This window comes from Crinia signifera, chromosome 7 (assembly GCF_055691185.1).
Source record: "Crinia signifera chromosome 7, ASM5569118v1, whole genome shotgun sequence".
Taxonomy (NCBI): Eukaryota; Metazoa; Chordata; class Amphibia; order Anura; family Myobatrachidae; genus Crinia; species Crinia signifera.
The window spans coordinates 68,664,213-68,808,391 of record NC_139223.1 but is presented as its reverse complement, the minus strand read 5'-3'; the positions used below and the strand labels follow the sequence as shown (position 1 = coordinate 68,808,391).

General features: G+C 42.6%; 1 protein-coding gene across 1 annotated transcript; it reads left to right on the top strand.

The window, feature by feature from the left end:
• The first annotated feature begins 83,423 nt into the window (after window positions 1-83,423).
• Window positions 83,424-120,603, top strand: LOC146021198 (uromodulin-like). The gene is made up of 14 exons (XM_083154993.1): window positions 83,424-83,458; window positions 92,811-92,966; window positions 96,538-96,776; window positions 98,456-98,578; window positions 99,360-99,537; window positions 104,815-104,952; window positions 105,761-105,775; window positions 106,691-107,476; window positions 109,304-109,408; window positions 110,045-110,253; window positions 114,676-114,833; window positions 117,308-117,553; window positions 118,453-118,615; window positions 120,511-120,603. Exons 2-14 carry the CDS (start codon window positions 92,852-92,854, stop codon window positions 120,601-120,603), a joined length of 2,568 nt encoding a protein of 855 aa, XP_083011119.1. The 5' UTR covers window positions 83,424-83,458; window positions 92,811-92,851.
• Window positions 120,604-144,179: the final 23,576 nt, after the last annotated feature.

Genomic DNA, 144,179 nt, shown 5'->3' with positions numbered 1-144,179 from the left:
CACCATTCGGATTCTAGCTCACTGCTAGAGGGTTCAGCAGAAGTCGTGTGACCTTGATTGGCACTAACAGGTATATCTATTACATTCAGAGGAGTGATCCACACCAAAGTTGCGATGGCTGGGTTCCGATATAAGTTAACAGCATAGTCATGAGGATTCATCACTCTGATAGGTACTCTCCCTTCTTTCACAGTCACTAAGGTTTGAGCTATGACAATATCATCGTTGAGCATAATATGATAGGGTTCAACAACGGCATCATACGGTCTTCCTTGAAACCCACATCTTGCTTTTCCCCAGAGTACCGTTTCGGAATTAGGCTGTAACGTGATGGGTTTTCGATCTGTCACTTTCACTTTACTCACTCCTCCATGCCAATTTGCCAGCTGTTGCTGTCCTTGAAGGATTCGGATAGTCTTGTATAAAACTCTTTGTAGCACTGACGAAACATGGGACATTTCAGCTTTCAGTGCAGCAATTAATTATTCCGGACAATTCTGTAGAACGTTCATTCCCCTCATAGCAGGTACTGAAGGATCACTTACATTGGTGGTGACAATACAGCCTTGCCCGGGCAGAGTGGTTTGCCCGATTTGTACCTCTATTTCACAATACCCGAGGCATCCAATGTCTTGTCCATTATGCTAGTAGTCTTAACCACACAGGGGGTGGTGGTATCATCTCTCGAGATCCCCAGTGTTTTTGAAATAAGCCCTGTTGTATGGTGGTTACTTGTGATCCTGTATCCGTGTTTTGTCGGAGTAGATATGATGGGTCAGGTAAGTAGTTTCTTCCTTTACAGGTTTACTTTACAGAGTTTGGGTAGTATATGACACAGAAGTTTCCAGTGGTACTTAAAGTTTTGAACAATTTATTTCAGGAATAGTAAGTATAAAGATAAACAGCACACAGGTAATATACATCAAATATCAAATCACTTTCACAACTGCAATTATATTTTATTAAGCTGGAACAAATGCCGGTGTCTAGTAACCATAAGGTTTGCTCCAGAATGATCCTAAGGACTAAAACATTAGTCAACCCTACCTTTGCATTCTAGAACCAATAAAAGAGGTATTAACTTTCCAATACAATTACATTTCAATATACAATGAATGTTTTCAACAATAGCTATTACCTTATTATTATGGTAATTATTGCGCAATAATACGATTACCCTTGTAAGTGCACTAGTGTCTATATGCAAAGGGAAATTAAGCGCTTTCTATACTTTGTTCTAGGGGTTGCAGAATTAATCAGTCCTGGAGATAATCGGATCCTTTCCAAGATCAAAGTTTCCACTGTATATAAAATGTAAGTCTGACTCCTCTGAAGGAAAGTTTTAGAAACAATGTATTTATAATCCAACAGGGTAAAGTCTATGCTGATACAGTGACTTTATATTTATAACTTTTGTATCCACTCCACAGGTACTTTTATGTTTAACTCTGTCTTTCTGCTAGATGACTCACAGTCTTCTATGTATGCTGCTAATATAACCTTCTTCCTCACGGTCCAAATAGAACTTAGTTTTGCTTTAAATAGGAACAAACGCTGTCCACACCTGTTGTAATTGCAATCCTATATAGGGATGCGTTACTAATTGTCCAGACTTTATACTAGAGGATTTCTAGCTTCAGCACGGCTTTCAGAGGAAACCACAGCTGCATATAGACCCACATCAGCCAAGTCTTTGGTTAATTATTCCCTGAACCTTCGTGGCTTACTGAGAATTCAGACTGTGACTTATTTCACTGTGCACAGACTGGCTTAGTCTCTATGAATATACTACAGGGTTTATACTTTCCATGGGGTTACCACATATATTTACTGCAATCTCTGTATGATCTCCCTGGTAAGCTGTAATAAAACTGGTTTACTATTCTGGAAACAGTATAGGAAATTGCAGGTTGAAATTTAATCTATAACTGGCTGAATAAACTCTTTATTTCTTGTATAAACTACTTAGTGTTGGGAATAATGTAGCTCTCCCTGCACTCCTATGTGCATCTCTGTGCGTGTCAGCGTTTTGGGTGTACTTAACTGCTTTTTGGGGATAGGGCTGACACTCACCACCTCCCACTTTTCTGTCAAACAGTCTCTGCCTGCTGGTGCTGTCAGAGAGTGGCCTGGCCCTCCCCGCACACACCTCTCCGATGACGGGACCTGCGCGCCTTCCTGGACACAGCCCCCGGTCACAGCAGGGATCTCCCCTCGCTCTCCGCCACTCCGGTAAGTGGACTTTCCTTCACAGTGCCCGGTGCCTATCTCCGCAGCTCTGCCTCACGTCCCCCGACCTCCGGTAACACCGCCAGATGGTGCCCCGCTGTCAGTCACCTCAGCGCGCACCCGTCTGCGCTCCGTCCTCCCTCAGATCTCCTTAGGGCACCACCGCTCTGCCGCCACTGCCCCTTTGTATCACCTCTGATTGAGCGGGCAAAAAGGGTCTCGAGCTGACCGCGAGCCCGTAAACTTTATTAACTATTGTTTGTCTGCTCTACACGTCGGACAAATGCTCCCCCCTCCAGTGCAGGGAGAATGGTCCAATCTATCCAGTTCTGCCATTGAGCAGGCTGTCCGGACTAGTCTACTTCTCCGGCTTTTAGGGGTGTCCCCTGTTATTTTCTTCTATTACCTGCGGAATTATCTTTTTATGTCTAGAAGAAAGGTCCTGATAATCCATTTATGCATGTTATGTTGACCCAGTCTTGTCTTCACCACTGTGAGGAAGGCCAACACATGTCATCTCTTTCACAAGCACAAATATACAGTCATCAATGTTTGATGGTGAAGTTCAATATTATATGCATACGTAAAGTGCACTGAGGCTCCCACATGTTTATAATATTTACATATACAGTATATACATATTTTTACAAGTATAAGGTCAGAGGATGTCACACATATCGTCTGCAAACAGAGATACCCGCAAGTCAATAGATCCAATTTGAATTCCTTGGAATGTTGGCGACTGTCTGAGGGCAATCGCCAATGGCTCCAATGCCAGAGCAAATATGAGGGGAGACAGGGGGCATCCCTGTCGGGTGCCTCTTAAGATTGGAAATGGATCTGAAAGAATACCATTGCAGAATATTCTGTAAGCAGAGTTATTATATAATGTATTTAGCAGAGAGTTCACGGCCCGGTTTGGGGAGGACCTTGATCGTGGCAGTGTTGAAGTAAAGGGGAGCTTGGTCATCATGTAGTATAGAGTTGTATACATTAGCTAATGAGGGGGCAATTTGGGGTGCAAAGAGCTTAAAATATTCTGACGTTAGCCCGTCTGGGCCTGGGGCTTTACCCGGCTTAAGTCCTGCTATAGCCAGTAAAACCTCATCAATTGTAAAGTCTTTACAAAGGGTTGCAGATGTAGGGGATGTCAGTTGCGGAACAGGAAGGTGTTACCAAAACTGTTTAGCTGCAGATTCATCGGATGTGGGAGCTGAATACAATGATGTGTAGAAGGTGTTTAGGGTATGTGCAATTTGTGCATTAGGTGTAGTTAGAGAGCCATCCTGACAGCGTAGGTGGTAATGATATCATTTAAGCAGATTTGAGAGCAATTTACTTGATTTATTGCCGTATTTGTGAAATTTGGCATTAGCAGCAAAGGTGTAGAGTGACTCAGATTTCACAAATAATCCCTCAAAGGTGGATTTGGCTTGAGTATACCTTACCTTTGTTTTGAGTCAGGGGTGGGGAGAACTTATAGTTAAGAAATGCAGTAGTGAGGTCGGATTGGGCTTGGGCGAAGGCTAGGGCTATCGTTTTCTTTTGGTAGGAGGTATGGGCTATTATGGCTCCTCTTATTGCGGCCTTGGAGGCCTGCCAAAACAGAGTTGGGTTTGAGCTGGCTGTGTCTTTATTACTAAGGGCGTAGTCTTCCCATGCTTTCAAGACAGTAGCTTTCAGGGAGTCTGAAGTTACTATGTAAGAGGGGCATCGCCATGATATAAAGGAGCTCTGCTCAGGTGTTAATCGCAATGAGATCCATATAACAGCATGGTCAGAAAGGGAGTAAGGCTCAACATGAGTCAACAGTACTTTTGGAAAGAGATTAGTTGAAGCGAGAATATAATCAATTCTGGATAATGTGCCTTTCGCTGAGGAGAGACACGTATAATCGTGGTCAGTGGGGTGAAAGATACACCAATGGTCTAATAAGTGAAGTCGGGTCGCCAGAGCTGGGACTCCCAAACTCGGCAGTTTTCTAGTATTAGGGAATTGTCTGTCTAGTTCGGTATGGGAAATTAAATTTAGAGCTCCGCAGAGAAGTATAGGGAGATGCATATATGGAGTCATTGTTTTCAATATAATCTGGAAAAAGGATTTTGAGTATGTGTTGGGGGCATATACATTGAAAAGAATGTATTGTGTTTGTGATATTGTAAGGCGTGTTAGAGTATATCTACCCTCCGGATCGGAATATAATGTGTCGGCTGTCAGCGGTGTACGTCAAAATCTTTCCTTGCTTTGGAGAGATCTTATGTCCGTAATGTCTCTAACTTTATGAGAGGATGTCCAAATGAGTTCCTTGTGCAAAACGTTTAGAGTCTTGAATATTACAGCACGGGGTCTGGCGCCCTCTTGTGGCCGTAGTGTGCCCAGCCTGTGTGCACGTTCAATAATCAGGTCATTACACCTGTCAGCAATGTGCAGTCATTCTGGCAGAGTAAGCTTAATAACATCAAAGAGATCTTGTCCCTTGTCTCAAGGCCCTAGACTTTATTATGGAGGTGGTCTATTTCCTTATTAACAGAGTAAAAGGAAGATTTTAAGTCAGCTATTTTAGCGAAGTTTGCTCCCACCGTTTGTTCAGTTGATAATAATCTCTGATGCAGCTGATCTATTCTTCTGCCTATATTATCGGTCTGTGCTTGCAACAGAGGACCCATGGCTGTTCTAATGGCGGCAATCATATCCCCATAGGTGATAGGGGAATCAGGGGAGGGCAATTGCTGCAGCATGTGCGGGTACTCAATGTGCGGAGCTTCCAGCTCCTCTTGCTGGGTAAATTGCAGGGGGGGAGAGGGACCCCTGGAGTCTGTGGCTGGTGAGGATGGTGCTGCGCGGCAGGAGACGGCGTCCGGCGCCATCTTGGGGCCAGGAGTCTGGCTCTCCTTATTCTTTTTTCGGCCCTGGGTGTTTGGCATTGCGCTGTAATAGCGCTTCATGCAGCGGTGGGGCTGGAGGAGGAATGGAGGTAGCGGCGGGTGGGGTTTGCGGAGGCTTGGAGCCGCGAAAAGCGTCTATTTGGGCTCCCAGAGCTTTGTTTCCCTGCTACTGCTGCATCAGGGGGCGGAACTGAAAGTCAAACATACTTTTAAGTTTAGAAGCACAGAAAGTGTTTGATACAGTCTCATGGAGATTTATGGAGGAGGTTCTCAATGGAGGGGTTTCGGAGAGAATTTTAGAGAAATTGTCAAAGCTTTCTATAATAAACCAGTAATGTCCCTATTGATAAATGGGAGTAAGAGCAAACAAATAGAGATGTTCAGAGGAACGCGACAAGGATTCCCCCCCTTCTCCAACCTAGTATTAGACCCCATACTACGAATAATACAGACTTGGAAAAAGTTAAAGGGTATCCAAATAGGATCGCAAGTCATTAAAATATCTGCGTTTGTGGATGATATATTATTATACATAGCAAACCCAGAAGAATCATTAAAACCCCTCATGGACAAAATAAAAACAATCGGTGGCCAATCAGGATTTCAGGTAAATTTTGAGAAGTCAACAGCAATGACCTTGGAACCCAAATGTACTAAACCTAAATGGGCTCAAGAGATAAAATTAAAGTGGGCAAAAGGGGGAATAAAGTACCTCGGGGTATATTTACCAAAATACATAATGTTATTATACTCAAAAAATATCAATAATACTATAAATCAATTAAGAAGGTAAATACAGGGATGGAAACATCTTAATCTATCATATTTGGGTAGAGTAAATTTGTTACGAATGATTTCACTACCAAGAGCACTTTACCCTCTTCAAAATGTACCTCTCCTTTTAACGGATTCAGTATTAAATACCGGCGGTCGGGATCCCGGCGTTAAGAATCCCGACGCTGGAATCCCTATCGCCGAAATACCGACAAGGGGGAGACGTGGGTCGCCCCCCCTTGTGGGCTCGCTGCTCTCGGCACACTAATTTATTCTCCCTCCGGGGGTGTCGTGGACACCCCCAGAGGGAGAAAGTGTCGGGATTTCGGTGATCGGGATTCCAGCGTCGGGATTCTGAATGCCGGGATCCCGACCGCCGGGATTTACACTGCATCCCCTTTTAACACATAAGGATATATTGGAAATAAATAAGCTGTTCCACGATTTTATTTGGAAAGATAAAAGGCAAGAATTAGCTTAATTAAAATACAACAAAGAAGAAACAATGGGGGATTTTATTTTCCCAACGTATTATGGTATAATCAAGCTGCAGTATTAAGACATCTTAGAGACTGGATACAGCAAACAGAAATATATACAAACACAGGTCTCCTAGGTGAAATACACCTGGTTAATTTTTTACATCTAGAAAAATCAAAAATAGACCGACACATAGTAAATAATCCGATATTAATGTCAATGAGAAGGTTATGGTATATACTAAGAAAAAACTGCAACTACATCCACACAAATCACAATTCTTAACATTTATACAAAACCCGGAATTTCAGGAAGGCAAAGCAAAGCCACCCTTTAAGTACTGGAAAGAAATAGGGATAAGGCGAGTGGAACATCTTACGGAAAAAAATACAGGTAAACCTTTAACATATACACAGGCAGTAGAAAAATATGGCTCATTCTCCACACACAACATAGCATTTCTCCAAGCCCAGCACTATACAAGCCAGGTGCTCCAACAACTAACCACAAGGGACCTGTCGAACCCACTGGATACACTATTAAAGCAAAGATTCCATATACATTTTTTTTTTATCTAATTCCATTATAAATTTTTATACCAACCAGTAGATTATGCTAAAAAATGGAAGGAAATTTTTCCTCAAATTACCATAGAAAAACTCATCCAAATGCTGAAAGAATCAGTTAGAACCATACCAGTCATAATGTATATAGAGATGTTTTATACTATTTTTCACCAAACATATTTACCTCCAAAAAGAAGGTTTAACATGGGATTATCACATGATGACAAATGTATAAAATGTAAAAAATCAGGGCGGACCTGTTTCACTGCCTGTGGGAGTGCTCATACATTAAAAAAAATTTGGACAGAAGTATGGCAAGCTGCCATTAAATTAGTAAGGAATCCCTTCCCAATAACCTCGGAATGGGCAATTTTTGGATCAATGAGGAAAGAAATTAAGTTAATGAAAGGTCAAAAAAAAATTAATGCTAGCTATATCAGCAGCAGCAAAAAAAAAAAGTATACTCCACATGTGGATAGACAGGTCAACCCCCACAATGAAAATGTTTAAAGAAAAACTATTTTATTTGTTTCGGATGGAGTGGGTAGAGGCTACGCTTCAAAAAGAGAAAAGGGTTAAGGACCTATTTGAAACATGGGAAAGTTTCATAAAAACCCAACCCGTAACAATAAGGATACAACTGAGAAAATGTTTTCAATCAACAAAATTGTATGAATCAAGAACAGCATTACAAAAAGACTTCTTTAATTAAATAACCTACAGTTAAACCGATTAACTAATAAACCAACTAACAAAGGGAGGAAAGGTAGGAGAAGTTAAAGTTTAAACCTTGAAGGGACCGGACCACAAAATAGGAATAAGATAAATGTTAAGGTCTATGTTAGACTAATTGTTGTTGCACTCAGAAAAAGTATGAATGTGATAAAAGAATATATGTATAATATATGTACAACATGACAACTGAATATGTATGCTTCGAAAATGAACAAATAAAGATATTTAAAAAAAATACTTTGTTCTTTACAAAAATCAAATTTATTAACCCATGGAGGTCTGGATTTGGACTCACACTCAAAATTAAAGTGGAAAAGCACACTACAGGCTGATCCAAATTTGATGTCCTTAAAACTAGTCAAAATGAGACTCAATATTGTGTGTGGCCTCCATGTGCCTGTATGACCTCCCTACAACACCTGGGCATGCTCCTGATGAGATGGCGGATGGTCTCCTGAGGGAATCTCCTCCTAGACTTGGACTTAAGCATCTGCCAACTCCTGGACGGTCTGTGGTGCAACGTGTCATTGGTGGATGGAGCAAGATATGATGTCCCAGATGTAAAACATACAGACAGTGGTAGATGCTCAATTAGTTCAGTAATATTACTCAGGTGCATGAGGGAGGGGTTAATACTGAGTAAGTAAACAATAAATTTTTCCCCCAGCACACTAAATAGTATTAGTAACCAATCTTGAACACTACATAATAATAGAATTCAGAGATATTGGTTACATATACCTGTGCAGGTGTATGATATGCCCCCAAGCAATGTTCCCTCTAATTTTACGAAGGCTGTGTGCGGTAAAAGATTTTGGCTGTGCAACTTTGGAAGGAAATTTAAATTTTTGTGCGTCACATATATAACTGGAAAATAATGTTCAGCATTTGTGTTAACTTTACTTCAAAATTATATTAAACTGTTATACATTCAAAACACAGCACACAATGTAGTTAATGGGTGAAACACATTAATTTAGTCCACAACTGCAAAAAGGACCACTGCTGCTTTGTGCGCTCTGTTGTAATGTCTGTGCGCACGCTCGTCGAGTTGTGTGCGCGCGCACACGCGCACAGCTTAGAGGGAACACTGCCCCCAAGCCACATAAAGGCTTCTCTGTATATTGGGGGTCCCTAGTGCTATATCTAGGTGTAGGATGCGGCACCCCAAAAACTATCATAAGCTAGGATGCCCAGTGCGGCACGCCAGTGAGATACTATAGTGTTTATAATTAGTGATAGGAAGCCGAAGCTATATATAAAGAGAGAGATAAAACTAAATGGAATTAAAATGAGAGAGTGTTAGTGAGGGAAAAGTGTTAATAGAATGTAAGTGCGTGCCGCACTAGGGCAACCCACCCCAACCAGTCCAGGGGCACCGCACCCCACACCACCGTTACCCTAAATTGGGTCTACGATTAACCAGCAAAGAGCCACATGATAATGGCTCCTTACTTGATATATCCAAACTAAGAGCTACCTACCTTTGAGCAACCCCAGACTACTCCATGTGGCATATCAGGACCCACATCTCCTAATATGGGCTCCCTTCTGCCTCTAACAACATACATACAGATAGTGGTAGATGCTCAATTAGGTCCCAGATGTAATCAATTGGATTCAGATCTAGGGAACAGGCGGGCCGGTCCATAGCATCAATGCCTTCGTCTTGCAGGAACTTCTGACACACTCCAGCCACATGAGGTCTAGCATTGTCTTGCATTAGGAGGAACGCAGGGCCAACCGCACCAGAATATGGTCTCAAAAGGGGTCTGAGCATCTCATCTCGGTACCTAATAACAGTCAGGCTACCTCTAGCAAGCACGTGGAGGGCTGAGCGGCCCCTCAAAGAAATGCCACCCCACACCATTACTGACCCACTGCCAAACCGGTCATGCTGGAGGATGTTGCAGGCAGCAGAAAGTTCTCCTTGGCATCTCCAGACTCTGTCACGTCTGTCACTTGCACAGTGTGAACCTGCTTTCATCTGTGAAGAGCACAGGGTGCCACTGTCGAATTTGGCAATCTTCGTGTTCTCTGGCAAATGCCAAACGTCCTGCACGGTGTTGGGCTGTAAGCTCAACCCCCACCTGTGGATGTAGGGCCCTCATACCACCCTTATAGTGTCTGTTTCTGACCGTTTGAGTAGACACATGCACATTTGTGGCCTGTTGGAGGTCATTATGCATGGCTCTGGCAGTGCGCCTCCTGTTCCTTTTTGCACAACGGCGGAGGTAGCAGTCCTGCTGCTTGGTTGTTGCCCTCCTACGGCCTCCTCCACATCTCCTGATGTATTGGCCTGTCTCCTGGTAGCACCTCCATGCTCTTGACACTATGCTGACAGGCACAGCATACCTTCTTGCCACAGCTTGCATTGATGTGCCATCCTGGATGAGCTGCACTACCTAAACCACTTGTGTGGATTGTGGACTCCATCTCATGCTACCACTAGAGTGAGAGCACCACCAGCTTTCAAAAGTGACCAAAACAGCAGCCAGAAAGCATAGGAGATGAGAAGTGGTCTGTGGTCACCTCGTGCAGAACAACTCCCTTATTGGGGGGTGTCTTGCTCATTGCCCATAATTTCCACCTGTTGTCTATTCCATTTGCACAACAGCATGCGAAATTGTCAATCAGTGTTGCTTCTTAACTGGACAGTTCGATTTCACAGAAGCGTGATTGACTTGGAGTTACATTGTGTTGTTTAAGTGTTCCTTTTATTTTTTGGAGCAGTGTATATTGGTAAGACCAAATGGGACACTCCCTTTGCTGTGCTGGGGTGCCCTGAATATTTAGCATGTACAGGTAAAGACTGGAATGGAAGTAGTATCAGGTCTTTTCTCACAAACATTACAACGGTTTATTTAAAAGTTCACAGTTCAATTTACTTGTTTCATATCCTATTGCTAATGTTATGATTTTAAATGCCACATATGGCATTAACTATCCTCGTACACCCTGAAAGCATGTTTGGCACTGCAATGTTACCAGGCCAGGGTCTTGTGGGTGGTCAGATTAACATGTTTAGCCAGATGGGAGTGTTGGTCCTTGCTCAACCTGATTCGGGGCTCTACCTACTCTGTTTGAGGATTACTGGAGGCTTACCCTCCTTCTCTTTCGGTCGCATGTTATCCTGGACTCTCTGAAATCCTTATGCTCAATTTGCCACTACAGTATATTCTAAAAAGTATCCTGATTTATTTTCCCCCGTCAGCTATCCGGTCAATATCCTTTTTTTTTTGTAGTTGGGTGGGGGAATGTTAGTATGGTAGGGGATTTGTTAAATGGGATCCAAGTATACCTAGATTGGGGTTAGGTCATACAGGGTGGGGGGAGGTTTGTTTTGGGGTTTAAGGAATTTGTTTTGCAAGTAGAGGGTAGGTTAGAATTAGGGTGTTTAGTAATTGGACATCCAATATTCTCTTTTCCCATATTTTGGGGCTTATGTGCTATACCAGTGTTGTTGAATTGTACCTGATAATGAAACGATTGAGTACGCCAACAATGCTATATAGTATTCTGTTAACACTCTCTCCTCTTAGAATCTGCCTACCCGAGTGGCGCCTTCGGGTATTGGCTTCATTTCTATCCTAAATGCAATACACGGTGATATATTGTTAACCCTGTTTCAATGTATACTTTTGACTTTATTTGGTCTTATATATGAAACAGTCCAATTATGACATAATTCTACCATATATGTAAACACTGCCTTAAACATTGTTATGTTTCTTATTGTTAAAAATCTTTAATAAAAATTATCGAATTGAAAAAGTTCACAGTTCAAACAGGGTCATAATGCAATCACGTCTTCTGCTCTCTCCAGCACAATCTCCATATCAGTCACTTTCGGTTACAGCAGTGCAGCATTTCAATTCAATCACTTCAATGCTGACAACAGCATAAACAATCGTGGGACAGTATTAGATCACCTACCCTCCGTTTCCAGGAATCAGTAATGCACCTGTTGCACTGTGAGATTAGTTTTGATGTATTTCTCTATAGTCTATTCACTGGGATCTCCTCCGGTCTTTTCTAACATGGGGGCAGGGCCAGCTCTACCACTAGGCAGCTGCCTAGGGCGCTGGGATCCGGGGGGGTGCCACCAAGTCTGAAAATATAAAAATCAAGGATATCTATGAGGATTCTTGTTGTACTTAATGCAGATAAGGGCTGTGAAACTTCTAAGACCTCACCTCTATACTTTCTATTGAGACATACTTCCCTACTTTGCTGCCACCTCCTCCTTGTACTCTGTTGTGGGTGGCACGTGATTTAGTTATTTCTTTGATGTGGGGGCCGGGAGGGGGGGAGTAGGTGTTGAAGTATTGCCTAGGGTGCTGAGAAGCCTTACACCGGCCCTGCATGGGGGACCTTTAAAGCCAGACATGGTCCTTCCCCCTCACCAATGCCATCCTGCTTCCAAAGACTCACATCTCCCGTTCTGCTCTTATGGTGGTGCTGCTGCTGCTGCGTCTGCTACCTTTACACTGCAACCTCGTATATTGCTCCAACACACTGCAGTCCTCTTTCTATATGGCTTGTGGCTGTGGAATGGCCATGCCTGTTATTGACAGCCCCAGCCTGGGTTCTCTTCCCTAAAAACTAGCCTGTCTCCATTCTCCTCCAGCTCTCACCTCAGACTGCCCAACTACATTATCCCTTAGTTCTAAGGTTTTTTTTCCTGTCCTACAATCCTCACACCTGTCCATCTCCCTTACCCATAAAAAAAACTCTAGTGAGAGGTGTGTTCAAACTGAAATCTAAATTGCAGTGGTAGAAACATCAAGGACATAGTTGTCCATAACGATGTCAGCACGTCATCCCCGAACGCTAGATCATTCTTCACCACCCGCAAAAATGGAAATTATAACTGTATCGGCTGCACTACCTGTTCCAGCCTAGAAACTGGTGATCATTTTTTCACCCGCATTCAGGTGAAAAAACATACATTAAACACCCCCTGACATGCAGTAGCCGGTATGTAATTTATTATATAAAGTGCCCCTGCGGGCTTCTTTATATAGGCAAAACTATCACACAATTTAAAGAAATGATTGGCAATCATAAAACCAGCATACGAGCAGCATTATCGGGCAAAGGCTCGGAACAACCGGTTGCCTGTCACTTTAAGGCCAATAATCACACATTACCGGCAATCAGATACAAAATGATTGATTGCATTCCTGCCAATGTGAGAGGAGGTGATCGAAACCGCTTACTCCTCAGATTGGAAGTGAGATGGATCTACCGCCTGCAGACGGTATCCCATCTAGGACTTAATGAGCAATTATCGCTCACCAGTTTTTTGTAAACCTGCCGTGACAGCCTCACAAGTCCAATACCATCCCTACATAGGCTCAGCAGCGTCAACCGCAAACTGTCAGCCGCATGATTTCTTACTTTATTGTTTTTTCACTTTGATTGCGGCCAGCATCTATATGTAATTGTTTGGCTTGTATTATTGTGTCCAACAGCCAGCTTTGTTCCCCACCGCCACTGTATTGGCTGGTATTACTGTTATATTGATACATGTTTAAATTATTGTGCTCATGTCTCTGTTCTTTTCTCCAGTCTGTAGCTGTCACTTATGCTTGTCACCTTGGTTACGGGTGCACCATGATCGGCACGCCCCCTGTGATGACCGGACTGATCGGCGCTGTGGCGCAATGATGATGTCATAGGATTCCAGGAGGCCAGCACGATCCTGAGCACTGGGTGGTTTGTCACTGATATCACCTATAAATGTAAGTACCGTTCTGTCTGTATGTTCTGTCTTGATAAAGGGTCAGAGACCCGAAACGTCGACTGCACCTCCGTGTGTGGACTCTCATTTGTTTGACTGTTGAATTGGTTGTTATGCGAGTGCCGTCCAGCGCAAGCTTGTTCTATATATTTCCCCAAGGGGAGGACTGGACTCCGCAGGAGTTGGGATATTGGCATTACAGAGTACCGGGCATCTTCTACTATATATAGATATATAGATATATATATATATATATCACAGGCCACCGCACCCCACCCTGGGATGTGGGTGCAGTTTGCACCCCATTCCTAGGAATGGCGAGTGTGTTGGTACTTCTGTATCTATATATTTGGGTTGATTTTTAATTAACCTCTGTTACTGTGATCATAGCTTTCTCATGCACCCTTGATAAGCTCATTTACCTGAAACCTGTGACAGCTGCCCCTTTAATTCTAATTCAGGTGCTGTGTTTGGGATTGTCTCACCTTATAAAAGCCATGTTACTTGGCAGTTGAGCATTAACCCAGAAAAAAAACACATGTTCATTTTAGCTATGATGTGTAAGCAGGTGCCAGGTTCTCAAGATAACCAGTTGCTAGTGTAGGACTTGCAGTGAAATGGGGTCCCTTGGCGATGGGCTGCAAGCTTAAATGCATTGATCAATTCATGAACTAAAACCCCATTATTTATTTATTGATTATTTGAATGTTAAGGTGAGTTAGTTTGTTGTAGTGAGTGCTGGGCCCCCTGTGTTTGTATTTACTAGAGTGTGTGGTCACAGGCCACCGCACCCCACCCTGGGATGTGGGTGCAGTTTGCACCCCATTCCTAGGAATGGCGAGTGTGTTGGTACTTCTGTATCTATATATTTGGGTTGATTTTTAATTAACCTCTGTTACTGTGATCATAGCTTTCTCATGCACCCTTGATAAGCTCATTTACCTGAAACCTGTGACAGCTGCCCCTTTAATTCTAATTCAGGTGCTGTGTTTGGGATTGTCTCACCTTATAAAAGCCATGTTACTTGGCAGTTGAGCATTAACCCCGAAAAAAAACACATGTTCATTTTAGCTATGATGTGTAAGCAGGTGCCAGGTTCTCAAGATAACCAGTTGCTAGTGTAGGACTTGCAGTGAAATGGGGTCCCTTGGCGATGGGCTGCAAGCTTAAATGCATTGATCAATTCATGAACTAAAACCCCATTATTTATTTATTGATTATTTGAATGTTAAGGTGAGTTAGTTTGTTGTAGTGAGTGCTGGGCCCCCTGTGTTTGTATTTACTAGAGTGTGTGGTCACAGGCCACCGCACCCCACCCTGGGATGTGGGTGCAGTTTGCACCCCATTCCTAGGAATGGCGAGTGTGTTGGTACTTCTGTATCTATATATATATATATATATATATATATATATATATATATATATATATATATATATATATATATATAGCAAATCCAGGGGATGGCCGGCACTCCAAATAGCAGCAGAAAGAAGCCGGGGGCCCTCCCAGGAGAAGAGAGTAAAGACTCGCTCCAATATATCGATGTACGATGGGTGGCACTCCAGAAAATAAAGACAGCAATCACAGATGGTGTTCCAACGTTTCAAATGTTATTTCAACATTTTTCATCACCCTGATGAAAAATGTTGAAATAACATTTGAAACATTGGAACACCATCTGGGATTGCTGTCTTTATTTTCTGGAGGGCCACCCGCCGTACATCGATATATATATATATATATATATATATATATATATATATATATATATATATAGTGCAATGTGCTGTCACTCAGCTCCAATGTGGGATCTCTGGCCCTGTGCCTTCAGTTAGTGGCACAGCCTAGGCTGCCCGGTATGCATATACTTAGGGGTACCGCAGCACTCGGACTTGAAGTCGATAAATAACAACACGTAGCCTCGCAGGGTACAGTTGACGTTTCAGCCGCGTGCTTTTATCAAAACAGCTTACATGAATAAACAGGGTGTGCTTACCTCTATAAGTAGTGCAGAACCTTTAGTGCAATCAGAGACAGCGGTCACATGCTGACGTCTTGGGTGCTGAGGTAGTGACGTCATTGTCAAAGGGACCGTTGCCGCAGCAACGCATCATTGTGTGTGTCGTTTCTATAAAGTTTTGTTGAAGAGAAAAAAATGTAAAGTGAGTGTTTACATATACTGGGTGCTAGACGACCGCTGCCGCTTATTTAGTCTCTGATTAGCCCTTGCCAAATACCATCACAGATCCCCACCACACTATCCGCAAAAAGACGTGACGGACGCATACAGACATTCTGAGTTCAAACCAGCATCCAGGTTCTGTCCACAACACATGCGAGGACACCTAGTAGATACATTTAAGACACTAGTGACACATGACTTGGAAGACCTTGACATAAAAGGACACAAGACACGTATGAATCTGACCAAAAAAGAACAGGAGACACTAAAAGAACTTAAGGACAACAAAAAGATCACCATCAAACCAGCAGATAAGGGGGGAGGGATTGTCATATTAGACACTCAGGATTACACACAGGAAGCCATGAGGATACTCTCAGACCCACACACATACGAACCCCTCACCAAGAACCCTACAGCCACTTTCCAACAAGAGATTAGAACAGGGCTGGGCAATTGCGGCCCTCCAGATGTTGAGGAACTACACATCCCAGCATGCCTTGCATCAGTTTCAGCATGGCCACATAGCAAAACTAATGCAAAGCATCCTGGGATGTGTAGTTCCTCAACATCTGGAGGGCCACAATTGCCCAGCCCTGGATTAGAACCATGTTACAAGAAGGCAGAGACAAAGGCATACTCACCGAGAAAAAAACATGTTTTCCTTGATAATCACAATCCAGTTATCCCTGTCTTTTATTGCTTACCCAAAGTACATAAGAACACTGAACACCCCCCAGGCCGCTCCATTGTATCAGGGATACAGTCACTTACATCAAACATGTCCCAATATGTCGACAAATTCCTACAGCCCTATGTGAACACACAGAGATCCAATATCAGGGATACCACGGACATAATCAGGACACTACAAACCATACAATGGGAAGACACTTTTTGGATCTGCACTAGCGACATCTCCTCACTTTACTCGGTCATTAATCACAATCAAGGCATCGAAGCAGTAGAATATTATCTCAATAAGGACACTATACTACCCACTGATCAGGCACACTTTATTTTGGATTGCATTAAACACATACCGGAGCACAATTATCTATGGTTCGGGGACACATTATAAGACAGACCACAGGAACCGCTATGGGCACCAGATTCGCCCCTAGCTACACCAACCTCTTTATGAGCCATTGGGAAGACCATAACATCTGGTCGATTGGCGAGCTAGGGGAGAATCTGGTGCTCTGGCGGAGATACATTGATGATGTCATATTCATCTGGAGAGGGACAGAAAGCAGTTTAAACACATTCATGCAACACATAAACAATAATCAGAACAACCTTATTTTCACAACAGAATACAGCAAGAAACAGGTCAACTTCCTTGACATAAACATATTCATTGAAGACAACCAGATCAACACGAAAATTTACCAAAAACCCGTAGATGTAAATAGTTATATTCTTTCCACTAGCGGGCACCATCCCAACTGGCTGTCGAGTATTCCCACCAGCCAGTTCCAAAGAATTAGACGCAATTGCACCGAGATCACAGACTACCAGACTCAAGCAGACGTTATGAGTACACAGTTCAGAGAAAAAGGGTACAATAGTAACATAATACATGAGGCATACAAGAAAGCAGAAGCAGCGGACAGAGATAGTCTACTGACTTACAAAAACAAAACTAAGGATGACATGGAAAAATTCAAACTAACATTTATCACAAAATATAATACAGACAACAGACAGTTTTATAACATTATGAAGAAATACTGGCACATCCTCCTAGAGGATGAAATCCTAGGAGATATTCTACCGCCCAAACCCAAGATGATCTATAAAAAAATCATCCGACCTCAAACAAAAGTTGACACATAATCACATAAAATCCCAAGAGACAACCGATAAGAATAGAGGCTTCTTCCATTGTGGCAGATGCAGACTCTGCAAATTAGGACGCACAACCACTACAAAGGGAATAGAAACTTTCACATCATTAGTGACAAAAGAAGAATTCAAAATTCCAGACCATATCACCTGCGACCACATGGGCGTAATCTATTTAGCAAGCTGCCCATGTGACTTGCAGTACGTGGGGAGGACGATAAGGAAATTAAAAGTCAGGACTGCAGAACATATTAGGAACAAAAAAAAAGGATTTGAATAAGGTGGAACATGAAGTGGCCACATACAAGTCACTAGTTGAACCTTATGTCAAATCCAAGGAATATGAAAAGTTAGAAGTTATTACCAATCGAGTTGAAAGGAACGAAAAAGAATTGATGAATAAGAAAAATAAAAAATATTTAAGAGATACAAAGATTACAAAGAAGGCATAGAGCATCTTGTCACTAAAAAAGAAACGAGATATAATAAACCCAGAACTGAATACCGTAAAATAGACAATAAAAGTAATAATCATGGACCCAATAAGATCATTAGAAATATAGAGCAGGTCGAAACCAATTATGACAGACAAATCCTCCAAACAAAAAGGACTAATGAGGGGAGAAATAGAAAATGGGAGGAGAGGCAAAATATTAATCCCATAATACGAAATAAACATAGGAGACACAATAATTATAGGGCATGGAGGAAAACCTCAAGAGACAATTGGAGGGATAAAAATAGAAATGACAATTCTGAAGAGATTGGTCCCCTCAGAGAAGTCCCAAACGAGGCCAGGCCTAGTGTCAGAAATTACTCTACACCAAATCTATATTGGATGAGGAGGGGAGAGGAATCAGAACAAAATAATCACCATTTTTTGGACAGGCGGACCAGTCGCAATGTCCACAGATAGTAACAGCAAAGAAACAGAGACCCAGAGGTAAACGAGGGAAACAAAATAGAAAACCATATAAAAAGATTATTATCCCTGAGGTCATACCTAGTATGGTGAATACCAATATGAATGTCCCTGATATCGTTAGTCCGATACCAGATACCAATTCACATAAAACTAAAATTGTGAACCTCAGCAATTATACTCTAACTGAAGACGAGAATAGTGTCCTTGAGAAAGGATTAAAATTTGCTCCCTCTAATAAAATAGATACATTTGAAGTGTTTTTGGACTTTCAGAAAACTTACACTTGAGGTTTTTTGAGGAAGATAAGATGAGTGATCATAATGAAATCCCCAAAGAGGTCTCTCTGTTCAAAAAAACAGTCAACTTTTTTTCCTACATACAAAAAAGGATGCTTTATTGAATCCTTTGAACGATTAGTTTGTGAGGATTTAGACAGAGTCCAATTGAGGCCCATAAAAAAATGGTAATCTAACAAAAGGACAACGACAAGCGATAAAATCCTTACAAGAAAACAAGGATATCATAATAAAGCCAGCCAACAAGGGGGGGCAGCATTGTGATCATGTCGGTTGAGGACTATAATGAGGAAAAATCCTCAGACAATTGGGAGATGATACTACATATAAAAAGCTTAGGGGAAATCCCACTGATAAAATACAGGACAAATTAGGGGTCTTTTTAGCCTTGTATACATCAAAAGGAATCATCACAAAAACTGTAAGTGAGTACATACATATAAGCAATCCATCAATACCGGTATTGTACGTACTCCTAAAATACACAAATCAGCCATTAAACCACCAGGTCGACCCATTGTCGCTGGCACGAACTCAGTATTGTCGAAATTTTTCGCATTATATAGACTCTCTACTGCAGCCTTTTGTGACAAAAACTAAGTCATATCTTAGAGATACCATCATTACAATTCAGATGCTTAAGGAAGTAAGGTGGGGTTCGGAGTGCACACTAGTGATCTCCGATGTGACTTCACTTTACACGATCATAGGTCATGAGTTAGGCCTTCAGGCTGTGAGTTGCTTTCTTGATCAAGTAAACACTGCACAGGATCTTAAATGTTTCATCCTCGAGGGTATTTCTCTAATCCTCAAGAACAATTATTTTTGGTTTGAGGGGCAATTTTTCCTACAGCTAAGGGGTATGGCCATGGGTACCAGGCTGGCGCCCAGTTATGCCAATCTCTTCATGGCATGGTGGGAGGAGAATAACATCTAGAGCCAACCACATCTGGGCGCCAGCCTGGTTACCTATCGTCAGTACATTGACAACATATTCTTTGTGTGGAAAGGGGACACAGTATCCCTGGGTAAATTTTGTGATGAGCTTAATAAAAACCAACTCAATATACAACTTTCCTTTCAAACCAGTTGCATTGAAGTGAATTTTCTGGATCTTCTGATTTACGTTGATGAAGGTCATTTGAAGACCAGAAACTATGAAAAATCCACTGATAGCAATTCCTTTATAGATTTCAAAAGTAACCATCATGCAAATTGGCTAAGGAGCATACCGAATGGCCAGTTCAATAGGATAAGCCAGAATTGCACAGATCTAGAGGTCTATCATGTGCATGCCGATAAACTTAGCCAACAATTTATACAAAAAGGATACGAGCAAGGAATGGTGGATGAAGCTAGGGCTAGGGGCTCACAGGCGATAGCACAGAGGGGAGCTATCGGAGGAGAAGTGGTCCCCATCAGGCAAAAAGATCTGGGAGTCTGCTTTGTGACCAAATATACGAGTCAATCAAGGCAGATTGAACACATTGATAAAAAACATTGGGGTATATTGAGGAATGACCCCATATTGAATAAGCATGTGAAAGAAAAGCCCACCTTAATTGATCAAAAAGCCCAAAACTTTAAAAAGAAATTGGTCAGGAGTGCTATAAATACTCCAAATCCTTTTAACCAGATAAAATCAAAGGGATTCTATCGCTGCGCAATTGCAATATGTGCCGGGCCTGTAAAGGGACAATGAAGGCTATACATCAGTACAGATCAGCACATAATAATGAAATGCATGACATTGAGGATTTTATTATGTGTAATTCTAAAAATTGTGTGTATCTATTAGAATGTTCTTGTAAAAAGCAGTATGTAGGGAAGACAATACGACAAATGAAGGTGAGACTAGCGGAGCATTGTCGTAACATCACAAAAGGAGTAGAATCCCACAACGTATCGTTACATTTCAAGAAAATGCATGAGGGAGACATCAAACACATGGTTAATTTCTGTGGAATAAAATTGGTTCCCGATAATTGAAGGGTAAATGATAGGGACAAAAGACTGTCCCAATTATAAATGCGGACTATCTATACCCTAAAAACCATTGAACCCTGCGGAATGAATGTGGGATTTGAACTCAAGTGCTTTTTATGAAAACAGGCACTGAATAACACTAATACCCCTTTCACACTGCACTTTTAAAACGGTATATTGCCGTTTTTTTCCCTTTTTAAAACATTTAAGGCTGCAGTGGGAAAGCACCAGAGTTGATTTACCAGTCCTACACGGTTCAAAGCCGTTTTGTGTGCAATGCGAATGGCACTGAAACGGTATTTAGGTAAAAAAAACGGCTATAGTCCTGTGATAGGCTGTCCCCTGCGATATGTCACTCCCCAGAACCAGGAAGTGACTGTGGGGAGATTATTTTGAGCAGAGGAGACACGTTTTGAAAGTGCTGTGATTACCTGGTTATTTAAAGCATGGCAAATTGGAGTGATGCAGAGGTGAGGGAGCTTTTGCGCATCAGAGGTGAGGAGGAAATATCAAGACAAATGACTGGCACTGTAAAGGACGCAGTCCTTTACAAGAATATTTCTACTATGCTGGCTGCTGCTGGTTTTGTGCGCACAACCGCACAGATCATCAATAAGTTGAAGGCCCTTAAACGGCACTTTCACAAGGTTGTGGACCACAACCGCCACCACAGTGGTGCAGCACGGATGGAATGGCGGTATTTGCAGCAATGCATGTCTGTCTTCGGACATTCAGCACTTGCAACCCCGCTGTCATTGTCCTCTAGTATGGCAGCGGCAGAAGACAGGCAAGCAGCAGCGGCAGATTGCACACAGGCTGAATCAACCCAGACAGCTTCGGAATGTACCCAGGCGTGTGAATCGGAAACAGCCATGCCTGCACCTGTCCAAGAACCAGAGTCTCCGCAATCACCATCACTCTTTGATGATGATGCTGTACAGCATCCACCAGTGGTCGTTCCAGAGACACAAGAAGTTGTCGATGAAGCGCAGCCTGTGGGTGTGGACGCGGAGATGCCAGTCAATACAGAAGGCCCCAGGCACATATCCACAACTTCTGAGCCTACTCCGCTACGTGGAAATAGTAAGTACAAGTGGTTGGTACCTTTTGTTCTAACATAATATGGTCGACAGTCATTAGGTCAGCATCATAGGGTCAACATATAGGAATTTTGACAGGTAATTAGGGCGTCATTTCTCAATGATGACAGATATAGAAGTAGACACATGCGTTAAGTGAATTGCCATGGGTTTGGTACACAGTGAAAAGGTCAGCATGGTTTTTAAATATATTTAAATCCGCCATTGCACATGTGTCGACCAACCCTTGCGCATGCTAATTTTTTTCAGGAGGCCATAACATCGTCCACAGTCATTAGGGTGACATATAGAAAGGTCAACAGGTGTATAGGTCGACACAGGTATTGGTCAACACATGTACCATGTCGGCACATGTCTACCAAGATTAAAAACCATTCTTTTCAGTCTTGCATGGCTCTTTTTTGGAGTGATTCTAATAGGGATTGGGTGGGTGTGTTCGGATTAGAATGAAAGGCCATAGTGCACTTATGTACAAACTATGGCCCTCCAGCTGCTGTGAAATCATGCATTGTCACAGATTTGCTATTATGGAATATTTAAAATATTCCAAAGCTAGGGACACAGTTTGGCCAAGGCTGCCATACTGTGTATATTGGCCCTTATTCAGATCTGATCGCAGTACTAATTTGAATTTGAAATACAGAATGTTTACATTGTAAAGTACTGAATTTTGTGATTATATTGTGCCCACAGTATACAATGTGCCCCTTAGAAGAAGGCGTCCAAATCGCACTGAACAGGCGGCTAGGGTCATGACGACGGTATTAGCAGAACGTCTTGATGGGATGGATGCGGCTATGTCAGCACGTGAAGACGCGCGCCTGGAACGCTATTTGCACGCTCAACAGGAATTGAACCAGGCGTTCCTGGCACAATTAAACGAGGATACACTTAATTCTCAAAGGGAAAACCAGGAATTCCAAGTACGCCTGTTCAGAGAAATGCAGGAATTCTCAGCTTCACAGCAGAGAGATGCAGAAGTTTCAGATTGCACTCTTTAAGCGTTTTCTTACTCCCCAAGAACGTGTGCCCCCTCCACAATACCCACAGTATGGCCATCACCCATCATTCCGTGACCATTGCCAGCCTCCAACCTACCTTCATCCCGCCCAATATAGCCATGCACCTCCACTCGCCTATCCTCCACATCACCAACCCCAAACAGAATATGTACCTCCTACACTTTCCCACCCTACCCAAACCAACCCCATTCCTACCCCTGAAAGTATGCATCCTCGACCAGATGAGGATACACCAGCAGAGGAGGAACCCATTTTTACTCGTCTATAATAAGTTTTATATATGTCAGTAAATTTTTTAATACTGAAGTTGTTACTACCTCAAGAAAGTTTATATTTGTGTGTACGTTTTTATAGTTGTGAGTACTCACAGTTTTCATACGGGACCAGTTGGCATGTTTTGTGCTATAATTTTTTTTTTTATTAGTTATACAAAATGTGTGTGTCTACTTAATTGAAAAAAGATCTTGCACATAACATTAAACAAAAGATTTATTGAATACTAAACAAAACCCAACAAGAATAGAATTAACAAACATGTTCACTGCAGCAAAGCGGGAAGGTTTGCCACTATAGCTGTCCTCATCTGCTCTGCTGTAGAAGAACGATCACCATTGTAACAATCTGTTTCAGGTGCAGGATAAGCAGACGTATCCTGATTGGCCCACTCAGGAAGAAATTCCTCCCTCCAGAGCTCACACAGATTGTGCAAAATACAGCAGGCCGCAACTATTTTAGGCATCAGTTCAAGGCTCACATCATTGCGCTTCATGAGACAGCGCCATCGTCCTTTCAGCCGTCCAAAAGCATTCTCAACCACCATCCTGGCTGAGCTAAGGCTGTGAGAATAATGGATTTGTTTCTGGGTCAAGGTACCATGTTGCGTGAAGCCCTTCATGAGCCATCATCTCAAGGGGTATGCTGCGTCTCCAATGATATGTACAGGAATTTCCACTCCGTCAACATATTTCGACTTCTAAAGCAAATAAAATGACAATAGCATTAATGATTTGGTATATTAAACAGCGTCACACTCCTCCGTCAGGGACAGTGACATGGGTTTATTATCTAGAGCTATTTCAAAACAATTGGATTAGAATGTTAAAAAGGTGTGAAAGGAGCATGCACCATGCAATTTATCACCTGTACACACTCGCAACTCTTGTGAAATGGTCGACAGGAGCCATCACAACACATCAAGTTCTTGTTGCCTGGCTCCCTGTGTGTGATGTTCAGTTTCTACCAGAGGTCTTTGTTGCATACTATTGCACAGCACATATACAGACCAAACTGTGCTAGATCCATTACAGCACCTACATTTGTTTTCAAAGTTGAAAACATGTTGACATTCCTGCATGTTGTGCTGTGCCATGTGTCGACCTAAACACAGTCAACCACCTTGCTGGTGACCACACCCCTTAATGCACTGCATGATTGACATTACATGTGTGTAAGTACATTTCTAAAATCAATAAGTACTAACACACAGGTAAGGGCAATAATGAGGTGCTGCCTCAAGAAGTAAATATGTTCACACTAGGCAAGAGTTTGCATTTTTTTGTAAATTGCTGTAGTTTACATACCTTTCTAGGAAAAAGCCATCCACCTTGCCTATCTTCTGCAACTCGATACAGGTCAGAGTTCGATAGAACACGTGCATCATGGGATCTTCCGGCCATCCGATGAATACATCAGTGAAGCTACAGAAATAGATAATGTTACTAAACATATTTAAAAAGCTGGGGGAACCAATGTCTTGTTACTTACTAAGTATTAACCCCTCCCTTGCATGCACCTGAAAAGTTTTACTGAACTAATTTGAGCATCTACCACTATCTGTATGTATGTTGTGAGAGGCAGAGAGGAGCTTGCATTGGGCGGAGATGCAGGTCCTGATATGCCACATGGAGTAGTCTGGGGTTGCTCCAAGGTAGGTAGCTCTTAGTTCAGATATACCAAGTAAGGAGCCATTATCATGTGGCTCCTTGCTGACTAATTGTAGACCCAATTTAGGGTAACAGTGGTGTGGGGTGTGGTGCCCCTGGACTGGTTGGGTTGGGTGGCTTTAGTGCGGCATGCCCTTACATTCTATTAACACTTTTCCCTCACTAACACTCTCTCTCTTATTTTAATTACATTTAATTTATCTCTCTCTTTATGTATAGCTTCGGCTTCCTATCACTAATTATTAACACTTATTATCTCACTGGCATGCCCCACTGGCCCTCCTAGCTTATGATAGTTTTTGGGGTGCCACACCCTGCACCTAGATATAGCGCTAGGGACCCCCACTATACAGAGAAGCCTTGACGCGGCTTGGGGGCATATCATACACCTGCGCAGGTATATGTAACCAATATCTCTGAATTCTATTATCATGTAGTGTTCAAGATTGGTTGCTAAAACTATTCAGTGTGCCGGGGGAACCAATGTCTTGTTACTTACTAAGTATTATCCCCTCCCTTGCATGCACCTGAAAAGTTTTACTGAACTAATTTGAGCATCTACCACTATCTGTATGTATATTTAAAAAGCTTGCCTACCTGACCCTCTCCTTCAGGATAAATTTGATCTTTTCCTGGACTACACTGGTAATATGATTGCCATCAACTGTGCTGAAAATTAGAAATTTCAAAGCTCCACACAGGTGATGCCTATCAGCTATTACCAGGGAAGTCCATGAACAGAGCATAATATACCTGAAGGAGAGGGTCAGGTAGGCAAATATGATTGCACAAGAAGAAATCATTTCCCCCCTCCACAAACCAGCGTTCCAGAAGGTAAATAAATGTTTCGCGAGACATACGGAAGTGCGCTTTCCACTGGACATCCTGAAAGTTCATGACACTGCGCATGAAAATTTCACCACTGGGACGTTGATGCATCCACAAACTCCTTTCTGTCGACACACTGATCCCTATGATGGTGTTCATCATCGCAGCTATATAGGACCTCCGCCTGCGGTGGTATTCTCGCTGGGACCGGTTGGTATCACGCAAAAACCGATGCAAGTTCCTATGACTCTCTGTAACATAAAGCTGTCTCCTATACCTCCTCAACCTGCTGTTAAGCAAGCAGCACAATGCCAGGACCTGCAATAGCCTCTCACATGCTGAATCTATCAGCAGTACAGCACATGTAAGCACAAACTCACCAGAGACATGTGCTCTGTCCGCCATGATTGCTGCACTGATCAGTGCAGCCACACCCCCCCCCCCCTTTTTATAGGTTGAAAACGTCATAGGTGTGGGCCAGTGTGGTCTGAAGAAAGGGCCATTAATAATGACAGGCACTATTTTCTCTGGCTTCAAACGTGTTCAGGGATTAAACGGCTTCAAAGGTGATATGAATGGTACTTAAACGGTATTTTAAAACGGTAATCTGCTGCAATGTGAACACTAGACCCGGTTCACCGTTTTTTGAAACGTTTTGGCAATGTGAAAGCAGTATGATACACTGCTAACCTTCTATTTTATCACAGTTGTATGTAAATATGTGTTTTAATCAGTATTTTTATTTTTGTTGTATATTACCACTGCTCCCATTATGGAGTCCGGATTGACCTAATAACTCCATCTGTCAAAGCAGAACCATGTATTCCATGAAGTTTGCACGGGAATCACATAGATGAGCGGCCGGAAGCTATGATACGTATGGCCGGAAGTTACATGCGTTCCATCGTACCGTAAGGGCATAGCGATGCATCTCAGGACCCGGAAGTGAGACAACGGGCTTCCTGATGTAGCGTGGTAAGGACGCTAGCCCTTGATACTATACACCTGTGTTAAGGACAATACGAAAAACCGGAACTGGGAACATGCAATGGCTCATCTACATATAAGCAGCAACATGTAATATAATCTTTTAACCCCTTCCTGACAGAGCCAGTTTTTGCGTTCCTGACAGAGCCCTTTTTTTCAAATCTGACATGTATCACTTAAGTGGGGATAACTTTTTTTTGCTTTTACTTATCCCAGTGATTTTGAGAATGTTTTTTCGTGACACATTGTACTTTAAATTAGTGGTAAATTTGGGTCGATACAGTCTGTGTTTTTTTGTGAAAAATACCAAAATGTCGTGAAAAAATGGAAAATTTTGCAATTTGCAAAATGTTAAATTTTCTGCTTGTGAGACAAATAATCATACCACTCAAAATAGTTAATAACTAACATAGACCATATGTCTACTTTATGTTTCCATCATTATTTCAACTTCCTTTTAATTTTTTTGGACACTAGGAGGCTTACAATATGAATAGCAAATTCTCAAATTTTCAAGAAAATTTCAAACACTGATTTTTTTAGGGACCAGTTCAGTTCTGATGTGACTTTGAGGGACTTGTATGTGAGACACCCCCATAAATGATGCCATTTCAAAAACTGCACCCCTCACAGTATTCAAAACAGCATTTTGGAAGTTTGTTAACCCTTTAGGTGTTTCACAGGAATTAAAACAAAGTGTAGGTGAAATTTCAAAATTTCATTTTTTTTGCAGATTTGCAATTTTAATACATTTTTCTAAGGAACACAGTACATTTTACTAGAGAAATGTGACTAAAAATTGATTCCCCCAATTCTTTTGTTTTCATAAATATCCTATATGTGGCCCTAGTGTGCACGTTGACCAAACCACAGGCTTCATAATAGAAGGAGCACCTACTTGATTTTGGAGCCTCCTTTTTATGAGATTATTTTTTAGGCACCATGTAGGTTTCTAGGCACCATAAGATGCTAAAATTTAGGAACCCCCCCACAAGTGACCCCATTTTGCAAACTACACCCCTCAGGGAATTCATCTAGGGGTATAGTGTACATTTCAAACCCCCAGGGGTTTCACCAATTGTGGTACAACTGGGCTGTGCAAATGCAAAATTACATTTTTTACACAAAAATGCAGTTCTGGCTCAAAATTTTTCATTTTCAGGAGGTATGAAGGAGAAAAAGCACCCCAAAATCTGTGCCCCAATTTCTCCCGAGTACGGCAATGCCTCACATGTGACCAAAAAATACCATTTGGGTGCATGGCCGGACTCAGAAAGGAAGGAGTGATTTTTGGATTTTGCAGCTCAGATTCTGGTGGAATGTTGGTGGGTGCTATGTTGCATTAGCAAGACCCCCCAAGCACCAATACAGTGGAACCCCCCCACAAGTGACCCCATTTTGCAAACTACACCCCTCAGGGAATTCATCTAGGGGTATAGTGTACATTTCAAACCCCCAGGGGTTTCACCAATTTTGATACAACTGGGCTGTGCAAATGCAAAATTACATTTTTTACACAAAAATGCAGTTCTGGCTCAAAATTTTTCATTTTCACAAGGAATGAAGGAGACAAAGCACCCCAAAATCTGTGCCCCAATTTCTCCCGAGTACGGCAATGCCTCACATGTGACCAAAAAATACCATTTGGGTGCATGGCAGGACTCAGAAAGGAAGGAGTAATTTTTGGATTTTGCAGCTCAGATTCTGGTGGAATGTTGGTGGGTGCTATGTCGCATTAGCAAGACCCCCCAAGCACCAATACAGTGGAACCCCCCCACAAGTGACCCCATTTTGCAAACTACACCCCTCAGGGAATTCATCTAGGGGTATAGTGTACATTTCAAACCCCCAGGGGTTTCACCAATTTTGATACAACTGGGCAGTGAAAATGAAAAATTACATTTTTTTACACAAAAATGCAGTTCTGGCTCAAAATTTTTCATTTTCACAAGGAATGAAGGAGACAAAGCACCCCAAAATCTGTGCCCCAATTTCTCCCGAGTATGGCAATGCCTCATATGTGACCAAAAAATACCAGTTGGGTGCATGGCAGGACTCAGAAGGGAAGGAGTGATTTTTGGTGGTGGAATGTTGGTGGGTGCTATGTCGCATTAGCAAGACCCCCAAAGCACCAATACAGTGGAACCCCCCACAAGTGACCCCATTTTGCAAACTACACCCCTCAGGGAATTCATCTAGGGGTATAGTGTACATTTCAAACCCCCAGGGGTTTCACCAATTTTGATACAACTGGGCAGTGAAAATGAAAAATTACATTTTTTTTACACAAAAATGCAGTTCTGGCTCAAAATTTTTCATTTTCAGAAGGTATGAAGGAGAAAAAGCACCCCAAAATCTGTGCCCCAATTTCTCCCGAGTACGGCAATGCCTCATGTGTGACCAAAAAGTGGCAGGACTCAGAAGGGAAGGAGTGATATTTGGATTTTGCAGCACAAATTCTGGTGGAATGTTGGTGGGTGCTATGTCGCATTAGCAAGACCCCCAAAGCACCAATACAGTGGAACCCCCCCACAAGTGACCCCATTTTGCAAACTACACCCCTCAGGGAATTCATCTAGGGGTATAGTGTACATTTCAAACCCCCAGGGGTTTCACCAATTTTGATACAACTGGGCAGTGAAAATGAAAAATTAAATTTTTTTACACAAAAATGCAGTTCTGGCTCAAAATTTTTCATTTTCAGAAGGTATGAAGGAGAAAAAGCACCCCAAAATCTGTGCCCCAATTTCTCCCGAGTACGGCAATGCCTCATGTGTGACCAAAAAGTGGCAGGACTCAGAAGGGAAGGAGTGATATTTGGATTTTGCAGCACAAATTCTGGTGGAATGTTGGTGGGTGCTATGTCGCATTAGCAAGACCCCCAAAGCACCAATACAGTGGAACCCCCCCACAAGTGACCCCATTTTGCAAACTACACCCCTCAGGGAATTCATCTAGGGGTATAGTGTACATTTCAAACCCCCAGGGGTTTCACCAATTTTGATACAACTGGGCAGTGAAAATGAAAAATTACATTTTTTTACACAAAAATGCAGTTCTGGCTCAAAATTTTTCATTTTCAGAAGGTATGAAGGAGAAAAAGCACCCCAAAATCTGTGCCCCAATTTCTCCCGAGTACGGCAATGCCTCACATGTGACCAAAAAATACCAGTTGGGTGCATGGCAGGACTCAGAAGGGAAGGAGTGATTTTTGGATTTTGCGGCTCAGATTCTGGTGGAATGAATGGTGGGTGCTATGTGGCATTAGCAAGACCCCCGAAGCACGGTGAAATGATGAACCTAAAAATCCATAGATGTGTGGTATATTTTAAAACACTCCTTTATACATAGGCCGGGTTTGTCGGGGCAAGTGTCACACTGGAAAATAGTTTGCTTTCTTATTCCCTTTTTATAGCAAACTTTGCACCTTTTTTGTGTCCTGCCCTTTTTTCCAGTGGAGGGGATTTCATCAGGAAAATGCTGCCCTGGTACAATACGGGGGCCAGTACTAGAAGTACTGGGGCCCTCTGCCTGCTGGTTCCCAAATACTAGGCCCTTTATGACTTCCTCTTGAAAGTGCATAAATGTCCCCCTCTGGCCGGTAGAACGGAATAGCACGTAAGCGTTATACAGTGCCATCTGGATGATATACACGGCCAGCTTCTTGTACCAGATTTTTGTTTTCCGCAGGGCACTGTACGGCTTCAGTACCTGATCTGAAAGATCCACTCCGCCCATGTACCTATTGTAATCCAGGATACAATTAGGTTTGGAGGTGTGGGTACTGGTACCTCGTACAGGGACGGAGGTGGTACTGTCTCCGTGAATTGTTGTCAGTATAAGGACATCCCTCTTGTCCTTATATTTGACCAACAACATATTTTCGGTGCATATTCCCCTGCTTTCACCCCTTCTCATTACTTGGGCAATGTGCGTTTTTGGGAGGCCTCTTTGGTTCTTGCGCACAGTACCGCAAGCTGCTGTACCTCTTGAACCAAGGGCCTTAAACAGGGGGATGCTGGTGTAAAAGTTATCCACATAGAGGTGATAACCTTTATCCAGGAAGGGGTGCACTAAATCCCAGACAATTTTTCCACTAACACCTACGAGGGAGGGGGGGCATTCTGGCGGTTCAATTCTTGAATCCTTCCCTTCATATACCCTAAACCTGTGGGTGTACCCTGAGGTGCTTTCACACAGCTTATACATTTTTATGCCATACCTTGCCCTCTTACTGGGAAGGTACTGGCGGAATTTAACCCTTCCTTTAAAATGTATAAGGGACTCGTCTATGCAAATGAATTTATCTGGGATGTACATCTCTTCAAATTTGGCACTGAAATGATCAATGACCGGCCTGACTTTGAATAGCCGGTCAAAGGTGGGATCATCTCTGGGTGGGCACTGTGCATTATCGTTGTAATGCAAAAATTTAAGGATCGTCTCAAATCGAGCCCGGGGCATGGCCATACGGTAAAATGGGGTGCTGTACAGAACATCTGTACTCCAATATTGCCTAATTTCTGGCTTTTTGACTATGCCCATATGAAACACCAGACCCCAAAACGTCATCATCTCTACTGCATCTACAGGGGTCCACCTAGCAAATGATGACGTGGGGTTTTGAGCAATAAACTGCTGGGCATATAAATTAGTTTGGTCCACAATTAAATTTATAAAATCATCAGAGAAAAATAATTTGAAAAAGTTAATTTCTCTGAGACCTGTGGAATCAAATTGGATTCCTGGCATGGCCAAAAACTCAGGAACCTGGGGCTCAAAATTGTCTGGTGGTGGGGTCCATACAAGATCAATTATTGGGGGGGGGTCTCAGCTGCTCTACGGGGGCGTCTTTGAGGGGGTCCCTCATCACTAGAGGAGGAAGAGGAGCTTAAGATGAATCCTTCAAATTCCCCGCTTGCCTCACTGGCTGTGTCAGAATCAGAGGCAAGCATGGCATATGCCTCCTCCGCTGAATATATTCTTCTGGATGACTGGGATGACATTTGGGATGACATTTGGGATGACATTTGGGATGCCATTTTTATTTTTGTGTTACTGGTAGTGAAATGTTTCAACACGTGTATAGTGTAGGGGGGGGTACAAACTTTATTTCAACCCGGGGGGTATGTAGTGTGTAGTGTGTATGTAGTGCAGAAAAAAAAAAAATACTTTATACAGGAATTTGAACCCAAAAATTGAAGGGGTTAAAAAAAAAAAAAAAAGCTCCTGCGCCAAAAATTGAGCACAGATGTTGGTCAGTAACGTCCGTCATTGAACAGCGCTCAAAGGCAACAGGAATTTGATCAAAAAAAAAAAAAAAATAGATCAACCCTGTGCCGAAAAAGCTGATCAGTGATGTACGTCACTGATCAGCGCACAGTGGTTACAGGACACCCACAAAATCACAATGTGTGTAAAAAAAAAATTAAAAAAAGACCACACAGCACCCACAAAAAAAAAAAAAGGTGATCAGTGATGCGACACTGATTACCAGTGAGGGGCAGCAGGTGCACAACCTTTGGTGCAACTGGCAGCAACTGACAGGTATATATAAAAAAATAAAACCTCTGCGCCCCCAAAAAGTTGCTGATCACCTCAGATATAGTGATCAGCACAAAAGGCGGGGGTAGCAGACACAAAATATACACTCTCTATCACTCTCTGTCACTATCTCTCTCTATCTCTCTCTATCTCTCACTATCTATCACTATCTATCACTATCTATCACTATCTATCACTATCTATCACTCTAGGACACTGCAGCAGCAGCACTGACAGTTATATGTATAAAAAAAAACCTGCACCCCCAAAAAGGGGGGGTAGCAGACACAAAATATACACTCTCTATCACTCTCTGTCACTATCTCTCTCTATCTCTCTATCTCTCACTATCTATCACTATCTATCACTCTATGACACTGCAGCAGCAGCACTGACAGTTATATATATAAAAAAAAACCTGCACCCCCAAAAAGGGGGGGTAGCAGACACAAATCTCTCTATCTCTCACTATCTATCACTATCTATCACTATCTATCACTATCTATCACTATCTATCACTCTATGACACTGCAGCAGCAGCAGCACTGACAGTTATTTATATATAAAAAAAACCTGCACCCCCAAAAAGGGGGGGTAGCAGACACAAAATATAGCTCTCTCTGTCACTATCTCTCTATCTCTCTCTCTATCTCTCTATCTCTCTATCACACTGCAGCAGCAGCAGGAAGTCCCAAGAAGTCAGATCCAGGAAGCGTCCAGCACGCTACAAGCAGTGATCAGGTAATCAGGTAAGGTATTTGTAAGGATCAGGTAAGTATTAGCAAGGATCAGGTCAGTATCACGGCAGATAGGCACGGTGACCGCTCTGCATGCTATTCCAGACCGGAATGGCGTCTGCAGCGCAGTCACCGTTAGTTTAAATGTCGCGCCTTGGCTGTGATTGGTCCGTGGGTCCCACGGACCAATCACAGCCTTGGGGGCAGGTGGGGTGAGGGTGGGGTGAGGTGTCATCGTCACCGATGACCCCCTCATGCCCCCTGACGCCCGGCGGTGATTGACACCTGTGTTACCGAGCGTCTGATTCGCTGGTAACACAGGAAAACGCTGTGAATGGCTGTTCACACTGAACAGCCAATCACAGCGATCGCCGACGGGGGGGCGACATCGCAGCCCCCCCTGGGCATGCAGGGACATGTCTGCTGTCAGGGACAGCAGACATCGTCCCTCTGTCACTGCGTCTCGAGACGCAGTGACAGTTTAAAGTCATGACGTACATTTATGCCATGTGTCGGGAAGTACATCCCGGCCATGACGTAAATGTACGTCAAATGTCGGGAAGGGGTTAATGTTGTATATAGATGTATTTCATTATGCTTTTGGACTAATTGTATAAAGGGCGGATATGTATTATGTAAGTTTTTATGATGAATTATGCATGGTACGGGAGATACTTTCTCCATGTTTTAGCACTGCTTAAATACTGTGTTATTGGAGACTGGTATAAAAACCAGGTCTGAGCAGGTAGCCTCCAAACCTTGAAAAAGGACTTATTTGTAGCCCGAAACGCGTTGGTTGGAGGAGGGGAAACACCTGTAAGGCTTGCGGACCGGTGCTGTGTGTCATCTTTAGCTATTGGGGGTCCTTCCATCCGGATAGGGAGGTAACCCAGGCCACCACGAGCCCCCGGTGTTTTTCTCTGATTTTTATCTTGTTTTATGGAATTTTTTTATGCTGTTGGAAATAAAACTGCTTTTTGGTCTAACAACTGGAGTGGACAAGTTGTATACATCCTGCAAGGAGGAGGGACCAGGCGAAAATAAACCTTTGTATGAACATAGGGCACTGATTCTCGGTGAGTTTACATTCCAATGGTTACCTGTTGATGATCCGTGTTCATCAGTATGCTGAGAATAGAGAAATTTTAAAAGAAACTGCTATGTGCATATAGGGCACTTATCCCAGGTCAGTCCTTAATGGTTAAATTGGAACGACCAGACGGATGAAGTGCTGTCATTGGAGATCCCAAGACTAATCAACTTGGACCAGTGTAATAGTGGGGAACATAGCGCCCAAAGATCACCATTTGTGTTGTATAGTTGTGTGGGATCCAAGGAGTCTCGGGTGTATTTTAGGCAGCAGTGTTCCAGGCGCAGTCATTATTTTCTAATCTTTTCCAAAAATATTAGGAACATCACCCACGGAGTAGAAACCCATAGCCTTTCCAAACACTTTTAGGACACTCATGACAGCAATCCCTTAGGACTATCGATTATAGGGATAAAATTGGTACACAAGAATTGGCGAGGAGGGGATTTCATAAAACCATACATAAAGAAGAACTCAAGTGGATCTTCACATTGAGGTCCATCAGCAATTATTAAGGTCAATTTAGCAGTAATGATGCGCACAGATTAGACCCGCCCCTATTCTGTGGCACATTACAACACCATGACTCACATACTACTACACATGAGCATAGAGAGGATACGCCCCCTCTCTATGAAAGGGCACAACCACACAGCTCACTTCTTGTATGCAAGTGGTTAATTGTTTAATTGATTCTAATTGAGCAGGCACTTATATGAGTCAGTACGGTATAGCCCATTTCTTACTATACATTGTTTATTTATTGATTGATTGTAACTGAGCAGACTATTATGGCATACAGTATCCATCAGGACTCCCAATACGTAGTATGGGGTTTTCAGGTTGATTACTCATGAACGGGACATTTGCCCACAAGCAAAATGGCCACCATAGACATAATTAATGGACCCACAAAAGGTTAAAAACCTCAATGGGCCATTCGACCAGCAAATCTCCCTGAAGAAGACCCAGAAAGGTCGCAACGCTTGGAGAAACCACATTCTACCACAACCTTGTACACCACATGAACCCCTCCCCACCAAGTCTCCTCCCAGCCAGAAGTAGAGCGCACAAGAGCCGGGCAGTGACTGACGCCGGGATTCACGCGATACCGCAACCCGGAAGTCGCATTGCGCCCAGGACCTGTGGAGCCCGGCTCACAGCACAGCCGCAGCGCTGTTCGGAGCCACGGCTAGAGGCAAACGAAACACCACCAGCAGATGGAAGGAACGGGATCCCGAAGGGGAACACAGCGGTGAACACAGGTGAGTGGTGCACTGCGGAGGGGACGGGACACCAGCCCCCCGCACCACCACCCTGTGCACTCATGCACCTTCACACCGTGACTGTGTTGCCCCATATTCACTGTGCTTTCCACCTTGCCCACTGCCATCTAGTTGGGACCCGGGACTCATCCACCGCCAGTGCTCAGCAGCCCTCCCAACATTGTGCAGTTGCTCCTTGTGCAACACGCACCCCCACACTTTGTTCTTGTTTTTATTTTTCTTGTGCCCATTACTTTCATTTTATATGATTGCAGACACATGCCTGCCTTGTAATTAGATGCAGATCACAATAAATTCAATTGCCTGCACAAATAATTTATCGCAACATCCTCATTTATACTGTATCCACCCATTACCCACGCATTGATTATCCATCATTTATTCAATTCTAGTCTGTTTCGAATGCCCTCTTTACCAGTACTTGTATGTGTAATTTGTTCAGTGGGATTGTTCATTAAGTTCTTCATTAATTTATTTATCCCCATTCACGCACTCTTTACACTTTCTTTACACATTTGCTCCCTCACACCCTGAGCGCAGGCCTCATTACCCCTTTTTCCATTTGTATAATCATGCATATTCAGATTGAACCAAGACAGAACCATGCAACTAATGATCAAGACAAGTATCATTGTCAGATGTGCCAGTATATGTCTTCCAATAGGTAAAACAAACAAAGGCCATCCCATTTAGTAGTTTCCTAAGTCATTCATGTTTTTTTTTTAAAAATATACAGTAGTTGTATATTATTGGAATGCAATGCGTCCTGATATTAGCATTTAATACTACAATGCTGTGTGTAAATCCTTCATAAGATTTAAAGGTGTGGATGGATAACTATTAATAATGCAAAGGACACTTTAAAAATATTTTCTTTACTATAAAAAGATTATTGGAATATAATTTTCCCTATGTTCCCCGTATGGTATATAGGTAAATAGACAGCTCAGTGTATTGGCTATGGATTGCTACGATAATCTATGCATGCTTTATCATTACAATTGTCAGTGCCTAGGCAGGATATGTATTTCCTTATAATCTGCAATATAAACTATGCCCACACTTGGTAAACCAGCACACCTGGTTTACACCCCATCCCCCGTTGGCAAGTGTGTATGCATGCGCCGATGTTGGCACCAGATATCCCTATAGATCAGGCATTCCCAACCACGGTCCTCAAGGCACACCAACAGTGCAAGTTTTAGTGATATCCAGGCTTGAGCACAGGTGACTTAATTAGTACCTGAGTGATTCTGATTAAACCATCTGTGCTTAAGCCTGGATATCACTAAAACCTGCACTGTTGGTGTGCCTTGAGGACCATGGTTGGGAATGCCTGCTATAGATTGTATAGCTTGCAGCAGGGCTCTCCTACCTCCAAGTCTGTCTGTTGTTACCCAGTTTGTTTTATCACTGTCTACTATTGTAAAGCGCAACAAATCTGCTGCGCTATATAAGAAACTGTAAATAAATAATAATATCGATGTCGGCAGGAATGCGATAGTGTGTATGGTTTTTTTTTTAAAGTTGACTCCTATTATAATGGAGCCAAACACAAAAGTACACACATTGATGCATCTTTTGCTGCAGCTGCATCTTTATGCTATAGCTGTGGCGAATTAACCTTTGTATGTAAATGTGTGCATGTACTAGGGATGGATTCAAAATCATTAATGGTTTATGGCCATCGATGGGGGAGAACCAGATGATTTCCCTCCATCGATGGCACAGCAAAACAATGTTTTGCTTTTTTATTTTTTAAGCGCCTGGGCACAGAGCATAGCTCCGCCCCTGACACCCACGAAGCCCCGCACCTGTGTTTTGATTAACACACAGGCCAATCAGTCAAACACAATGGATGACCATCGATAGTTCAAAATATTGCTGGTCATTCATTGCATATTTTAACACAATCGATGGCCAGTTGCCCTATTGCCATCGATGGCAATAACAACGATGGCCATCCCTAGCATGTACAGGTGTTCAAGGCAGACTAGATGGGCCAAGTGGATTTTATCTGCAGCCACATTCACTGACATCAGTGAGCAGTAAGCAGCAAGGGCTTATCAGGGTATGGCTTCGGTTATCCACATAATAAAAATAACATTTAAAACAGGTTTTCTTGTCAAGAGAATAATGTAATGCAAGTTCCTTTATGGTTTATTAGGCTCACTTTAAAAGATTGTCACAATCATGTGTTTTATATGTAGAATCGTATTCCGTATTTGGTAGGTAGGTCAATTGTCTTAATTTTAATATGCATTTATATACTGTATCTCCAGCAGGAATCATTTAATCAAATAAATGGGGGGAAAAAACCTCAGTAGTATAGCTATTGGCACTTACACACAGCTCTATTCTGCAATACTAAACAGCAGCTCATATCTTGTACGGTTATACTGAATGCATAATAGGTTTGCAATATCACAAACTGTACATTTCTAAATAAGAAATAAGAGCATGCCAGCACTACAGAAATGTGCATTGATTTGACCAAGCTACACCACAATAGGACTTTCAGGCTTTTAAGTGCCTTAATGGAGCCAGGAATTTATTTATTAACAGTTTCTTATATACAAAAGCTCAACCTGGCTGTGCATTTTTTAAATATATACTATAATATACAGAGAACTGTAACAGTGGCTATATATATATAAACCACTTCAATTTAAAAGGAGAGTCTAGACTCTACATTACAAAACATATTTTATTTGTGCAATAACAAACTGCCATCAGCAAACCTGCAGCAGAGCAGACTGAAACTGAAAGCAAAGCACATGGCACGGCAGGGAGAAATTTATGAGCTTGGACTGTACCATTCAGGGAGCGTCGCCTCCTTTCACAACTTAAACCTTCTCATTATGTACTTAACAAGAATACCGCTTTATTTGAGTTGAAACATAAGAACTAGGTATACTTCAGGTACAAAAATATTTGCTCATCTAATTATAATCATTAAAGCCTCATTGATTTTAAAAGGTACACAATGCACACCTCTACAAGGTGGTTTGTCCCAGATCCCTAACAGAAGTTTGTGAGGTGAATTAACTCCTAATATGCCAGCAATATATTTAATTTTTTCTTATTGCTTATATTTGACACTATAAATCTATATAATATATACTGTAAAAAGGAGTTTACCACCGCACAAGCTCAGAGTCATTAATAGGACATGTTTTGTGCATAAGGTTACACACTTTTGTTAATTATACAGCTTGATAAAAAAAAATGTACTTACATTTAATAACTTTTATTTCTGTTTACTAATAGCAAGCCATGAGAGTAATGTGTAGTGGGCTTACTATGTACATTGTTATATTGAAAATTTAGATGTACTTATATAATATACTCACGTGAGGCATGTGTCTACTGAACAAACTGATGTCCGACACTTGCGCAGGAGTTGAAACCCAATTTTATATTTAATTTTAAAAAAAATATTATTTTACTTATTTTCAATGTACATGGATCTTTTAAAGCAAAATAAAGTAATTGTATATATGGAAAAAAATTATCATTGTATGAAAGATACCGACACCCCCCCCCCCATGTTATTTATATATAAACTCACACAATAGTCAAATTGGCCCTGTGCCAGCACCACCCAGAGGGATAAATAGTGTAATACAGTTGCAGTACTCGTAGCATGAATAAAGACACAATACTTCCTGATGAAAATCTTGATGATTGAAACGTTGATACGCTAAAGAAGCTGGTTGTCACGACCACCATGGCTGCTACCCTGATCCCCTATGCTGTGCCTAGCTCTGGGTCCTGCAGCAGCGTCTCTCATACCCTAGCGCTCACCTCCGCTCTGGTGCCTTGTGCTGGTGGGGTGCAGATGTCCGCACAGTGGTACGCTGTGCTCCAGTGCCGTGCGGGACATGGGTGGTGTGTGTGAGACGTCATGTGTGTCCGATCCTGGTTAGGCCCTGGCTGGAAACGCCGGCAGACTGCGCAGCTGCGCACACTCAATGCCGGCTGGATTCTGTCGCCTCCGCTGGCGGCCGCCATCTTTTTGGTTTCTCTATCCAGTCCTGTGCGGCTCCTCCCTCGCCTGTCAATTGGCTGTCCAATAGCCGCACAGCTCACCTCTTAAGTACTGACTGGCCGGACAGACCGGCAGTCAGTACAATGATGTCCATGCCTTAACATCATTGCTCATTCCTGGCTGTCTGTGGTAATACTACAGTTCTTGTGCCTCCGGTGAAAGTCTTCTCTTCTCCTGCCGATCGTCTACTGCCTACCTGAACACCAAGGAACCTTCTGCCGCCAATACGGACTGGACAAGGTTAGCCCCCCAAAGGGGTATTATCTTCATCCTGACGGTTAATCTCCACGGTTACTTCTGGTTCAGCAGCCACGATCACACTCAGCAAGGACTCCCAGACTTTATCGCCAATCATCCCATCCTTATCCAATCATCCAATCTTTCATCCAATCTTCATCCAACCATCCAATCTTCATCCAGTCCTTCATTCAATCATCCAATCTTTCATCCAATCATCCAATCCTTCATCCAACCATCCAATCCTTCATCCAATCATCCAATCCTCATTCAATCATTCAACCTATTCTTCAATCATCCAATTCTTCATCCAAACCTTCAACCTGGAAACCAATCATCCAATTCTTCAACCAATCCTGCAATACTTCTTTCAATTGTCAAGCATCCTTCATCTTCTTCAATAGAGACTTATGTTATTGACTTTTATCATTTCACAAATGTTCAGTATATTATTGTGCATTCGTTTACAACCTGTATTACAGTATCTTAATAAATAAGGTTTATTTTACAGCATTGTTTCATCACTTTTGTCGTTCATGCAACATCCCTATATTAAAGCACCTAGCCTCCGTTATACTTCAGATGGTGCTTCACGAAACGTGACACTGGTATTGTGTCTTTATACGTGCTACGAGTGTTGCAGCTATATGCAAAAAAGGTCCTGTACTCACTCATGTGCTACAAGGTTCTTCACTCAGGAACAAATATAGATACAGTGGTGCAAAGCACTCGAGACTTATCCAGCTTACAGCAACTTTGTAAAAAATAAATAAACAGTTTTTGCTGATATCAATGTTTCGGACAATCAAATCCTTTATCAAGACATAACATACCACAAGAAATTACATACATTTATAGATAAAAGAAGTGTACATACACCTCTGTGACACCTTTCCCCTCCTCGCGGGAGCCGGATGACGTCACATGTGCACCACAGCGCCCACGAGTCTGTGACATCCAGTGGGCATGTCTGGATAGTGTCAGACACTCCCTGATGAAGTCCATGGATTGGCAGTAGCTACCAGCATTAGCATTGTACGCTTGGTACGCATCGAGGAGTAGCAGTGGCGTTACAAGGCCGGTCCCGGTCTCTCTGCGTGTTCTGCTTCACCGATGTTCACCGTTTTGCTGGCAAGCTTTTATCTATTTACCCCATGTGTGAGCATATATTGTTTTCAGTAACATATTTTGACAATTCGCTCATTGTGCGCTTTTCTCCCTTCTTTTGGATATATATATATATGTTTATTTACAGTTTCTTATATAGCGCAGCAAATTCTGTTGTGCTTTACAATTGTAGACAGTGATAGAACAAACTAGGTAAAAACAGACAGACTTGGAGGTAGGAGGGCCCTTCTGCAAGCTTACAATCTATAGGAAAATAGTCTGGAAACACAAAGACAGGCATCAGTAATAACATAGCAATCCCACCAATTTGCATGTCCAGAAGGGAAGCTATAGACAATACATGAGTGTCTCTGAGGGTTATGTGGGTGGTACCTACATTTTACCTAAAAGGGTATATACAGAGACGAGGAGGAACTGTTACCAGTGCTGGCCTATTTTTGCACATGTACAATCATATTTTTTTTACTATCAAAATATTTTCATGCAATAGTCAGTTACCAATGCAACAAAAGATTTGATTTCATTCAATGGTGGGTTTCCAAAGTCCATTCCTGGGGTAGTGGGGCACAAGAACAGGGTTCAGTGTGTGTGTGTGTGTGTGTGTGTGTGTGTGTGTGTGTGTGTGTGTGTGTGTGTATATATATATATATATATATATATATATACTGTGTTTCCCCGATAATTAGACCTACCCCGATAATAAGCCCTACCTATGAATTTTCCCATAGATTTTATTAAAGTTATTAAAATGTAGCCCTGCTCAGCCCCGCTCAGCCCCGCTCAACTCTCCTGTACCTGTACGATAATACCGCGGCTCCCGTTCCCAGGGATGCATTGCGGTAGGCGTGGCGTGACGTCACGCCGCGCACATCACGCCACGCACATCACGCGGCTGCTGAACAGTACAGCCTGTACAGCACACAGCGCCGACAGCACACAGGGGCCATCAATACAGTTCTGGCTGTCTCGGTAAGCAAACAGAGGTTTGGGGCCATCAAGAATGTGGGGGCATGTGGAAAGGTTTGGGGCCATCAAGAATGTGGGGGCATGTGGAAAGGTTTGGGGCCATCAAGAATGTGGGGTCTATTAAAAAAAAAAAGTGTCTTATTATCGGGGAAACACGGTATATATATATATATATCTCCTATATATTTGGCTACATCTGTCACTCAAAGTGGGTGTCTGTGTCTATAACGCTCTGTTCCTGGACTTTCCTCTTAATGTGTGATTGCCTTCATCTGTGCTGAACACCTTTCTGAGAAATTAACCTGTTTAAAACAGGTGATGGCAATCATACATTAAGGGGAAGTCTAGAAACAGAGCATTGTGTCCCTCCTGGAGAGGGTCATGTTGGGAGGTATGTGACAGAGAACCAGCCCAGTGAGCCCACAGACAGTGCCAGACACCCACTGCCTTCCCATGTTGCCCAGCACTGCTACTCCACAGCCACCAGGTGAGCGCCCCCCTCCCGCGATTTGCGGCAAAACCTTCCCCCCGCGCGCCCCCCCCCTCCCGCGATTCGCTGCAAAAACACCCGCTCCCCCGCGACCCCCCCTACCGCGATTCGCAGCAAAAACACCCCCGCGACCCCCCCTCCCGCGATTCGCTGCAAAAAGAACCCCCCCACGACCCCTCCCGCAATTCGCGGCATAACCACCACGAATGGCGGCACCCCCCCTGCGACCCCCCTCCCGCGGTTCGCGGCACCACCCCCCCCCCCCGCAATTCGCAGCAGCCCCAGGATTAAATGGCACATGCAAAACACTGACATGGCTATGGTCGACAATGAAAAAGGTTGACATGAGTTTTTGAAGATTTATTTTTAATTTTTTTAATTTTTTCATATTCATTGTCATGTGTCGACATGGACACCAATGAAGTGGCACACTTATGTCAACATTTACATGTGTTGACCTTTCTGTGTTGATTTTTTCTTGTGGCGATTCGCGTCACCCCCCCCCGCAACCCCCCCTCCCGCGATTCGCGGCACCCCCCGTGACCCCCCCACCTCCCGCAATTCGCGGCAACCCCTGTGAACCCCGCCCTCCCGCGATTCGCGGCACCCACCCCCGCAACCCCCCCTCCCGCAATTCGCGGCACCCCCCCCCCCCCGTGATTCGCGGCAGCTCCAGAATTAAATTGCACATGGAAAACACTGACATGGCTATGGTCGACAATGAAAAAGGTTGACATGAGTTTTTGAAGTTTTTTTGTCATTTTTTGAATATTTTCATATTCATTCTCATGTGTCGACATGGACACCAATGAAGTGCCACACTTATGTCAACATTTACATGTGTTGACCTTTCTGTGTTGATTTTTTTCTTGTGGCGATTCGCGTCACACCCCCCGCAACCCCCCCTCCGGCGATTCGCGGCACCCCCCCGCGATCCCCCCCCCCTCCCGCAATTCGCGGCAACCCCCCACCGGAACCCCCATGAACCCCGCTCTCCCGCGATTCGCGGCACCCACCCCCCGCAACCCCCCCCCCTCCCGCAAATCGCGGCACCCCCCGCGATTCGCGGCAGCCCCAGGATTAAATGGCACATGCAAAACACTGGCACGGCTATGGTCGACAATGAAAAAGGTTGACATGAGTTTTTGAAGATTTATTTCATTTTTTGAATGTTTTCATATTCATTGTCATGTGTCAACATGGACACCAATGAAGTGGCACACTTATGTCAACATTTACATGTGTTGACCTTTCTGTGTTGATTTTTTCTTGTGGCGATTCGCGTCACACCCCCCGCAACCCCCCCTCCCGCGATTCGCGGCACCCCCCGTGACCCCCCACCTCCCGCAATTCGCGGCAACCCCCCACCGGAACCCCTGTGAACCCCACCCTCCCGCGATTCGCGGCACCCAGTCCCGCGACCCCCCCCTCCCGCAATTCGCGGCACCCCCCGTGATTCGCGGCAGCTCCAGAATTAAATTGCACATGGAAAACACTGACATGGCTATGGTCGACAATGAAAAAGGTTGACAACATGAGTTTTTGAAGTTTTTTTTTTCATTTTTTGAATATTTTCATATTCATTCTCATGTGTCGACATGGACACCAATGAAGTGCCACACTTATGTCAACATTTACATGTGTTGACCTTTCTGTGTTGATTTTTTCTTGTGGCGATTTGTGTCACACCCCCCCCACCCCCCCCCCCCCACAACCCCCACTCCCGCGATTCACGGCACACACACACACACCTCCCCCGCGATTCTCGGCACCCCACCCCGTGACCCCCCCTCCCGTGATTCACGGCACACCCCCGCGACCCCCCCTCCCATGATTCGCCGCAACCCCCGCCCCGTAACCCCCCCTCCCGCGATTCGCGGCACCCACCCCCGCGACCCCCCCTCCCGCAATTCGCGGCACCCCCCCGCGATTCGCGGCAGCTCCAGAATTAAATTGCACATGGAAAACACTGACATGGCTATGGTCGACAATGAAAAAGGTTGACATGAGTTTTTGAAGTTTTTTTTTTTCATTTTTTGAATGTTTTCATATTCATTCTCATGTGTCGACATGGACACCAATGAAGTGCCACACTTATGTCAACATTTACATGTGTTGACCTTTCTGTGTTGATTTTTTCTTGTGGCGATTCGCGTCACACCCCCCCCCCACCCCCCGCAACCCCCACTCCCGCGATTCACGGCCCCCCCCAACCCCCCCCGCGATTCTCGGCACCCCACCCCATGACCCCCCCTCCTGTGATTCACGGCACACCCCCCGCGACCCCCCCTACCATGATTCGCCGCAAACCCCGCCCCCGTAACCCCCCTCCCGCAATTTGCGGCAACCCACCCCGCGACCCCCCTCCCGCGATTCTCTGCAATCCCTCCCCTCCCGCGATTCGCAGCATCCACCCCCCCACAACCCCCCCTCCTGCAATTCGCGGCACCCCCCGCGACCCCCCCTCCTGCAATTCGCGGCACCCTCCGTGACCCCCCCTCCTGCGATTCGCGGACACCTAAGTTGCAATACAGGGCATCTTTCATACAATTCTAACCATATTTCTCATATACAAACGTTCACAAATTAAGGGGGCGCAGCCCCTTACGACGGTGTGAAGAGCGCCCGTAGGGCGCGATGAATCACCTAGTATATATATATATATATATAGAGAGAGAGAGAGAGAGAGATATCTATGGTTGGAGTGCCTTCCAATGACCATTGCATGATACATATGTACTTGACAGCGTCACTCCTCAGACTTGTAAATATAAAAATCCTTTAGGGTGCATTAAAGGAATTTTATATGAGTCTGAGAAGTGCTGCTGTCAATTACCTACATATAGATTAACCCTAAACCTTCCAGTTCCACCTTCCTTTATTTAAAAGGTTGTTTTCCGTGTAGTAGTTGCAAGATTTGTAAACATATTGCTAAGAGCTCAGATTTGGAACATTCTAAAATAAATGAAATTAAAATGTATCAATTCATTGTTTGTAACTCCACATATGTAGTTTATGTGCTAACCTGCAAATGTGATTTACATTATGTAGGTAAAACGATGAGGGCTCTTAAAATGAGAGATTTAGAGCACATGCGCAATATTACATATTAAATGGTCTAACTAACCATAGTGTTCCCCGACATTTTAAGAATTATCATAATAAAGATCCCAGCAGTTTGGTTATTAGAGCCATAGAACAAGTTCTTCCACCTAAACGGGGCGGAGATAGAGATAAGCTCCTGCTTTGTCGGGAGACTTATTGGATTCTAAAATTAAACACTCTAGCCCCGTATGGGCTCAATGAGGGTTATGAGATAACCCCATGTATTAATCAATAATTGGTTCACTATTCCTTTTTTATCTTTTATTAATTAATTGATTTTATATACATTTTTTGTTTATTATTGCTATCCTTATGTAAAACATATTGTGTGTATTTTTTATGTATTATGTTTTAATACTTATTACTATGGTATATGTGTACTTGGATTCCTGATATTAGAATCTTGTGTTTTTAATTAACATAATTTAAATATCCAGCTTTTCTTATATACTTGAAAATCAGTATATGGCGCTAGTTTTCAAATGGGTGATGTCATCCACCCACTCGAGATTCTCATTGGTGGAAATTTGTGTTTAAGCTTCTCCAGGTATTTATGGCTTCAGATACCCATCTGTTACCTGGAGTCTCCCCTGGTCCGTGTCCTCCATAGCCTCTGAGGGTAGAGATTCCAGAGCTCAAGCCAGCGTCTGTGGTTCCCCGACATTCGGCATCCGTGGAGAGAACATTGGAGCAGTGTGCCCCGGGTATTGTTCATGTCATGTGGTAACCAGCCCACAGTGTTTGTTTTATTGGTATGAGCAAACGCTTTTATTGTTTTTATTGGAGTTACATTGTCTCCTTATTAAATATGTAATTTACATGCCCCATGGAGCACCCCTTTTTGCTTTGTATTTTCTATATATATATATATATATATATATATATATATATATATATATATATTTTTTTTTTTTTTTTACCCAATAGTGGTATGGCGCCAGTATACAGAATATAAACGTCTAAATACAATAGATCCACATCCAATGAAGCACATAGGAGATATCTTCCAACAATTATATATTTGTCTTCACCGGATTGTTAGGGTAAAACCGCATGTAGATAGTTCCAAAACCGCATGTTTCAAAAGAGACTTCATCAGGGAATACAATAATCTACAAGCATAAAAACTGTATCAATGTACATTTACATAGTAAGAATTTTTTTCTTTAAATATACGAGAAATTTAAGATTTTAGCAAAAAGTCAATAAAGAAGAAGAACAAGAAAAAGAAGAACAGGGTGGTGGATCGGTGGTAAACAAGGAAAAACGAAAAGTGTGTTATTATTGTAAGTGGTATTCCATAATACTAATACCTTTCGGCGTGTGATTAAAGCGATTTTATTGAAGTTATGAACTTCTTATTAGTGACGTCTCCAAAACCTCATTTAGTTTGAGGCGTGATATGTCCTTAAACATACAAAAAAATTTTTAGGAATTGTTTCATTAAATCATTCTTAAATCGATTACTGTGGTGATGTTATACAGTGATACATACCTATTCAACTTAATGTATCCATTTTCTATCATGTATTTTATAAAAAATGGCAATGTGATGCCTGTGGAATTTTTTTTTATATTTTAATCTATATTGTTTATTAATACCCTTATTATAATAATAAAAAACTTAAATAATAAATTTTTATATAATTGACTGTGCACTACATACCTAAAATATTGGTAAGTCAATTATTCCGGTTGGCCTCCTCTCTTATGGATTTAATGATTATACCTACATTCATTAAAAATATATAATTTGTTGCTTAATTTATCCTGCAGACATAATATAATATGTATATAAAACAACCATATAAAAGTTATATAAAACTAAAATGTTCATTTTTTTTTATTTATTTTTTTATTTTACATACCTATAAAATGGACAAAGGTCATTCATCCGGAAAAAATAAAATCTAAATAAATTAAAATATGTAAAAATTAGTATCTTTTAACCTCTCAGAATTTGTTAATTTAATTAATTAATAATGGACCTTACCTCCAAAAGTGCTTCTGGTCTCCCCAGAGAAGGCCAGCAGAATGAAGGTTACCTGGGCCTGTTCTATATTTATAGGGTATAGTGAGTGACATCACTTCCTCTTTATTTTTATTGGCTTCTCCCAATAATCTTTTTTTTTTTTTACCACTATTTATTATGCTATCCTCATTATTTTTATACTTGTGATCTTATATACATGTTCACATTAATACACTAAATAGGGCTGTTAGATAAGGTTTAATGTTGTTTTTTATGGTAAAACTGGGTCTACCCATGATTTAATAGAGAGACCAGAAGCACTTTTGTAGGTAAGGTCCACTATTTAAGTTTATTATTATAATAAGGGTATTAATAAACAATATAGATTAAAATCTAAACAGCCCATCGCCAAGGGACAACATTTCACTGCAAGTCCTACACTAACAACTGATTTTCATGGGAACCTGGCAACTGTTTGCACATCATAGCTAAAATGAACATGTGTTATTTTCCTGGGTTAAAGCTCAACTGCCATGTCCTTATGGCTTTTAAAGGTGAGACCATCCCAAACACAGCACCTGAATTAATATTAAAGGGGCAGCTGTCACAGTATTCAGGTAAATGAGCTTATCTAGGGTGCATGAAAATATATGTCACGTCTTACAATTTATATGCCACAAACAAAAATTTAAGTACTTCATTTTTTAATGTCAAGAAGATTAAAATGTTATGAAATTTTTCATGTTTTTTTTTGTATGTTTGTGGCATATAAATTGTAAGACGTGACATATATTTTCGCGGCTTTCTTAAAGTACTTAATTTTTTCATTGTGCAATATCTTTGGACAGATATAATAATTTTCTTGTCAAAAGTCCTCTGCCTGCATTTTTATTAAGCATTAAGCTTTATGTGGGCCGACGCCCCATGAGCTGTGGCAGATGATTGACATCCCAGGCCTATTTAAGGGATGTGAGTATGTGCGGAAGCCCTCTGATGAAGTCCCAGTGACGAAACTAGTCAGGGCCTGGCTATCCGCATTCACTGGCTTGCTGCTCCTGTGGACTCTCCGCCCGATCCCGCTCTCCTTCAGGCGTCTGCCCGCAACCCAGCGGGGGGCGCTTTTGAGGTACTCGGTTCTTTGGAACCAGGATTGCCCAGCTGCCTAGCCTGGTTGATATATGTCATGTCACGTGGTATCCAGTCCACCCTGTTTTAATTCTGGTACGAGCAAATGCCCTGCTCCCCTTTGTCCAACATTTGTTATTCATTAGAAACCCTTTTAATGCACCATGAAGCGCACCTTCTTCTTTGTTTTTGCCCAGATTTCTACCTCATTGGATCCTTGAGGATTTGTTTCTGAAGGTTGCTGCAGTCCGCACACATAAGGACTTTGGTCTTGGCTAATATATTCCTTCTACTCAGCTAAAGGAACATTCACTCGATTTTCCAATTCCTACACTCAGCGCTGGTTTTACTATTTGATATATATATATATATATATATATATATATACGACAAAGATATAGAGTGCGCCTTTGTTTGTGTCACCACCACCACCAAAAGACAGGTATATAATTGACACTTTTTTGTAATTTCATACAATTTATTAAAATGAATAAAAGGATTTTTCAACAAAATTTCATTCGTATGCAGTCATATTTTCCATCATTCCAATAACCCGACGCGTTTCGTCACTTTGACTTCATCAGGGGTATAACAAAAAATGACTCGATAGAAACAAGCTTCAACTTAAAAAAGACTGGTTCTTCCTTAATTCTTGAACCGACTAAAGTTTTAAAATTCGATAACGATGTTGAAATGGGGCAAAATAGGGTGATGAGTGGAGAGGTGAATTTGTCTGTTTTCTCACAGCAGTGTATCTCTCCTATCATGCCACTCCAATGTCTGCAAAGTGACGAAACGCGTTGGGTTATTGGAATGATGGAAAATATGACTGCATACGAATGAAATTTTGCTGAAAAATCCTTTTATTCATTTTAATAAATTGTATGAAATTACAAAAAAGTGTCAATTATACACCTGTCTTTTGGTGGTGGTGGTGACACAAACAAAGGCGCACTCTATATCTTTGTTGTATCTGTTGTCCTCCTTCCCCCACTAACAGGGGGGACTTATAGAGGTGTGGCCCACTATCTTAGTGCAGTGAAAGGGTTATCCCCTTTTTTTCTATTTTTTTTAAATATATATATATATATATATATATATATATATATATATATATTACCCCGTCCTCAGGGCACACCAACACAGGAGAGAGACTCTCTCCTGTGTTAGTGTGCCCTGAGGATGGGGTAATACCCAAAAGCGCTTGGCACTAAATACACTTGATTTGTTTGCTTCATTGGCTTTGACTTTATTTGAGTGCCTCCCGCACAGTGGATCTTCTTTTGAAGATGTGCAAGAAGGTCCCAATTCCATCTCTCATGATGGTGGGATGTATAGTTAAAAGTTAGAAAATCTATGTTTTAAACAAATCCTATTTTCAGTAGTTTATCCAAACAGGAGACTTTTTTTTGTATGCCATCTGGCAATTCTGCTTTCTAGATTATGTTAATGCTAGGATCCACCTTTTGTTTACTATATTTCAATGTTACAGACAGGGAAATGTAGACAGATAAAGTATTGATCCTCAAATCTAATTTATAGCACAAAATGGGTGTCATTTTGCCTTGTAAGTGATTGTCCCTTTAAAATACATCCGAGTTCAGCTGACAACCCGCACGGTCACCAAACTCAGGTGGCATTACACCCGCCCCATGCCTTCTACAAAAAAAAATAATACATAAACAATTGGGTATAAACAAGTTTATAGATCTTCTGGATTTACAGTAAGTGTGTCATAAAGATTATGCCTTTATTGTTCATCACTCATAGACTTATTTTTATATTTCTAATGTTTATTTTATTACTTTCTTGTGGAGTCAAGAGAAAAAAAATGAGACAGATGAATAATACATTTTCCACATTCAAGTATCAAATGAGTGAAATTAATGTCTTACATTTGTTCTGTACTCCCCGAATGTGGAAAATTCCACTCTGTCTCCTGGGAGCACCACCAGCCTGTAGCCCCACTGCATCTCTCCAACAGCCCCCTCACAACTCCCTGATGCTGCTATCCAAAGTGAGCAGTCCAGGGGACCAGTGATGCAGTTCACATACAATTGTGTCATAGTCACCCTGCTCCCTTCCCACTAAACCATTAATATCAGCACATTGCATTGAGGGGTGGGGCTATGCTACTTCTCAATATCTTCATGGATTTATACTATGCAGGGGCAAATTCTCAGAAGAGGAAGTACAGTATGTGCCAGCCCAGCCCTCGCCCTTGTCCTCTATAGCTGGTAGTGAAGGCTGAGCACATACCTTATTGTTCATGTGAAAAATTCCAGGGAAACGGCTTGGTGGCCATTTTCCCAGTTATTATTGGAGAGGTTTGGCTGCTGACTGGGGCTATGGAGAGGTCAACATTTGAAAAAGATGTGTGTAAAGTGTGCGGTTTGAGCCGTCACACTACACCCTTTATCTGCACCCAGTATATATATATATATATATGCCACTGTTACTAAGTAATATAACAATGGTATGCTAACATTTGTGCTAGCTATGAGATGACAACACTGTGCGATTGTGAAACTTATGATTCATGTTGTTTTTATAGTTAGCAAAATACATACATCATTAAATCAATTATTCATACATCTTATGGTTCCAGTTCTTAGTTGAGATGGAATGGCAGTCACGCCATTATTCTCTTTGACACGTTATTTGGCAGCTGGTCATACCAATGCACAAACCACCAAGCAATAAGCAGTAATGTTACTTTAGACATTCAGTAACAAACAGTGGCAGCTCCTGCTATTGGGCCAGCATCAGAGCTTCTGTGTGCGCGAGCGTTTGCGAATGTGTGCAAGAGGGAGGTGCGCATTGTACCCTGGAGGGGGTGGATCTACATCTGGAGCTCTCTGTTGGCTGTCTGTGTCTCTCCCAGTCCTCGTGTCACATGATCACTTCTTTCCTGTCAGGAGTCACAACACCAGGCTCCATGTGTGACCTCCTCTCATGTGGGGAGGAGTTCAGCATGTAGTAGCTTCCTATTGGAAGCGGCTATTGCCCATCATACAGAGGACTGAAAACTTCTCCCCCACTTGGGCTGTCAGTACATGGAGCGATGAGAACAATAGCTTTCTAGCAGGAACCGGTATTTTTAAACGGTATTTAAAACGGTATTAGCTTTCACATTGCAGTAGATTACCATTTTAAATACCGTTTAAGTACCATTCACATCACAGTGAAACCGGGACAAGTACCAGGGGAGGGGGAAGACTAGTGTGGGATCTTAAATACCGCTTCAGAGCCATTCTCACTGCATAAAAAACGGCTCTGAAATGTTTAGGACTCTGCTTTGGAAACGGGTTGAAATACCGGTTAACTTTAACCGGTAAATCAACTCTGGCGCTTTCCCACTGCAGCCTTAAACGTTTAGAAAGTGGAAAAAAATGGCAATTTACCGTTTAAGACCTGCAGTGGGAAAGGGGCATGAGATGACCAAAAGAGAACACACAAAGGTTTTTTAAGGCACGCTTTGAAGAAAATGTAAATGTAAAGGTGAATTCAGTAAAATGTTACTTTTATTCAAATGTTAAGCTACTGTAAAATAAAGGGGCCTCTAACTAAGTTTAAACACATAACGAAAAATTGACAAACACACATATCAAATCATTAATGCAGTCAAAATCACATAAAAAGTCACTGGATGATAGGTGTATTCACAGGAGCACCGACCTATCAGGAATCTTCCCTGTGACATCTATAGTTAACAGGGCCTGATTAAGGGTTCCAGCCACCCTAGGCTAATACAGTAATTGTAATTTCTCTTACCTAAATGCTCATTGCCAGGGGGTTATGCACTTGTAACCATGAGTTATGTCATTGTTGCCAGGGGGTTACATGCTTGTTGCTAGGGGTTTCATGTGCTTGTAACCTGGGGTTACATGCTTGTTGCCAGGGGGTTTCTTGCTCATTGCCAGGGGTGTCTTGCTTGTTTTCAGGGGTTATAGGTTTATTGCCGGGGTTACATGGTCAGAAAAGCAAAAAAAAAAAAAAAGGCAAGCAATGGTTAACAAAGTAAAATTCATGACCTACTGTATGAACTTCATAATAGGTGTTGTCATAGGCATTTTGTTATATGTTTTCTTGTTTATTCTGGCTTGTTCAACTGCTTTCACTCCATAAAGATCATTGCAAACAAGGAACTGAGCTAATCTTTTTTTTACGTTTAATGAGGATTAGCGGTAAGAGGAGAGTTTAATTTGGATTTATGGTTTCAGTTACCAGTTCCTTATATGCAAAACAGGCTTCAGAGCGAGTTTGATTTATTTGAACTGAAGAATAAAGAATCTTTAAACTATGAATTATTTATTTATTAACATGTTCCATACACCACATTGTAGAAGACCAGAGCTAGAACGCTTGCTTATACCGTCTTTCATTCCATCTTTAGCATTATTCAAAAGAGTTTAGCACAGTTATAACAGAAGATACAAATAACTGATCAATCTCCTTACTGATATCCTGATCAATCATTTACTACCCTGCTAACCTGCCTCAATCATATTAACCATCAAAAAAACTGGTACTTGTGTAATATCTGGGCGCCTGTTTTTTTCATTGTATTACATCGCATCGCATGCAATATAGTGGCATACAATTCATTTGATGTGATTTTCCATAGTAAAGACCCGATTTTTAATTGTATAGTCACCCATGGGTGATTCATACCCCCACTATCCAACTCCGCATGGAGTTGATTTTATATAGTGTGGCGAGCGCAGCGAGCCACCGAGCCCGAAGCGTGGCGAGCGCAGCGAGCCCCACGAGGGGATGCAGAATACATGTAAAGTAATTTGCGTCCCCTCGCCACACTTCGGGCTCGGTGACTCGCTGCGCTCGCCACACTATATAAATTCAACTCCATGCGTATTTGGATAGTGGGGGTATGAAATCACCCATGGGTGACTATACAATTAAAAATCGTGTCTTTACAATGAAAAATCGCATCGCATGCCTTAAGTAGTGGTATGCGATGAAAAAATCGGGCACCCAGATAATACACAAGTACCAAAAAGCTAATGTAGACTATTTGCTAAAATGAAGAAAAAAACAACTTGCATGCATGAAGGCAGTAGGTTTGTAGCAGTAAAGCTGTTTTTCCTACCAATAATCTTATACGTACTATTTCAGACAACCTCATTACATATGCTAAATGAGTACTTACTGTAAGTCAGATACAAAATGCTTCTTAATATGTATTTGTCTCCTGGTTTACTATTAGGCTAATAATATGTGCTACATTGTTCTAAGTAATGAGACTGATCTGATGTATTATTCCTACTTTTCTCCTGAACCCAATGGATTCAAGCAAATCGAGGGATGACCAAACTGTTGTGCTTAATCTGGATCTTTTGACCTTTCAACCTTTTGATCCAGTGTCGGAACTCCCGGAGGCAATGGAGTCATCTGCCGCCGGGTGCAAGGCTTAAAGGGGGCACTGGCTCCATTGCCTCCGATGCTCCGCTCGTTAGTGCCGCTGCCACACTTATCTTCTTCAGCGGCATGTGGGTATTTTATGCAGCGCAGCACAGCACAGCACAGGCAGGCTGCTCTCCATCCCTCCCTCGTACCCTTGTGTGCAGATCTCCCTGTGCCGAACCCTTGCGTCCAGTGGTGCGGGCGGGCGCCCCCTCCCCTGTACCCTTGTGTGCAGTAGTGCGTGCGGGCGCGTGGGCGTGTGTAGCCGCGGCCCACCCCCTAGCCTTTTCTGTAGCGTGCCCCCCCCCAGCTTTGTGTGTAGCGGCAGCCCCCCCTCGCCTTGCGTGTTGCGTGTAGCTGAAGCGGACGATTCTCCCTGCAACCTGGATGCTGGCTGGGGTGGAAGTCGGCCTGAGCCGGCTGAGCAAGCCAGCCAGTGTCACTGTCAGACAGTGACGAAGAGCTGGGATTCCGGCGGGAGACACTGCAGCAGAGAGCAGACGGTGAGGGTGAGTCTATGAAAGCCCTCTCTCCCTGACATTCTTTCTTTATCTCTCAGTCTTGTTTCTCTCTTTCTTCATAATTCTCTCTCTCTATCTCTGGGGGGGGCACCAACTTTTATCTTGCCTCCGGGCGCCATGCACAAACTTACGCCACTGTTTTGATCTAACTACATATACATCCCCATATTCCTGCTGTCTGGTACAATACAAGCTTCTATATATGTATGTTTCTATCTTTTGGTCCATTATTCAATACACATCAACCTGAAAATATATGGCAAATTATTATCCCGAAAAAAGGGTGGGTTCACAGGTAGTGCGCTCACGGGTGTAGTCAGCAATTCGGCTTGGGGGTAATTAGAAAAAGGCTCCTCCACCTTTGTTTGGCCAAATATTTAAAACAGAAATATAAAAACCCCTAACACTACTGCGCATACACCCAAATCACATGTGTTTTGTGGGAGAGAAAGCAAATATGAAGCTTATCTTATTCTGTTACACTTGTAAAGGTTCCCAATCCTTATCCAAGGCATATCCCACGTAATTCATGTGTAAAAGAGTGTAATAAAGATCATAGTACAATCAAATTTAATACATCATAAAAATACCTATAAAATACACAGACAAAAAGCCAGGGAAATAGAACTCTCCAGATAATAGATACAGATAGTGAGTCTCAATTACCAATTTTCTATAAGAACTGTAGGTATACTAAGTTCTCAAAACAGGCATGTACATAAAATTCAGTGTGAATCATCCACATCAAAATCCTAGAACAGGAGGAAGCTTGCAATTACCAGAGAAGGTGGAGAACAGGATGGTATCTGTTCTCAAACAGGCAACTGGAGTTTTGCAGCAAGTGTGTAAATACCGCTCCACGGACCGCTGCAGTCAAAGTCCAGGTCGGAAACCCCCATCCAGGAATTGGCGTGGTGTCACACAGTGTCATAGGGTCAACGCGTTTCGACCACATCCGTGGTAACTTCTCTACTTGACTTTTTTTTAGATGGTTTGATTATTTCTTCCTAATTTTCTTTATAGCTTTAGCAGAAAATATTGGGATGCAGTTAAAATGCCGGCAATCTAGATCCCGCTAGTCAGGATCCCTACACTGGTATCCCAACACAATCCACAATCATCCAACCAGGGTTGGGATACCGGCACCAGAATCCCGTCAAACGAGATCCCGATCATACGACCACTGGGTACGGTATGTAGCCGGAGATTGGGCGGTTAGGTTTAGGCACATACTGGGGGTAAGAGTTATGCTGCGGGAGGGGGGAGGTTAGGGTTAGGCTGAGGGGAGGTTAGGGTTAAGGACCACCTTGGGGGGAGGGGTTAGGTTTAGGGACTAAGGGGTATGTTTTTTTAGGCTGAGGGGTTAGGGGGTAGGGGAGGGGGAATTTTACCTTCCGAGCCCCTGCCAGAATTGCCAGGGTTTGGGATGTTGGTGTCAGGATATCGTCCGCCGGTATCCTGACTATCGAGAAATCACACTGAATCCAAAAGATTACTCACTACACACATGGCATCTATTTTGGACAGATTTTGGATTATTGGTTATATATAATTTGAGAAACAAAAATAAAACTTAGAAAAATAAGTCCCTTACAGTATATATAATTCAGGAGAAGAAACTAACATATATAATATAAACTAGTAGTACAGTATGCTTTAATTACTTCAATCCAAATAGTGTTAAGGCTTTTTGGATTTATAAATTTACAACTCTTTGGAAATCATTTGGATGAAATATTGAGAGACTGTATGTATGAAAGTATTCTACATTAATGTGAATCTGATGATAACAAATCTCATGAAGCATTTGCCAGATGCACTGTGGCTATCAGTGACGTGCGGTCGGTGAGGTTAGTGTCAAGTAAGGCAGGTGACGTGGAGAGAATGACAGCGGGCGACATAGGGACAGTGACAGCGAGCAACCTGGGCAAAGAGACAGTGGGGGACACAGGTACAGTGACAGCGGGGGAAGTAGTGGAAAGGGACAGAGGGGAACGTGGTGACACAGGGCTTAAACGCTACTTACATTTGAAGCCTACCAGGGATATGGTTATGGGAAGAGGAAGGAGAATTGTGCGCCTTCTCATCTGACAAAAAATAAATTAAAAATATTATGGTATGTGTAAATATATAAATATATATCTAAAAGTAAAAAATGTGGGCGCACCGGACTTCCGGACTTCGTCAGAGGGCTGCCGGTGTGACGAAATGCGTAGGGGCGTGGCCTAGCATCTCTGTGATCGTGTGCCTGTGGAGCTGTAATTGTGAAGAGTTTAACCTCTCCCACGGTTTCCGGATACGGAGCACTCAGTCTATGCTGTACAAACTAGTGGCAGGTAACAGCCGCAGATTGCGGTACGTGACCCCATCTGTTTGATTTTTATTAAATATATATATATTTTTTTTAAAGTGATAATACACCATTGGACCACTGGATTCGGGAAGACCTTGAAGTAGAGCATCCAGCTTAATATAGAAGCGGAGTGTATATCTCAAAGAAATCTCATCACAGGTGTAAAGATTTGGAACATCTGATCTTTGTTGCATATGGGAATATATCCCTCTGGACTGATATTTCCTACCAATATATACATTTCTTTAGCTTTGCGCATTGTCGTTTTGTATCCATATAAATATGTATTATGTATATATAAATATATATATATATATATATATATATATATATATATATATATATATATATATATTCCATATGGCTGGCACTCACATTTGATATATTGACATGCTGGGGTGAACCTCCAAAACAATGAAACATGTCCAATGATTATCATAAAATACAGGAAAAAGGAAGTCACTCACCAGTCTGTTTGAAGCAACAAGTTTGTTTTAATCAGGCAGCATGGCAAAGCTTTATAGCATAATCATCATATGCTATAAAGCTTTGCATGCTGCCTGATTAAAACAAACTTGCTGCTTCAAACAGACTGGTGAGTGGCTCCATTTTCCTGTAATATATATATATATATATATATATATATATATATATATATATATATATATATATATATATGCTGCTTCCTCAATGCTATTTAATGGTCTTTTCAGCCTCTGTTTTTGTGCTCCCGATCAGCCCCGCCCCCCGAAGCTGACAGTTTTCAATTGTCAGCTGGAGGCACAGCTTCAGCTGCCTCTCAAAGCTCTCAGGCAGTGTCTCACACCATAAATTATATAAAAAAATACCAATAAGACATGTATTACATTGTGTTATAAATATCTTTTTTTTTTTATGACAGGTGAGGCACTGCCTCCACTGACTGCACGTCCCTGGTGGCTATGTATACGCCTCCTCAAACAGATTCAGTACTGAATCCCGGCGGTCGGGATCCCGGCGGTCGGGATCCCGGCGTTCAGAATCCCGACGCCGGAATCCCGACAGCCAAAATCCCGACAAGGGGGGGGGGATGTGGATCGCCCCCCCTTGCGGGCTCGCTGCACTCGCCATGCAGCGGGCCCGGTGCCTCGCTATGTTCGGCACACTAATTTATTCTCCCTCCAGGGGTGTCGTGGACACCCACGGAGGGAGAATGTGTCGGGATTTCGGCGGTCGGGATTCCGGCGTCGGGATTCTGAATGCCGGGATCCCGACCGCCGGGATTTTACCGGCATCCCCCTCAAACATGTCTGGTAAGTGGTGGGGCCCCCCACAGGGTTTCACCTTATGGTGTACACTCTGCGCTAAGGGTATACCTTTTGGAAATGTTTGAACAGAAGCTTCTGACAGTTACAGCAATATGTGAATGATATCAGGACAATCAGCATAACAAGAGAGATAAGTTACGAGGAAAAGACAGCCCGGTAACCAAGGCAACAGTCCATAAACAAAAGAAGAAGAGACGCAAGCCGCGCTACTAAGGGCGGAAGTAGATCGAAGACACTGTAGAATGAGAAGGGCGGAAGTGACGCGACGCATAGTGAGTGACCAAGCGCTGGGTAGATGACAGCTGCCCAATAAGGAATAGTTAGGTCACGCTGACCCCGCCCTCCGCCTAGCGCGAAACGAAGTGAACACACTGGTGACAGCTGGCAAATTAGGAACTGACATGTCACGCTGACCACGCCTACCACCAGGGGATAAAAGGAGAAACAGGGAAGGAAACCAGTTACCGCGGTCATCCTGAAGAAGCCAGTTACCTGGTGAAACTAGTTGACACATCGCTGCACCTGGACCTGCTGAGTATTCCTCTGGTTAAGAGGATACTAACAGGAGTCTGCCGGCAGACACTTCCAAGTTACCTTTACCCCATCGGAGAATCAGGTATCAAGCTTTAGTGGATAATCCACTATAAACGGAGACTTGTTTTATCATATTATTGCCCAAATATGAATTGGACCAATTGCTGAGGACAATTACCCCCCAGTGTGTCTCCCTGTTTGTATATCCCTCTGTATGTGTATACCGGTACTAGAGCCCACGTATGCATAGATAATCTTTATGTGCATGTTTTTTACATGAATTTTTTATATTATTTTATTTAGGCAATTAATGCCTTTTAAAAATTACCTATTATATTCCGTGTTTTGTGTTTTAATTAAAATACGCTTGTACATTTAAATAAAAATCATTATTCTTTCAAAGAGAATCTAATATTGGTGATTGTATCAATATAGGAGATATATAACCTCGACAAACATTTCCAAAAGGTATACCCTTAGCGCAGAGTGTACACCGTAAGGTGAAACCCCCCCCCCACAGACTAACAAGAGGTACTGGTAGTATACCTCCACACTCATTGCAGCAGGGTTACCATACAGTATATAGTCCACGGCGCAACTCCTCCCGAAAAACCCACCCCTATATATGTCTGGTAAGTAGATTACTTGTGAAACTGGAGTGCATCTTTGTTAATGCTTTATTTCAAGTCAATGGCCTAAATAAGGATTTAGCATATTAAATAGTAGCTGTCATGTGTATATAAATATATATATATATTAAAAAAATATTTGCGTGTTTAATATAAATAGTTAAATATTAGAAGTACAAGCAAAGCACCATAAAAGAGAAAAGTTTATATAAATTAACTTTTCTATTTAAAGTAACCCTACAACTTACAGACACGTGGAGATTACTGAATACTACGGATAAGCAATATACATTTTACTCCGCTGTACATCAATCCTGGTCACGCATTGACGCAATTTATTTATCTGATCCTCTGATAGCTAGAGTACTTAAAACTGAGATTCACCCAATATTAATATCGGACTAATATCGGATCCCTCACTCTTCCCATTAACTATAGAGGCCCTGCGCACTGGCGGTTCCCCGCATATCTCTATAATACAGGAAAATTTAAAGATTTTGTAATGGCCAACTGGATGAACTACCAGGACGACAATATAGACGCATGGGACACACCCACTATCTTCTGGGGGGCGTCAAAGGCAGTTTTGAGGGGCGCTATAATAGAATATGTGGCACGACACCGCAAGGCAGTCAGGGCGACCTATGACAGATTGCTTAGCAAACTGACTGAAGCCCTCAACAGTTACATCAACCAACCTGACTCGCTCACTCGTGACGCCTATTTGCAAGCTAAACAATTACTTGATACGCATTTGTTAGAGCAGGCTAAGAAGGACGTGATATATACGAAGCACAAATTCTATAGATGGGGTAATAAAGCTGGAAAGCTTTTGGCCACCATATCTAAGCCCCGCCACAAGAAAAGTTATATCACAGCCATACGAGACCCTATTTCGGGAAACTTGCTGACCAATACAACCGATATTACCTCTGGGTTTGAAAGTTACTTCACAAAGCTTTATATGGAATCTACTATAGACCCCATTAGGCAGGATTTTCTATTTAAAGATCTTAATTTACCGGAATTATCTCAGACGCAGGCAGATTCACTCACCACTCCCATAACAATCATTGAGGTCACTGCAGCTATCTCCACGTTACATCTGGGTAAATCACCTGGCCCCGATGGCCTGCCCAACGAATATTTTAAGATGCTACAGCATCAAGTGGCCCCAGCCCTTGTAGAGCTATTCAACGACCTCCTTCAAAACTGTACCCCATTCCCACACCTCACGAATACCAACACAGTTCTAATACCCAAGCCGCTTAGAGATCCCCAGCTAATAGAATCATACAGGCCGATCAGCTTAATCAACACTGACGTCAAGCTTTTAGCCAAAATATTGGCGAACAGAATGCAGAGTGTACTCCCAAATCTGATTTCATATAACCAAATAGGATTTATCCGCGGCAGGCACTCTGTAAGGGGTATAAGGACAGCAATTGCTGCAGTGGCAGCATCATCTTTAACAAAGACACATAACATATCGTTCCCAAGAATAATGTATCCCCTACAGGCATTGCCATTATTTATCTCCCCAAAAGATATAAAAGATATAAAAGCCCTTAACCAAAACTTTAGAAACTTTATATGGAAAGGGGGAAGGCCCAAACTGAGTATGGTGAAACTTCAACAACCTAGTGGAACGGGGGAGTCAACTTCCCAGATATAAGGCAATATAACAAGGCAGCAATGTTTCGATACGTTTCCGATTGGGTGTTGGGATGTGAGGGCTACACATGTACTACACTGGAGAGGGAACTGGTAGAGGGGAGGTGTCTCCTGTCGTTCCTGCATCTCCACAATCAGGAGGTCCCTTCACATGTAAAAGAAAATCCATTATTGTGGAACACTAAGAAAACTTGGCATTGGGTGAGACACCAAAAGGGCCTCAACTCACATAAGTCATTACACCTCCCACTCTTGAATAATCCAGACTTTCAAGATGGTAAGGCCGCATATCCCTTCAATATCTGGAGGGCGGGTGGGATCGCCACACTTAATGCCTTGGTAGATAGATCAACACATAAAATACTGACATACACGGAGGCGATGGAAAAATATCCGTGTCTGGTGGGATATCCCATGGCCTTCCTACAGGTTAAACACTACCTTAGCTCGGTTGTCCGTCAGTTCTCAAATGGAGATTGGAGTAATCCAATAGATACTATGTTGCTCCAAGGACCTTTGGAAAAAAAGGCCATAACTTGCTATTACCAGCACTTCAGGACTATATTGGATTACTCCAAGTCGGGGGCGGGAGTGATGCAGTGGACCTCGAAATTTCCAGAGTACGAAGTAGAGGATCTTGTTAAGGCGTTAATCAAATCCTGTACAACAATATCTTCGACTACGTATGTAGAAATGTTTCTCAATATCTATCACAGGGCGTATATATCTCCCCATAGGAGCTATCTCATGGGTAATAAGGAAACCAGTGCATGTTACAGGTGTGGGGAGCTGGAGGCTGATCTTTATCACTGCTTTTGGGCATGCCCGGTGGTAAGGGGATTCTGGAATCAAATAAGGAGATATGTGGAATCACAATTAATGAATTATGTACCATTGACTGCTGAATGGGCAATACTAGGGATAATCCCACCAAACCTCAGAGCAAGCAAAGGAGGTAGAAGGTTACTCTTGGCTATTAGTGCAGCAGCTTGAAAAACAATCCTGCAAGAGTGGACGTCCACATCCACTCCGTCTTTACCATTATTTAAATGTAAATTATTCCATTTATTTAGAATGGATTGGGTGGAGGCGTCCCTAAGCAAGGAGTCTAGGGTGGAAAAGTTTTTTCAAATGTGGGAAAGTTACATCAACACACTCTCTATAGGTATCAGAAAGCAGATTCAGGAAAGCATGAAACATACATCCTGGTTTCTACTGCGGTCCTTGGCAGATGATCCTCCAATAGATCTTGGGCAATAATGCAGACACAGATGCGGGGATGTGGGGGTGGTGGGGGAGAGAGGGCATTATTGTTTTGTCATTTTCCATTATGTTATAATTACTTGGATGTATGTAAGAGATTGTCATGTCCCACGAAGTATGTGTCTTCATATGCTGTTCAGTTACTGTCATGTTATTATTGCAAAGCTTTGCATCTTGTGAAAATTGTCCTTCCTTGTTCCTGTAGGGCTCTGATGTCATTAGCCCTGCCTTCTTCCCATCTCTATCTCATTGTATGTCTGCCATCTTAACCTTCAGTTGATTCCTGTTGAGCTCTGGCAAATTATTATCTTTTCACCTACTGTTTTTGTGCATTATTACAAGAATATCAGCTTGAAATAAACCCTCATCTGGATTCTTCACACATGCCTCTTCAGTTGAGTTGACACTGTCTGACAAAGGGCCTTATTTTGGTTCATTCTTTCTGACAAAATCCTTCTTAGATGGACAAAACCATGTGCACTGTAGGGGGGGCAGATGTAACATGTGCAGAGAGAATTAGATTTGGGTGAGTAATTTTGTTTCTGTGCAGGGAAAATACTGACTGCTTTATTTTTACACTGCAATATAGATCACACTTTGAAGTAAAACCCCACCCAAATCTAATTCTCTCTGCACATGTTACATCTGCCCCACCTGCAGTGCACATGGTTTTGCCCATCTAAGAAGGATTTTGTCAGAAAGAATGAACCAAAATAAGGCCCAAAGTCTCCTGGTGTAAGTACTGGTTCACTATAGACATACACAGATGAACTGTCTTAAAGGCCTTACATTTACAGCCTGGTTATTGAGTCAGAACAGAGATACATATACAATGAATATTTGATATGTCATATGTACATGATATACAAAAAACAGACATGAGACGAGTTGCATCAAGAAGTTAGAAATAAGAAATCTTTATTATTGTAAATCCAAAAATGCTACTGATGTATCACAAATTGTATGGAAAATTCTGTATTCTCTAATGTACAAACTACATGCATGTTCAAATTTGTATTATATATTGACTGTGCTGAATAAAAAGATTATAAAAAAAATAAATAATAACTTTTCTATACCATTTTTTTATTGAGCTGGTCTAAGGAGAGAAAGAGATGGGGAGGTGTTATACAACTGTAGAAGGGATATATTGTATATCCAAAACTAAGTAGGTGGGAGAAAATCAGGATCGAGGAAACATAACAGCTTTTGTGTAATGACTGAAAAGGTAGATTTAGAGTTGTTATTGTTATTATTATTATTATTATTATTATTATTATTATTATCCTTTCTTTATCTGGTGCCACAAGGCATCCACAACACCTTACAAAGTAGATAAACAGTACGGAAAAAAAACCAAGACAAAAATTACTTAGGAGCCAAATAATCAGTATATGAGTACCAGCACTGCTGAGTCTGACATGGCAATGGTTAGTGCACATGCATGATCTGGGCCTCACACATGTAACACAAGAACCCTGCATGCAGTATATTAAGGAGCTGAACTGGGCCAGAGGGATCTAGTGATTGGATTTCAATGTGCCAACCAGGACCACCTTTCTGTAGGGAGAGCAGGGGTCCACGAACAAATGCCATCTGAACATGTTGAAGGTACCATCTGTCAAGCTCCGAATATTTAGTCTTTATATCAAAAACGGCTTTATTTGGCCAGGTATACTTGCGTTTACTAGGAATTAGATTTGGTTTGCTGCGCAACAGGGAGGGTGGGAACAAGTAAAACAGTGACAGTACAGTTATACATAACACGTAAATATATGCACTAGATCAGTGGTCTCCAACATGTAGCTCGCAAGCTTCCAGTAGGTCACGGTCATAGTTTTCCTAGCTACAGTACTGCTATCAGCTGGGATTAAGTGCCTGAAATCAGGACCTGAATCCAGCAGCCACCACGAGGCAGGAAGAGAGAACCCAAAAGCCACTGGTAGCTGCAAAGGGATCCAGTGTCATTGTCCCATAGCAGAGTGGAGTCTGCTTCTGGGACTCACGAAGATGCACACCACCGGTAGCCACTGATGGGAGACAGCAGAACAGCTGACACTCCCACAGAGATAGAGGACCACATGAGAAATTAGCAGATTTTTTTTTTTTTTATTAAACATCTTTAGTAGCTCTTTAACTTTTCTCGAGTAACTCACAGCCCAAATAAGGTTGGAGACCACTGCACTAGATGTATCCTGATGAGGGACACGAACATGGGGAACATATATTTGCTGAGCTGCACAGCACCCAGGCAGCCATTCAGTTGAGCCACTTGGTCATTGTAACAGCCAGCTAAGTAAAACAAGTAAAACATGGAAAAAGACAGGGGAGACACATAGTACATATATTCATTCAGCGGTGCCTCTTGGTTCTTTGCAACAGCCGGATAGGTTAACAGTAGAAAAACAGTACAGATTATAAAAAAAAACCAGGGGAGACAAGGGGTACATATTTTTTCTGGGTGGCACAGAGTCTAGGCAGCAATCAGTGGCACCATCTTGATTTTTCTACTTCCAGGGCAGCAGTGAAAGGGCTTAACAGGCCATCTCCCCTTTAGCACATCATTTCAAGCATGCATGGATCCAGAGGATGTCCTACTGGGGGTGGGCCAGTCAGGGGCCTTGGCTGGATCTGTGGCTGGAGGGAGAGCCAGCATGGGGGGAGGGGAGCGAATCAGTGAGACCAGGGTCTGTAGTTGGGCCCTAGGCTGAGGTCCATTGCCGCTACCCCCTGTTACAGGAGCCATTACCTTCTCCCTTGGGGGTCCTCCCAGGAAGGGGAGGGGGCGGTACTCTAAATTCTCCTGGGGCAGCCTAAAACAGGAACATTGATGGAGGGGGCAGACTCCAGCGGTCCTCAGACAGGACCTGCAGGCCGGAAATTTCTGCCATCGCAGCCGGTGTCGTGGCTGGGGGTCCTGCCGGCAGGGATGTGCCTGGTGGTCTTCACGGGGGGGTTCCCTCGGGCTGATGGTGCTTCTGCATCTCCATGCCAGGGGGCTGCAGCGCCATCTGCCTCCGGCCAGGTGTCACTGCATCCTGCACCAGGGGACACTGAGCACTCTCCGTCCTGCAACCTCCTCCCCCTCTGCTCACCTCCTCCATCTATATCTGACTGCATCACCGCCTCCGTCCTTTTACTCCGGAGGCCAGGGATGGGGAGCTCCGTGGATGGGTGATTGGAGCTCCACGTGTATGCGACCACCCCAGCCCCCACTGGAAGTAATTATATAGCTTGATGAATGTGGGTTCTCATGCTATTATACAGCAGGCCAGATCAGGACTGAAAAGTAAGAAGGAAATAGCCATAATATGGCCCTGATATTTAATTTCTACAAAAGTAGATGAACTCTTGAGAAGAGAGCTTTAAAAGATCAATAAATAACAGCCATTTACTATTGCAAAACTCATTAAATATACCTATTAAACAGTCATTTACTTAAAGAAACAGTAAACTATCACAACACCCTCTAATACAAAGGCTCAACATCAGGGCTTAAAGTGGTCATGGAGAGGTGGTGGAACTCATTTCCCTGACATAGACACCCCCCCCCCACCCCCCTGGGCCAGTGCTGGAGTTTTTGGCACCTCCCTTCAAACTATAAGTTTATGCCTTACCTCCTATACTTTATAAAGGGACAGTGGTCATACAATTGTACCCCCAATTTAAATTATTTTACACAGTAGCACAATCTCATTCACATTACACATTGCACCACATGTAGTGCCCCTTACTCACTTTTTCATGTTACCCTACACAGTAGTACTCCGTATACATGTATGCAACACAGCAGCATTGCTTATACACAATGCCCACAGTAGTAATGCCCCTTGCACCTAATGCCCACAGCAGTAGTACCTTGTGACAGCTTGAAATCTTATATGCTGTGCCAGAAAAGAAAGTTGCTGGGACAGTCTTTCCTGTTGGAATTACTGTTCAGGGCTGCAGTGGAGGTGGAACTAGTTCCCCCTTCTATTAGAGGTGGTGGAACTTAGTTCCCCCCAGTTCCCCCTCACTTTAACCCCTGCTCAACATCATACCTAGGTATGAGCAAGAAGAAATCATGATAAGCTACATCCATGGTCTAGTTGTCCGATGTTCATTTCAAGGACACCATCAGGTCTAAGGACCGGATGCCGAAGAAGAATGAACAGTGCCCGCAGTTTCATATTCATAATGCGAGTGGACATTTTGTTCCATTTGATAAGGGACCACCAATTCTGAGCTATCAGAAGTTTTGTGGCTATAAGAATGTGATCCATTAAATAGCTATCATCTAACATGGGGTCATCCCCTTATCCCCTTGCATGTGACCGAGGGGATTCGTGGTGGGGGGCTTGGTCGGCCAGGCATTAAGCAGCTTGCTAAGCAGCGAATGACTGCTGGTTGCATGTGTCCCTGAATTACCCCCTAGATATCTTAAGACCTGATTAGTATCCTGTTTATCCTCTTAATACCAATCTGTGACAAACCCTAACTGCCCCAGCTGAAGTAGTAGCATCCAGGTATCGATGAGTATTATACGCTGTCAGTAAAAGAAAGCTGTTACAGGGGAAATACTGTGTTCTAGTCTTAAAGATTTATCACAAGTATTTGGTGTTCTTAAAAACAATTGTGTATAGTACAGTTTGTTTATGTGCTTCACAGCATGACGATACGAAGCGGTCCCCTAGGGAATTAAACTCAAAATTATTTTAACATTGGAGGGATTGAGACAAAGGGATTAATCTGGACGCCCTTAATAAAACTGAGGTGGAGAACCGGCCAGATTGAAGCAGGCTAAACTGCTAATTGGTTGGTCCAAGATAAGGGTATGATGCCTGCCAAAGTTCAAATTTGCGTTCAAGCAAAATGTACCAAGAGCATGTTTATACAGGATTTTATCTGATGAGGGAATGCACAATGAGTGTCAGTCAAACCAACAACCTACTAGGAGTCACAAAGATTATATACAGTATATAGTGTTATGGGGCCTACACACATAGAGATTTTGCTGAGCGATACTAGATTGCTCAACACACATTGCTGCACAGTGCTGTGTGCTAAGCGATCTGTCAGGGCCAGTGTTCTCTGGCCCTACATTGCTATATGCTATGGCCCTTGCTATTGCTATGGCCCTACACATGTGGGGGCATTTTATAAGCGATCTAGTCAAATTAAGTCAGATCGCTTCGAAAATGTCCTAAAATCGCCTCGTGTATAGGCCCCTTTAGAATAATTGTCAATTTTGGGAACTTGTATGGGTGAATAAAGGGGTCTATTTATCTAGACTGGAGGTCAGTAATGACATTAAAATTCCCACCTAATATGATGTGTCCCCTTGCAGTGTGCACAATGGAACTCATTCTATTTTTTAGATAAAAGAAAAAAAGAACTGTGCACATGTGCAAAACCATGTTGCACTGTAGGTGGGGTAAGTGTCAGAGGTGCCGATTTATATTTTTGCTGGTGGGTGCTCAAGGCTGTTGGAAGGAGGTGTGGCCTTGAGTAAAGGGGAATGTCCTTTGTGTGGCTCTGCAATTGGGTTTTGATGCAGACTTCGCCTTACCTGCGGCTATTGTGACTTTTCAGCGCATCTGCCGTTTAGCTCCCAAGCCGCTGACTGGGAGGAGCTACAGTATATTCCACAGCTCTAGCTCCCCAATAGACAGCAAGCTGCCAGCCCAGCTGTCTCTGTGGATATGAGGAGGCAGCTGCAGCATCATTCACAGAACTCCTGGGTCTCCCAGTCAAGTGTGGTAATGAATTGGCAGCAGGGAGGGTTCTAGGTAAAAATCAATACATCATCTGACCAGTTTTTACTGGGGCTGACTGGTGCGGCGCCGGCTGCTGTCAGACTCTGTATCTGATGAGCTGGTGTGGTTAAGTGTAGTCAAAAGGGCTGGAATATCCCACTGAAGTACCAAGGCTACAGTATGTGTTATGACTTGAAAAATATCCACCAACTCTGGGGGGAAAGTAGCTCTTATCCTGGAGGGCACACACTCTTTCTCTGGGGAGCCTCTGTGTGTCCATTAAGTTGTGTCCAGACTTTGGATATCTCGGTATTTGGCCCCCATGAGGAGGAGGAGCAGAGAATGTGCAGTTTAAAACAATAATAGCCGGGCAGCAGCTCCTGCATCAGCCCCGGGGGCAGTGTGCAGTGCAGAGGGAGGCAGCATGCTAGCAGCCAGGCCCGGCATGTGAGAGGTGATGTCCAGGGGTCTGCGGTGCCAGGTGGCAGAGTGTCGCCAGCGTGGATGGGGTAACATGCATCACGGGGAGGGACTCCTTCCCTGACTCCCTCCAGACGATGCTTGTGTGCTGCTGGTCCACATAACCGTGTGTAATCATGATGCTGCATGGCGCACACGGTGGACCCACAATGCACCTCTCTGGCCGTGGGTGCTCATCATATTCTGTGGGTACTCAGGCCTGCGAGCACCCATGGAATCGGTAGGTGTAATATGTGCAGAGCAATTAACAATTGGGTTGGATGTGTTCAAACTAAATTCTCAGCTGCAGTGTAAAAGCAAAGCTGTCTAACATGTATATTTTTCCTGTGCAGGGTAAATAGCCCTATAAATGTTTTTGCTCCCCCAGCATTGCAACATGGTTTGTTCCAGGCACAAAGTTACTTGCTTTACTTCCAATAAGAATCAGGCCCAATGTGCTGAAATATTTTTTTTTCTAGAGAGAGACCTGACCTTATAAGCAGCCAAAAGGATTGGAAGATACCAATGACAAAGTATTGTAGGAGGTTCAGTATGAGTGATCTGGTGGGAAACAAGCAAACCTGCTATTTACTGACATTGCAACTCCTCTTCTTGTGCAGTGAGAAGATGGACACAAAAAAGTGAGATGTGTAACCTGAATAAAGTCTATTTCAGCTTTCCTTTTCCTAAGAGTGTTCTATACCTTTGTGTGTTACTGTTAACTCTGGAAGATTTGCTGTGCAGTGCTGTGCGCTGAGCGATCTTGCTGAGTGATTTCAGCAATCTACATTGCTCAGATCACTCAGCACAGTCATCCCATTTGTAGGCCCCATAACTATCTATGGTCTAAGGGGTTTATTCAGACTTGATTGCACGGCAGCGAATTTGCAGACTGCACATGGGTACGGATCGTCGTAAGCATGCGCAAAGCCGTCCTCTGGTAAAAGCCTGCTACTTTTTTTATCGCTGGCAGTACACAAATAAATTGACATGAAGCCACCGTTTGGGGGTGGTGACTAGCCATTTTCTGGAAGTGCCAGAGAAAATGCAGGCTTGCCCAGGCATTCGTGTGACCTCAGCTCTGGCCCTGATCCGACTGCTTCTATCCCAGCCACCGAGTATGTCCTGGGCTACGCAAAAACCGCACACACTAGAAAAATCATTGGATGGTGAGCAGATTGCAAATGGATTTGCAGCAGATCCAGCTAATTTGACATTGACTAAACAGGCTTGCATGGGGTGAGATTTCTGTCAGACTGGGCAATCTAATCGCAGTATGCTGGTAAATCAGGCTGCAGTGATCAGGTCTGAATAACCCTCCAAATTGTCTAATTAAGATTACTATCATTTCCCTAAAAATACCACTTTAATGGACTAGAATAGATCCTGGATATCATTATCCTGTAATAATAACTTGCCAAAAATATTGTGTGGAAGAAAGTATTTTCTCAAGCTGTCTAAAAGATCTCAAATCAAATTAGTTCCAAGCACGTATTTTCTATGTAAAACATTCCAAACATAGGTGTGTCTGAATTGAACAAAAAAAACAAATACACAAAAAAACAAAAAAAAAACAAAACAGTAATATGCAATGAAAGGAATGTGATTAAAATGAGTCATTGTGAGATTATAATTTTTTTCTGTTGTAAAAAAAGGTTTAAAGCTGGATACACATTAGACCATCTGCAAACAACGCCATTGTCATCAACAACTTGTCTTGAACTCCTGGACAAATGATTTAGGGGGTCATTCAGACCTGATTCAGACCTAATTTGCAGAGCCCTGTGATAAGGTAATCACCGGCCAGCCAGCGTGAATTCTCGCCATGCACTAGCCTGCAAATTGCTTAGCACAGGTTGCAAAAAATTAGCTGGATCGTGGATCCACTGCAAATCCATTCACAAGCTGCTCACCATATAATGATTTTTCTAATGTGTGTGTAGTCTGTGCATAACCCAGGTCTTACTCGACAGCTGAAATAGAAGGGGCCGGAGCTGAGGTCACTCTCCTTCCCTTCAAATGTCTGGACACGCCTGAACTTTCCCTGGCACTCCCAGAAAATGACCGGTTACCACCACAAAGGCCGGCTCCCTTTTATTCAAAATGCAAGTAGCAGGTTTTTATCACAGGAAGGCGTCGCACATAAATGCTACGAGCTGTGCACATGCACAGTCTATCATGAATGGCCCCACCTGTAAATTCACAGCCATGTGATCAGGTCTGAATAACCCCCTTAGTTCATATAAACTGCGTGATGCTAAATACGGTATAGTGGCCACATCCTGGAGTATGCTGTCCTGATGTCGGGGATTCTTCAGACCTGATCATTTCTCTGCGATCAGATAGCCACCGCCCTGAGTTAAATCGCACCCTGTGCAAGGCATCGCAAATATCGCAGATCGGCTTTTAGTTGCAAATCCATTCACAACTCACACACCATCGAAGTCTCCCACTGTGCAGTCTGTGTGGAACCCATGAAATACTCAGCTGCTGTGATAGAAACAGGCTGATCGGGACCAGAGCTGATGTCACACACCTTCTCAGGAAATGCCTGGGCACGCCTGCATTTTCCCTAACAGTCCCAGAAAATGTCTGGTCACTGCCCCCAAACTCCAACTTCATGTCAATTTACTTGTGTACAGCTAGCAATTAATCGAGGGATGGCCTTGAGCATGTGTACTACAAGCCATATATGCACAGTCAAACAATAATCATCCAAGCTGCAAAATCGCAGCCCAGCTATCAGGTCTGAATAACCCTCAGATCAAGCTGCATGCACAACCAGCCTAAAGATGCAATGAAAGACTCATGGGAGAACGGGGCAGTTCGCACACTGGACATTGTAACCAATTTTAACCCTTTGAGTGCCAAGTGAATTTGGCAAAATAGGTGAGAAATTTGCCAAGCAAACATTTTTATTCATCATAATGGAAAAACAAGAAGAGAAAGAATGTCCTTATGTAGGTGCACCAAACGCTATTAAAATGTAACCTTTATTGAGTATCATAAAATTGAGAAATGTAAAAACAAAACATATGTGAAAAAACTAGTGTTTAAAATAAGGTGGCGGGCAGACGACACAATAGACTTTATAAGAATGCTTATAGTTAAACCTAAACCAATGTTAGCAATAAAGCTTCATAGAGAAAGTGAGGTGCAGCATATAGCGTGAGAGTGCAGCCCAACCAGTCCAGGGGCACCGCACCCCATACCACTGTTACCCTAAATTGGGTCTACAATTAGCCAGCAAGGAGCCACATGATAATGGCTCCTATCTTGGTATATCTGAACTAAGAGCTACCTACCTTGGAGCAACCCCAGACTACTCCATGTGGCATATCAGGACCTGCATCTCCGCCTAATGCAAGCTCCTCTCTGCCTCTCACAACATACATACAGATAGTGGTAGATGCTCAAAAATTAGTTCAGTAATACTTTTCAGGTGCATGCAAGGGAGGGGTTAATGCTTAGTAAGTAACAAGACATTGGTTCCTCCAGCACACTGAATAGTATTAGTAGCCAATCTTGAACACTACATGATAATAGAATTCCGAGATATTGGTTACATATACCTGCGCAGGTGTATGACATGCCCCCAAGCCGCGTCAAGGCTTCTCTGTATATTGGGGGTCCCTAGCGCTATATCTAGGTGCAGGGTGTGGCACCCCAAAAACTATCATAAGCTAGGAGGCCCAGTGCGGCATGCCAGTGAGATAGTGTTTGGTGCACCTACATAAGGACATTCTTTCTCTTCTTGTTTTTCCTGCAATTTTTCATGTCCAATGGTAGAACACCTCCCAACAATAAGTACTAGAAATTTAAACATTTGTGGGGGTCCACTTATCTATATAAGGGTCCTGTGTGACTGGCATCCTCTCCTCTGTTGCTGTAATTAAAGGGTGCATTTTGTTTCACATTCTGGCCAGTCAGCACGGATACACAATACAACTAAGCCTATTTTTGTCTTAACTATCGATAATATTATTGATCATATTCTATCTTAGTTTTAAAATTTGCAACCCGACTAGGACCTGACTACAGTCCCCCTTATTTGTAATTCTGAAGATATTTGACCACATCATGTCCAATCGGGAAGGAAATCCCAACTCGGCACTGACTTTCAGTCTTAGCCAGGAACTGTACAGGAGGGAAATTTGCTTCAAAGGAAAGGAAGTAATAAAACATGAGGACATGCACTGTAAGTGGAGGGAGGTAGGTTCAGGGGAAATGTTAGAAAGAATTACTTCACAGAAAGGGTAGTGGATAAGTGGAATAGCCTCCCATCAGAGGTGGTAGAGGCTAAGACAGTAGAACAATTTAAACATGCTTGGGATAGGCATATGAATATCCTTACAAAGAAATAAGGATTAAAAAGGGTTGAGATTACCTGAAGGGTAAAAAAAGGGCAGACTAGATGGGCCAAATGGTTCTTATCTGCCGTCAAATTCTATGTTTCTATGTTTCTATAACTGACAAACAGGCAAGATATTACACATATTAACACTGCACAGGATGATTGGTTTAACGACCTACACCAACTGAAGTTTGCCTTAATCAAACAATCGAAGACGTTTTTAGAACTGATAGGAATCCTTATTAAACATGATGACATACTGTAATACTCAACAGTTATAACACTGAAATCACCAAACTGAGCAAAAACTTAAGGATTTTGAGGGTTTAGAAAAATAAAAAATAAAATACCATAAATTCAAACAGGAAATTGAGACAATGGAGAAGGAAATCATCAGCAGAAAGAAAAATAAACTTCAGCGAGTCAGAAATTATTTCTTGTCCAACAAAGTGTATCGGTGGAACAATCAAAATAACAGGAGAAGAGCTCCGTCATCAAATCCCCTACACTACAGCACTTCAGATGTTGATTCCTCCGAGAATGAGTCAGTTTCAGACACTGCGTCTAGGAGTACTCAAAGGGATTTTTTTAGGGGTTAAGCCCCAGAGACATGAGAGACAGCCTGGTTTGGGATATCACAGGATGAGGAGGGGGAAGAAGAAGGCAAAGAGAAGTGAGAGAATGGAGAGAGGATCCCAGGAAATACCGAAGATACAAGAAATAAGTGATCCCCACCAAGACTCCCTTAAAATTGTGAACCTGTCTGACCATACTCTTACGGCAGCACAGACACAAGTGTTACAAAAAGGCCTCTCCTTTTCCCCCACAATGACTTTTAATCGATTTACAATAGAGGATGTCAATTTATTTGCCAGAAATTTTTTATTGAAAAAATTATTTTCTGTGAAAGAGAATGCTACCAGAGACTTTGCGTCCTCTATTGATAATCTGGATACATCAACCAATTCTGGTTGGTCTTCAATTCAGAGGATGAAGCTATGATCACAATCCTTGAGAGTCTCCAGGATGATGATAATTCTGAGATGGGTGACAGAGACAGTAGGGCAACAACTGATACAGGTGTTAAAGCACTGAAAAAGAAATCAAACTTTTACCCTAACTTTGCCCAGTAGTAAAAACTTACCTGGATTTGGTCAGCAGGGACCTGGATCATTTGGAACGACCAAACATACTTATCAATATGAGTACAATTTCAACCGAGCAGAAAGTGAGGCAATAGAAGAAATCAGATCTTGGGATGACATGTCATCAAACCGTCAGATAAGGGCAGGAATGTGGTCCTTTGGTCCAGACAAACATACATCGAGGAATTGGAGCAACAACTGAGAGTCATCTCCTGTTATAGGAGACTTACCTTTAATCCTACTCAGGACTATATGGAGATGTACACCAGAATAGTTGACTCTGTCACCTGCAAAGGTATCATGATGAAAACCCAATCTGACTTCCTCCAAGTAAAAGTGGATTTCCCAAAATCCACAAAAATGAGAAGACACCCCCCGGATGACAAATTGTATCTGGGATATGGGGGCTCTCTGAAAGGGCAAGTTAATTTGTGGGTGCCTATTTGAGAGATAACACTCAGTGAAGAATCATGGATCATCACCTGCGCCATTGAGTCTTTACACTAGTATTCATCATCACTTTGGACTACAGGCAGTACAATATTTTATCAGAATGGATAAAGAAAATGATCTTCATGACCTGATTACTACTACTGAGATTAGTCTTAACAAAAAAATTATTTTGTGTGCAATGAGAATTGCTACCTCCAGGTATGGGGGACTGCAATGGGGAGCACTTGTGCCCCAACGTATGCAAACCTGTACCTGGGGTGGTGGGAGCATGAGGTCCTATTCAATGAAAAGAAAGAAAGATTTACTAACCACATCTTACTTTGGCTCCGCTATATAGATGACCTCCTGATTATTTGTGAAGGAGAGAATGGTCTTTTTATGGAGTTAATGGATATTCTGAACTCCAATAATCTCAATTTACGTTTGACGTACGAGATGAGCCAAAAATAAGTTAATTACCTCGACCTTCATATTATCATTGAGGATGATGATGATATCTCGACCGACATGTACCGCAAGGAAACAGTGACTAACTCCCTACTGCACCACAGTAGTTCACATTACCCACCGTTGATTAGGGGTTTCCCAAAAGGAGAATTCCTTCGAACTAAACGTAATTGCTCTAACCACGATACCTACAAAATAAGGTAAATTGACTGATTGACTGAGAGACAGAGGCTACAGCAACAGAACCATAAAAAAAAGCCTACAAAGATACCCATGCATATGGAAGAGATCGGTTGCTGGTGCCTTCAAAGAAGAAGCAGGATAAAGAGGAAGATAAGAAAGTAAGATTCATTGGTACCTTCTGCCAGGAATGGCGAAGTGTACAAAATATTCTCAACAAACACATGGGGGTTCTGAAAATGGATCATGATCTGGCCAAATTTCTTGGTGATAGAGTCCAAATCAGCACGCAAAGAAGTAACAACCTCCAAGACATACTTGTACATAGCCACCGGGACAAGATAAGGAAACCTGTGACACGGCGAGCAGGCTCTTCAAAATGTGGGACATGCAAAGCTTGCATGATTATGGTCCCCCAACAAGAATACACTGATAAATTTTGCAAAAAAAAAATGGAAGATCAGTGACCACATCGATTGAGATACAATTGGGGTAATCTATAATCTACAGTGCCCGTTCAAGAAAAACTACATCGACTAGACCCAGAGACCTCTTAATAAGAGATTAATTGAACACCTATCAAGCATCAGAAATGCTGATTAGGAGAGGAAGGCCATGAAAACTCTCACCCCTGTTGCCCAACATTTCCATAGGTACCATCAGGGTAAATCATTAGGTCTTCAAGCGTATGGGATGTTGAAAATAGACATGGGCATAAGAAAAGGCGACTTGGATAATGAACTGCTAAAACAGGAAACAAGACATATTCTGAATGGACACCATGTCCCCAAGAGGCCTGATTGAAGAGAACAGTTACGCAGCACTCCTCTAAATTTATCCATATTGAATACCCTCTATAACAGATCAATCACATTCATGGACCATAGGTCTTTGTAAATCTTTCCCTGCTTTTCCTTCCTTTCCCCCCTCCCCCCCCCCCCCAAATGTAATATTCACAAGGAAGAGTAGTGACGTGTGTTATCATGACAGTTATAATCTATCTTTTCTGAATCTACTTATAAACATTGTTTCACTATACTGTCTCATATGTACAAAGAGATACTAACAGACACCTTTGGAACTATTCTATCTACCAAGGAGGGATATACATTTTCTCTTTTTCTATTTTTTTATGTCTTAAATAATATCACACGTACTTGCACAGTTGCACAATAAAGAACATTTACTGGCACAGCTGCATAATAAAGAAATATTTTACATACAGGCATGACTTTTCCTATAAAATTGAGTGACCGCATAATCAAGTAGCCATGCACAGAGTTGTTTTATCACCCTGTTTTATCATTCCATATATCTATTCAATTCTACACATCTTGATTAGCAATCTCATCTGATATTATATAATATTCCATATATCTATTCAATTCTACACATCTTGATTAGCAATCTCATCTGATATTATATAATATTTTAGTCTCTTTTTCTTCACTTTATACTTATGTCTTATATGCACTAAATTCACCTTCTCATCATTATTGTAATAATTTCATTTGCACGATTCACGATTAAGATATCACTACAAGTTTTATTATTCGAGTCATGATGACATACTATAGGCATATCATTTTACTGACCAGTCCATGTAACACTGATGCCTCAGCATTATAAAGAAAACATATTTTTAGACTGTTTGATGTGCAGTCTGTGATGATTACAATAACTTGGGGAAGACAAGACACCCAATATACCATAGACAGTATCTACACCAATTTAATATTATAAGGGATACCTTGGAAATTGCTATCATGATAGACACACATAGACATCCATATGTCACACAGATGATATGAGTAACTATGAAATCTTTATCTTCCGTATTCTCCTGATTTGTCACCTCCTGACTTTTACTTGTTCCCAAAACTTAAGACTGCTCTGAAGGGGCATCGATTTCAGGATGTAGAGGTCATAAAGAAAAACGTAATCACTCAACTTCTAAGCTTATCTTCAGAGGACTACGAAGCGTGTTTCCAGAATTTGTACCGCCATGCCGGAGGTGATTATTTTAAGGACTATTAAACGTATGTTTGTTTTTTATTATTCATTCTGTTGTATTAGCCCCAGTCCTGGAATTTAATAGACACACCTTGTATATAATCCAAGCCCCTGACAGGGCAGCAGTTACTAATTAATACTATATATCATCTCGCCGCAGCATTCAGTACGGTACACGTGGCTGCGGTACCGATAACTGGTTACAGCTGCAGGCGTTATATCAGCCGACACACACTTTTTCACATATGTGTTTTTGTTTTTACATTTCGCAATTTTTTGAAACTCAATAAAGGTTAAATTTTATAGCGTTTGGTGCATCTACATAAGGACATTCTTTCTCTTCTTTTTTTTCAGGCAATTTTTCATGTCCAATGGTAGCATACCTCCCAACGATAAGTACTAGAAATGTAAACATTTGTGGAGGTCCACTTATCTATATAAGGGTCCTGTGCGACTGGCATCCTCTCCTCTGTTGCTGTATTCATCATAATGACCTGTAATATTTACCTTATAAAGGAAATATCTTTTTTTACAAAAATTTTTAATTCAAATTTATATAGCAAATGTGAGCGATGCTGGCATTTTTAGCTGATATTTTCCACATCTCTCACAGAAATGTTGGCATTCAAAGGTTTAAAGTCTGAATCCATCGGACTTGGGCACATCATTAACCCTTTGAGTGCCAAGCAAATTTGTCACAAATAGGTGTGAAAATTGCCAAGCAAACATTTTTATTCATCAAAATGACCTGTCATGTTTACCTTATATAGGAAATATTGGGTGAAATTTAATAGAATGAGAGATTCAGGAAGTGAGAGATTTGGTAAGATTTTTTTTTTAAAGCGGCAATCATTTACACTTCAAAATCAATCTGGTTAAATTTCACCTATAATCTTTTTTTGGTACTTGTGTATTATCTGGGCGCCCGATTTTTTCATCGCATGCCACTACTTAAGGCATGCGATGCGATTTTTCATTGTAAAGACACGATTCTTAATTGTATACTCACCCATGGGTGATTTCATACCCCCACTATCCAACTACGCATGGAGTTGATTTAATATAGTGTGGCGAGCGCAGGGAGCCACCGAGCCTGAAGCGTGGCGAGCACAATGAGCCCAGCGAAGGGACGCGGATTACTTTACATGTATTCTGCGTCCCCTCGCGGGGCTCGCTGCGCTCGCCACGCTTCGGGAAAATCAACTCGGTGGCTTCGGGAAAATCAACTCGGTGGCTCGCTGTGCTCGCCACACTATATGAATTAACTCCATGCGTAGTTGGATAGTGGGGGGTATGAAATCACCCCCCATGGGTGACTATACAATTAAAAATGGGGTCTTTACAATGAAAAATCACATCGCATGAATTGTATGCCACTATATTGCATGCGATGCAATACAATGAAAAAACCGGGCGCCTAGATATTACACAAGTACCCTTTTTTATACTAATGTTTTTGTTTGAATTTATATAACAAATGTGAGCAACGCTGGCATTTTAAGCGGATATTTTGAACATCCCTCACAGAGATGCTGGCACTCAAAGGGTTAAAAAAAAATTATCACATCTGTACTCAGCTTTAGGTGGTTAGTGTAATATGTATTTATCCAGTGCTTGCTTACTTGAAAAATTAACTATATAAAATGTACACAAATTGTTTAATTCCTTCTTTTCCAATTTTGTTCCTTGCTTTACATTTTTCCATAAATGAATAAAAACTTACACATGATTGTCTAGATTTAAAATTGGGCCCTTGCAGAACAGGGAAATGTCAGCTACAATAGCTGCAAGCTTTTGGCCACATTGCACAGCTTTGTACACGGTGCATGTGCATATAATTATTTATTAGTCATTCACCATCACCAACTGTTAAAAGGAAGTTCTTCAGCTAATATATTTGAGTTGGATCCTTATGGAGAGGTTCTTTGTCAGCAATATGAGGGGAATCACCTACACTTGCCTCTTTGTCACGGCCTGCCTAAGCGAAATAGTGAGAAGAACAAGACAACCACAAAGAGCAAGCATAAATGAGCACCTGGGCATACATGTTACTTACCTCTCTGCCAAGCGCCAGTGATGTTTAACCATCTTCTTACGCGCATTACAGAAATCATTGGGTAAAGGAATGTGTAGTGCCAACATTTTCTTGCGCATGCCTGGGAGAGAGCAAGGGTCCTGCAAGCAGTCTGCACAGGACCCTCTCCTGTATTGAAGTGCCTCTCTACAGACCTTTAAGGTTCCAATCCACACTGACTCAAGCCAAGGTGATTGTCTTTGGAGAAGTAATAACAACAGGGTCGCCTACTTTTAAAGTCTCCTCTCCGGGAGAAGCCCGGTGAGGAGCCTGTTAGTCGCACTTCAGGGGGTGGGGCCTGACGTAGACGTCACCAAGCCCCGTCCCCAGTACTGCACATCCCGGAAGGGGTGGGGCTAAATTATGCGATTTGCCTCTTTAGCCCCACCCTTCCCCGAAAAGTTGCGATTCGCATTAATTTACCGCTGCTGGCAGGGCGCTTCAGGGAGTGCCACCGGTATCCTGCAGGGTTGCCCACCTTTCCATTTCTTTCTTTATTCTATGAATAATGTCCCCTTTTCTTAACCCTTTGAGTGCCAGCATCTCTGTGAGAGATTTTCAAAATATCCGCAAAAAATGCCAGCGTCACTCACATTTGTTATATAAATTCAAATAAAAAGTGTAAGAACCCCTACAGCAAATGGCTTTGGTGAGTTAGACACTTGCCAGGCCATTCTCTATGGGGAGGGAGGGCCGGGGGTGGACGGGCGCAAAAACAGGGCTTACCCATGGGAACACTGTGTTTTATGGACATCCCCATGAAAACACTGGGGGTTCCCATAGGTACGCGGGTGGGAATTGCAAAGGGTTGCAAAGGCAGGAGAAATCATTCGATGGTCGGCGACCATCAAATGATTTCTCCTACTAGGCTTGCGAGGGGATGTGTTCTATTATTTTGACAAATTTACTTGGCACTCAAAGCGTTAATACACCATTCCATTGAAGATTCTTGGAGTTTACAGTGAACAAGGATGTACAAATATTAGCTGAATTAGACACTGGCAGAATTTATTTTTCACACTTTAACGACATTTTTAAGTAACAACTGTGGTGGACAGTACCACTAATATCATTATACCCTGCTGCAGGGCCGGTGCAAGCCCCCCGCCCGCCCCAGGCAAAACCCCCCCGCGCCGCCCGGGGGGGGACGACTGGTCGACACTTACTACGGCACGGGGGGGGGGGGGGGGTGCGGGCGATACTGCGGCGGGTGCCCGCACCCCCCCGGAGCGCTGTACCTGGTGTAGCTGATATGCAGCTTCCGGGTGCTGCGAGTCACGATCGTCTTATCCATCCTCGCTGAATCCCCAAGGAACCGGCGGCTCGCGCGGGGGCGCAGCGTCTCCATCCTCGCTGAAATACCCACAGCAGGGAGCGGGCGGCAGCATTGATTCACGCCGGTCGGGATGTGATGCTGGTACCTCTCTGGTACCTCGGCGGCACATTACCGCCCTCCAGTGGCCGGCGCCCTAGGCAAATGCCTAGTCCTGCCTAGTGGTGGCGCCGGCCCTGCCCTGCTGAGAAGGGGGAAGAGGCAGCAAGATATTAAAATCAAACTGGTTTTGCAGTGTAAATGATTACCGCTTTTAAAAAAATTGAGATTTCTTACCAAGTGCCAGATGTATCAAGCTTCAAAAAGTGATAAAGTGGAGAGTGATAAACAACTAGCCAATCAGCTCCTACCTGTCATTTTTCAACCCCAGCCTGTAACATGGCAGATAGAAGCTGATTGGTTATTGGTTTATCACTCTGTATTTTATCACTATTTGAAGCTTGATGCATCTGGTCCCAAATCTCTCACATCTCTCATCCTATTAAATTCCACCTAGGCTAATCACATGTAGCTCCCCCTGCAATGCTGCTAAACACACATTTATGGACACTCATGGACTCGCCATTCATACTGTCCATTTGCATATAATAAAGGTTATACAAATGGCATGTAGGATCTAATGCTCATGGCAGCTTTGGTTTTAGGTTGCCCAGTAGTACAATGTACATAAAGTAATGGTTCCATCAGTAAGTTACATTGGCACAGCCATCTGGCAGTCACCTTAAGAACCTTACCTCCCACAGTACATCAGGACTGGTGATAGCTAACAAGCATGGATAAATCATGTAACTTTATTCCTTAGCTGTCACCCCTCCCCCACCCCTACACACAAACACACACACACGCACGCGCGCACAGCCACACACACACACACGCACACACACACGCACGCGCACGCACACACACACACACACACGCACACACCACCCCAGTCCTGGAGCCCTAGGCTGCAGGCTAATCAGCCTATTGGTTAATCAGGCACTGAGTACAGGTAGCATTTCACACAACCAGCATCCTTGGGCCTGTGATTTGGGAGTCCCTGAAATGCTCGTCACCAAGAAAATGACATCACGTGGAAAGTCCTGTTATCATAGTGGATAAGTGATTAAGGATGTGTTACCGCATGTGTGAACAGACCCCAGAAAGCATATGAGGTGTTTAGGAATCCTAGGGGTTAGAATCATTAGGTTGACCACTGAAGTTCAACATGGCTTGAGGTCAACAGGGTCATTAGGTCGACACAAGCATTAAGTCAACATGGGCATGGTCAACAGTAAAAAGGTCCACAAGGGGTTTTCACATTTTTGTCCCGAATGTCGACACTGTTAACATGGACAGCATATCGGTGCATCACGTCCCCTTGCGTGGCTCGTAGCGCTCGCCATGCTACGGGCCCGGTGCCTCGCTACACTCAGCACACTATTCTATTCTCCCTCCATAGGAGAAAAAACTGTGAAAAACCCATGTTGACCTTTTGACCGTCAACCTTGCCCATGTTGACCTAATGCTTGCATTGACCTAATGACACTAACGACCTAAAGCCATGGCGCCCTTTTCAAGGTGTCGACATAAGGCCTGTTGACTATCAGTGGTCAACCTAATGTATGCCGACCTTCCTTTGTTTGACCTAGTGACCGTATACCTTTTACATCTTACACAACTATCCAAAACTCAAGTCTCGGAAGCTATGTTCCAGACAGTATGAGCAATGAGAAATGTATTCAGCAAGCCAGCTGCAAGCAGCACATTAGTACTATCTAATCCTTTAATAAGCCTTATTTTAGCAAATTATAAGCATACATTTTGTTGTATGAGTATGACAATTGCCATGCTTACACACAATAGGACAATGTGTATGCTGAGATTTGCCAACATTCTATGCTCCAATGGCTAAACTTTGTATAACAAATACTTCCTTATACTTGCTCTATATATATGGGTTGTGTTTGTATGTGCACACCATTAGTACAGAGATACAGGCTAACTGAGACGTTATAGCATATAACAGCTTAACCTTTATCACTGATACCGTACGTGGTGTTCTTGCCATGAATCTCCAGTATTTCATCCTGTTTCTGTGCTGTGGTTGGACATGCTCTGCTGCAGAAGTGACTATAGGTAAGTAACGCTAAGATACCTAGAAGCATATTTAACAAAATCATTTTGAAGGATATATAGTAACAATCTACAGGATCTGTGTAGCGGATAGTGGTACCCACAGCAAATATCTGCTGCAGTCCCCCATTTTCAGTCACAAAAGCAACCCCATAGAAACATATGGGAGCTGCTGAATTGGGAAATGTAGAAAGTTCCGTAATGAAAAGCTTTCTATTGGTTGATCCTAGTAGCTACGGTACCACATCGTCATATAGGGGGGTATTCAATGTTTTCCCTTATTTCTGATTTGACTATGTAATCCCAGACGTTTTCGCTGGGGAAAACGGCCGGGATTTGCGTTTCCATGCAAAATAGCATGGATTCACTTGTTTCAGAAAGTTAGAAAAATAGAAAGAAAAGCATTGAATAGATTTTATGCCAATTCCATCTATTCTTTGTGGAAACGGCCGCTATTTTGCAATTTTTCCACGAAAAAAGGAAATTCAATCCCTCCCCCCCACAGCGTTAAACCTAAAATCCATAGTACTAAATGTATTTGGATCCCTCTCTATCACAACTGAAGATCATATACGCATAATGTTCATGGGTCTGTGGGCCAGATGCACTAAGCTTAAAAAGTGATAAAATAGAGAGTGATAAACAGCCAGCCAATCAGCTCCTATCTGCCGTGTCACAGACTGTGTTTGAAAAAATGTCAGGCAGGAGCTGATTGGTTTGTGGTTTATCATCTTAATTTTATCACTTTTGAAGCTTAGTGCATCTAGCCCTGTTCGAGTGCGTAAAGTGATATTGTTAATACAACTTTGCTTCTATTCATTTGCCAAGAGTGCTTCTTTTGGAGCCAATGTCCTGGCAACAGACAATATCATCATTCCTTATTGCTGCAATATGTGGTAATAAATTATATTTAATGTTGCAAAAATGTGAGTATTGGTGAATAGACATTGGTTACAAAGCTTGATTTCCTATTCTTGTGAAATACGTAAGTGAAAATGTTCTCTTTATGTGTCACTGCTATCCAATACTAAATCACCAAAATGTCACTAATAACAATAATTAGGTATTAGTAAATGGAAGGTAATATTCAGAGGAAAAGGGTAGATTGTTTTAACTGTAATATTTGTCCTTTCTTTCTGCAGGTTCAACACGTTTTAAGGACAAATGCATTTCCCAAACAGGTATACAGAATACAATCTAATAGCTGCCAAATGTCCCCTATACATTTACTGTATTTCCATTAACTCACTGTCAGCCCCGGCTATTGGAACAGTACATTTCTTCATGGTGTATATAGTATACTACACTGTTTACTACTACTGTATACTACTATATAGTGTAAATGCTGTTTTTCCTATTTGATTTTACGCTATAGCTTTAGTCAGTAATATGTATTTAAGAGGGATATTTCAGACAGAAAATTATATAATAATAAAGTTAATTAAATAACTCATAATGGTAATTGTAGCACACCACAATGCTCTTACACATCTAATGCTGGGTACGCACTGTTGTTCAGGTCCATCTACCACAGCAGGGTTGCCTTTTACAGATTAGAGCCTATAATTTTAATTTGAGACTCAGAGGCGGAACTAGAATTGGTGCAGCAGGTGCAGTTCACTGGGGTCCCTGAGGACGCAGGGGCCCATTGCTGTCCCTGTCACCCTCTTGGTGTCACCCACTTTTTTTCTCACCCACTATTTTCCCTGCCACACTCTGTCTCCCCCTGCCTCTCCCTGCCACCCACTGCCATGGTGCATATTGTGAACTTGATTTGGCATGGAGGAGGGGGCTCAAATTATCTTTTTTCACCTGGGCCCACGACTCACAAGTCCAGCCACTTTTGGGACATACTATACTATGCAAAAACATGTACAGAGTACTGTATATATATCTATATCTATATATATATATATATATAGATATAGATATATATATCTAGATATATATAGATATCTATATATATCTAGATATATATATCTATATATATCTAGATATATATATCTATATATATCTAGATATATATAGATATATATATATATATATATATATATATAGCAATGGGTCTGGCGCTCCCAATAATAAAAGAATCTTGAGCCGGTGCCCTCACAAAAGGGGATAACATGTAGAACGTGGGTGCGGCACTCTCAGCATAATAATGATGCAAAGACAAATTCCTTAAACCAACGTTTCAATTTCATTGTGTGAAATTTTCATCAGGGTATACATAATACAAAAAAACATACCTTATATAATATATCACCACCATGTGAATGCGGCCAGCTCGTACAACCCCACCTATCAGGTGGACAATGATGACATCATCAGGCTGGAAAATTTCCACCAATTCCATACCTTGCAAACCATCACCATAGTAACAAAAATGTAATCAAATACGGGGACATAGAATTTCTGCAGATATAAGAGGATTACGTTATCAGTTACAGCAAGAATTTTTCCTTTAACATTGTAATCACGGTTCAAAGCACTACACCATTTGGCATGGAGGAGGGGGCTCAAATTATATTTTTGCACCTGGGCCCACAACCCACAAGTCCAGCCACTTTTGGGACATACTATACTATGCGAAAACATGTACAGTGTACTGTATATATATATATATATATATATATATATATATATATATATATATATATATTCCCCAATACTTCTCTCGCGCTTATATGCACAATACAAATTGGAACAACTTTAAATGACTTTAAATTCCAATTGCGGCTGCTTAACCACCAGGTTTCCTGAGGGCTAGGAAACAATACCCACAATATACTTCCCAGATGGTGGTATAGCGCCTAGATCAAATGTCCATGTGTCACATCAGTGTTCATAAAACCATAATAGTTGGATTTCCAAGAGGTTCTTTATTCAACTCTTATAAAGTTCAAACAATGTCCCAACGCGTTTCGTCTAACATAGACTTCATCAGGGGAAATAGTTCAAATTCTACAAATACAGACAATACTTCAATTTACATATAATAAAACATGGATTATCTTTATACATAGTTGATAATATCATTAGCCTAATATAAATTATGGAGGTAGAATAAATTGAAATGAAATAGAAAAGACTGAAGAAAGAAAGCGAGTGGTGATGGGAATGGTGAAGGATTGAATATTACTGTGTGGTTGTTAACCTTAATTATTACTTATAATATTAAATTTACTTAAATGATTGTACACTTAAGTGCTTTACACTTCCATAATATCGTTTCAGTGATAAAGTGACTTTCAGTGATAAAGTGATTTTTAAGTGATTTCCGGACTAATACCTTCTTATGAATAACCAGACGTGTTGTGTCTCGTCCTTAGAAGGTTAAGATAGATTACCTAAAATTCCAATACTTAGAATTAGACATGCGGTAATTATCTTAATTACCAATTTTACCCATTTTTATTTTTATTTATATTTATATAGTGTTAGATAGTGCACCAACCTGGAATTGGATCTGCTAACCGCCCTAATTCACTAAGGAGATCCCGAAGTAGCTCTCCTCATAGGGGATTAGAGTTATAGTGTGTTAACCTATAATTAAGAGAGGCTTCTATTACCATCCCTATAGTAGCACCAGTGGTATACTTATAAAAATAGTGAATTTCATACCCAATTTTCTGAAAAAATATATATGTATCTCCTATGATTTCAGTGCAGGACCTAGGGGTAGTGAATAAGTTTTCATAGAATTACTTAATTAATTTGTGAACATATTAGTGGAAATTAGTAATATAGTGATGTATAGCACATACCAATTTTTATAAGTGAAGACTTATACTGTATTATCATCCAATATAGATAGCACCAGATGAGTCCTAAAAATAATTCATACAGAGACATGTTTCCATCGTAGAATAATAGATAAACTGATAAAAAATTCTTAATAATGAAATTATTCTTAATAAAAAATTATTCTTAATATAATTATATATGACACATGTATATTTTACATTTTACATAAAATTATTATATAAGTTCAACTACTGATAAAATCTTTTTACTTGCAAAGAAAGGCAGTAGCAAATTAATGGACCAGGTATTAGCAATTGGACCAGGTTTACATAGCAAGGAAAAAGTTGATTTAGTGACTGAAAGAAGCATCACACCTTACCTCCTAGATGAGCTCCGTCTCCTACAGGAAAATCCACCACAATGAGAGATAGATTGCTGATCTGTTTATATAGCGGGAGGTGGATGATGTCACATCCTCCCATTACCCATGATGCCCCAGTGCAGCCCGGTTTCTAACATCTACCTGGGGACCGTATCCGGGATATTTAAGTTTTTATCCTAGTAACAATCCAAATCGCCCCAAAGGTAAGGGTTCAAATCGGGGGTGTGTCTCGATCCTTCCCCTATATTGTAGTGGCCGAGTAACGCTCCTATACCACCCGGACTATTGGACTTCCGGCTTGCGTTTCAAACAAGCCGGAAGTGCGTTCCATACGATGGTCCTGTGTATCCTCTGATCCCTAATATCCTCCCGCAATGCTCGGACTTGTAAACTTCCGGCTTGCGTTCCATATACGCCGGTAGTGCGTTCCAAACGGTGGCCATCTTTTAGGTTGTGCATCGTATCTAATAGTATTACATCTGACTACAGAACGTAGTATAATATTTCTATAATACTATATTGGGAGGGTTGGGATCCCTACTCCAATAAAGGTATGGCTCCGTTATCCAGAAGTATTAACTTCCAGCTGGCGTTCCACGAAACTTTGGGTAGCGTTCCAACCGGCGGCCATATTTTGGGGATTTTAATATCGGATTTCTGACTTATCCCAGAGTTCATAGAATTTTAGAATTTAACCCCAATTTTAATAAAGGGTTTCTGACTTTTACAATGGCTCATAGAATTTTAGAATTAGACCCCAATTTTAATAGACGGTTACTGACTTTTGCAAGGGCTCATAGAATTTTGCCCCAATATAATAATTAATAATTAACAAAGGATAAATGATAAATAATAACTGGGATATAACTTTCAGTTTCAGTTCAATCTTGAGAGTCATGGTATGCTGGCTAAGCATCTATGTAAAAATATTGTTGGTGATACCATTAGTATACCTAAAATATGGATGTAATCCCAACATGGGGCCGATTTATTCATTTGATGGCTACCTATCTCTATTAATTATTTTAAATCCTATAGGTAGTACTATTAATATATATATAGAAAAGTGGCTACAATTAGTTGATCTTCAGTATTAATAGGGGATTTATAAATGAGTTTACAGTCCCAACCTATCAATGAATTAATAGGAATAGAAACAGGTATATCAAATTGTTTTGTTTGGATGCTTCGGCAATTGTGTCCATGCTAATAAATCAAGAGCTATACCAGGAGGTCAGTTGGACACCCAATTTTGAGTCACCAAATTTTACAAAAACATTTTTTTTACCAAAAAAAGTGGTACAAAAAAGTGGTACAAAAAATGGTTATCTTTGTTTACACCATCTATTATGCACACTGTAATAATTCTTTAGTATGAATCGGAGGTCTGAGTTGGACACCCACTTCAAGTTGTCGAATTTTACCAGAAATAGTTGGCATTGTTAGTACCATTCTAAAAAACAACTTCTAAAACAACTTATAGAAGAAAAGGCCCTGCGTGATACACCTAGTGTTATTCATGATAATGGAAGAAATTCATTATAAAATGCATTTAGACAATACCAGTGTACCCCTATCTATAGTCTAAAGTAGGGGAGGGTTTGGAAGATGTTTTTTCTATTTAATTTTTATTTATATTTATAATTACAGGAAGGCGGTCATTTCAATTGTTTCATTTAGACCTTTAGGGGCCATTGTGTCCAAAAAGAAAATCCAAAAAGATTCTCGTCTGGTTAAGGTGACATCCCTGTCTCCTCCTCTGATATCGGATTTTATGTGTTCCAGAGCTATAAAGCTTAGATTCTTGATATCGGAACCATGATCCTTCTGGAAGTGACAGGGTACACTATGGTTTTGCACCTTGTTCTTGATATTGCGTAAGTGTTCTTGTATCCGTAATTTGAGACAGCGCTTGGTTTTACCCACATAGAGCATATTGCAACTGCATTTCAGTAGGTATATTACGTAGGTGGATTCACAGGTTAGAATTTCTTTGCAAATGTTCACAAATTAATTAAGTAATTCTATGAAAACTTATTCACTACCCCTAGGTCCTGCACTGAAATCATAGGAGATACATATATATTTTTTCAGAAAATTGGGTATGAAATTCACTATTTTTATAAGTATACCACTGGTGCTACTATAGGAATGGTAATAGAAGCCTCTCTTAATTATAGGTTAACACACTATAACTCTAATCCCCTATGAGGAGAGCTACTTCGGGATCTCCTTAGTGAATTAGGGCGGTTAGCAGATCCAATTCCAGGTTGGTGCACTATCTAACACTATATAAATATAAATAAAAATAAAAATGGGTAAAATTGGTAATTAAGATAATTACCGCATGTCTAATTCTAAGTATTGGAATTTTAGGTAATCTATCTTAACCTTCTAAGGACGAGACACAACACGTCTGGTTATTCATAAGAAGGTATTAGTCCGGAAATCACTTAAAAATCACTTTATCACTGAAAGTCACTTTATCACTAAAACGATATTATGGAAGTGTAAAGCACTTAAGTGTACAATCATTTAAGTAAATTTAATATTATAAGTAATAATTAAGGTTAACAACCACACAGTAATATTCAATCCTTCACCATTCCCATCACCACTCGCTTTCTTTCTTCGGTCTTTTCTATTTCATTTCAATTTATTCTACCTCCATAATTTATATTAGGCTAATGATATTATCAACTATGTATAAAGATAATCCATGTTTTATTATATGTAAATTGAATTATTGTCTGTATTTGTAGAATTTGAACTATTTCCCCTGATGAAGTCTATGTTAGACGAAACGCGCTGGGACATTGTTTGAACTTTATAAGAGTTGAATAAAGAACCTCTTGGAAATCCAACTATTATGGTTTTATGAACACTGATGTGACACATGGACATTTGATCTAGGCGCTATACCACCATCTGGGAAGTATATATATATATATATATATATATATATATATATATATATATATATATATATATATATATATATATATATATATATATATATACAGATGGAGAAACCGCACACAAAGAATCTTGTTCTCAACGGTGGGTGCCAAATCACATAATAGGTAACATATGTCTCATTCCCACACAAGGTAGAAAAGTGGTCTGCACACCAGTTTTGCAAAAATGAAAAAAAGCTTTTATAAGCATGAAGGTCAATCAATAGCACATGGCAACATACTGTAAAAAATATTTTACAACAAGTGAGTAGGTTACTTATCAAGAGTCCAATGCACAATGAAGTGGTGATGGGTGTCCTACAGATTATGCCATGTGCTATTGATTGACCTTCATGCTTATAAAAGTTTTTTTTTTCATTTTTGCAAAACTGGTGTGCAGACCACTTTTCTACCTTGTGTGGGAATGAGACACACACATATATATATATATATATATATATATATATATAGACAAAATGTAGATCCAGACTGCGCACAGCCACAAGCTTCAGAAAATAGGAGTGCGTCCTTGGGTCAGGATGTAGTGCAGCTCTCTCCAAATAAAGCCAGACCTTAGCTTTAATTGTCCCAATCACATGTAGAAAGAAATTGGAGAAAAAGCGCAGATATGAGCAAAGTGTAAAACAAATTTTACTAAAAGTGCAGGCTCACATACATCATAGATAACAGCAAACAGCTTGCCACAGTGATATCCAACACGGTGCACCAACGACTTGAATAGCCGGGACCAGCCTTTTCGCCGCCGCCAGGGCCTCCGTGGTCAGGAACTCCAAAAGCACAACGTTGTCAGTTTAGGCCACGCCCAACCGGTTTCGTCATCTGGGGACTTCGTCAGGGGGTGTATATATATATATGAATGAATAAAACAGAACCTGTGAGTGTAATCAGTTCACAATTAGAAGTAATACAAGAAAAAGACTGCCCTAGGGCGGTCAGAGGGCGCTGTTAATGGGATGTGAGTCAAGTGAAGCTGCTACTTAGAGGGACTGAGTAGGTCCCTAAAAATACGAATAAAGGAAAAAGAGAGAAGTAGCGCTTACCAATGAGGAATATCAATGTAAAAAACATTTATTACACATATAAAAAAATTTGCATGAACATGATAGACAATAAAAATATACAATATAAAAGCTCAGGTTGGCCCTCTCTATGTGCCACTGTGCAGGAAATATTGATAGGATCCGTCCTATTTGTGCCGTTTTAGTAAAGAGTCCCAATTGGACCGATGCAGTTCTTTTGAACAGAGATATATTTAAGCTTTCCACTGGATTCAAATGAGCGTGATAGAAGATGGGTATAATTACCACTGACTGTCCCTTGGGAGTCTTGTATACATGTAGGACTGCTGAACAAGCTGTGATCTCCGTAAGGGGGGTGGGTGGAAACTTCTCCGCTTGGGAATCGCAATAACTTGTGGAGAGCCAGATGAATGGTCTCAGTATGCAGCTTTCTCCAAAGGTGGGGAGATAAAAGACGGCTGGTTGGATCCAAAACTGACACGGTGTGGCGATGGCAGTGAGGGGCCTTGAGAGCAAGCAGCTGTCCAGGGGGATCCCGGTCCGCTGCTGCCCGGGGGGATCCCGGTCCGCTGCTGCCCGAGGGGATCTCGGTCCGCTGCCTGCTCGTAGCTTGCCCGTCTCGTGCGGTAAGGGGAGGGGCGCCAGGGGTGGGATGGGACCGACCCCAGCACCCTCCGGCTGCCCCATCAGTCTGGAGGACGGAGCTAGCGTGCTCTGCCCCTCCAGCTTCCTCACCCCCTCCGGCTGCCTCCCATCGTCTCCTCCATCTGCCCTTCCGTCCGTCTCCCGACGCCTCGTGCGCCTCCACCACTTCTTTCCGGGGGCCGAGGATGGGGGAACTCCTTGGGTGGGAAAAAGGGAGTTCCGAGGGAGCTCCGAGTTCGTGCGACCGTCCTCGGCCCCCACCGGATGTAAAAACCCCAATGGGTGCTTTCAATGTTAAATGGCCCCCCTATAAGATTAGTAATTGTATAAGCACCGTAATGGGTGCTTACAATGTTAAATGGCCCCCCTATAAGATTAGTAATTGTATAAGCACCGTAATGGGTGCTTACAATGTTAAAAGCACCTCCACGCCACTCCCACTATCAACGCCAACTCGAAGCGTGGCTAGCGCAGCGAGCCTGCGCGGGGCGGCGGTACCCGTCCTCCGACCTTTTCATACCCCCACTATCCACGCCACCGTGGAGTTGATTTTAGATAGAGTGGCGAGCGCAGCGAGCCACCGAGCCCGAAGCGTGGCAAGCGCAGCGAGCCCCACGAGGGGCCGCGGAATACATGTATAGTAATACGCGACCCCTCGCGGGGCTCGATGCGCTCACCACGCTTCGGGCTCGGTGGCTCGCTGCGCTCGCCACACTATACAACATCAACTCCACGCCAATGTGGATACTGGGGGTATGAAAAGGTCGGAGGACGCGTACTGCCGCCCCTCGCCACGCTTCGGGTTGGCATTCATAGTGGGGGTGGCGTGGGGGTGCATTTAACATTGTAAGCACCCATTAGGATGCTTATACAATTAAAAATCGCATCGCATCGCATGCGGCTATATGGCATGCGATGCGATACAATGCATAAGATGCCATACGATTGAAAACTATCAAATTGCGCCAAAAAAATTTAAATTAGCCATCTCTGACATCTTAGCGGCAGTGGCGCCAAAAGTCTCAGTTTTTTTTTTTCACGTTTTTTTTTTTGTGTCTATGTCAACAAGGACACCGTATATAAGGGTATTGCATCACCTCCTCGCATGGCTCGCCATGCTTCGGGCATGCTCCGTCTCACTCTATACCAACTTGGACAGTAAAATTTGAACCCAGTCGGTCTATACCAAAAAAACAAAAAAAAAACTTGTGTCAACCTTTTTACTGTTGACCATATCCACATCAACCTTAAGCTTATGTCCACCTTCTGTCAATGCTATGGTATGTTGACCATGTCCAGGTGTCGATGTAAGTCAATCAACCTAGTGACTATCCACCAAGACATTGTTGATCCAGGGACTGTATACCATTGTAACTGTAGTGGCTTGTTACAGTACAGGCCCACTAACAACTCTTACTATATACATTGATTGCTGTATATTCTGTGTTTTTCAGTCATGCATTTAGATCACCAGTCTTGTTTATTTCCATATTGTTATGGCACATGTTATGGCATATGACAGAGGTGTGCTGTTTGCCTGGGATATAGGAGTAGCAGAGTAGCCGAAGGCCACACAAGTCAACAACTCTGGTTGAGTATATAAGTACATGACTAAAATAAAGAGGCCAAGAAAGATGAAGCATTTTATTTCATAAGTCCTGTGCAGATAAAGAAACTTTGTAAGCCAATAGTATTAGAGAAATGTTGTGTTTAGTAACTTGCTGACTTTTTTTATACCACATTTACATTTCTGTTCTTTTTCTAGAGTCCTCATCCCTGACCTACCTGGTGGACACAACTGGTTCTATGAGTGATGACCTAGAACAGCTAAAGAAAGTCAATGATTGGATTTTGGACAGAGCATCTGCACAACTTCCATGTAGTGTTCGCCAATATACAATGGTGGAGTTCAATGATCCAAGTAATACAACATTTTCTTTTAACTCAAACTATTTTATACAGATATATGTGTGTGTTTATATAGAGCAACTGTGCGACTATGGAGAGTGGCAATAAGTAGTGCTGCTGGGAGATCTGATGGGGCTTCTTTCTGGGGGTGTTAGCAAGTATGTGGGGTTATTTCCACGTCCCAGTCTAATTCCTGTTGTTCCTTCAAAGTCTGTGGGGGACGTGGCCACTCCATCTTGGGCAGAGGCTGCTCACAATTGGGAGACTGGCCCGAGGATCATTACCAGGTAGAGGGCCACTGCCTCCCACCTGCCTCAATAGTGCCTCCCGAGCTTGTCCGGCCATTCTACATATTCAGAGCAGTGGGAAGCATTCTCTACTTGCTACCAGATGATGAATGGCAGTCAGGATGCTGATTGGAGGATGCCTGGAACTATTAACCAATCAGAGTGCAGCATTATCTACCTGCAGCCATATAGTCAATGGCAGTAAGTCTACTGATTGGTGGATGGCTTGGGTTCTCCAACAATAAGAGTGCGGATCACCAGCCACTGCATGTGGAGAGATGGTGTGAGATCACAAGAGAGGTAATTTATGATTATTTTTGTTTGTAATGGATGGATGGTAGAGGAGAGCTGCACTTTGCATTGCTCATCACATATGTCAGTATATATGCAATCAGTATCGCAATGATGGGCAGTGGGATGTACCTCCGCTGTTTGGTAAACCTCGTTCCCCTCGGAAAGCTAATTATCTGCCGAAAATTTTGCCCAGCATTCAATGCGACTCCTCTGGGGTTGCCGCGCATTGGGGGGTAATTCAGACCTGAACGGACGGTCATGAATGTGCAGCAGCCAGCGATCAGGGAAATTCTGCACCGCTAGAGTTAAATCCCGCTTTGAGAATTAATGTGCACACCATGCGAATGGCTGTGTACGCCGTGCAGACTTCACAGCCGAGCGAATATGTCCAGAACCCTTTGCTACAGGCTCACCACCAAATGTTTTTTTTTCACTAGATCACTCATCACATACTCAGAGTAACCAGAGACGTACTTGGCAACTGCAATGAAAACAGACATATCCGGCCTGTTGCTGACGTCACACACCGTGCCCTAAAACGCTTGGGCATGCCTGCATTTTTCCTGACACTCCCAGCAGTTTTTTCTGGCAACTAGCATTTATCTCGGCACTCCCGCTAAACGGCCGTTTACCACCCACAGACACCTGCTTTCTGCCAATCACCTTGTGAACGGCATGCAAATTGAAAAAGTAGTAGGATTTCATTGCACGTGTCACGCACGTGCATTGCAGCCTATACTCATGCACAGTTTATCAATAACTGGCCAGCATGCACATTTGCAGACGTGCGAACAGGGCAGATAGGCCATATTATTCACCTGCCAGACCTTTTTTTCTGCACCGCTATTGATCTGTAGAAGATATAGTAGATCACAATGAACAGATATAAAAGGCCATGTGTAGCAGTAGGCTGCCAATGTATTAATCCAATAGATATGTCCTACCATACAATGGGATCACAATAGTCCTTTACGTGTACCAGTCGTTCTTTTGTCCAAACTCCATGTATATGGAATATGAAAAAATACAAAATTAAACTAAGAATCAGTCCCACAATTCTATATCACAATCTTCAAGTGGGGGTGGACGTTGTATATGTTCTTTTACACCCAGTGTGTTCCACTTCATTCTTAAGGTTCACCACGTGTCATCAGATAGTGTCTCAACTCACATGTATGCTTACATATATGAAACACAGTAAATACCTATCAAGGGCCCTTATTCTGATTGATGCGGACTTTACCGCGTACTTACGGATCGCGTCTTTATGACGTCTGCGCATGCGTGGAGAACGCTACGCGCATGTGCCACGCCTTGACTCGGTACCAGTTCGGCCAAATCCCGTCCAAAACTGTTCACCGCTATCAGTCGGGAAATAGGGGCGTATTATGGGCGTCATGCGGAATGACACATGGGCGTAGTTTCAAAGTGGGCAAAACGGGGCGGAAACATGGGCGGACACGGGGGAGTACACTTATGTTGGGGGGCGTACATTCGGAAACCACTCCGAATGCACGCGATGAAAAAAGGGCAGAAATGTGCGGTGTCCACAAGTGTACTATTGCTTTGCGGACACCACTCGTTCATGCGGTAGGCGAACGTACGCCTAATGACTACAACCATTAACACCTGAACCCAATAGAATCTACTCCTTTACTCATTACTCACTAATTTGACGCTTGTCAGTGCTTTAATTGAAACCATTGCTGCTTCAAGGAACCCGTACTAAACACCCACATATGCTGTACTTGTCAGACACTTTCAAACTGCTAACAATGGACATGACAGAATATTAATACTAGCAATACACATGTGTATTTGACATGTACTCATGAAACCACACATTTTGGGTAAAGTAAACACATTTATTTATATTCATGCACTTACATTGCTGTAAGGGTTAATGTGTGCAATGCATGTGTTAGGCATGCTTGTAAGGATATATTGGAATCTAATTGATTCCAATTACAAATAAGCTGTTTTTTATGAGGGTAGGTAATTGAATAAGTGGGTCATGTGATGTATTGCAGAAGATACTTCATAGTGGGTTGTTTGGCGGAAATCCTCCGCTTACGTGCGGTAGCACCGCTTGGCTCCCGTTCGGATGCGGTATTCCCGAGCATACTCTGTAATACTCTGTAATACCGTGCCGAATCGGAGTGTTTCTCCCGCACACGCATGATTTGTATGTCGTCCGTAAACACGCCCTGTTCTTAAAGAGTGAGTCCGTCCGAATGCGGAGGACACGTGGGCGTTTCTACGGACGATGGCCGCATGCGGAAAAACACCGTGGCGTGCGGACCGCTCCGTAAGAATGCGGGAATTTCCGCACAGATCAGAATAAGGGCCAAGGTTTCTTTACAGGGAATGCAGTTTACTCTCCAATCATACCCCACGAGGTGCCTACATTCGCTTACTTTGTTTCTTGCATAGATACTCCCATAAAGGTATCTTTCAAATGCCAGAAAAGGAAACGGTATCTCCTTGCACGGACACATGGTGAACCTTAAGAATAAAGTGGAACACACTGCGTGTAAAAGAACATATACAACGTCCACCCCCACTTAAAGATTGTGATATAGAATTTTTGGACTGATTCTTTGTATTTTTTCCTATTCCATATACATGGAGTTTGGACAAAAGAACGACTGGTACACGTAATGGACTATTGTGATCCCATTGTATTGTAGGACATATCTATCTGAGTATTGACACCCCTCAGTGGGTCGCTTCACCTTTTTTCATTGTTCTATATATTATCCACTTGTTTGACCAGGAAAGTAATACCTGGTTTTTGGTGTAAAGCTGACTGTTTTGTTTGTGCCGAAGCGGTATATATCTGTTTTTGCAATGTATTAATCCACTTGGAAGTGTGAAAGCCCAATTTTGTTTTCTAGGAAAAGAAATACAATTGGGCAAAAATCAGGTTACAATAATTTGCAGAGAGCAAAGCAGTGAAAGTTTCATCTATCTTTTGTGACACAGATATTTTTTTTTTTTTAGCAATTGGACCAGTCCAAGTTACTTATTCAAAAACCGAGTTTGGTGATTTCTTCCAAAATCTCACTGCAAGAGATGGAGGTGACTGCCCGGAGCTTGCTATGGGAGGTCTTGAATTAGCATTGGAAGCTTCACCTGATAATTCACTGATCGTGGTCCTAACCGATGCTTCTGCTAAAGATTACAACAATCAGACTGTAATAGATAACATACATTCACTTATATCAACAAAGCACTCAAAGGTAATAAAATACACCTAGCAAACTTGAGGGGTGTACACATGGTGCGAATGGTAAGGCAATTTTGACTAAATAACTAGACAGAATTGCACCGTGGAGGTCATTCTGGTTGACTTGGAGGCTGCGAATTTCAGGGCAGGCAGCTGACATCACCGGATGTCAGCTGCCCGCCCACAGCACCCGTGTCATGGCACCATTCGCATGGGAATGCCCAGCATTTGCATGGGAATGCCGATGAAATGCTGGGCATTCTTATGGGTATGACCCATGCCCGCAGCTTCACACTGCTCCATTTGAACAGGCCGGCGACTATGCAAGTTGCCGTGTCCGTTGACAGAGCTTGAACATGCACATAAATGTTTATGCACATGGGCAGAGACAAAACAATGGTCCCCCGTGCGAATGCATGGGAGTGAGAGCAGATCAGAATGACCTCCCATATGTACAGTGATTTCCCCCTGTGAGTGACTGTGATCCGCAGCCCCACAGCGTCGCTACCTCCCGGCCAAACGGACTGTGAAGGAAAAGGCTTTTAGCTGGTTTTCTCACTGATGGTTCTTTACAATGAAAACTTGTTATTAAAATTTTAAATCATATATAGGTGATAGGAATACCACTGGATTAGTTGGGAGCATGCATATCAGAACAAAGACCTTTTTTCCAAAAACACTAGGCAGCATATAGCTGTTACCAGTTCCTGGAATAAATGGCTTTATCCAATCCTGTCATGCTTTTAGGAACAAGCTCTAGTCCCACAATGGTAGCAGAAAGGAAGCTTTCTGAGATGGAGCTTAGATGGATCAGGAAGTGCTTCGGCAGCATATAAAAAATAACTTATAAAAAATTGGAAGGATACAGAGAAGATTAGCACAGCACCTCCTGATCCATCTTGGCTCCACCTGAGAAAGCTTCCTTTGTGCTACCATTGTGGGACTACAGCTTGTTCCGAAAGCATGGCAGGATTGGATCATTAAGCCATTTAACTTCCGGAATTCATGTGCAACATCTCCTGATTCACCCGGCTCCACCTGAGAGCCGGATGAATACAGTCTGAATTGGCCCTTTTGTGCAAAGTTTTGAAACATTGGCCCTTATTCAGATCTGACCGCAGTACAAATTTGTTCTCAAAATGGGCAAAACCATGTGCACTGCAGGTGGGGCAAATGTATAGAGAGTTAGATTTAGGTGAGTTATTTTGTTTCTATGCAGGGTAAATACTTGCTGCATTATTTTTACACTGCAATTTAGATTTCAGTTTCAACACCCCCCACCCAAATGTAACTCTCTCTGCACATGTTGCATCTGCCCCACCTGCAGTGCACATGGTTTTGCCCATTTTGAGAACAAATTTGTACTGCGGTCAGATCTGAATTAGGGCCATTGTTTCATGCACAAGTAAAATATATTTGTGTGTATTTCATGTGTTAGATGCGTTTATACAACATGAATGAATTTTGTGTTCACACATGGATCCTGTCCTCAAGATACCTCATTGAAATATTACAATATTCCGAAATATGGAATAATCCGTTATTCAAAATGCTTTTGGTCCCAAACATAAGGGATACTCAACTGGTATTACCATTTCAAGTACTTTGACTAAGCTCAATTCAATTTGTGCCTACTGTAATGCAATTCCCAGCTGACGTTTGATAATTTGTTACATTTTTGTTCTGTTGTAGGTTTTGTTTTTGATCACTGGTCTATGTTATGGCATAAACGACCCCCAATTCCTGATCTACAGAGATATAGCCTTTATGAGCTTTGGCCATGTTTTTCAGGTCAGGGTCTCTGAGATTGGCAAGGTAAGTATGGCGTGAGTCATTCTTAGCTCTCTCTATATAAAATAGTAACATAATAGTTTTGTTATTCTATACCACATCAAAGATGTTGCATGTATGAAAATGTAAGCAAAGCACTCTGTTTTTTTTTTTCAAATCGGATCCTGCCCCGCGATGTGCCCGCAAAATTTTACATTAAAGCACTCGCACATCACTTGCGGGATACGGTCGGTTGGACGACCTAAAGAAGGTTAACAGTCATTAGGTCGACACCACTAGGTCAACATACTGCACGGTCGACATGGGTCTAGGTCGACATGGGACAATGTCGACATGTCATTAGGTCAACACAAGCATTAGGTCGACATGGTTTGATGACATTTCAGAGATTTGGGGTTTAAAGAAGAGTTACGGACAGTTTGTCATGTCCAAAAACAATTACTTTCATTTGCTATTTAAATAGTATAAAATATATTAGGATTTAATCCTGCCCAGTCCTTTTCTATGATTATAAGAGTATATTACAAATTGTATATGGTACTGATTTTTGTTATTTTGATTTGTGCTTCAAACTGCTGCGTTTTTACTTCTAAAGGGCATACACATGGGGCGATTTCTGCCCCATTTCTAAGCGATCTGTCTAGATCCCTCCGTGTGTATGCCCTGCAGCAATGGCGATGCATGGTCCCACGCATTGCTATCGCCAGCAGGGAAAGCCAGTGCACAGTAATGTGGCTTATTGTGCAACTGGTAAAAAAAGGTTCTAGATGCCAGAATAATACACTGTTGTTTTTGTTTTTACTAGGTATTTTATTATTTGGACTACACTCTTTCAAGACCAGTAAACACTTCAGTTGAACTGTACTCTGCAATGTTCTCTGATGGATTTAATTCTGATCATTTCTCAGTCTCAAATAGCTTCACTTCCCTCATAGTAAGCTCTGACGGAGTCATTTATTCTTTAACCATTATTGGTCCGAATGGTAAGTGCATTGTGGGATATTCTACTACATGATAGGTATTGAGTAGGTGGGGATTTTCAGATGAGTGACATGTGCTCTAATTAAATGTAAAAAAATAAAAGAGGTCAAGGTCTGACCACATCTTTAGAAATGACCCCCTCTTATATTCCCCAGACAGTGTTGACCACAGACGATGTACACGACTCTACAAGGCCTGAGTCCTGCACCACTAGAGAGACACCAGCAACACAGATAATGCTGGACAAGTGGAGGGTTTATTTAGAATTGACCCCCTATTATGTTCCCCAGACAATACTTGTCATAAATGGTGTAAACAAATCTGCTTTGTGCAGTCTTTACACCCTCTCATGCATGTATTGCACCTACTCCCCGCATTTATAGGAGCGGTTACATGAGTGAATTCTTAGTTTACACTATCATTAGACCCACTTTTGTGACTTGACTATGCCACTGGACCAATTGAAAGATACTGTGTTTTCCTGTGTTTTTTTATTTTTTATTGGGGGAGGGGCACTCACTCGCACTCAGACAAGTGTTTGTATTTTTCCCTGTTGGGGCCAATGTGGACCTTTTTCCTGTTTGGGGCAAATGTACATTGTTGTTTCAGTTGATGCCAATGCATGATTTGGATTTTCTGGGGGCCAACATGCATTTTTTTTCTTTGAGGACTTTACTGTTTTGTGTGTGTGTGTGATTTTTTTTTTATTTGCTGCCTATTTTGTTAGATCTGGGCCCTACAATTTCTGATGCTTATTTACACCACTTCTGGTGGCTAGACCTGCCCTGGCATCACCCTGTGTAAAGTAGTTTTCTAATGAGATGTGAAAAGGCAGGTATATAGGATACGAGCTGCAAGGAGTTTGTCTTTAGGTATAATCCAAAAAAGGTTGTATGAGGAAAACATATGTAAGGCGTCAGCTTCTGTATTAACCCAAAGCCAAGAACAAGTATTGGAATGGGATAATATAATTATAGTTAAGAAAGTCTTCCATACATAATTGTAAATAGGGTAGCTTAAGACTACTGATATGTCTGTAAATGTGTCAGGGGGGACCATGACAGGAAAAGGCATGCCTGCCATTAGAAAAGTGGGCATGGCCTCACAACTACAGCACTGCACTACATCCCCCTACAGGCCACCCTTCATCACTACTCTACATCCTTCTACGTAACACACTACATTACCACACTACATCCCCCTGTATTTCACATTACATGACACGCTGCATCACCCTACACGCTGCACTACATCACTACGCTACATCCACCCACAAGACACACTACAATACATCCTCCAACACACCGTATTACATCAATACACTACAAACCACTACATGCTGCACTACATCACTACGCTATATCATATACACACTGCCCTTCATCACTACAATACATAGCCCTACAAGCCAAACTTCATCATTGTGCTACACCCCCCCTACACAACACACTAGATCACTGCACTACATCCCTCTACATGATGCCCTTCATCACTACACTACATCCCCCTATGCAACACATTACATTACTATACTACATCCCCCTACAAGCCACACTACATCACTACACTACATCCCACTACACACTGCATTACATCACATGCTTCATACCCCTATATGCCACACTACATCACTACGCTACATCCTCTACATGCTGCCCTTCATCACTATGTTACATCCCCCTACATGCTGCCTTTAATTTCTGCACTACTTTCCCCTACACGCCGCACTATATGATTGCACTACATCCCCCTACACACCACCCTTCATCACTGCGCTAATCCCCCTACACACTGCACTACAGTACATCCTCCAAAACGCAACCCCCATGACCCCCCCTCCCGCCATTCGTGGGACCCCGTGACCCCCTCTCCAGCGATTCGCGGGACCCCCGCCCCTCCCACGATTCACGGCACCCCCCCCCTTTGCGACTTCCACTTCCGCAATTTGCGCCCTCCCGCAATTCTAGGCTCCCCCGTGATTTGTGGACCCCCGCCCCCTCCCGTGATTCAGGGACCCCCCGTAGCACCCCCTCCTGCGATTTGCGGACCCCCTCGGTACCTCCCGCACCCCCCTCCCGTGGTTCGCGGTCCCCCCGCAATTCACACCCGCCCTCCCGCGATTTGCAGACCCCCTCCCGTGATTCACGCCCACCCTCCCGCGATTCACGCCCCCCCTCACGCAATTTACACCCCCCCCTCCTGCGATTCGCGACCCCCCTCCCACGATTTATGCCCCCTCCCGCGATTCACAGACCCCCGCTCCCCCCCTCCCTTGGTTCACGCCACCCCACCGCGATTCACGCACCCCCACAACCCCCCTCCCGCAATTTGCGGACCCCCCTTCCCGCAATTCAAGCCCCCCCTCCCATGATTTGTGGACCCCGCCCCTCCCACTAATCGCTGATCCCCGCACACCTCCCCCTCCTGCAATTTGCAGACCCCCCTGACCCCTTTCCGGCAATTCCACCCCCCAGCGGACCCCCGTGACCCTGCATTTCACGTACCCCCCGTGACAATGGGGGATCCTGTACCGCCACGAGCATGTGCCGCCCCTAGGTGGGAAATCCGGCCCTGGCTGCTGCGCTGCAGGTTCCCCTACTGCCAGAAGTGTCCCCACGGTCCTCTGCACCAGCGCCACAACTTTTATCAATGTCTTGCCCACATACCACTATTATACAGCCTCCTGCTATCATGCACCCTCACTCCCTCCCAGTGGGAGGAGATGCTCACCCACTGCCGGGAGCTGCATACTGTACCACACCCTCCTCTAGGGAGGCCCATCAACCATCAATGATTTCAAATAATCGATGGTTTATGGCCGATGTTGAATACTTTTGCCATCGATGTTGGAGGACCAGATGGTTTCCCTACATCGATGGCAAAGGAGAACCGATCAAGTTTCAAATTTTTTAAGGTGCCGGGACACAGAGCATAGCTCAGCCCCCCACACCCGGTAGTCCCACCACCGAGTTCTGATTGACCCACGGCCTATTCAGTCAGATATAATAGATGACCATCGATAGCTACAACGATCGATGGTTATCCAAGTAATATGTTACTACTATCCATGGCAGGGTGCACAATCGCGATCAATGCCAACCATCGATGGCATCTGCACCAATGCCTATCCCTACTCAGCAACAGCCAAAAACCTTTACTACCCCTCATGCCCACACACCTCTATCACTGCCCTGCCTCCTGTTCTCCTGCCCCGTAACTTCCGCCAGTGGGGACCCGCTCACCCTGTGTTGCCCACATTCCACTATCATGCTTTACCACCCAGCGTCCTGCTCTCATGCACCCTAACTCCCACCCAGTAGGAGGAGACACTGACTCAGGGGCACCATCCTGTGCTGCCACGCTGGACCCTCACCCACTGACAGAAGCTGCACAGTGTCCCCCACCCTCCTCTTTAGTCCCCGTATGCCCACACACCCATATCACTACCCAGCTTCCTGCTCTCCTGAACCGTAACTTCCACCACTGGGGAGTTGCTGATGCTGTGTTGCCCACATACTCCTATCATGCTTAATAGCCCAGCCTCCTGATCTTATGCACCCTAACTCCCACCCAGTAGGAGGAGACACTGACTCAGGGCCACCGTCCTGTACTCCTGTGTTGCAATGCTGGACCCTCACCCACTGGCAGAAGCTGCACAGTGTCCCCCATCCTCCTCTTTAGTCCCCCTTATGCCCACACACCCCTATCACTACCCAGTCTCCTGTTTTCCTGTGTCGTGACCTCCGCCAGTGGGGAGCCGCTAACTCCAAAACACCCTACTATACTATTGCACACACACACACACCTCAACAACATGGACCCCCCCCCCACACCCACAAATGTCAGTGAATCCTCTACACTATCAATGTACATCTTACTCTGTAACCGCTTTTTAATTAAACAAAACAATACACACCCCCTTCCAAATCATATGCTCTCTATTTAACACATTTCACCTATAACTCAAGTTGCAATACAGGGCATCTTTCATACAATTCTAACCATATTTCTCACAATACAAGCGTTCACAAATTAAGGGGGCGCAGCCCCTTACGCCGGTGTGAAGAGCGCCCCTAGTATATCTATATATCTATATATATATCTATATATATCACGCCCTCTGACGAAGTGGATTACGAAACGCGTTAGGGCGGGCCTTGGTGACGGCGAGCTCTGTGTCTGTCGGGAATCCCCTGCCGCATCTGATCCTCTCCAGCCTGTCGGTACACCGCTTCCCTCACAGAGTGTTCGGTGAGGTTCCGTGTCGTGCTGCAGTTGCCCCGGATGGTGGTAGGAGGCTTGCCTGGCTTGTTATATATACATCATGTGGTAACCAGCCCACTGCTGTTTTTAAAACGGTACAAGTACTGATTGACTGTACCGTGGATATTTTATATCTATTAAATCATATCTGGTTTTACACTATGGAGCGCTCCTCCTGTGTTTCTTTTTGTACAGATTGTCGCTTGTTCCTGTGAGTCCCAGGAATTACTTTGAAGGAAGCTGCAGTTCAAACTTGGAACTTTTAGTGTCTATTTAAAAGGGTGCTCATATCCTTTGTTTCTGACTGGTGCTAGCTAACCACAAATTAGCGCTGATTGGATCCACCTTATTCCACTTTTCTACATATATATATATATATATATATATATATATATATATATATATATATATATATATATATATATATATATATATATATATATATATATATGTATATTTATTATTCATCATTTTTTTATTGTCCCCATCTTATTTTCTTATAACTGTGTCTATTTGTTTGTTTAAACATCCATTTGTTTTATAATTATTTTTTTTTTTATTATTATTATACCTTAATTACTTGCATTTAATAATTTACCTATTTTTTTTTCAATACATTTATTGATACTATGGGGGAAATTTACTAAAGGAAATTTGTAAAAAAAAAAAAAAATAGGTGTATTTGTATCCATAAATACACTTATTTTTGACATTTACTATCCCGAAAATATGGCAATTCGTATTCGTATTGATGTGCTATCAATACAAATACGAATTGCCGTATTTTCGGGATAGAAAATGTCAAAAATAAGTGTATTTATGGATACAAATACACCTATTTTTTTTACAAATTTCCTTTAGTAAATTTCCCCCTATATCTTGATTACAAGTCTAACTTTATCCTTTTATCGGTCATAAATCTGCGCTATTTTTCTTTTTATGTGTTTTTAGCATGAAATAATGCCATAATACTTAAATTACATTCTAATATCCCATTGATATGATTTAATATCCAGATACTGTCACCGACATAAAAATGATTGTGTCTGAAAGTTGGGGATCTGTGTATCTTGTGAAGCATCCTATGGAAGGAATATGGACAATAAATGTAACTGGTCAAGGACCTCACGCTGTGAATGTGGAAGGAGTAAAAGGTATATCTTCCAATGCAATATTTTTTTATTACCACTCCCAATACATGTATATTTATATGTATATACATACATACACACAATTCTTCTCTACATTTCATATTCTGTTTCATAATATTGAAGATTTAACCATATTCATTAGATGACAAAACTGTTGGGTCAGGATTATTTATTATTATTATTATTATTATTATTATTATTATTGTTATTATTGCCATTACATTTACAGTTGTACATTAGATCTGATCAGTAGGTTACATATTTAAAGGTTGATTTACAGATTTTTTTTCAACTGAAACAAAGAAAATGAATTATAATCGATGTTGAGTTTCAGGGGCTATAACACACATCTTCTATAATGTAAAAAATAATATTAAAGGTTTAAAAGTAAATGTGTTCCAACCCCTAAAACCCAACATCAACTTAAGCGATCTACAAATCGATAAATAAATAAAATCATCATCATCAATTAACCTTTAGTATATTGACCCCTTAATGTAATTTGCCTTGTAAAGATGATGGAGGCTCATGACAGATTTGTTTTAATTATTGTAAACGGTATGGAGGTTCTTCTGATACATATCTGGCCAATGTGTGGATATAAGAAAATCACATAACACTCATATCTGGCTATGATTTACCTCTACTGCTTTTGAGACCATTCTCGACTCCGCTACTGGCACTCATCACTTAAGTTACTTTTTAACTTTTTTTTCTCCATTGGATAATAATATGACAGACAGTTTTTAAGCTTAGGAATTTGTCTGTGTTGTGATTTCTAAGTCTCTTTTGTTTTCTATTTTTCTTTCAGTAATGAACACCTCAAGTAAGTAATCCATATCTAAATTCACATTTCCCATGGCAATCATCCAGCTGCCCCTATCTGGACAGGATCGGACAGCTTGTCTAAAAATTATAATGTAACAATGAAATAATCCTACTGGGAACTATTCCAAAGTAAAGCGCCTCCTTGCAGAATAATATTTCCTGTTTAAATTCTATTCATTTTTCAGTTATGATGGAGAAAATCTAGTCATTGGTATGGTATGAACTTGCCAAGCCATGGAAATAATTTTCTTGGCAAACTCATAAAAAAAATAAACTGCTGGTGGGCAAAATTATTTTACTGACTTAATTACGGAATTATTAAATTGATCAAAATAGACATAGTAGCGTCTTGTAAACAAGGGGGATCAGTCGTATAATATAAGCACTCAGCCTGTGGTTTGGGATCCCTAGTGGGGCTCCAGAATTTTTTTTTGTCATAGTTTACATGGCAGAGACCAATTATTATTATTATTATTATTATTATCTTGTTGCCACTATATTTGGGCATGCAGAACAAAGGCACCAAGACCTTGCTTAAGCAAGATTGTGTTTTCCGGTGATACAAGGAATTCATATGTGTACTGACAGGTAAAGATGACTGTAAACAAATGGACATATGCATTATTTACTTTACTAAAGGTTGGAGACTATGATTACCATACTCTGCAAATTAGGACATGGTACATAGAGAAGTGCTTTGCATATCTGTGTACTTAGCTCCTTTCCTTCGCTCTTATTAATGCTGATAATATACTAATGAACACAATATAGAGTGTAAAAAAACGTATGGCTTTTTCTAATTGATACATTATTTAGAGCAAATGTCTAGACCGTTGCATGGATTTGTTGGCCAATGTTGTACGGGAAGATTACATTGCAGTTGCTGACAATTCATGTTGTCCATCTTCTCCAGCTCTGGTTGATTGCTCTGAATGTCATCCGAATGCCACATGTGAAGAAAGTTTTGGCAATAACGAATGCTCCTGTAACGATGGGTTCATCGGAAATGGCTTCACTTGCTCCGACATTGATGAATGTGCCTACTCGTGGTCCAACAACTGTTCTCATACCTGTATCAATACATTTGGCTCCTTTAAATGTGACTGTCCAAGAGGGTATAGGAAAAATATGGCAGATATTTGTGTTGACATTGATGAATGTTCAGATCATACACTCAATACTTGTCACGCTCTAGCAACTTGTACAAACAGTATCGGCAGCTTCTCCTGCTCTTGTGCATATGGCTACTATGGGAATGGGTTTCATTGTGAGATTGATGAATGTACAACACACGTTTGTCCTCAGAGCTCAGACTGCTATAAAGAAAATGGAACTTATTCCTGTTTTGACCCATGTTCTCAATATACTTTACTTGACGAGCCATGGCGAAGCACTTCAAATACATTGGGGTATAAATGTGACTTCTCTATGTCTGGATGGTACAGATTTGTAGGCACTGGAGGGATTCGCATGTCAGAAACATGTGTGCCTGAGTGGCATTGCAGCACAAACTTCCCAGTGTGGGTAAATGGATCACATCCTGTGCCAAGTGACGGAATAGTAAATGTTACAGCCTGTACCCATTTCAGTAGTGACTGCTGCTACTCGCCAACTAATATTCAAATCAAGGCTTGTCCACAGGGATACCACGTGTACAAATTCAGCAGCACACCATTCTGCAATGCAGCATATTGCACAGGTAAGTTTACTGTGATTTATCTAATATTTCCGATTATTATTATTTTTATTATTGCTTATTTCTAAGACTTGTTAGCACACTGCAGATTAGCAGGGCTGATTTTAGGTCATTATAGGGCTATCCTATTATAGACTATTTCTATTGTCCAGAAAGTTAGTTATTTTCAGGTGCTGACACACGTGGTCGGATAAGTTCCTGAACATATATGTTTTCTTGTCTCTGAAGGCTGGTTATATGGGAATATGCTTTGTGTGCCTAGACACGCAAAGTATAATCCTGATAAGTGCTGTATATAAGGGTTAATTGTATAGTATAGGATAGCCCCTAATGCAAGCACAGACAAAAAAAAAAAGCAAGGAAGTACTCTGCGGGGAAGAACTTGGAATCTATTAACAAAAGGACAGAGCTCATACAAGAGGAGTGAGTGTATTTCAATGTAGAGAGGAGTGAGTGTATTTCAATGTAGAGATTAGCACAACAGTGAGGGAATTGCAGGGTGTCTGAATACTATTGGGTATATTCAAAGCAGGGGGGGACAGCGGCTGACGGCGAGCCGTTTTCCTGAGGTGAGGTGGAAATGGCAAGTGTGGCTGTCAGAACTGCAAGGCTTGCCTCAAAATGCAGTGGGCTTGCTGCATTTGCAACAAACCTCGCCATTTACGGGAATCCTTGCCATCCTCTGACAACGAGAATGTCCCCGGAACATAGAATACTGTGAGCGGCCGGCGAGGTGGCTGGAGGGCAAGGATGGCTTTTCCTCACTAAAAAAAAGCTATCCATGCCTTAAAAAACTCCTTCGCTGCTGCTCGATGTGCGGCATTGAATATACCCATATATATATATATGTGTGGTGTAGAATCAGATTAAGAGAGGTGAAGAATATGTACAAAGTTCCTGAGTGAGATGCATTCTGGGGCTTGGGTGTGGTGATTATGCCAGATTTTGCTGGAGTTACCTTATAGATGCCTTTGGGGTTTCCTTCACATTTTCCTCTGAGAGGGATCCAATCGGATTTCTCCCATCACACCGAGCAGCAGTGCAGAGGGACTCCTTTGTCCGAAACTTGGAAGTCTAGTCATGGCAAAGGACAGCTCCGATAAAGAGAGGTCGTAAATGCAATGCAAGAGGTGGGAAGAACTGCATTGTGGATGCAAAGTTTAGTACAATTCACACTATTAGTATTATGGAAGGTGGGTAGTGTCTATGAGGATAACATGATACTGATGAGTTGAATCAAGAGCCACTCTGTGCTGTGCTTTCAAAATGCAGAGCCTCTGCATCCCCTGTCTGTGAATATGTGCCGATCATCCCCAAGAGATTAATATTTTATTTACGGATTTGCTGGTGAGATTGAATATTTTGAAGAGTATTCAATCTATGTAGAAAATCTTTGTAGGGATTTGCAGAGTGGTACAGTATATGTGGAGTCATTTACACATTGCTATCCATTTGGATAAGCTTCAAAATATAATGACGTTTGCTGAAGCCAATGCAGGAGAAAATGTATATGTTTTGGTTGAACATGGCTGGCAGTTCTCCAGGTGGTTGAGTGCCTACCCAGAAATCCCACAAACTGGGCACACGTGCTGCCAGGGTATCAACCATGTTTCTCCCTTGGTCAATTACACCATCTTCTGTACAGTCCTGGGCGCCACTCCCAAGCCCAGTTGTCCTTTTGTGCCAGTTGCCACAGCTTTCCCAAAATGCTCTATTTATATGTAAGAATAAGAGTCGGTGGGATAAAGGGAAAAGAGCTGATTTAATATTCAGCTATCTGTAGAAGTGTTATCCATATTCCTGCATTAACACTATGACATTATATTTTAGACCCAACTACCCTGCTTGAGCAATGCTCTTGTACAAACGATGAAGAATGTAGACTGGTGGATGGAAGCTATAGCTGCCACTGTAAAGATGGACGTGAAGCCTTAGGTACGTAATACTGGTAGACAAAACATAGCATACACAGTAAAACATAGTGATGAGCAATTGAGAGTCACTTGGAGTCAATACACTTGTTCAATTTGGGCCCTTTTCACCCAATTCCCCAAAAAACGGGTGAAAAGTGTGGAATCAGATGTGTTTTCCTATCCGATGCGCGTTCTAAGGAATCGCATGCGACTGCTCCCCTTGGAGACATTGCACAAGTGTATGGGGGCCTTAACCACACCTCCAAGATGGAATCGGCATGCCATGCCTGGTGCAGTTCATATTTAGGGCCTCTGAATGGGCATGTCCTGCCCTTACCTACTACTGTTACCGGGTTCCACCAGATCTGTTCACAGTCCTGTTCATGCCTGATTATGAGCAAAGCACATGGTGTTGGCACGATTATGTGGAGGTTCAGCCATAATTGTGTAGAAGTCCGGTCATATCAATGGTAGTCCCCAAATCTTGACTTATGTTATTTATTTAATGAACACCACTAGAATTTATTTTATTTTTTTCAATTTCATTTGTTTATTTATAGAATCTATTTTATTGTAATTTATTGAATTTAGTTGAATTGGTTAAGATACTGTACTTCACAATATCACACTTTACAGCATAAATTTAATGTCTCTACAGATATTGAAGACGTGCACCTCGACCTAGTGTGCAGTACACATGAAATAACAGCTTCATTTCGGGCATGTCAGCTGAACAGACTAAACCTCGAAGTAACCAACATCCACCTATTAGACAACAGTTGTGTTGGTTTTGAAGCCTGGAACAAAACAGGAATTATTTCTGTTACAAGTCCCCTGCAAGATGGAGTATGTGGAAATCAGCTGTATGTAAGTATGTTGGGCATATGTGACGTGGGAATGTAATTACATGACAATAAAATGTGTGACATTTTTATTTAATAATCAGTCAGCACATTATGAGCAAACTTGCCCATCCTATGTTATATTTATGCTGCCTAATTTACTGTAAATATTCTACGTTGTTTATACATTTTCTTTATTAGAAGCCAGATCATTAATAGTTGATACAGTAGCTTTCCCGAATTCTAGCCATAGTCCCATTATTTTAATTGTTTGTTGCTGGAAATTGCCTGTGTGTCATTATTTTCATTATCTAGTCTTATTTCAATGGTTAATACTGTATTTATTGTCCTGTGGCAGAGGATCCCAAATGCGTTCCTCGAGGCACCCTAAAGCCCCCCATGCACTATGTGACTTCTCTGTGGAGTAGTCGCATGCGATTCAATATATCGCATGCCATTCTTTTGCATATGATATATTGTATGCGTTCACAGTCCCTGCTGACAGCAGGCTGCCTTGGACAGATGTGCAGCATCCGGAGTTGGATCTCTGACTCCGATGCGTGCAGGACCGCAAATCTGATCGAATGTCAAACACATGCAATTTGGAGACTTTTCCCCCGGATCCTGATCTATCGGTGAAAAGTGGACAAATCACACTAGTGTATGGCCAGCTTATTAGTCCAGTTTTTAATTGTCCATGCTTGGCCAAAGGTGACTTAATTAGCACCTCAGTCAATTTGATTTAACCAAATGTGCTGAGCCATGGATATCATTATAACCTGGACTGTTAGGGTTCCTTGAGAACCGCATTTTGAAGTCTCTGATATACGGGAAAAAATACAATGAAGTGAAGTAGACTTTGGGGTTTCTACAGCATTGAAGTGGAATCACGGCAGAATGAGCCCGACTTTAGAAGCTGTCGGGCCTGCTCTGCCAATAACGGCCGTGGATTGACACAATCCCAGCTGTAAATCGACAATACACAGCCGTTTTTCGCCGATTGGCAGGCCAGACATTGACTCGTGCCTGCCGATTTGCTGTCAGGCAAATGGCAAACAGGCCAGGATAACAGCTGTCAGGAGGGATCGACAGCCGTGATCCGGGATTGCATACCCCCCTATACCTGTACATACAATTAATTGAGTGAATAGCATTTTTAGCTACACCTGCAACTATATTTATAATTTGTATATGGCCTAAAGAACAGTCATACTTTTCTATCATCTACTCTAAAATTTACTGTTGCCACTGCAACCCCTGATTATTTGTTGGGGACCATCTGACCCCCACTGATTAATATACCCCAGAAAGAGAGAGGCACGCAATATCAGGCAATATATCAATTTCCATGTAAGTCGGTGTCCCCACGGAAAGATACTCCTGAAAAGGGAAGTGGCTTTGCTGAAGCTCCACTGATATCACTAAATGTGTGTGCATTGTGGGGAAAGCCCCCAATTACCTCAGGCTGCCACAGAGACACTTCTAGCACTGCTTGCTCCTTTTCAGTAACATGAGCCAAGTGCTGCGGGTTAATGTTACACTGCAACACCTGGCTCCTGTCACTGCAGAGGAGTCAGCACTTTGGTGTCACCCAATGGGAAGGTGACACCCAGGAGTAGCTTGTGCCTCCCTTGTGACACCACTGAATAGAATCCAAATATACCATCAGAAATGTGATATCCTGTAAGGTTTTTGAGATATTTAGAAAAACTGTATCTGTGTTTGTGGGACAGCAGACAGTAAAATGCACTGTGGGCCAGAGGTACTTGGTTTGAAAATGCATCCGAAACTCAGAAAATATAATTGTCACAGTTTGGGCTGCATATTCATATGTACCAGGCTTGGACCGGTTAGGTATCCCAGATCCAATGCCATCTTTACTAAATAGACACCTATGGGCTTTTTCCGTACATCATTTTGGGCATGTGCAGAATGACTCCTGGGTTCTATAGCAAAGAACAGCTTTCCTTTGTGATTTTAACCACACTTTAAGCACCATGAGTCCTGCTGGAGAAAGAGCGCTATATAAATAACAATATTATAATAATAACATACAGCATTGTTAAAAGTGGAATGTAGCCGATAAGTGACGAGATGAATCGCATCACAGATGCAACGTGTAGTGCATCCCGCCATATATCACAAAGTGGATGTGGGTAGGTGTGATAATTTTGACAGGCGCCCAGAATTCAAGTAAAATTCAATTTATTGATAGGTAAATATTCGGTACTCTTTACCTAGAACGGCGCCAGCGATTGAAATCGCGGGCGTCGTGGGTAAAAATCGCGGTGATCGCGGTCATCGCGGGCATCGCGGGTAAATCGGGATGGCCGCGATGACCGCGATGACCGCGATCACCGCGATTTTCCCATAGGGAACAATGTTAAAACGGCTGATTGACCGCGATTTTACTGTTAAATGCCTCAATGGACCCGATTTGGGGCCAAATAGGCCAAATTAACCCTTAAATGTCCCCCCAAATGTTTAACGCCACCCCACGATCCACGCCAACCCGAAGCGTGGCGAGCGCAGCGAGCCCGCGAGGGGCGGCGGTACGCGTCCTCCGACCTTTTCATGCCCTACTATCCACTAGGGCGTGGTGTGAGAATATAATAGTGTGGCGAGCGCAGCGAGCCACCGAGCCCGAAGCGTGGCGAGCGCAGCGAGCCCCGCGAGGGGACGCGGATACCTTCACAGGTACACGCGTCCCCTCGCGGGCTTCACAGGTGTCCACCTCGCCACGGACACCTGTGAAGCCCGCGAGGGGACGCGTCTACCTGTGAAGGTATCCGCGTCCCCTCGCGGGGCTCGCTGCGCTCGCCACGCTTCGGGCTCGGTGGCTCGCTGCGCTCGCCACACTATTATATTCTCACACCACGCCCTAGTGGATAGTAGGGCATGAAAAGGTCGGAGGACGCGTACCGCCGCCCCTCGCGGGCTCGCTGCGCTCGCCACGCTTCGGGTTGGCGTGGATCGTGGGGTGGCGTTAAAAATTTGGGGGGACATTTAAGGGTTAATGGGCTCTGTGGCCCATTTAACATTGATTCCTATGGCCAAATCGGGTGGATTGAGCCATTTAACAGTAAAATCGGGTCCATCGCGCCTTTTAACATTGATTCCTATGGGAAATCGTGAGGATCGCGTCGCGGGCATCGCGGGTACATTTATGGACGGCCGCGACGCGACCGACACGATTTCAAAGTTTAACATTGGTTTCAATTGGAAATCGCGGGCATCGCGTCGGTCGCGTCGCGGCCATACATAAATGTACCCGCGATGCCCGCGACGGGCGCCGTTCTAGGTAAAGAGTACCAAATATTCTATCAATAAATTGAATTTTACTTGAATTCTGGGCGCCTGTCAAAATTATCACACCTACCCACATCCAAGTATCCATACAAGGTCTGAGGAAGACCTAACAAGTGATAACTAAGAAGGCTGCCTGAGAAGGAGCGCAGGACCTGAGACTCAAATACACTCTTTCCAAATATATCACAAAGTAGTGGCGACAACGAGAAACCGAAGTTGCTGAAGATGTGTCATGTAGTATGCTGGTAATTCATTCAAAACTACCAACTTGGTTTGGTGGACCAAGATTAATTTATATTATTTATGGTCAATGTACCAGGCAAAACCAGTGCGTGTGGCTGCCAATCATAATATATGTTGACAAACAAAAGCAAATCCTGTCCCACACCAGATAACTGTGACATATAAACACAATGCACTTCATTTAAGATTTTTTTTTCTGAATTTCTCGATAAGCATTTGGCCTAGGATTGCCTTGAAAATATTTTGATGCTCTAGGGCAGTGGTTCCCAACCCTGGTTCTCAAGTACCCCCAACAGTGCACGTTTTGCAGGTCTCCACACAGAATCACAAGTGCTATAATTAGCTCCACCTGTGGATCTTTTCAAATGTGCCTGAATAATGAGTGCACCTGCCGGGTGACCTGGAAAACGTGCACTGTTGGGGGTACTTGAGGACCAGGGTTGGGAACCATTGCTCTAGGGTGCCGTGATTCAAAAAAGTTTGGGAACCTCTGGCTTAATGGCTAATTTTGCTGTTTACTTTATGCCGTTTTTAAGGTTTTCTTTAGTTTTACTAGTATTTTATAAATGAAAAACATAAGGATATTTCAGTTTTATAGAGATTAATTGAAATCTCATCAGATATAACTACAGTATTACCACTTTTAATACTTTTGTGCATCTAATAAATGTGACGTTATAAAGAAACTCTGATTTTTCCACTGAATTCAGCATCACTAAACTAGGCTTAAACACATTTACATGCCAGAAGCAGAGATCATTTTAACATTTGTTGAATAGTATAATTTGGCTACTGAAAGTAACTATCAATATGCTTGATAAATAAACCCCACTATATTATTAATCAGTTACACAAACAATGGCATACTGTAATTTTAGTAACTTTGTGTTTCTAGAATAATGGAACACATGCAATCTACAAAAATACTATGTATGTGAATATGATATCAAACTTGGTCATCGTAAGATATCATGAAGTCCATCTGGAATTTTCCTGTTCATATCCTCTGGATTTAAATCTCACTCTGGAAAACTCATTGAGGCCGATTATAAGGTAATGGGTTCATACTGTAGATTCTAGATTGGATGAGTCTCTTCAGAATTGCGGGATTTGCAGCACTGGGGGTGGGGCTTGATGACGTCTACACAAAACCCCACCCTCAGAAGTGCTGCAGACAGTCTCCTCTCCGTGGTTCTCCCAGAGAGGAGACTTTAAAAGTAGGCAAGTACGGTCTCTTGCTTGAACTTCTTGCTGAACCTTTGGAGAGCAGATGGACCAAATATGAATATTTATTAGAATAGAACATGTTTGTATGCACATGACTAATCAACTGCGATTTTTAGGCTACAAATTTACTAATTGCAGGTGAAGCTACCGCTTAGAAAAGAAAATAGGCACTCACATGCGCCCTCCTGCACAGAATACGCTACTAACTGCAGCTGGTACAGTACAGGGGTTATCAGCCCCCAGTAAACGTAACAAGAAAGAGGCAGAAGGGTACCCGCATTGGCTGTTATCTATAAAATTAGATACAATAGGAATGGTTTCTTCTAAAAATAAACAAATTTAATTATATAATCAAAGGAATTATATATGGAATTCCATATTGAAATTACACGTGTACAAGTGCATACATATAAAAGGTTTTTATTAAAATCACACAAAGCACAATACCACTATAGATGAACAAGATGCGTATTATCTTGACTAGGACATCTCCAATATTGTAATTCAGTAAATTATTACCAGGTAGCCAGCATAGTTCCAATGTGGAGTTGTAAAGTGGATGATGGTATTCCAAAAAAATTACATATATGGGTATAGGGTTAACCTAGGTGACTGTACAAGTCTGTCGCTGCCTCAGAAAATTTCCGAATATAGAAACAATATTTCTTAGTGGTAATTTGTGCTGTATACTGTAGGCTACTCAAGCTCAAGGCGTTTTCCTGGGATCAACCTCCCTCCTAGCTTCTTCAGGAGCAAAATGAGAATGTGCACTTGTACATGTATAATTTTGATATGGAATTCCATAAATAATTCCTTTAATTATATAATTACATTTGTGTACCTTTAGAAGAAACCGTTAATATTGGGCAAAAGTTACTAAGAATATGAATATGTATTTGTCGTATTCATATTTTGTATACGACTGTTATCGGTGGAGTATATAATTACACATTCGTATTTTGGAACATCATTTATAAGGTGTTGTAATTTTCAATGTCGTATTTGTATTCGGATGCCGTATATAAGGCCGCTAAATACAAATACAAGTTGGCACCCTGCATGGATCAGTCAGTTCCATGCAGGCACAGATCAGTCAGTTCCATGTAGACCGTATTACAGTTTTAGCAAATGCAGGAAGGAGGTAGTGTGCATTGCTAAGGATATGTTAAGTTGCTATGAGCAATTTAGCTTATACAGTATACGATCCAACCTGAATGAGGGCCGTCGTCCATAAATGTTTTAGCCTATTGGCCCCAGCACTTAACGACCAGAGTTCTATAAATTTAGCCAGCCATGTGGTTTACTTACATTGGAAATTGTTCAGCCACAGTAACACAGATACAAGGCACAATGGGCATGTTATTAGGTACTTGTGGAGTATCACGGCTCCCACGATGTGCATCGCTTGCTAAAAATCGCATTGCATGCGTTTTTGCACTGAAATGCATCCAAATGCATTGAAATGTGCAGCAAACATGTTAAATGCCCCCAAATGTCATTTTTTAGAGTGTACCACCCTCACTATCAACGCCAACCCGAAGTGTGGTGAGCACAGCGAGCCCGCGAGGGGCGGCGGTACGCGTCCTACGACCTTTTCATACCCCCACTATCCACATCGGCGTGGAGTTGAGAATAGAATAGTGTGGCGAGCGCAGCGAGCCACCGAGCCCGAAGCGTGGCGAGCGGACGCGGATACCTTCACAGGTATCTGCGTCCCCCCGCGGGCTTCACAGGTGTCCGCGTCCCCTCGCGGGGCTCGCTGCGCTCGCCACTCTTCGGGCTCGCTGCGCTCGCCACACTATTCTATTCTCAACTCCACACCGACGTGGATAGTGGGGGTATGAAAAGGTCGTAGGACGCGTACCGCCGCCCCTCGCGGGCTCGCTGCGCTCGCCACGCTTCGGGTTGGCGTTGATAGTGGGGGTGGTACACTCTAAATGACATTTGGGGGGCATTTAACATGTTTAATGCACATTTCTATGCATTTGGATGCATTTCAGTGCAAAAACGCATGCGATCGCATCGCATGTGATTTGATTGCATGCGATGCGATGGCATGCGATTTTTGCTAAAAATAGCTTAAAAACGGTAAAAATCGCATCTCATCGCATGCTATCTCATGCCACTACATATGGCATGCGATAGTATGCGATGGGAGCCGTGATACTCCACAAGTACCTGTTATTATTTTATATTGTTATCCAGTTTACTATGTTAATATTAGTTATGGTTGGTGACCTACAGTACATTTTATGTTTATTTCAGGACTCAGTAATGTAACAATGTAATCTTATTTGCAGTTCAATGACTTTGAACATAGAGGGCACTGGGCAATTCAAGGCACAAATGGCACTCTACACAGATCAGAGTTACTCATCACCGTATACAGCGAGTGAAATTATCCTATCAACAAGAAATATTTTATTTGTCGGGGTCAGTCTTGAGGGTGAAAACTCATCTCAGTATGTTGTGCTGATGAAAAACTGCTTTGCTACGCCTACAAGAAGTATAGATGATCCTGTGAAATATTATATGATCACGAACAAGTAAGTTCTGCATTATTATGTATTATGCACATGTAAGTCCTGAACAAAATGTGCACTTGAACTTTGTGTACCTTCCAACTGTTCTGTTTTTTTGTGGGGGTCTGACCAGCTATCTCTGTCATGGGCCGCAAAGTCCCACGGTGGTGGTGGTGTGTGTGTGTGTTTGCGTGGGGGGGAGGGGAGTGGGGGTTGGAGAGCTGCTCTCTCTTTCTGCTCCACGGTGAATAGCCACTGTGAGCATGCACACAGTGTCTATTCACCGGTAGAGAGGGACAGAGGGCGTGTCAGCAGCTCATAGTGCCCTGGGCATGCTTCACAGTGACAGAAATGGGGGTGTGGCTTGCAATCACAGCACTCTCTGTGAGGCCATGCCCCTAGCATAGAGGTCACACTCCTTCCCATTTGTGGTCACACCCTTTTCAGGAGCACTCAAGTCGGAGGCTCCCTATTGCCTTTACCGAAAAATTGGGCGGTATGCATTCACAAAGAGTATAAGCTGAGCCAAAGGTGGAAACATTTTATTTATAATACAAAATTCTTAACACAATAAGTGTATGGCATCTAGTTTAGAGATCTGCAGCGGACATTTATGAAAACTTTTATCAAAATTGCTCATGGTGTGATTGGGTTTACTTTTGTGCCTGTGACCGCAACCCTGGTGTGAGCCAGTAATGCTATCGTGCAAAGGGGTTTTCCTGAGTTATTCTACCTGGGTTATATTAAAAGGAGCACAATAAGCTGTAATGCCTTTTACAAATGGACATGAACTCAGGAAGAATCCCCCCCCCCCCCTCACCCTACTATGACTGATAGTAGTGTTAGCGGGTTCCTAGCACTAGTGCGGATCAAAGACTTCATTTTAATTAATTTTTTTAGCAGTCCGTCTCTTTTTGTTACAGGTGTCCTAACAGGAAGGATGGAACTATCAGGGTGATGGAAAATGGGGTCTCCACCCAGGGACGGTTTTCTGTTCAAATGTTTAAGTTTGTTGGAGATTACAACTTAGTTTATCTGCACTGTGAAGTCAACATCTGTGATATCACAAGAGGTTCCTGTCAACCCGTAAGTAATATCGCATTCAAAGTAGAGTAGTATACATTAAAAGCTTTCCTGACTCCTAGTACCATGTATACATTAATATTCTGGTTACATGTTGGGCGTTTATATGGTGTTTGGCTTATGAAATACCTGGCCTACATTACAAAAACAATGGACGCTAAAGTGAGAATCACTAAACTGCTCATTGACTTAAAATGGAGAATACTATTTAGCTTTAGCTTTTCAGATGAAGTGGTCTATGAAGTCTCTCATCCTCTGGTACATTAGGGAGGATTGGGATCACTGAGATTTCGGGATTTAGGCCCAAAATTGCCATCATTTCAATCCTGTGACTGGAGCCTCCAATCCCGAAATCTCTGAATCAATTTGTGAATGCACATTTGAGTTATGTATGCTGGACAGCACTGAGCACCAGCACCACTCGGCTCAGACGTAGCCATGCAACCATCTTTTGTGCAGTGTTAGAGACACGGTGGTGGAATCTGAGTGGATCCCTTTTCTCTAGCGGTCCACGTCGTGGTGAAACTAAACACTGCTCAGTGCACTCAAGTATGACTTCTGGTGGAAGGAGCTGAGCAGTGGCGGAGGGATGGAATAGATCCATCTTCACAACCGGTGGGGTGCAGGAACAAGCACCATCTGAGGATGGCGAAGATTCCTACATTCAAGCTCTGAAAATGTAATACTGCAACTTGATGAATTTATTCTGTTCATTCGGTCCTCCATGCATTCGCACGGAGGACCAATGTTGTGTGTCTGCGCAGGTGCATTTTTGTGCATGTGCAGACTCGCCGGGTGCATGTGCAGACTCGCCGGGTGCACGCACCCAACATAGCGGGCCCATTTCATGGGCGCCCCCATGAGAACGCTGGCCGTTCTCATGTTAATGAGGCCATGATGCGGGTGCAGGGGGGCGTGCAGCTGACATCACCGGATGTCAGCTGCCCGCCCATTTCCATCCAAGCATGTGCGCATATGTAAGTGACTTGAAATACCATTGAAAGATATGAGTGTTCCCCGCAGAATGCACATGGATATTTATGTTAATATGTGAAGCATGGGAGTAGAAAATACAAAGTACCTAGTCTGTTAAACAGTGTTTATAGAGCCTGATTCAGACCTGCTGGGTGAATTAGCAGTACCATGTACCACCTTGTGAATAGTTAGCTGCCACAGTGTAATCCCGCCCTTCGCAAGCCTGCAAACGGGTAGCGAATATGTTGCCCTGAACCCTGCGAATGGGCTGCATATCCATCCGCAAGCTGCTCGCTGTTGAATGATTTCCATAGTGCACTCTGAGTAGCCCAGGACTTACTCAGCAGCTGCAAATGAATCAACCTGATCGAGGCTGGAGCTGACGTCACACACACCCTCTTTTAAAAGGCCTGGGCATGCCTGAGGTTTCCCCTGACACTCCCAGAGAAGGTGAAGTTGCCGCCCAGAAACGGCGAGTTCCTGTTAATGAACTTGTGAATGGCCTTCAGAAAATTTTGGATTGTTTCACTGACTGAGAGACCCGGAAGTAACCCCCCCCCCCCCCCCCCCTGCGTGCGACACTGACATCAGTAGAGAAAGTTAAGCAGGAGAGATCCTTGATATCTCCTGTGTTACCTTTACAATACATATAACTGATCATTTATAAAGAAGTGTGTGGAAATTATAATTATCACCTTTTTTTCTCTATATTAATTGATGATGAATAGACCCCGATATGTTCAAAATAAAATAGGCGTTCTCATGTCTGCAGGGACCAGCTGATGGGGGTTGGGACTGGTTGCAGCAGATTCCTAAATATTAATTAATACAAAACACAGACAGATAATTGAATACAGTTATGTGTTAATAATTTGAATTTAAGGTACACATATAATATATTGCAACAATGATTTCCTTTGCAGTCATGTTCCGGTTTGAGGAACAGTGTGCAACAGAATGAAGGGAACACTGTTATCTTAGACGTTGGTCCTATTTTCCGATCAGGTGAGTTCTAAGACATGCACAGACAAAATGGAACCTTTAAAAAAGCATATGTACAGTAATTTTTTGAGTTTTTTTCTTGAAAAACAATATGAATTAAAGATGTAATGTAGGAGCTACTTATATAAGCTCTGCAAGATATTTGTAATAACATGACCATTCCAAAATCCTCTATGGTAATGGCGAAGCTTAGAGAAGTATCCATCTAACAATCACTGCACTTTTTGCAAAACTGTACACACATTTTCATGATTGTACCCTATTACTTTGCAGATGTAGGAGATGATCAATCTTCAAATGCCATTGGTAAGTTCCAGATTTAATTATTATTGTAAAAAATAATCTTTAGTTTTAAGTTAAACATGTCTAATGCAAACAGATGTACAGAAACAAAGGGATGCCAGCAGTGGGGCTGCCAACATTCACAATACAGATGCTGGCATTCTGACTACAGCCAGGAGACTGATGTTGGTATTCTGACATCAATGAGGTTGCCGGTGACCGGAATCCAAACTGCTGGGATCCAGAATGTAAAGTATGTGGTTAAGTAAGTTAGTGTTAGGCCGGGGAATGTGGAGGTTAGGTTTAGACACTACATGGGGGTGCTTAGGGTTAGGCTGGAGGGAGAGGATGTTAGGGTGTGTCAAAAAGAAAAAAATTGTGAAAAAATACATATAAAAAAGACATACATAGAAAAATGATGATATGTTTATGTGAGTCTATGTGTAAAGTAGCGATGCCCTGAAGTGGTCCAGCCAGACAAGCTCAAGGGGGCCAGCACCCAGACAATTACCCCAAGAAAACTGACATTTGTCCCTGCTTAAAAACATTTGAGGGTGGTGGGGGAGGGGTGCTAATCTAGGAAGAAGTAATCTCAGGCTTCAGGTGTGTACGGATACACAATATAGACTATGGAAAGAGGGGGGCCCTAGACTGCACACCCTGTAATGAGAGGTGCTACCTTGCTGAGATGTTTAGCTATATGCAAGACAGAGGGGGTTTGCTGGTGCACTATGCACTCATTACTGCTAACATGTATTCCTTTTATAATTAATTTATGAGGTTGTTAGCATCCATTTGGCCAAATATATCTACCTGCTCATCTATCATATCATCATTTTTCTATGTATGTCTTTTTTATATGTATTTTTTCACATTTTTTTCTTTTTGACACACCCTTTATCACTATTAGTTGCTTACACATACCCTACAGTCTACGACACTTTACACTCTATTACACTTCACAGCTATATTTTATTTATGTGATGCCCTGGGGTGGTTTTGCAGGACTGGCTTGGGGGTGCCCTGCACCCCAGGCATGAACCCCATAGTGCTAGGGACATGCTCTAATGAGGAGACCTTAACATGGTGAGCAGGTAGATATATTTGGCCAAATATATGCTAACATCCTCAGAAATTAATTATAAAAGGAATAAATGATGGGCACCAAGCATATTAGTAGTACATTGTTTGATAGTTGTGTTTCACTTTTAATATGTCAATTGGACTCAAAGGGGGAAATTTACCAATATGAAAAACCTAGTTTTTCGTATTGGTATTTCCCCTACGACTGCATACGACTGTTTCAGTCGTATGCAAAGTCGTGTTCCGGAGGGTCATTTACAAAGCAGACATATACGACTGCTTTGTAACCCTCCGATGTCGTATTCATTCATATTAGCTGGCCATATATACGGCCGCTAATACAAATTTTTCTAGCAGTCTGCACGGATCAGTCAGATCCGTGCAGGCTGCAGAGTGTAAAAAAAAAATAGAAAAATAAATATAAAAAAAAAAACGTCGTGGGGTCCCCCCAACAGCCGAAACAGCACCAGGCTGACAGAGCCTGGAGCCGGTAATTAAAAATCAGGGAACCCGACAAATAGGGGTTCCCCGATTTTTAACAACCAGCCCCAGGCTCCTGCTCCGGGGCTGGTTCCCAAAATACGGGGGACAAAATGAGTAGGGGTCCCCCGTATTTTAAGAACCAGCCCCAGGCAAAACCAGCCAGCAGGGTAATGCCACAGCCGGGGGTAGACTTTTTATGCAAGTCCCCCCGGCCAAAGCATTCATCCCTACCGACCAGTCAGCCTGGCCAGGGGCCCTGGGGGAGTGGGGACCCCTCCAATGAAGGGGTCCCCCCCTCCAGGACTTACCTGACCAGGCTGAAGCCTGGTACTGTCCCCGATGCCCCTGGGCGGTGGGCATCGGGCTGATTCAAGTGTAAAAAAAAGATTAAACTATTGTTTTTTACTGTGGCACTACAAGTGCCAGCAAGCCTCCCCAGCAAGCTGGGACTTGGAGAACCACAAGTCCCAGCCTGCTGGGCATTAAAGGGCCCGCTGTCACTTGTAGTTCCACAGTTAAAAAAATAGTACACAAAACACACTGACACAAATTTTAAATAAAAGTTTAATACACACATCACACACACACAGATACTTACCTATCTTGATCCCGTCGGTAGGTCGCTGGCTCTGGGTGTCAGTGGCTCTGGTGTCGGCGGCTCCGGTGTCGGCGGCTCCGAGGTCGGCGTCCTGTCTGAAGAAAATCCATGGTGGACCTGTGGAAGGAAATCCTACTCACCAGGTCCACCATGGATGGTCTTGTGTCTTCTGTCTTCTTTTCCACAGCTTATTTCTGTATCTTCTTTCTTCTTTCTTTACGCTGCCGGCAGCTGCCGGGACTTTCAGAGCTTCAGAGATGTTTCCTCCTCGACGTCTGGACTAAGAATGAATTCTAGCCAATCAGGAGCAGACTTTACTGGCTCCTGATTGGCTAGAATTCATTCTTAGTCCAGACATCGAGGAGGAAACATCTCTGAAGCTCTGAAAGTCCCGGCAGCTGCCGGCAGCGTAAAGAAAGAAGAAAGAAGATACAGAAATAAGCTGTGGAAAAGAAGACAGAAGACACAAGACCATCCATGGAGGACCTGGTGAGTAGGATTTCCTTCCACAGGTCCACCATGGATTTTCTTCAGACAGGACGCCGACCTCGGAGCCAACGGCACCGGAGCCGCCGACACCGGAGCCGCCGACACCGGAGCCAGCGACCTACCGACGGGATCAAGATAGGTAAGTATCAGTGTGTGTGTGATGTGTGTATTAAACTTTTATTTAAAATTTGTGTCAGTGTGTTTTGTGTACTATTTTTTTAACTGTGGAACTACAAGTGCCAGCGGGCCCTTTAATGCCCAGCAGGCTGGGACTTGTGGTTCTCCATGTCCCAGCTTGCTGGCACTTGTAGTGCCACAGTAAAAAACAATAGTTTAATCTTTTTTTTACACTTGAATCAGCCCGATGCCCACCGCCCAGGGGCATCGGGGACAATACCAGGCTTAAGCCTGGCCAGGGGCCCTTCATTGTGGGGGGGGGTCCCCACTCCCCCAGGGCCCCTGACCAGGCTGACTGGTCGGTAGGGATGAATGCTTTGGCCGGGGGGACTTGCATAAAAAGTCTCCCCCTGGCTGTGGCATTACCCTGCTGGCTGGTTTTGCCTGGGGCTGGTTCTTAAAATGGGTGTGGTATGGGACTCCGACAGTCGGGATCCCGACAGTCATTATCCCGACGTCGGGATCCCAACTGCCCGGAGTCAGACAGCATGGCGAGTGCAAAAAAGCCCCTTGCGGGCTCGCTGCGCTCGCCACGCTGCGGGCACGGTGGCTCGCTACGCGAGCCACCTATTCTATTCTCCCTCTACGGGGGTCGTGGACCCCCACGAGGGAAAATAGCGGGTGTCCGTCGGGCACCCGGCTGTCGGCATTTTGACAGTTGGGATCCCGACGTCGGGTAAATGACTGTCGGGATCCCGACTGTCGGGAACCCGTCCGGCACCCCTTAACATACGGGGGACCCCTACTCATTTTGTCCCCCCGTATTTTGGGAACCAGCCCCAGAGCAGGAGCCTGGGGCTGGTTGTTAAAAATCGGGGAACCCCTATTTGTCGGGTTCCCTGATTTTTAATTACCGGCTCCAGGCTCTGTCAGCCTGGTGCTGGTTTCGGCTGTGGAGGGGACCCCACGCCATTTTTTTATTTATTTATATTATTTTATTTATTTTTACATCGCAGCCTGCACGGATCCGACTGATCCGTGCAGGCTAAAACGAGAATACGACAGGAAAATGGTGTTCTATTTTTCTGCCGTATTTTCGTGGACAAAAGCAGCCGTATTTTCTATACGGCTGCTCAGTAAATCAGGAACCACCATTCTTTTGAATGGTGATTTCTGTCGTATCCTAACGATGTGTAGACATTCGTATTTGTAAATACAAATACGAATGTTCCATCCCTAGGACTACGAATTGTTGTATTTTGGGGATAGAAAATCCCGAAAATACAAATTCGTAAAAAAAAGGTGTATTTCTCCCTACGAATACACCTTTTTTCTACGAATCCATATTAGTAAATGTCCCCCAAATTCTAGTTGCTTTTAATGTAAGTAAGATTACAAGCAAAGAGCAGTGAGACCATAACTGGGGTCTCCTGAATATAAGTATGTAATCGATTTTACTGGGAACCTCCTCTTGGCTTTTCTAGGCATCAGGACTCTGACACCTAATGTCCACTGAGCTCCCTAACACGGGCTCCTGACGTTGAGGGAGATTCTCTAAGCTAAAAATGTGGTAAAAACCCCGTTATCGGGTTTTTACCGCATTTTGGGATGCACTAAGCATCCCCCACCTGATGGAGGGCATCACCAGAAAAATCTGGCGATGCCCCATAGAAGCCTATGGGCTTCTACCGCATCCCCCCGCCGCCCCGCAACGCCCCCGCCGCCCCGCACGGACCCCCGCCGTTCCGCATCGCCCCCTCACCTGTGTCCGGGCAGCACAGAGCCCGGACCTGTGACCTCCTCCCTGCACTGATCCTCTTCCGGGTGCAGGGAGGAGGAGAGCCCGCGCAGCAGCGCAGGGTGTGGGAGGGAGGGGGGAGCCGCCGGGACCTGCTGGGACCCAGCGACTCTCACCGCACAGGACAGCTCTTAACGCAAGAGCTGTCCTTTGCTATAATTATCGCATATGTTAGAACATATGCGATAATTATAATTGCTAAGAGAGGCGAAGGGGGGCGGAGATTCTTAGAGAATCTCCCCCTTTATCTTTTTATATACAGCTACTGGACATACTTGCCTTCGTTGTGGTGTGCCTGGGCAGATTGCACCATATGGCTCTGTATTCATTGTGGGGCCAGCATGGCCCTTGGGTTACTATGTGGAAGGCAATCCTTTTGGCTGTAGAAGGGTCTGGTGCTTGTGGACCTCATCCATTGCCAGAGGAGAATAACGTGCAGCATCAGCACTATGGCCCTTACTCAGATCTGATCGCTGTACAAGATTGTTCTCAAAATGGAGAAAACCATGTGCACTGCAGGTGGGGCAGATGTAACATGTGCAGAGAGAGTTACATTTTGTAACGCAGACCATCGAATGCAGGACCGAGTGGTCCACCAGCTTCCGCAACCTCAGACCACACGGACATTTTTCCGTGCAAAAGCAGGGATCTGGGCGGGCAGCTGACATCTGGCGATGTCATATGTCCGCCCCCTACACGTGCGTCACGACTGCATTACCATACGTACGCCCAGCGTTTGCATGGGAACGCCCATGAAACGCGGGGCGTATGCATATGGTAATGAGCCCAAATAGCCCTTCACGCCCCTCTCCACCCCCTGTTCGGAGTGTTCACATTTCATGCGGGATTTGGCCGTACGCCCCGCTCGCACATGCGCAGAGATGCCTCTGCACATGCGCAGACACAAAACATCGGCAGCACGAACGCACGCGGATATTACCGCACCAACCAGAATAAGGGCCTGAGTCTGCACCTCGAAAGTGCAAAAACATAAATAGTACTAACTGTAATATGTGGAGATATATCCATTGGCAAGCTAAAGTTGTGAAGCCCTTGTGTAAAAAAAAATAAAAAAAATAGTGTGCGTGTGTGTTATAATTTATAATGGAATACTCTATGTAACAAAACACAATTATTACTAATTATATAATATGTATTGTGAGATGCTCCTACAAATTGTGTCACTAACAAAGAACTGTTGTCTCTTACAGGGACACGCGCATGCTGGACTCTGCTCATAACATGTCTTTTGCTGTGGATCAAGACCTAGTGCTTTGTACAGCCATGTCTATAAGTGTGTTACACACTGTGGTAACACACAACAAAAGTCTTATTACAAAAATGTGTGAGTTTTCTTTTGTTATATTCCTCATTTCTATGTCTTAATATACATATAATTGTTGCATACTATTTACTGTGATAAAGCTTTTGCAATTAATATGAATTGAATAAAATCAAATACTCTAACATTTATGTTTTTTCTTCACCTTTATGGCAACAAAATAAGATGCAGAACAAACGGTTTAGAACAATTCAACCACTATAAAATTCAAGATTATCCTCTATGGGGGGTCACACGTCGGCTCTTCCTATGCTGTGAATGGGTACCGGATCGCACCTACCCTTGCCCATTCGCACTGCACTGCGAATTGGGTTGAAATTAGTGATGTGCACCGGCCACTTTTCGTGTTTTGTGTTTTGGGTTCTGATGACCTTGAGGGTTTGGGTTCTAATGGGTTTTGCCAAAACACCCCCTAAATGTTTTGTGTTTGGATTTTTTTGGTTTTGTGTTCTGATCTAAAAAAAAAAAAGCATAAAAACTGCTAAAATCACAATTTTTTTTATTTTTGTTTGCTCCTACGATATATTAACCTCAATAACATTAATTTCCACTCATATTCAGTCTATTCTGAACACCTCACATCTCACAATATTGTTTTTAGGGCAAAAGGTTGCACCGAGGTAGCTGGATAACTATGCACAAGACAGGTACAGATGGAGCTGGCCTTGTCTTTGCAGGGGATGGCAGCTGGCGATTCTGCCGCCATCTGCTCTGCGAAAGGGGTCCCCACCGGCACCCGGGGTCCCCACTGCCCCCCACCGCCTCCCCTAACTCTGTCTGTCTCCCTAAAGCGGAGACGGACAGGGTTCCCGTCGCCCTGCCGTCCGGAAACTGAGACGCACGCGCGTCTCAGTCAGATGGAGCGCTGGGCTGCTGGCGGATCGACAGTGGAGACAGTCTGGCGATTCGCCAGCAAGAGGGAGCCCGGCTCCATCTGTAGATACGTCAGCAATACTAGTATGTGCACCAGCAGAATTTATTATAATTAATTTTATTATTAGGTACTGCTTGGCACTCAGTGGCACACGTCAGTGCACCAGCAGCATGGAATTTTTTTTTACAGTTCCACGCAGCACAAGTATTATTTTTTAATTAAATTATATATAGCAGCCTAGTATGTACAAGGTAGGTACACTAGGCAGGCAGTAGCCTGCCAGTGGCAACAGTAAACTGAGTAAATTATACTGGCAACCTCTATTCACAGTATTCAGTGCAGGCAGCACCAGAGGACTTTATATAATTAAATTAATTAAATATTAATAATATAGCAGCCTAGTAGGTAGAGAAACTAAACTACTAGGTAGGTAGGCAGGCAGGCAGACCGGCAGTAGCACTGCCAGTGGCCACCACAAAAGGTATTTACACAGCACCAGTAGCAGACTATTATGCACCAGCAGAATTTATAATAATTAATTGTATTATTAGGTACTGCTTGGCAGTGGCACTCAGTGGCACACGTCAGTGCACCAGCAGCATGGAATTATTATTTACAGTCACACGCAGCACAGGTAATATTTTTAAATTAAATTATATATAGCAGCCTAGTATGTACGAGGTAGGTACACTAGGTAGGCAGTAGCACTGCCAGTAGCAACAGTGGACTGAGTAACTAAATAATACTGGCAGATTCAGTGCAGGCAGCACCAGTGGACTATATATATATATATATATATATATATATATATATATATATATATATATATATATATATATATAATATAATTAATTATTAATATAATATATATATATATATATATATATATATATATATATATAATATTACAGCACAGCACCAGAGGTAGGCCCCAGCACAGAGGAGACAGTAGTACTACAAGTACACAGTTAGACTGTCCACCTTGCTAGGGAGATCCCACCCTAAGCAGAGAGGAGAACAGAGTACACAATAGCACTGAGACAGCCCCAGCGAATAAAATATTGCGTTCAAGGTCAAGCTCAAGCTCAAATTTAAGCCCCAGCAGCAGCACCAACACACCCTCTCCCAACCCACTACTAGACTGGAGTGAAGATGGCAGGTGCGGCAGCTGCTATTTAAAGCCTCGCGAAATCCGGCGCCGGGCGTTGACGTTCTGCCCACGCAGACGGACCAAGTCAGGCGGGACTCTCAGAGCGCTGCTCGGAATGATGACGTCCGTGGGGGCTCAGATCTCTGGAATCCGAGTCTGCACATCTCTAGTTGAAATCGTGTTCACCTTTGTTTGGTACCTGAGATGAAATGCTGGCTTGTTCGACTTGGCTTATTTCTGCTGGATGCTTTCCAGGTTGCTGCACGTTCACGTGCTATAACCCGGGATAATGATCATTAAAAACCCAGTTAGTATTGTGTTAGGCAGCACTGCTTGAGTTTGGGATTGGTGGTGGCCCCATTTTCTAGATGTACTGAAGTCTGTGGCTGCATCCTTAAGACATAGGGGTATATTCAATGGTTTTTGCGAGCTGTGAAAGCGAGCAGTACTGACTGTTCGCTGTCACAGCTCGCATGGTTATTATTCAACTGACCCCCTGCACACGCCTTTTTCCCCTCGCTAGGTTTTTGCAGGGATGGGGAAACGGTGTGTGAGGCCGCTAAAACAGCGAGGATCTTGGCTAAATGCAACAGGCTCCATTAGCCACGAGCCTGCTGTTTGGGGAATCCTGGCCGTCATCTGGCAGCGAGGGTTCCCCCGAAACATTGAATAGGGTGAGCGGCCGGCGCGGGGGTTAAACGGAAAAGGACTCTTGTTAAATATGGCCCATAGATTCACTGGTCCCGGCAGTGGGATTTGCTGGACATACTGAGTAACCTCAGAATTACTCAGATCTCCGATGTTCATATAGTTGATCCAATTCTCAGTCTTTGTATGCAGCAGCCAATCAGAGAAGCTGGCAAAGGGTGGCTTTTGCATAATTTGAGATGCAGTTACATCATACAAAGACACAGCAGATGTACCAATAGCATCCATCTCGGCATCAACCTCATAAGACAACACCACTTGTGGGAAGATGTACTAAGCCTTGGAGAGGTATAAAGTGGAGAAAGAGATAAAGCACAGGACAATCCACTCCTATCCGCTTTGTTTACAGGCTGTGTTTTAAAAATGACAGGAACTGATTGGTTGGTAGTTTATCTTTTTCTTAAAAAAATATCCTTAAGTATAAGTTAATATGGAACAATCATAATTCAGACCTGACTGCTCATCTGCAAATGTGCAGATCCCTGCAAGCACATAGCCCATGCACAAAGAGAAAGAAAATGCACCCTGTGCAAATTTGAGAGAGTTGCAAATAGATCACTATTTACTATTATTGGCAAATCCATACACAATGCACCATCGAATCATTTTCCTGGTCTGTACAAATGTGAGAAGCTCTGATTCTTCCACCTCTCTGCAACAGAATGAGGCTGATCGAGGCCAGCGCTGCCATATTCTGGGAGTTTTTGGACACTCCCAGAATATGGCAAGTTACCAGTAGTAGTAGTAGTAGTAGTAGTAGTAGTAGTAGTAGTAGTAGTTTGTGTATTTATAAGGTGCCACAAAGAGTCCACAGTGCCGTACATAGCAAACAAAACACAAATTACAAGGTAACGTACAGGGTGTGTTGATAAAATACAGCATAAATAGGGGTATAGCTGGTAGAACTAAAATCAGCATCAGTTCTGAAGTAGGTGCCAAAATTGTTGAGGAGACTGAAGATGAAGTAGAGGAAGGGAAGAACAGGGCAGGAGTGGTGAGGTAAAGAGGTAGGGTGAGTACGTGAGGAAGGAGGGCCCTACTCATAAGAGTTAACAGACCAAAAGGAGGTTAGTGGACGAACGAAAAACAATAGGATAAGTAGGAATGAATGGAGGGGTAGAGTAGGCAGGATAGGAGGAGCGAAAGAGGTTAGAAGGAGGAGGGATAGGCTAGTTGGAAGAAGTGGGTTTTGAGGGAGCGCTTGAAGGAGGTAAAGGAATCAGAAAGCCTGAAGGGTGGCGGGAGGTTATTCCAATGCTGCTCCAAGGATCCAGACCCACCAAGTCTTTTTGTCACCTCCACTTTCCAATGCGTTTCGAAACAGAATGTTTCTTCCTCAAGGTGATGCCTTGATGGTAGAAACATTCTGTTTTGAAATGCATTGGAAAGGTGACAAAAAGACTTGGTGGGTCTGGATCCTTGGAGTAGCAGGGATGCCTGGGACCTCTTATGTTAACATCTGCGCACATGTCTGCGATTATTTTTGTAGACCACGCAATCTGTTTTTTTTTCTCTTATGGTAATACAACTTGATGAACAACAATCGATCACACAGTGACGTTACCGCCCCCTGGAGAGCTTGATTGTCTATGGTAATAGTAGACAAATTGATAGGGTACGGGTTATTGACAGCTAAATATATGATAATTTTTTATGCAAAGTTAAAAAAAAAACCTGTATTGCACCATTGTATTTCTCTGTATGGAAAGGTGGTCCATACTTACCTATATATTCCATTAGCGACGATTAGCGTAGAGGTTATTCTATACTTTCAACTTTTTGGCAGTTGTGGTGAAATAGTTTATAGAAATAGTTTGGTGGGCGCCGCTGTCTGAGAGAAAACCAGGTAGCAGTCAGCACTGAGCTGGTCCCGCTCTGCTCATTAAATATGCAATGTACTGGGTCCCCGCTCATTAGATATGCATGGAACTGGATCAGCTCAGTGCTCACTGCCAGGGCCGGCGCTACCCGCTCAGCAGAGGATGCAAAGCAGATAGGCGCCAGGCAGGAGAGGCGCTGTCCCTGCTGTGCATCCCCTGCTGTCTCTGTGTGTGGCTGCCGGCTGCTGCTGCGCCTGTCACACTGCAGGGCACGCAGCAGCGCCAGAGGCACAGAGCTCCCTCAAGGCTACCATCAGGTCACTGGTGGTCAGCAGTACGGATGAAAAGGGGCGGGGTTACACGGACGGACGGGGCTACACGGGCGGAGGCGGCGGGGCTACACTGAGCATAAGGGGCGGAGCTATGAGGGAGCAAGACTGAAGACAGTGGACACAGGAGAGCTGCCAGGATAGTCAAGTGTGAGTGTACTATGTCGGCAACTGATGTGGGCATGTGTATAGGTAGTGCTACTAACCTCAGCAACTAGTGTGGGCACGTGTGTTGGCAATGCTACTAATGTCAGCAACTGGTGTGGGCACTTGTATAGACAACGCTACTAATGTCGGTAACTGGTGTGGGCACGTGTTGGCAGTGCTACTAATGTCGGCAACTGGCGTGCACACGTGTATATTCAGCGCTACTAATGTCGGCAACTGGTATGAGCACGTGTATAGGCAGTGTTACTAATGTCGGCAACTGGTGTGGGCAAGTGTGTTGGCAGTGCTACTAATGTCGGCAACTGGTGTGGGCACGTGTGTAGTCAGCTCTACTAATGTCGGCAACTGGTATGAGCACGTGTATAGGCATCGCTACTAATGTTGGCAAATGGTGTGGGCACGTGTGTTGGCAGTGTTACTAATGTCGGCAGCTGGTGTGAGCGCGTGTATTGACAGCGATACTACTGTCAGCAACTGGTGTGAGCATGTGTATAGGCAGCGCTACTAATGTCGGCAACTGGTGTGGGCACGTGTGTTGGCAGTGCTACTAATGTCGGCAACTGGTGTGGGCACATGTATAGACAGCGATACTACTGTTGGCAACTGGTGTGAGCATGTTCTATAGGCAGCGATTCTACTGTCGGCAACTGGTGTGAGCATGTATATAAGCAGTGCTACTAGTGTCGGCAACTGGTGTGGGCGTTATGTATAGGCATCGCTACTACTGTCGGCAACTGGTGTGGGCGTTATGTATAGGCATCGCTGCTAATGTCGGCAACTGGTGTGGGCGTTATGTATAGGCAGCGCTACTAATGTCAGCAACTGGTGTGGGCACGTGTATAGGCAGTGCTTCTTCTGTTGGCAACTGGTGTGGGCATATTTGTATAGGCAGTGCTACTAATGTCAGCAACTGGTGTTGGCATATGGTTACGCAGTGCTACTTATGTCGGCAACTGGTGTGAGTATGTGTATAGGCAGCGCTACTAATGTCGGCAACTAGTGTGGGCATGTGTATAGGCAGCGCTACTGCTGTCGACAAGGTGTATAGGCAGCGCTACTGCTGTCGGCAACTGGTGTGGGCATATGGTTATACAGTGCTACTAATGTCGACAACTGGTGTGAGCACTATGTATAAGCAAAATGGCTAGTTACAACTGTGTAAGGTGAATAATATTGTGTTACTGTGTGGTGTAATTTGGAGTAGGAGTACTATTGTGTGGCCATTCCCCTTCCTTGTGAGGAAGGGGATGTTTTTATTTCCATGTGCACTGTCCCTTTGTAAAGCTTGGGTGGGCGCAAATTTATAGTTTGCAGGAGGGCGCCGAACCCCCTAGCACCGGCCCTGCTCACTGCTGCCAGGGTACTAAATACTGGTTCTTCTGAGCCATTCACACTGCATAATAAACAGCTCAGAACCGTGTAGGATCCTTCTTTTAAACCGTTTTGAAATACCGGTTTTTTATAACCAGTAAATTCAATCTGGAGCTTTCACACTGCAGCTAACACAGTTTCCAAATGTTTTAAAAATGGCAATATACTGTGTTATAGTTGCAGTGTGAAAGGGGAACTACTTTCGATTTGATGCTGGCAGGCTGTACACAAAGCAGGATCCAGGAGACCTGCCTGCACATTCGTTACGGGTAGGTGGTGAGAATACTGCGCCACAGACCTATTATTCTGGGTGTAGCAGCTGGGTGTACGGGTACACTACTTAATACCCGGTAGACGTGAGTGTAGACAGGTGTAGATGGGACACCCTGCGCTTAATAACCAGAATAAAGTGAAAGATGGAAGTACAATTGTGGTAAATGGAGTTAAAAATTAAATTGCCTTGCACAAAGTACGGTAAAATAAAAAGCGATAGTTTATTCAAAACTGATAATGTGCACAATTAGCACCACATTATTAAAAATTTCTAGTGGTTTATCATTTTAGAAATGCTATTAAAACATCTAATACCGGTATACAAGTGAACACAGGAGGACTGGGAAACACAGACAAGACAATGCATATAAATGTCCAGTACCGGTATGATCCTTGTTCAGCAACAGCTGAGTTCGACTCCTTTGGTGGAGTGGTATCAGAGTCAATACCTGGTATTCCAAAATGCAGGGGTGTCTGCCTGCAGACTTACCCTTCTAAGCCGTATGTGTACAACGGCAGTATCAGGGTATCCACAGCATCAACTAGTTTCGCCCACGGGCTTCCTCAGGATGGTGTGACTGTGGAGCTCTCCCTGCTGGCTTGGATATAAGTACTCGCTGTTGATTGGTACAGTACGCCCTTCTGAGGGCGTTTTCGTGGCTTCTTACAGCTTCTGCCCATACTCCATAGTCTATTTCTGGCATCACTTCCGCCCTTCGTTGTGATCCCTCCACATCGGGGTAGTCACGTGGTGCCGCCGCCGGAGGATGGATTACGTCTGTGACGGCTTTAGGGGGTGGGATCGTTATCACCTGCTGCGTCCTAGCCGGGTGGGTGTTTGTATGGTGCGCCGTTGCCATGGAGCGGCGGGTTTGTATCGTACGTCGTTACCATGGCGCGGCGGGTTATCCATTCCTACGCATCTGTGACGTAAGTGAGGTGTGTGTTTTCTAATTCACAGTTCTTCTATGGTGCCTATCGGTCTGCCCTTCCTAAGTGTGGGCAGAGGCATCATTATTAAATTTTGGCTTTTGTTGTTATACACATTTGACAGATACGTGAGGGAGACAAATAACAAATAACAGTGTGTTCTATCAATAAAACTAATATCTTGTATATAGTGCCAATTAGGCTAATGGATCAGTCGATATAAAGATGGATAAAATACTATATAAAGGGCTGTATAAAAACAGAAATAGAAGTACAGAACCCTCTATACAATTGGAAGGCTAGGTATAAATAAGCTAATATCATATATAATAAAATATATATATATATATATATATATATATATATATATATATATTTTGTATATTTTACTGCTTGAAGAATGGGTGAATAATTTTTAATCAAAGGCATGTTACTTAATTTCATAGGGGGTTATTCTAGTCCATTCTTTCTGACAAAATCCTTCTTAGATGGACAAAACCATGTGCACTGCGGGTGGGGCAGATGTAACTTTTGCAGAGAGAATTAGATTTGGGCGGGGTTTTTCTTTAAAGTGAGATCTATATTAAAGTGTACAATCATGCAGTCAGTATTTTCCCTGCACAGAAACAAAATAACTCACCCAAATCTAATTCTCTCTGCACATGTTACATCTGCCCCCCTGCAGTGCACATGGTTTTGTCCATCTAAGAAGGATTTTGTCAGAAAGAATGAACTAGAATAAACCCCATAGTGAGGTAATATTATGTGGCCACTTAATTGCTAGAGGTGGAATTTTGCTATCTTTTGTTATATGGAAAAGGTATTGGATAGGGTTCTTTCTCCATTTTTGGTGGTGTAGTGATCCATATGCGTTTTTTCTTATTTTTATTTATTTATTGTATTTGTATTTATAAGAAGGCTGCTATATCAAAGTCTACATTAAGACCTTTGGGGGTCAGGGTCCCCATATTGTAGATAATTCTAGTTTCTTCTTTTGTCAGGGCAGTATCTTGATTGCCTCCTCTCCAGTTGATCTTAACTTTTTTCAAGCCGATGAACTTTAGTGATTTTGGATCATTATTGTGTTTTTCTTTGTAGTGGGAAGGAATACTGTGGTTTTCTTTCTTATTGGTGATATTGCAAATGTGTTCTTGGATGCGTACATGCAGTTTCCTTTTCATTTTTCCTATATACTGTAGCCCACAGGGGCACTCCGGCATATAGATAACTCCTTCTGTGTTGCATGTTATGCGTTCTCTGATTTTGTGCACTCTATTGTTCGAGTTTGATGTTACTTCTTTCACAATTCCTAGGTTGCCTGGTCTTGTTTTCTTGCAAGCCGTGCAACTGCCACATCTGGAAAAACCTGTTGTGTTCGTGATAGTTCTTATATTATCCGTTTTGGGGTCCATGTGGCTTTTCACGAGTGTAGATCTTATGGTGTCTGTTTTTCTATACACTATGCGTGGAGCTTGAGGTAAGATGTCTTTTAGATTTTCGTCGCCTTGTAGGATGTGCCAGTGTTTTTTTACACTTGCCTCCAGCAGTTTACTTTGCGCAGAATATTCCGTTATGAAAAGGAGGTTTTGGTTCTTTTCTTTCTTCTCCTTTTTCCTGTAGGTAAGGAGTTCTTCTCTATCTAAGTTGGTGACCCTATGTCTTTCTTCTTCTAGAAATTTGGAGTTGTATTTTTTTCTGTTCAAATTTCATGACCATCTGCTGGGATTGTGTGTCAAAGTCTTCCGGCCTCGAACAGTTGCGGTAGATCCTCCTTAATTGTCCTCCTGGAATGTTATGTTTCCATGTTTTGTGGTGATTGCTGCTGGCCTCTAGGTATCCAATACAGTCTGTTGGTTTTATATACGTTTTCTTCTCTATTTTTCCCTTTTCCACGAAAATATTCAGGTCCAGGAAGTTAACATTTGTGCTACTGTTGGTGCTGGTGAATTCTAAATTAATTAGGTTATTGTTAATGTATTGGATGAATTCTTTGAGCTCGTCTTCATTTCCATTCCAAATAATTATGACGTCGTCTATGTATCTGGCCCATAGACGTAAGTTCTTGCCTTATCTATTGTTAGACCAGATGGTCTCCAGTTCCCACTGTGCCAGGGACAAATTTGCGTAAGAGGGAGCAAATTTGGTCCGCATTGCTGTCCCTTGGCTTTGGCGGTAGAATGTATCCCCGTACCAAAAGTAGTTATGATTTAAAATAAAATCGATTGATTCGATAATGAAGTCTATTTGTTCTTGATTTATCTCGGAATCCTCTTTCAGTCTCATTCTCAGATGTTCGCATCCATTTTCATGTTTAATACATGTATATAATGCCTTTATATCACATGTGGCAAGTAGATACGTATCTTCCCATTGGATTTCTTTTAACATATTGAGTACCTGCGTCGTATCTTTTATGTAGCCTCATTGTTTTACTACAATGGGTTGCAAGAACCCATCGATGTATCCTGACAGGTTTGATGTAATAGACCCGATGCCAGCTACTATGGGTCGTCCTGGGGGTTGGTTTATACTCTTGGCGCCTTTGGCAGATGGTAGAACACTGGTATAATCGGGTTTGATGGTAATAAATGATCATATTCTTGTTTATTCAGTATTCCTTTTTCTAAGCCCGTCTTTAAGAAGTTTGTCAGTTCTTTTTTGAATTGATTTGTGGGGTTTGTCTTCAATTTTTGATAGGTGGTCTCATCATTGAGTTGTCTCGTGGCTTCTTCTTCATAGGCTTCTCGGTCCATCACCACTATGCCTCCCCCTTTATCTGCTGGTTTTATAATTATTGAGTCGTACTTCTTTAGCGACTCCACGGCATCTCTCTCTTGTTTCGTGATGTTCCAATTCTTCCTGTTGATTTTTTCGGGATGCCTTCAAGATCTTTTTCAACTAGTTTTTCGAATGTTTTTATAAAGGTTCCTTTGAGATATTTCGGAAAGAACACGGATTTAGGTTTTAAATCGGTATGTATAAATCCCTTTTTGGGGGTTACTTCTATTTCTTCTGATATATTGTCCTTGTCTTCTTTTTTGTCTTTCTCTTTAAAGAACTTTTTGAGTGTCAATTTCCGGATGAATTTATGTAAATCTATGAATGTATTGAATTTCTTTAATTTGTTTGTGGGGGCGAATTTTAGCCCTTTTTGGAGGACTGCCTATTCACATGGGGTAAGTTTATATTTACTTATGTTGAAGATGCCTTTGTGTGTCTCTTCTTCGGCTCTCTTTTTTCCCTGTTGTGGTTTCTCCTCTTTCCTTTGGGTTTTCCTTCCTCCTCGCTGTCCTCGCTTACAGTAGTACTTCTTTTCCTCCTTCTTCCCTTTTTGTTGTGTAGGGGGTGTGCGGTCTTTGGGATCGCTCCTTGTCTGGGGTTTAGGGTGTGGTTCCCATATACCTGGTCTAAAAAATGATCCAGAAATTCTTCTGCTGGATCTTCCTCAGCTTCTGAGTCTGATATTCTGCACATCGTGTCTTGTAGCTGTAGCCTGTTCATTAGGGTGTTAGCTGAAGTATTATACTCTTCATCTTCATTATCTTTTATCCCTTTATTATAGCTCTCAATTAGGGTTCTTTCTTTTGAATAACGGATCGTTTTCCTCTTTTCCTCTCCATGCTGGTAAGGCAGATTTCTACCTATTCTTCTATCTCTGGACTCTTGGGTGTAGTGGTTCACACTTCTACGAGGATGTGAATTTATGGAATTTCTCTCTCTGTCCCCTCCCCTTGGTGGATATCTTTGATATCTCCCATCTGTTCTGTCTGATGTGTTGTATTCCTTTCTTGTATTTCTTTTATCAGACCTTTCAGTATGCCAGTTTCTGTAATCCTTTTTATAATCTTCTATATCTCGTCTGAATTTTCTCTTTTTTTGTTCAATCACTTCTTCCTCTGTTTTTTTTAATTTGTTTTTGGTTAGTGTGTCCAATCTTTTGAAGTCCTCATGATTTTTTAGAGGTTGAATTTTTCTTTGGATCTCCTCCATTTCGTTGGATAGCGCTCTCATCGATTCTTCTCTATCCTCAATGATGAGCTTCATCAGGGTGTTTGAACATATATCTAAGGTATTGTTCCATCTTTTTTCGAAGTCTTCGTTTTTGGAGTGGAATGTGGGTTTCTTTATTATTCTTAAACCTCTTGGTATCATTCTATGTTCTAGATATTTATTTAGGGTTGTGCCTTCCCACCAATGTTTAATTTCTAGGACCTCTAATTTTTCAAGTCTTAGATATAAGGAGCAGAAACTCTCTGTTGGGGTGTGGTTATCCATAGGTGGTATATAACCTGTGGTATTGGAGAAGGTCTCAAGATGTTTATATCTTTCTTCCCTACTCAGTGCCATAGTTACTTCGTGGGGTGAAGGGTTTAAGATTCCCCTAAAGTCGGAATATAAATATAACGGACAGTTGTTGTTTGGTCAGGCTGCTGTATCTCAAGTAGTGGGCTGGTGTATTGGTTACTGGTGTATTGGTTAAAACCAACAGACTGTAATGGATACCTAGAGGCCAGCAGCAATCACCACAAAACATGGAAACATAACATTCCAGGAGGACAATTAAGGAGGATCTGCCGCAACTGTTCGAGGCCGGAAGACTTTGACACACAATCCCAGCAGATGGTCATGAAATTTGAACAGAAAAAATACAACTCCAAATTTCTAGAAGAAGAAAGACATAGGGTCACCAACTTAGATAGAGAAGAACTCCTTACCTTCAGGAAAAAAGGAGAAGAAAGAAAAGAACCAAAACCTCCTTTTCATAACGGAATATTCTGCGCAAAGTAAACTGCTGGAGGCAAGTGTAAAAAAACACTGGCACATCCTACAAGGCGACGAGAATCTAAAAGACATCTTACCTCAAGCTCCACGCATAGTGTATAGAAAAACAGACACCATAAGATCTACACTCGTGAAAAGCCACCTGGACCCCAAAACGGATAATATAAGAACTATCACGAACACAACAGGTTTTTCCAGATGTGGCAGTTGCACGGCTTGCAAGAAAACAAGACCAGGCAACCTAGAAATTGTGAAAGAAGTAACATCAAACTCGAACAATAGAGTGCACAAAATCAGAGAACGCATAACATGCAACACAGAAGGAGTTATCTATATGCTGGAGTGCCCCTGTGGGCTACAGTATATAGGAAAAATGAAAAGGAAACTGCATGTACGCATCCAGGAACACATTTGCAATATCACCAATAAGAAAGAAAACCACAGTATTCCTTCCCACTACAAAGAAAAACACAATAATGATCCAAAATCACTAAAGTTCATCGGCTTGAAAAAAGTTAAGATCAACTGGAGAGGAGGCAATCAAGATACGGCCCTGACAAAAGAAGAAACTAGAATTATCTACAATATGGGGACCCTGACCCCCAAAAGGTCTTAATGTAGACTTTGATATAGCAGCCTTCTTATAAATACAAATACAATAAATAAATAAATAAAAATAAGAAAAACCGCATATGGATCACTACACCACCAAAAAATGGAGAAAGAACCCTATCCAATACCTTTCCATATAACAAAAGATAGCAAAATTCCACCTCTAGCAATTAAGTGGCCACATAATATTACCTCACTATGAAATTAAGTAACATGCCTTTGATTAAAAATTATTCACCCATTCTTCAAGCAGTAAAATATACAAAATATATATATATATATATATTTTATTATATATGATATTAGCTTATTTATACCTAGCCTTCCAATTGTATAGAGGGTTATGTACTTCTATTTCTGTTTTTATACAGCCCTTTATATAGTATTTTATCCATCTTTATATCGACTGATCCATTAGCCTAATTGGCACTATATACAAGATATTAGTTTTATTGATAGAACACACTGTTATTTGTTATTTGTCTCCCTCACGTATCTGTCAAATGTGTATAACAACAAAAGCCAAAATTTAATAATGATGCCTCTGCCCACACTTAGGAAGGGCAGACCGATAGGCACCATAGAAGAACTGTGTATTAGAAAACACACACCTCACTTACGTCACAGATGCGTAGGAATGGATGACCCGCCGCGCCATGGTAACGACGTACGATACAAACCCGCCGCTCCATGGCAACGGCGCACCATACAAACACCCACCCGGCTAGGACGCAGCAGGTGATAACGATCCCACCCCCTAAAGCCGTCACAGACGTAATCCATCCTCCGGCGGCAGCACCACGTGACTACCCCGATGTGGAGGGATCACAACGAAGGGCGGAAGTGATGCCAGAAATAGACTATGGAGTATGGGCGGAAGCTGTAAGAAGCCACGAAAACGCCCTCAGAAGGGCGTACTGTACCAATCAACAGCGAGTACTTATATCCAAGCCAGCAGGGAGAGCTCCACACACCATCCTGAGGAAGCCCGTGGGCGAAACTAGTTGATGCTGTGGATACCCTGATACTGCCGTTGTACACATACGGCTTAGAAGGGTAAGTCTGCAGGCAGACACCCCTGCATTTTGGAATACCAGGTATTGACTCTGATACCACTCCACCAAAGGAGTCGAACTCAGCTGTTGCTGAACAAGGATCATACCGGTACTGGACATTTATATGTATTGTCTTGTCTGTGTTTCCCAGTCCTCCTGTGTTCACTTGTATACCGGTATTAGATGTTTTAATAGCATTTCTAAAATGATAAACCACTAGAAATTTTTAATAATGTGGTGCTAATTGTGCACATTATCAGTTTTGAATAAACTATCGCTTTTTATTTTACCGTACTTTGTGCAAGGCAATTTAATTTTTAACTCTATTTACCACAATTGTACTTCCATCTTTCACTTTATTCTGGTTATTAAGCCCAGGGTGTCCCATCTACACCTGTCTGCCTGCACATTCCCCTCTCTCTCTCTTTCTTCAGGCAGTGGCAGCAGTCCAGTCCGCAGGTTCCAGAGTCCAGTGGCATTGGAAGTAGAAAAATTACCAATAATCAATAGTCAAGTGCAAATGGATGCCTTCGGATGGCAGCTAGTGTAATGAAGGAAGTTATTCCTGTCTAAAGCTTTTTTTTTTGCTTTGTTGATATCTATATATCTATAGATGGGGCTGCAGCCTCTCGCGATAGGTTAATATCATAATGTCACTTTTGTGCGCATCTCCCGGGTTTAGTGCGCCCGGTGTTTGATGAGCACCTTACACCTGGGTATTAAGGTTGGTATTGTGAGTGAGCCTGCTGACAATCAGGGCCATCTTAACAGCAGTGTGGGCCCCTGGGCAAAGCAATGCCCTGGGGCCCTTACCCATTCTCCCCTCCTAGGGGTGGGGGGTGCTATCAGCAGCAGCTTTGATGACCTGGAGCAGTAACTTCTGCTAATTACTCCTTTACTGCACAGGTGGTGGGAGGGAGAACACTAACGCGTGGAAGGGGGCACTGAGCTGAATGAAGGTTCCCTTGTAAATGACTTCCAGGGAGGTAGGGGGTGTTTTATACGCAGGGGAGGGTTTGATAATGGAGTGGGCTTAATATTCGTCATTTTCCGGTGGAAGGGCAGCTTGTTTGACTGCAGATATCGCCATTATCTGGAAATAGATTTCTTAGCCTTCAATAGTATAACAACCTAAAGTCCTAACTTTCAGGAGGTGCTGGGAACTTGGGGATTAGAGATCAGGAGCCAGAGCAATCCATTGACAAATATATAAAACTGTACACCAGACGTTTGGAGCTGGAGCAGGGACCGGCTGTTGGAAGGCTGATACATCTGGTTCTCGACATGATAGAGACAAGCCGCTAGTGTCGACAGAAAGGGGAGAGCCCCAGCTTTTGGAATATACTCTCAGAAAAACTCTAAGTCAGAGAGAACCTGAGAAATATGACTGGAACTTGCAATTAACAGGTCGGATGTGGACTGCTGCTTTGAAGTTGGATATCTCCAGTTCCCCAGGGCTGAGTTTCAAAATGTTGGTATCCCTGGAAAAAGGGGATCCTCAGCTATCAGCATAGGGCCCTTATACACCTCGGGCCCCTGGGCAAGTGCCCATTAAGTCCATACGAATAAAATGCCCTGCTGACAATGCATGTTTAACATTGAAACGTTGCTGTGGAAATAAATGTTCAATTTATCGATGGAGTGCTGCTTTCACATTGAAGATTATATAATTATAGATATATATATATATATATATATAGAAAAAGAAATAACCCTTTCACTGCGCTGAAATGGTAGGCCGCACCTCTACAAGTCCCCCCTGTTAGTGGGGGAAGGAGAATGGAAAAATGCAACAAAGATATAGAGTGCGCCTTCGTGTATGTCACCACCACCACCATAAAGCAGGTGTATATTTGACACTTTTTCGTAGTTTATACAATTTATTAAAAATAAGTAAAACAATTTTTCAGCAATATTTCATTCTTATGTAGTCATGTTTTCATCATTCCAATGACCCAACGCGTTTCGTCGCTAGGACTTCATCAGGGGTACAAAAAATGACTCAATAGAAATAAGCTTTCAGCTTAAAAAAGGAGACTGGTTCTTCCTTAGATCTTGAACCGGTTAAGGTAATTTAAAAATCCGCAGCGGTGTTGAATGGGGCAAAATGAGGTGATGTGTGGAGAGGAAAATTCATCTGTCCTCTCACAGTGATATGTCTCTCCTATCGCACCACTCCAATGCCTGCATGAATATATATCCAAGAAAGCAAGATTTTTTCTTTCTATTAGACCCTGTGTCAGAGGAAAGGTGTGCACTCATTGGGATCCAGACTGCAAGTCTGGATCCCAATGAGTGCACACCTTTCCTCTGACACAGGGTCTAATAGAAAGAAAAAATCTTGCTTTCTTGGACACATTGGGATAAAATCTGAATTTGCCCTAATTAGGTTCTTCATTCAAGCTCTAAATATATTGTCAAAGACATCTGATAAATTAAACATCTTAAAAATATAAGAAGGTTTCTATAACACCTACTGTCTTCTGAGGTGTCACATTTGGACCCTAACTACGGTTCTTTTGCGCTATCTTTATCACCTGACCCAGAAGGGTCAAATATACTTTGTTTATTCTAAGATCATGTACCCCTGATGAAGTCTCTAACGAGACGAAACGCATTGGGTGTTGGTCAGATGTACTGAAAATAAAAAGAAAAAGCTTCTTATAAAAGAACCACTGCAATTTGTCAATATTCTTTGAAATATTTTTATTGAAATATATGTTGGACATTACAAAGTTGGGGCGCTGAAGACACTATTGTAGGTATATATATATATATATATATATATATATATATATATATATATATATATAGTACAAAGTGCTGGCACTCTGTCCTTCCAAGGTCAATTACCGAGGTGCAGGAGAGGCAGGTATCATAGACAATGAATAACCTGCATCCATCGGGTTTCTTACTGGATCAATAATCACTCAGACGCAGAAGCTTTTAAGCAACGTTTCGGGGGTTTATTCCCGTCCTCAGGCTTGTTACAAAAGAAATACAGTGCATACATCTACTTAAATACCTTCACCATCAGGTGTAGCTGTTTTCCACGCCCTCTGCTCACCTGCAACTTCCGGGAGTGTCTCTCACTCACTCCCTCAACTGTGAACGGTGACGTCAGGCTAGGTCAATAGCACCACCAATGTGTATTACAAATGAGAAAAAACTGTTACAAAAAAAAAGGAAAAACAAATAAATACTTTAGTGAAAAAAATTATGTACATAATATATAAAAGTGTATATACAACAATACAGAATAATAAAAAGCAGAAGGGAGACCAATATGTTAGCGAATCTGTGGTGCTAGTATCATATAATCATTG

Bases quoted from the DNA above. Each gene is read 5' to 3' on its own strand.
- LOC146021198 (XM_083154993.1), top strand. From the start codon at position 92,852: ATGAGTGATGACCTAGAACAGCTAAAGAAAGTCAATGATTGGATTTTG. The intron at 98,579-99,359 runs GTAAGTATGGCG...TGTTTTTACTAG, and splicing joins GGGTCTCTGAGATTGGCAAG to GTATTTTATTATTTGGACTA. The intron at 107,477-109,303 runs GTAAGTTTACTG...ATTATATTTTAG, and splicing joins CAATGCAGCATATTGCACAG to ACCCAACTACCCTGCTTGAG.